Source organism: Cenococcum geophilum (assembly GCF_001692895.1).
Source record: "Cenococcum geophilum 1.58 unplaced genomic scaffold K441scaffold_112, whole genome shotgun sequence".
Taxonomy (NCBI): domain Eukaryota; kingdom Fungi; phylum Ascomycota; class Dothideomycetes; order Gloniales; family Gloniaceae; genus Cenococcum; species Cenococcum geophilum.
In genome coordinates, this window is record NW_027137670.1 from 1 (window position 1) to 134,035 (window position 134,035).

A 134,035-nucleotide genomic window follows, 5' to 3' on the forward strand; every position below is an offset into this window, starting at 1 on the left:
AGGATGTCTACCTCGCGGGCTAAATAGGGCCCTCTCCCATACAAATTCTCTACTGGTTATACCGATATTGGTGGTAGGTGCTTAACGATATTGCCAAAAGTTAGATTATCGTAATATTACACCAAAAAAGGCTTGATTAAGGGGTGTAGATCGTAATGTAGAGGTTATCGTTATATACCCCATATCATATTAAGGAGATTTTACTGTATAGAGAAACAGCAGATGCGCATCAAAGAAAATCACGGTCATGAGGCACGTCCTCATACTATGACCAACTGTGACCAGCTACTTGTCCAACGGGTTGAAGTCCAAGCATGACACCTTTTTCCAAAAAAAAGAGCTGATTGCTGGGGGCGCGTTTGGATTGGTAGAGAATCTTTGGAACTAGGTGGTATGTGCTAACTTAAGTGCCTGCGTTGTTCCCAAAATCTGTCCATCAACACTTTCGAGACCAACTTCTCCAACGATGCCTTGAAACTATTTCCCCAAAACATAATCTCATAAACTTGTGCGATAGATAGGCCTTTCCAAGTTGAGATTACGTCCAGATGCTCGACTGAATTTTGTGACTGCGATAGATGTCGTCGACTCTGTGGACAGTATACATCTAGTGCCGAGCTGCTCTTAGTAGGAGTGAGACCACGTAGGTCCAATTCGACCTCTATTTGAGGGCTCGGAGGACTGGAAGTCTTGGAGCAAGTTTGATTAGAATGCCATTGAGATGGATGCGTGGGTATAAGGCGGCTTTGAGAACGACGTTAGAAGACGGAAGGTTAAGATAGCAGATGAGGAGACTCACGAAGGAAAAACCCGAAGACATATTAGCAGTGGTTGCCCGATAACTTTAATGTCTTAGCTGAGGATTGGAGTCCGCCAAGAATCGAAGCAATAAATTGACACGTACAATGTTGGTGATCGAAAAGTGGAGGAAATCTTTTGGATGAGGAATCTTGATATAAATAATTTGGCGTAGAGGGTCTTTCCTTGCGCGGGTTTTTAGACATTGCTACTTCTGCTGATTTTGTAGATTGACTGGTATCGATCGCGCCACACTTGCTCGTCCAGCGATGCAGATAAATTACAGTGCATCCATGCTTGCTCTTGTGGTAAGCCGCTCATTCTTATTTCCCAATTTGGAAATTTGGAGGAAGGCGTCCACCCCATAACCCTCCAAACTGTGTAGCTCTAGACTACCTGCCCAGTATTCAGCATAGATTCGACTCATCGGCAACCCAATGCCAAGGCGTAAATCTGGTGATCTACTGGTCAATGGTGACAGGGAACTATGTTGATTTGAGTCATTGTGCTTCGTTCTCTTGCCATGTCTTTGATGAGTTCCAGGGTCACCAGGTACTTGCAGCTCTTGAGTGGTGGCTAGCAACCTAGGAACTCGAAGAAGATTTTCAAGTCGTTTCTCGCGCCTCGGACCTTTGCTGAATGACCAGAGATGTGGGAGAATGTCTCTTGGTATCCCTCCACCCTGATCAGATATGCGAATTATCACGTGCTGTTGTGTTTCGCAGATGAGAACCTCGATTGGAGGTACCTTTGCATCTTTATATCTCCTTTGCTCAATGACAGCCTGTATAGAATTCCGTAATAGCTCTCCAACAATGTACTCTAGGTGGCTTAAAATATAGGGGAATGTGGCATCCAGGTGACCCTCAATTTTGACTTCCGGGATCGGTAAATTTGAGCCATATGTCATCTTCATGAGCTCCTGTGTCGCGTTTGCACACCGTTCAACAATCTCTTTGGCATTGCATCGAAGGAATATCTCCCCCACAAAGTCAGTATTTGGGTCCATCAGTGGTTGCGCATCAGGGAAATGCCAGGGGGCATGAAAAGTCTCTGTGAGGGCAATATGCTGCTCAGCTATAACACGACGAGATATTCGCTGGCACAATTTTTCAATTAGTATTGGTCGTGCAATATATATTTGCGAAAGTTTGAAGAATCTTACAGATCTCAGTAGTGTTGTCATAAACTTATCAGTCTCTTCGGGCTTCATGAGACCCTGAATCTCCAGCACCCCAATAGCCAGCCGTGGTATTACAGTGGCATGTTCCCTGAGCGTTTCTTGAACGGCCTTGCAGAACTTATCATTATCTTCGAGAGTCTTGATTTCGGGCAAGCGGCGAAAGCGCTCGAAAGCCTTGTAGTAGAGCTCGTATACATGGGCAATGTGTGAATTGGTAACGACTACATAAGGGAGGGTCTGCATATCTCGGAGCCGGTGGGCTATTCTGAAGGAAGCAGTTAGATCATAGAATATTTTCATAAGCAGCAAACGAGGCACACCGTGTCGGTAATTCGAGTCTGCAGTAGTTGGCAGAGTCGATCAAACGGGGTTCTGTTAGTGTTCTTCCAAAGAATGTTAATCGACGCAGACTGATTGGCCTAGCTTCTCTTTGAACCCATCTAAGGGCTAGAAGTTAACTAGCTGGATAATGCCTATACATCTGGGCTGGAGTCATACTCGTCGAGAGCCGATGAAGGCCGCCATGCCGGGGCAGCTGCAGCAGTAGCATGCGCATGCCTCCGGTGATGAAACTGGGACGTTAACGAACGACGAGCTTCAGCCCATTCCCACCGATATCTAGAGCAGCCGCGGAGGGACGTTCGGGCTGGTGTCATGTTGCGGAGAGCTGTGGTTGAAGTGGATGGAGAGGGCCAAGCTCGCATTCATGTGGAGACTCGCTGCAGACGTAATGAGGAATACTGTAACTCGTGTGTGATTGCTTGGGTGACAGCATAGCAATTATAACAGTACAACTGCTACTTTAGCCATTGCTGTTCATCGCTACTACGTTTGCTTGCAGAGAACGACCCGAGATTCACTGGGACCTCCGCCAGCCTTGTCAGAAAATTTGTCAAGTGGTCCGCCCCATGACGTTCGTCTTCTGAGCTTGTGCAGGTAGTGAAGTACTTTTGCCCGTGCGCTTATTACACTTCTTTCAAAGGAATTTGACAGACCCTCTTCTTGAAATTTTTGTACTCTCCACCAACCTCACCTAATTCCCCTAACGCTGTTCAGCCGTCTTTCATTCGTCATTGTCCTGGGGCATCCACCGCCACTTTTTAGCGAGACCCGCGAACGCTCCATACCAGGGACCGAGAGCAGTTGGTGCGGGCTCAGGAATCCTTGACCGGTGTGCTGCGGGACTACTTTCTACTGTGCACTCAAGCCGACGTTATTGCACAAGCTGTCTAAGGTATCGGACACCGCCTTTCCTGGTTTTGCTTCTATTGACAGCCTCGTCGCCACCTGAAACATGAATCAGGTAAGCTTTCGATCCTGCACATGTGTACTCTTCATTGGCATAGCAGGGCCTCGCGTTGACCTAGGTGGTGAATTATAGCTTGGAAGTGATATGCTCGTTGATACAGAGTACGATGAGAAGCATGACGTCGCCATCATTTCCCCGGACGACGCCATGGATGAGGTTGAGCCTGAGCCCGAGCCCCGCGCCAACGATTTTGAGGCTATGATGAAGAGACATCTACCCGAAATACCAGATCAGGAGACGGAAGCCGAAGCTATACATACTTGGGAAATCAAAGAGTGGAGGAGTCTCAGCCGGCGAGAACATGGACCTGTATTCGATTGTGGAGGACATCCCTGGCGGATACTTTTCTTCCCATATGGCAATAACGTCGAATTCGCGTCCTTTTACCTAGAGCAAGGCTTTGAAGATAAGCCTCCGGAAGATTGGTACGCGTGCGTCCAATTCCTACTGGTCCTGTGGAACCCGAATGACCCCACGATGCACGTCATGCACCAAGCAACTCACCGGTTCACTGCGGAGGAAGGTGACTGGGGCTTCACACGGTTTGCAGAGCTCCGCCGACTCTTCGCATCGCAGTGGGATGAACGCGGCCGGCCGATGGTGGAGAACAATTCCGCCAAGATCACGGCATACGTGAGAGTGCTGAAGGATCCTACCGGCGTGTTATGGCATAACTTCATTAAGTAAGTAAACTACGCGCAGGATGTATGATTGCTTTAGTTGACTTTACATAGCTATGACTCGAAAAAAGTAACGGGTATGGTTGGTCTTAAAAACCAAGGCGCAACATGTTATCTAAATTCCCTTCTCCAATCATTGTATTTCACCACAGCTTTTCGAAAGGTATGTGCTGAGAGTAGAAGATATGTACCATATAACGGAGACTGATGATAGTAGGCCGTTTACCAGATTCCTACAGAACAGGAAGCAGATCGTTCAAATAGCGCCTACGCTCTGCAACGTCTCTTCTACTTGCTACAAACCAATAGCAGTGCCGTAGCAACTACAGAGCTTACGATGTCATTTGGATGGGACTCGAAACAAATATTCGAGCAGCAGGATGTTCAGGAACTATCACGAGTTCTGATGGACAAACTGGATGAAAAAATGAAAGGCACAGAAGCTGAAAACGCCTTGGAAAAAATGTTCGTGGGAAAGATGAAGACATACATCTCGTGTATCAACGTGGATTATGAATCATCAAGAATAGAAGATTTCTGGGACATACAACTCAACGTCAGTGGTAACAAAAACTTGGACGACAGTTTTAAGGACTACATTCAAGTTGAAACCATGGACGGCGAAAACAAATACTTCGCAGAAGGCTTCGGCTTACAGGATGCCAAGAAAGGGGTTATATTTGAAAGCTTTCCGCAAGTCCTCCACCTTCAGCTTAAGCGATTCGAATATGATATCAACCGAGATGCCATGATGAAGGTCAACGACCGATACGAGTTTCCTGAGATATGGGATGCGTCGCCTTACCTCTCAGAACACGCCGACCGTTCAGAACCTTATATCTATCACCTTCACGGAGTCCTAGTACATAGCGGGGATCTCAACGCCGGCCATTATTATGCGTTTCTAAAACCAACGAAGGACGGCCATTTCTATAAGTTTGATGACGACAGGGTAACACGTGCAACGAAGCGCGAGGCCCTGGAGGAGAACTTCGGTGGTGACTACACAACCCAAGCAAACGGCAACGTCCAACAGCGGAATCCATACACAAGAACATGGTCAGCAAAGCGGTCTATGAGCGCATATATGCTTGTCTACATTCGGGAAAGCCGGCTCGATAGTATATTGATGACTCGTCAACAGGTGGATCCTCCACCTCACCTTGGTAAGAGCTTTGGGTTTTTTGCTTCGATTGCATGCTGACGGGATATTAGCTCATCGATTCGCTGAAGAACGAGCCATCTTGGAGAGAAAGCGTAAGGAACGCGAAGAGGCACACTTGTACATGGAAGTTCAAGTCGCATCAGAAGATAATTTCAAAGCTTATCAAGGCTTTGACATTGTTCCATGGAAAACGGAATTTGATACTCCTGCACATCCTAGATCGTACCGGGTACTTAGGACAACAACATTGGCCCAGTTCACTAAGGTTGTAGCAGACGAACTAGGCTTAGAGGCCGATATGCTCCGACCGTGGGCTATGGTAAACCGACAGAATGGAACCGTTCGTCCAGATGTACCAATCGCCTATCCAGATATGAGCGTGGAGGAAGCGGCAAACAAATTCGGTACCAAAACAGTTCAATTTAGACTGTGGATGGAACGAACCGATGAAAGAGATGAAGATGGAAATCCGGTGTTTAAAGACGCACACATTGACCTTCGCGGCGCATCCAACAATCGCCCACTTATGCTCTTCCTAAAGCATTTCGATGCTAGGTCGCAAACCTTACTTGGAGTCGGTAACTTTTATGCGGCATACCAGGACAGAGTTTGTGATATCTCCCCACAGATCCTTAAAGCAATGGGATGGCCGGCTGGCACAAATTTCAAACTTCACGAGGTTGGTGGTAGACGTTGGCCAACCTATTCTAATTGTACTAACAATAATTAGGAAATTAAACAGAATATGATTGAGCAGATGAAGCCAAAGGTCACCTTAGCTCAATCCGAGATTCAGGACGGCGATATCATTACCGTTCAGAAATCACTTACGGAGAAAGAGTATGTAAATTGACCCCTCTATGTCTGCGTAGCTAATGAAAAATCTAGGGCCAACCAGATTATCGCCGTTGGTGGTTACACAGATGCTAAAGAATTCTATGACTACCTACTAAATCGCATAACCGTAGAGTTTTTTCCTAGGTTTCCTTCTGAGCCTGAGGACCCAAATTTCGTATTAACACTCAGCAAGAAGATGACGTACGATCAACTTGCTGCGAAAGCTGGAGAGCATCTAAAAGTTGATCCTACACATCTGCGATTCACAACGGTGAACGCTTCTGGGAGACCAAAGACGGCAGTGAAGTATGGGCAAAGCGGAACGCTCAGCAATATCCTTGCCCCATCTCCGTATAATTATGCTGGAACTCAATTACATAAACCAGACATGTTCTACTATGAGATTCTGGAGCTTAGTCTGAAGGAACTTGAACAACGGAAGGGCGTCAGAATCACATGGCTTCCCGATGGTATTGTCAAGGAGGTTAGTTGACTCATTCATTCCGGTCCTCTTTGAGCATATTTGACCGTCACACAGGAGACCTACGAGCTCATGATTCCACGCGCCGGAATTGTGTCTGATGTCTTAGCCACTTTACAGAAGAAGGCCAGCATCAGTGATGAAGTGATGGCGCATGCGCGAATTTACGAGGCCCACAGTGGAAAGTTTTTCAAGTACCTTCCAATGGACTATAGTATACTTAGTATCAACGAATTCTTCGTTCTATACGCGGCGCACTTCCCGGAAGATGAGTCCGCCAAGAAAATATCAGTATTTCACTTCGACAAGGAACCGAACAAGACTCACGGAGTCCCTTTCCAGTTTCCCTTGGAAGAGGTAGGTTGTTTCTTATTACTGTTTTGATATAGTGCTGACGATCATAGGGTGAGCTATTCAAGGATACGAAAGAACGCCTCTCCCAGTTTACGAAAATTAAAGGAAAGCAATTTGACAAGATCAAATTCGCTGTAGTTGGTAGGCCACACTACTCTAAGCCCGAATATATTGATGATGGTATGTCGTAGATATTTCAAGTCCTAGGTTCCCTAAGATCATTAAGAATCTGACTTCTCTAGATGAGGTATTGTGGGACTTGATGGGAAGCCGGGACGAAATCGCCTTAGGTATGGACCACGTGAACAAGTCACGGAACAACTGGAACAAGGCCGATTCAATCTTCATTCGATAACATTCTCGCTTGCATCGCCGGAAAGGATTTGACGTGGAGCGGTCTATTTGCTTCGGCAGTTTGGGCGTAGCAGGAATATGCTGGGGCGGCTTTCGACATTGGCTGGGCTTAGCTTGCTTTCTGTGCATAGATATATGGCGTTTCTCCAAGCGTAGCTACTGTTGGTAGATAACGTAGGGACGTCGTAATGTGTTGCTAGTGGTAGAAGCATGTAGAGTGCTAGGATATCTTGGCTGATGTTGATGGAAACAAAATCGATGGCTACCGGCTTATTTGTGACTAAATATGAAATTCATATTCTTTGAAAACGATACCTACGCTGTCCGCACTGCTACTCTCTTATCGAATTCTCTTCGCAGGAGGCTGGCTATCAACTTGTTACCTCAGACGTGATTCCGTTGGTGCGGATGCGGATTTTCAATCGGCCCGCAACCTAACTACCGGAATCACGTTTGAGGGACTTTCGTAACATTTGTTAAGCGCGTCGGCCTATTTTATGATTCGCGGCTGAATTACTCAACTACAACGGCTTAAAATACTACCAAGGTTCATCGATTAGAGAGACGACCCGATATTTTATAAATATCTGGTCCAAATCAGCCCACAACCCCCCAGTGCTGTGCTTATTTTCGCTCCAAAAAAATCTAGTGTGTAACGTGGCCATAGCGTTATGACAAACGTCGCAACGGGTGCATATATAAGGCCCAAAAGTTCATCGCTAATAGATCTGGCTTTTGCGATCATTTTAAGCCTATATATAGAACTTGGCCTTATGTAGGTGGCTTTATTAATTTTATTAAAGATTATATACAGCTCCTATACAAATTTGGACGACGCGCTTAACAAAATCTGCGAAAGTCCAAGAATCAACTTTTTGACCAAAAAGGTTAGCGATATCCGCTTGCGGATATACGTATGTCCGCTAATTGATTGGTCTTCGGAATAATATTTTACCGGAGGACAACTTCTTGAATCTCTTTGGGAGAGCGGGTGTTAATTTCCTAGTTTCTCAGTCACAGCCATCTAGCATGCAGTCCTTCATATTACTGTCAAGCCTGCTGGCATTCTTTGCCTCGGCTGTATATGGTACGGCGCTTACATACAAGCTCGGCGCGAACGAGAAGTCATGCTTCTTCACTTTTGTCGAGCAGAAGGGGGCCAAGGTGGCATTTTACTTTGCGGTATGCAGGTCAATCTTTACAACTATTACCGAACTGACCTTCTTCTGCTACCAGGTTCAATCTGGTGGCTCGTTCGATGTTGATTACACTGTCGTCGGTCCAAATGAGAAAGTTATATTGGACGGCTCGAAGGAGCGGCAGGGTGACTTCGTTTTCACAGCCAACGATGTTGGCGAGTACCGATTCTGCTTCAACAATGAAATGTCAACATTCGCGGAGAAGATGGTAGATTTTGAAATCGCTGTAGGCCTCCCCTCACCACGTCCTCGATCATTCTGGGCCAACTCCTAAATGCCAGACCAAGCTTTTGCTGACCATGGAAACATATAATTAGGTTGAGAATGAGCAGCGTGCACAGCTTCCCTCCAAACAGGGTACCTCCCCTGAGCAGACCTCAGTCCTCGAAGAATCTATTCTCAAGCTCTCTGCTCAACTCTCCACCATCAACCGCAACCAGAAGTACTTCCGTACGCGTGAGAACCGGAATTTCAGCACTGTGCGGAGTACAGAGAGGCGGATATTCAATTTCAGTGTAATCGAGGGAATAATGATGGTTACGATGGCGGGGTTACAGGTGTTCATTGTCCGTTTCTTTTTCCAGGGAGCACGGAAAGGTCGGTTTACACTTCTCAGGACAGGAGACGGAGCTTTGGTAGGATATTTGCTAACATTATTGCAGGATATGTGTAAATTGTTACAAGGGGTCGGCGTTATATTTAGGTGTAGAAAAGTGTGGAGAATTTGGTTTGAATGGCGCCTATATCCAGCGAATTGAAGTATCATTATCGTTTAGAAATGCGGGAATAGTGAGCTAAACTTGAGATTAGAATGCTTATGATATCTTGATGCTCAGGTTAGTTGTTTAGCCCTTATACCAATACTAATCCTTTCAACGTTTATAGACTACTTCAAAATCCAACTCCAACCTACAACTAATATACGTTTTTGATTTGTCCTTTTGTGTATAATGCCCTACTGCGATAGTTGGTTTGAAAGAAGAATATAGTATGCACAAAAGTATTGGGTATTTGATTAGTTGCAATTAATTCAAAACACCTTCCAGGCGCAGATATCCTATTAAAACAATTGAGTGATCCAGCTGCTCCTTTCTATTCCCCAGAAGCCGGGTGTTCATCCATTATTGTACCGGCACCGCTACTATCATCCGCCATCGCAATAGCGGAGTACTCCCACCGGCTAATCCAAGCCACCTCGCCAGCCTTTGGATCCATGATGGCGGCAAAATGTGTTTCCTCATTTGTAATGGGATAGTCTTCCACCCAGTCAATGAGCGTCTTCTTCATAATACACACCTCGTCGTCTGTCGCGTCCGGATGAGTTCGACGATATCTGCGGCAAGCCCTTTTCCATTTAGCGGTTATGCAGCCCTTGCGATCCATGGATTCATCGATGAGGTCCTGCATCCCGAGGGCCGCGTGTTGTTTGGCGTGAGGAACATGCCCGGGAGAACCACCCTCATAAGCTGCGTCGTGATTTGTGGCCACAATGAAATTCTTTGATGTCTGGGTACTTGCTGTGACGCGATCTTTCTCCATGACCGCTGTATGTTCGCCATCAGAGAAAATTAGGTAGGCCGCTGTTGTCGGGACTGCAGGGAAGTCGCGAATAATCTCAGCGAGGTCCGGCAGGGGTTTTGTTGTCTTTTTGCTAAATTTACTCTCGTGCCGCTTAGGAATAATAAGATCGCGCAGCTTGGAAGATATCGACGGGCGTAATCCCAAGAGAACAAGAAGATGGTGACCATAGAATCTGACGTTGGCCATCCTTAAAGTATCATCATTATGGTAAGGGCGGAAATTTAGTGATACGCTTAGATCCTTTCTAAAAACCAAAGCTTAGCAAATGAGGGCGAAGAGTTTAATTGGGACACAGACCGGACGCCAGTCAGCACACCAACAAAGCCGACATATGTGATACTCCGGGCGATCACTTCTCCGCCGGGGTGCTCAACAAATTCAAGTTGGACAATCACTTTTCGTAGAATGTCCATGCCCCAGTCAAGTGTTCTGAAGTGAAGCATCTTGGCAATTTTTCCGTCTTTGACTCTCATGCCACCACTTGTACAACCCATGAATAGATCTAATAACACGTTGAAGGCAACGAGCAAATACATATCCACGCCGGTGACCTCGCCAATGCCACGGATTTCCTCCGTCTGTTCCTTGCTGCAGAGCCGCCAAAGGAACGCTCGAGCTAGCGCAGTCACAAAACCCGCAGAGAGTCCTATTTCGCTCACGATCTCCTTGAAGAGGACCGTAAGCTCTGATACGAATCCCTTGTAGTCTGTTGCGACTTGGACGTATCTTTGCGACGGTGGGAGCGAGAGGTCGATGGTGTAGACAGGCGGATTGTCAGATAGACTAGGATAAGATCTCTTGCTCGAGGCTTCCCGGATGCTATTCGAGGATGACATTGGTTCCTCGGTTGGAATAATCCTCTCCTTGTGAGCAACATTCTCTTGACCATCGTGGGGAATATCCGGAAATCCAGATATTCTAGCGGACTTGCTCCTTGCTGTGAACGACATTGCAGAAGTGTGAAGGCACTAAAGAACCTTTGAATTTAGATATGCGTTGAGCTGAACATTTGTATAGACATGTTAGTGAGACGCAGGAAGGCTTAGCTACTTGGTAAGTCCAGCAAAACTGTTGCCTAACATACGTCTGAAAGTGCCAGGTCAAGTCAATGTATAAGATTTCTAAGAGTTATTGGTTGCAGCCTCGATGAACAAGTGTATCATGGTAGCTGAAACTCTACTTATCTTCGGATTGACGTGGATAGATTTTGTGGCACCGAGGTGGTAATCCCAAGCTCCTAACAGCCGCAGGGCTAGCCATCACTCATCACCAACCACCACTATCACCACGTATTGACCCTCCTCAAATCTCACTTTACACCCTTTGTTCATAGAAAATATTTCTAAGTATCAGCACACCTGGAAAGCACTTTGGGAGGCCATTTCACGTTTGATAAGTAGCTTTGACCTAATGCCTCGCAACCCACAAATAGTATCAAAGGATCTAGAGCTTTATCATGGAGAGAGTTTGGACCCCTTAGACTCTGCTCCATTCTTCCACCCAAGTGCTCCACAACTAAGTGTTTGATTGCATTTCTAACTCGCCTAGTCGAAGGAGGCTGTTGAACTGCTTGATTCATCTCTAGCAACTCTCTTAGGGGAAGCACTGTAAAGATATGGAGCAGTTAATGGAGATAGTAATCACTTCGATGTGTTTTATGCATTCGAATTATTACGCTTGAATTGGCGTTTATAGAACCTGACCTAAAGTATCTGTCCAATTAATATCTTCTTATTCAGTGGAAAACTTTTTTATTTTTATTTTATTTTATATCCATTGTATTGTACTACGTATAATACTGCGCATGCAGTCTCTAGGCTATGGCGCTATAGTTCTATATACATGGATCCTTTCTAGGCAGCTTAACATGTACTAGTAGCTATGTCCTAGTAGTTTTACTAGTTTATAAACCTCTAAACTAGGGGTTTACCGCTTCCTGGCAAAATACCAAGTTGCCAGCAACTATTAGGTAGTATTAAAACAGAAAAAACGGTAAAAGAAAAGAAAATCCCAATGGTAAAAAATCCTAACGCCTGTCCCTGTCCTTTTTGTAGTTTATTTCTGTCCTTTTGCTCACTACTATCTATTTACTAGGATTCTAGTAGGAGTTACCTCCTTCTAGAGATCCTGCTGCCATTGGCCACTTCAGGGGAAGCATTATACATGCGGCTGAGGTAAGTACGAATTTGCCAAACCTATGCAATTGAAATTTTGCAAGATTATTTGGATATTTGGAACTTTTTGTGAATCGTCTGTCGAGATGACATCAGTCCTTAAATTGCTTTAAGGTTGCAGTAAGAGTAAATTCCCTTCAAGAAAGTCACACAGCCATCAATGTTAGCCACCCCAGATATCCTGTCTCGCCCTCATGTTGCCATATTTCCTTCCCTATGTATTGACGAACTCCGCCGGCATCTGAAGAATCTCCAATTTACCGAAATTGATCAAGATGTGCTTGCCTTGCTCCTGGCCCTTTACTGACATTGTTCCCGAAGACAAATCGAAGAAGAAAGAGAAAAAGAGAAAGAGAGTCTTCTGTGGACTAGGGGCCCTCCCAACCAAGAAAACCATTTACCACTACTTCTTTCGCACTTCACCTCATCCTCTGCTTGTGATCTTGATCATCCATCCCTTACTGTCAGCATACATCAAAATGTTACCTCCAGATGACCACCTCGAGCAATATCGGCAGTATGCCGAACAGTATCAGCAATAGTATCAGAACCAGCAGCAAGCACCCCAGCCTTTTTGACAATCGCGCGCACAACTACACTTACACACCTCGCGCTGGGAGTGTCTCCGCCCCCAATCACGACCAACCTTATCAGGGCGGATACTACAACTACCCATATCAGTATGCTTACGGATATCAGTATTCCGCACAGTCAGCAAGCCCGATCCACGGCCAGTATTATTCATACTACCCGTACTATCCGTACTACCCTACGGTAGCGGTACCCATACTCAAATGCAGCAAACCTTGAACTACGGCTACAATCACGCCTTCTATGGTTGTACGCGTGAGGCAGTCGAAGAAGGCAATCGCCTCATAGCTGCGAGAGAAGGCGTCTATCAGGCAACCAGCATACAACCGCACGATCCAAAGCCCGACCAGCGGTTCTGGGTTAAGGAGGTGAATGGAGACTGGACATTAAGAAGCTACTACGCCATTAAGAATGACCTCCGCCCAGGCAAATGGATGATGGATGCAGTTCGTGGCGCTCTGGTCTTTGTTAAGCAAGCAGCTTAAGGCTATTTCAGCCTTGGGGGCGAGCGATTCAGCTTCTCTTTTATTTCAGTCCTTTGCTAATATGGAGGAGGCTACATCTCATCAAATATCGACTTGTTCATGTTGGTTGACCCAAGTAAATTCAAGCTTCCTTATTATCCACTACCTCTCCCTACTCAATTAATACCAGAAAGCTGCAAACCTTTTCGAGTTCGAACACATCAACGGTTTGTCAGCTCTTCGTCTCGCTGCTTGGGGAATTCTATCACACTAGGCGCTGCTCTGACGCTATGACCTACAGAAGTAGAAAAATAATTTCTGAGGCTGCGCTTGTGTGTGATTTCCCTCTTCACATCACAACTCTGATATGCTTCTTTTGAATTTCTTATTTTCCTTGAATGGGTCCATTAGCGTCTGGTATTTATCTCCATTCGAAGGGGTTATTCTAGCAAGCAGTGTCGAGTCTTGCAATAACCGCGAGGTTTAATAATGCAACATGGCAAGCAGTGTCGAGTCTTGCAATAACCGCGAGGTTTAATAATGCAACATGGCAAGCAGTGTCGAGTCTTGCAATAACCGCGAGGTTTAATAATGCAACATGGCAAGCAGTGTCGAGTCTTGCAATAACCGCGAGGTTTAATAATGCAACATGCGTGGGAAAAGCGATAAAGTCTCCATAGTTGATCAATCAAAAAGCACTTGGTCAATTCAGTTTCCATATGAGCTCGTAATACTGACGCTAGGCTCTCTGACGGGTCCTTTCTTGCTTCCAAACGCAAATCTCGACACTATCTTATATCAAATTATAGCGGTAGACATGCTCTGTAGGAGAATGGCTCCGATAATCGACTCGCCTTCTCCCCTCTAGTGCAGCTTGCTACAGTCTACACCGGTGGTACTATTGAGTCTCGCTTGGGAAAACTAGGTCTGAGTTAAGGACTGCCTCAGTCCATTCCGTGTGTTTTACGGCCGACGTGGCATGAGNGTGTGGTAATGTGGTAAAACGCCTAGGCAGCGATGGACGCAACTCTACCCTAAGTCCGCTCAGTCGCTTGGGGTTATGGCATCGCATACCATATAGTGCCAAGTGTTCAAATAGTTCTGCAAATATCCGCGTCCTGCTCCCAGCTCAATCGCCAGACATCCGCCTCTTTCCTCTTCGATTGCCACCACCACGTTGCGGACAATCTCTCATCATATGGCCTCTCTTACCGCATTTGTGGCATTCAATATTCGCAACCCCACCGCCACCTCCACCGCCGCTTCTCCCACTAAGACCTCCGCCTGAAGATATCGAGCTCACCTTATTCAGGTTGACCTCTTTGCGCCGCCGTGCCTCTGCCAGCTTGGCTGCTTCGGCTTTGGCGGCGCGCTTCTTGGCTTTGCGGTCGGCGTGCGCTTGGGCGGCAGCTTCGCGACGGGAGGCGCGAATTAGGCTTGCAGTTGGGTCATCAGGATCGTAGTCGTTGTCTTCTGAAAGTTCCGAATCTGAATCTGAAGACTCAGACGAGGAAGCTGCGTCCTGAGGTTTCTGTAACACATTAGGACCCACAAACAGTCAAACTCCCTCATGCACAGAACGTGCTTCAATAACGCTTTCAAAAGAAGGTGTGGCAAGGGATGAACAAATCTTACCTCAACCTTCCCAAACCTCCTCCTTCCCCCTACCGTCCTCCCAACTCCTTCCTCTTCCTCATTTAATTTCCCATCTCCAACTGCATCAATCACTGCAAAACCAGCACTCACAACCTTCAACGCTGGCTCCCTTCCTTTCCCTTCCCCACTCTCCTCTGGATCTCGAAAACTGAGCACCCATCTTGTCTCTCCTGCCTCAGCAGCTTGTCGCTCAATCGCTTGCGCGCGCTTAAGCTCTTCGGCAGCTAGCGCGGCTCGTACAGCTTCGTAATCCGAGGAGGTCGTTGCTGGGGGTGAGGATCTGGTAGAGAGCCGTTGTCGTTTGGAAGGTGGGCCTGTAGGGGTGGAAGGGGTGCTGGGTGTGTTGGTAGGTTTCGCGGCGGAGCGTTGCATGAACTAGAGAAGCCGTGTCAGAGATATAAATTCAGGGAAGAGGTTGTATAGAAAAATACCTTCATGGTAAGAAGTCTGGAGGACATGGTTTTAGGTTCTTTCGCTGGAGGCGCCATGATAGGCGAGTTTGATATTTTTGCAGCTGTAGTTCAAAGTTAGTTAAGAGCAGTATGCGCTCTTATGCTCGCAAGTCCGGCGATTTTGGCTGTAATGGATAATTTAGGTAGTGTTAGACCTGAGGGCGAGAAAGTTGTCTCAATGAAAATCCGAGCTTTGGCCCTCGCCAAGCCATCACATTCCACGGTGGACCTCGAACTTCACTACCACAACCATCTCCTCCCTTTCGCTGCAGCAGCCAGTCTGCTACACTCGCAATGCTTACTCATACCCTGCGCGCTCGCGCGCCGCTCCTCCTCTCCCGGCCGCTTCTCCGCGCCTACAGAACCTCGGTCAACCAAGTTCTAGCCAACGACCCATCCCCGAAACCGCCGAAACCCAATGTCTCAGCGACCAATGCGGCTCCCACGTCGTCAGAAGGCAGCTTCGACCAGGCCCTCCAAGAGAGCGTAGAGAAAGGAGAGGAGTTGAGAGTCATGCAAGCCCCGAATCGACAGGCGCCAAACAAAAAAGGAATCTGGAGTCGGAATCAACAGCCGAGAGAGGTGGCTATGACGGGCCCAAGGTTTGAACAGACAATTATGGAGGATCAGGTACGTTTGTGTTTATTTTTTGACACGGAGAAGGGAGTGGCAATTTGAGGATGGCCGTTGGGAGTGAATAGATTGGAAAAGGCGATTTCGCCTTGAGGGGATTGTAGACTGATGTTTTGATATAGCCTCGACCCTACGCAGCTATTGAGCTGATTCACAAACAACCCGTCCGCTGGACAAAGGAGAGGGTTGTATCTTGCGATGGTGGTGGTGGGCCTCTCGGACACCCGAAGATCTTTATCAATGTGGATAAGCCACAGATTTGCTGGTGCACTTACTGCGGGCTACCCTTCGTAAGTCCCCAAAAATGCCAATCCCAACCTCTATGTCTCTTAATTGCTACGGAGGATCCTTGCGCTGTGTAATTGGCTTATGCTAAACTCGCATAGGCACACGAGCACCACAGGAAGCACCTCGAGTCATTACCCTCAACATCATATCCCCTCAGGCCGACGGGTGACCCAGCGGAAGTGCCTGAATTATAGCGGATTATGGATGAGCCACTCGGCTAGCCGTAAAATGCTGAATTGGCAAGGATTTGAAACTTGTATATAGTGTAGTACCGTATCCTTTAGCTCCGTCCGGAATCCGGAGCTCATCTCGTCCCTTTCACTACAGACCCGTTGCTTTAATCTACCCACCCAATCAATTAAGAGCGATCTGTACAACAAAACCACCAATTACCTAAAAATCAAAGAGTGACTTTCTCCACCAAATTCGACCCTACTTGAAGTCCTCTCACCAGCCTCCTCCAAGCTCGCTTAATAACCACACCAGTGACGTCTTCCCAATCCTCGAGCTCTAGAGATGCCTCTTTCCACCACCTCACCAACAACCAGCCTCCTCTTCCTCACAGTCCTCGTACTCGCCTTCTTCCCAAATCTCTTCATCGGTCTCCTAAAAGCCCCCTTTAAACCCTTCCTCTCGGCCTCCTCCACCACTCCGCCCGCCTACCCCACCCCTACCTGTTCCTGTCCCTACATCTGCGCCTCTTCAAGCACAACCACATCACCGCCCTCCCCGACAATGAGCTGGACGCAGAAAACCATCGCGCTGCCCTCCAAGTCCCGCGGCTCGTATCTTATCACCGACCACGTGGTGTCGTCGCTGCCGGAAATCAAAAACTACAAGGTCGGGCTGCTGAACCTGTTCGTGCAACACACAAGCTGCGCGCTGAGCCTGAACGAGAACTGGGACCAGGATGTGCGCGCGGATATGAGCGATGCGCTGGATAGGATCGTGCCGGAGGATAAGGTGGGGAAGGGACTGTATAGGCATGATGCGGAGGGGAGTGACGATATGCCGGTGAGTCTTTGCTGCACCAAACTTTTCCATTACGGAATAGCTAGAGTGGATAAAGGGATGAGGTGTGGAGTTGGAAGTGTACAAAGGCTAAGTAGAATCTTGGTTTAGGCACATGTCAAGAGCGCCCTGATTGGGGCGAGTGTCACGGTTCCTATCAGTAATGGCAAACTAGCTACGGGGACATGGCAGGGTATATGGTATCTCGAGTTCAGAGACGCAAGGCACTCGAGGAAGGTTGTGGCGACGATCCAGGGAGAGAAGATGTGAGAGGGTGCAATTATGTATGATTCGAATTACTCGGAAAGCTTGGTTTGAGATAATAATGCCTGGTTTGGGAGACACTCCAGACTGGAAAGCCGGCCAACTATATACTTGGGCTGATTTTGGTTTTAGAATGCGTAATGCATCATGGACATCATGGAGGCGTTGGGTGTATAAAATAGGAACAGAGGGGAGATCGCTGGTCTCTGCGTACATTAATATGAGTGCCTTTGAGAGTTATCCGCCACTTAGAGACCTTCGATCTAGATTACCACATAGCACTAATGTCGGACGGACAAGTCACTCATAAGAACTCTGTCGATTGAAGCTGGCTCTAGAAGCTCTCTATATACATGAGGTCGGGGCAAAGGACTGACGACGACGCTGACGACGATTCTGGAGCTATTACTCAATCGCCACCAGGTTGATATTGCCACTCAGTCGGTAATAGGTAATAGAAACAGGGTGTGAGTCATAAGGTGGTACCTGACAGTGACCTCAACGTTCGACAACTAACAACCACAAACACGTCTCTCTCCACATATCTCTGGCCGGCTGAATAATATCCCCATATATCTAGGAAATCGGCTATGATTAGGAGAACGGATCCATCCAACTTCGAGCTCAGTGACGGACTGTAGTACTTGATAAGAATAACCTTTCTCCGATTACTTGTTTGACAGGAGGGAAGAATCCGAGTTTCGGGGCCAACATTCAGGAGAATTCAGTTCAGATCTGTGGCCCCCTTTTTGGTCACGGGCAGCCTCGCCCATTACCCAACTGCCCTCTCCAGGCCAGCAATTAACCAAAGAAAACATGTAGATCAAGAGATAAGGGGGGGGGGCTGGGGTTAAGCTTAAGGTTGAGAATATTAGAAGGGCGACAGGGAGTTCAGGTTCGAGATACGCCTCTTGTTATACTAGGGCGACTTGTCATATTTTCTTTGCGGTTACAATCCTAACCTCAGTCGTCTCTTAATTTCCGGTGAGGATCATTAAACTACGTGCAATGGGATTAATGTTGAACTTTCTGGCCATCCTCAATTACCATATACTCATCCCCAACCATCATTTTCATCTGGCTATCGTCCATGAAGTTTTCATGGTCGCTGGTTAACGCCGCTGACTCCTTATCGTACAAGAATTTTGCCAAACACCTGTAATCTGGGAAAACAAAAGTGCAAATAGCATCATAATCTAGCAGCTTTGCTTCGTTATGGAGGATGTCTTGAATCATTTTGCGGTCTCGTTGGAGATGGTACGTCTGCGAAGTTACAGTTAAGAACAAAGAAAACAGGGAATACGCTGGCCATGGCGTAGATAGGATTTCAATGGAGGGATTACCAAACTGTAGCTTATAGCGCCAGCTCTCTGAACAACCGGAGCTGCCATCTGCGCATGAACGTTGTTGTAGTGATTTATGAAATCTTCATCTGACATTCCCTCCTTCTTTTTAATCATGACAGTGACTTTGACGACCTTCCGAAAGCCTGTGGTATTGGGATACCCCGCTTCGAGCACCATGATGGACGGCTGCAAATTAATCAAGCGAAACGTATCGTATCTGGCACTTCGAATTTGCGAGAGTAAGCCTGATAGTAGTAAAAGGAATGATTGGGTAGATCGGGCAGGGAAAGAGGACATCAAGGTGTTGAGCGGATTAAAATGTGACTTGGATACCTAATTAGAGTCGGTTAGGTAACATCCAGCGTATGCTTAAATCCTTTCAAAGCTTGGCACTAAAATATCCTGGTTTTCTGCCAAAAAAACACGGTAATTTTAATATATATGTTTAATTAATAATTAGTAAGGCTAGTAGAGCCTTAGACTCTTAAAGGAATTAAGGATAATATCTAAATTTACGCATTAACTAGCAAGGCTAAAATGTAAAGTATTAATAAATAGTATAGTAATAAGGAACTATATCTTCCTATTACGGACCTTACGTTGAGAATGACATGAATACTAAGATCGGGCGAGATGGGGCTACTAGAGATAGCACGGGCTACGATAGACCCAGTAGAAATATATAACGAGTAGTAGGACGAGTTATATAATATTATATAATAAGATATATAGGATATGTAGGATACGCGAGGTACTTTATATATAATATATATAATACGTATAAAAGGATTTCCTAGGCGTTAGAAATTATATTTAAAGAACCTTAGCCCTACCGTAAATAGTCTTCTTTTTATAGTAATTCTTAGAATACAGCTAGAGTTAATCTATTAGGTATATACTCTATAACTAAGCTTATTTACTAATTATACCTATATACCTAACGCCTAATAATAAATATCCTATAAATTTCTATTATACTTAATATCGAGCCTCTTAATAGGTAAGAGTTTCCATAAAGGCCTATTATAGGCTCCTTATTTATTCGGTAAATATAGCGTATAGGTGTAAAGGCTCGGTCAACAGAACAGAATCTATTGGTAGTTACTAAACTGGAATTCCAAGACGAGGACTGGGAGAAGGTCGAGGAAAGGACACGTCTATATACATGGCGCTAAGCCCCAAGACAAGCCCCTGACTAGGGTCTGTAACAGTGCCGTAATAATAGGTTGGTTATAGACATAGGGGCTTCTAAGTTATTCTATATGCTAGGCGAGGCGGTATAGGGTATAGGTTTAACGCAACGTAGTATTACAAAGTAAGTATAAGCGACGATAATATATAACGAAGTAGATATTATTAAGCTATGTATATAAACTACGTAGTAGGGTTAAGACGTTATATAAGGAAAGAAAGTAGGAAAATAAGAGAAAGGAGTATATATCGTTTACCTAGTTGCTAGGTTAATAGGTACGTACTATATACGGAGTAGGATATAATTTAGGTAGCAGTTCTAGTAGACTTCGGTAGACTTAGTAGATTTCGGTAGAGAACGGTAGATTGCGGCGGATTACGGTAGATTGCGGCAGTTTGAGATCTCGTGACCGGTCTTTAATTACTAAGTCGGTGGAAACAGGTAGGTGTATATAAGGTGTTACGGGGGTATCCCGTAACACTCTATAATGTTTAAACTTATTGGCTTTTGTTTATCTATATACCTAGCCCATTAACAAGTCTACTATAGTATTTTTATAAGGCTTTGTTATATAGAGTCCGATTTTAACGGCCCTATAATTATATATATAAGTAAATTTTTATAAATTTTTATAAGTATTTAATTAACAAAAGACATTTTATATAAATGTTAATTATTACTAGTATTAATATAATCTATTATAGCTTTTATTATTAATTTAATTATTAAAAGAAAAAAAAACCTGTATATATAGCTTTTATACTAAATTTAAATTTACTAGCTTTAAAATTAGAAAAAGCTATTTATTCGTTCTACTTCTTTTGATCTACATTAAACGGTTGGTTATATAGAAAATGGGGGGCGGGTTAATGGTTTTGATTTTTGGTTTGTGGCCGGGTTCAGGAGGTACCGAGTTGTAGGGGTCCGAGCTTACGTTAAATTATCATCGGCATCCAGCCGGCACACCCGCATTCTTCCCGCAAAGAGACGCTCCTTGATCGCTGACTGGATTCACACTCATTCTCTCCAATTTTCGTGAACACGTATCTATTTGCATTTATCTCTGTTTGCATTTGTCATTGAACCGTTCTTCTTTGGTTGGCCACCCTTTCCGAGCTGGGTCGTTCTTTTCCAGTTTCACAACCTTCTCCCTCTTATTAGACCTCGGGCACTCCATCCACCCAGGTGGATGCCATCACTGCAAGTTAAACGGAACCTGGGGCATGCCTGCTTGATAGCGCGTGGCTGTCTTCAAAATCACTCATTAATATACCCACCGTCAGCCTCACACTGGTGCCACTCGCCGTCGTCCAATCTCTCAGCTTCTCCTTTCTCCGCTGCGCCATTATTGCCATTATTGCGTGCTGTCCTTAAGAGTTTTCGCCTTCTGGCTCCAACAGCCTTGCCACTAACACACCGTCCAGTATCAACACTTCGATCCCTCAATACGGCCTCCCCAGTCATCATGAACGAGCTTCTCAACAACCATGAAGTGCCGCCGCCGGACAGAGTTGCAGAAGACTTGGAGAGACCAGCGTTGGATGATCGGTCATACAGAGTAATAAGGCTTGAGAACCAGCTTGAGGCTTTACTTATACATGATCCTGACACGGATAAAGTCAGCGGTGCTTTGGATGTTAACGTTGGGAGTTTTAGCGACGCGGATGACATGCCGGGCGTTGCCCATGCGGTGGAGCATTTGCTGTTCATGGGTACAGAGAAAGTGAGTCAGGAACAACCGATAAGACGTGCAATTATGTTACGAGAAAACGTGTTATCTCAGTCTGTGCAGAGTGACCTACATAGTTTTGTGGTGCATTGTGTCCATCTGTGTCTCAACATACATCTGCCTATCAGTATCCGGATGGAGGTTAACAGTGTGCCCATATGTAGTACCCAAAAGAAAACGCGTATAATCAATATCTCACGGCGCACTCTGGCTATTCCAATGCGTTCACCGCAGCCACCTCGACGAATTACTACTTTGAAGTCGCCGCATCCTCAACACCTTCAAGTAAAACGTCGTCTGCAAGCAGCACGCAAGAAGGCCTATCACCTCTGAAGGCAGAATCACCCCTATATGGAGCACTTGACCGGTTTGCCCAATTTTTTATTGCGCCGCTGTTCTCGGAAGAGACATTGGATAGGGAGCTGAAAGCTGTGGACTCAGAGAACAAGAAAAATCTTCAAAGTGACACTTGGAGGTTACACCAGCTTAACAAGTCTCTTTCAAGCCCGAAGCACCCTTACTGCCACTTTTCTACAGGAAGCTACAAGACTCTGCATGATGAACCACTTGCTCGAGGAGTACGTATCCGAGACGAGTTTATGAAGTTCTATGATAAGCACTACTCTGCAAATCGGATGAAGTTGGTAGTACTCGGAAGGGAAAGTCTTGACGACCTTGAGAATTGGGTTGAAGAGCTGTTCTCGCCTGTACGCAACAAGAATCTTCCTCGCAAACGGTGGGATGACGTCTCTCCGTATACAGAGAATGAGCTTCTAATGCAAATATTCGCAAAACCCGTATTTGAAATGCGTGTACTAGAGCTGTATTTCCCATATCAAGATGAAGAGAACCTTTACGAATCACAACCAGGACGTTATCTCAGCCACCTTATCGGACACGAGGGAACCGGAAGCATTCTTGCTTATATCAAAGCTAAAGGTTGGGCAAATGGACTGGGCGCTGGGTCTATGCCACTTTGTCCGGGATCCGCGTTTTTCAGTATCTCTATCAAACTCACCGAGGACGGCTTGAAACACTACAAAGAGGTCACTAAAATTGTATTCCAGTACATCGCCATGATACGTGAATGGCCACCCCAAGAATGGATTGTAGATGAGCTTAAGCGCATGAGCGAGGTCGATTTCCGATTCAAGCAGAAAAGTCCAGCTAGCAGGACAACAAGTTCCCTCAGCGGAATCATGCAGAAGCCATATCCCCGCGAACGCCTTCTTAGTGGGCCTAGTCTCATCCGTGAATTCAATCCTGAAGTTATCAATAAAGCATTGTCTTACCTTAGACCGGACAACTTCCGGCTCACTGTGGTAAGTCAGGATTTTCCGGGAGGCTGGGACAAGAAAGAAAAGTGGTACGGAACTGAATACAAGTGTGAAAGAATACCTGAAGATTTCCTGGCGGAAATCAAAAGTGCTGCTCAAAGCTCAGCAAGCGAGCGTCCCGCTGAACTTCATCTTCCACACAAGAACGAATTCATTCCTAATAGGCTCGAGGTGGAGAAGAAGGATGTGAAGGAACCTTCAAAGATACCGAGGCTTATTAGAAATGATGAGAATGTACGGACCTGGTTTAAGAAGGACGATAGGTTCTGGGTTCCTAAAGCGAATGTTCATATCGCGCTGCGATCGCCTCTTGCTAGCCTCACGCCACATAGCGCTGTCGTAACCCATCTCTACCGCGAACTGGTTCAGGACGTGTTAGTGGAATATTCATACGACGCTGAGATATCAGGACTTGGTTACTCAATTGTCGCGCATTCACTTGGTTTGGATGTGTCTGTGAGCGGCTACAACGACAAGATGCCAGTGCTTTTGGAGAAAGTGCTAGTATCAATGCGGGACTTGGAAGTTCGTGAAGAACGCTTCCACATTATCAAAGAGAGACTCATGCGGAATTTCCGCAACTGGGATTTCCAACAACCATATCATCAGGTTGGAACATACAGCAGGTGGCTTAACAGCGAAAAAGGCTGGGTCAATGAGCAACTCCTCTCCGAGCTACCCAGCGTGACGGCCGCAGATATCCGCTCTTTCTTCCCTCAGCTACTCAGCCAGGTCCACATCGAGGTGCTTGCTCATGGCAATCTTTACAAAGAAGATGCTCTAAAGCTCACAGATATGGTCGAATTGACTTTGAAACCAAGAAAACTCCCACCAGCTCAATGGCCCATCCGTCGCTCCCTCATATTCCCACCAGCTAGCAACTTCGTGTATGAGAGAAATCTGAAGGACCTAGCGAACGTCAATCACTGCATTGAATATCTGCTTTATGTTGGCAACAACTCCGACCGCACCCTGCGGGCTAAGCTCCTTCTTACAGCACAAATGACAGATGAGCCAGCCTTCGACCAACTTCGTACGAAAGAACAACTCGGCTATGTTGTTTTCAGCGGTGTGAGCGTCAACAATATGTGGGCTGGATACCGCATCCTAATCCAGAGCGAGAAGAACCCAGAGTACTTGGAGGGGAGGATCGATGCCTTCTTAACTGGCTTTGAGAAGATGCTGGAGGAGATGCCGGAGGAGGAATTCGAGGCTCACAAGAGGAGTCTCATCAATAAGCGCCTAGAGAAACTAAAGAACTTGACGCAGGAAAGTAATAGGTTTTGGGATCACATAGTTAGCGAATGTTATGATTTCGAGCAGGGTAAGTTCGCTCTATATCATCTAGCATGTTTTATTATTCGGACTGTTTTAGCTAATTTGGAACCTTAGCGGACCATGATGTTGCACAACTCAAACCTCTCACCAAACCAGATCTGATTGAGTTCTTCAATCATTATATCTCTCCTTCCTCGCCAGTCCGCGCTAAACTTGCCGTTCACATGCTGGCCCAGTCTTCGCCTAAATCCCCCCCCGTTGCCGAAACGGAGAAGGAGGGCGTGACGAGTGGACCGGAGCCAAAGAGTCCGGAGGCGCCGGTAAAGATTATTGGAGAAGAGAACATGAAGATCGGGAACGGAACGACGCCTACTATTATCAAGGATGTGCATGTCTGGAAGGCAGGGTTGGAAGTTAGCAGGGGCGCTAGGCCAGTGAGGGATTTGAGTGATTTCGAGGAGCTTGAGGCGAAGCTTTGAGGGTGTGAGGAGCTGTCAATAGCAGTTGAGTGGGGCCAGTGGCAAGATGGCTGTGAATGGTAAAAGTGTTGCCTGACTGCATTCATGACGCCTCATGAAGATCCTTTCTTAGATTTCTTTGGTAGCATTTTTAATTATATATATGTAGATTGTAGTTATCAGACCTGCAAGTCAGCAGGTCCTTGTATGCTGAAGAATGGCGGCCAATTAGTGTTGTTCTAGGAAAGGCAGGCAAGGATTTTATGCTCCAGTGACAACCTAACTTGCTTCAAGAGGACAATATCAACTCAATAGTGCTAGCCATCCCAGCCTAAAGGATTCTTGCATGCCATACACTTTGGCGATATAATATACGGTGGCGAAACATTGCTGCGAGGAAGCAGACCTTAACGCAAGTGTGCATGCGTTCCACTGGCGGATGACAGGTCTAATGTCAATTGATTCAGTCATGACGAGTATGCAGAAACACAAGATGCATAAAAGGCTTGCATGCAGAGGGAAATGCTCCGTGAGAGGTTTCGAAGGCCTCTGGGCAAGATGGAGCTGAGCCGCGTCAAAACACCGAGAGTGTGAAATCGCCGATTGACGAACGTGATATGCGAGAAGACGGTCCTCCTTGCGATGATTAAATATGCAGATATGTTCTTATTGAAACTAAACGGTATAGAACGTTTACGGAGAATAGATAGAAATGCAATTGCTGGCTAGCGTTTGCTGATTCCAGGTGTGTCCCTCCCATAAACATGGCACGGAAGGTGGTGCAACAACCCCTTCACAAGCTGATCACAGCAGCTTCATAAAATGCACACGAGGAAGCGCTCGGCTTAGGATAAGAAAACTCAATGTGCGCCCAGTCAACACGTTCGCTCCCTCTCATTCCCGTGCGCGTTGCGCGTAACCTGGTAAGGCGGCGCGAGGGATTGCAGGAGAGCTAATGCAACGAGATGCAGTGACAAGCAACGACAGCCAGCGACAGCCAGTACTTTTGAGCGCATTGATTGTCTGCAAGTCAATGTGGCGGCGAGTGCACCTGCCTAAGGCACTGCAGGATCAAGTTTCTGCTTGGTTCTGGGGCTCAAGCCGCTTGACTGCAGATTAATGCAGTGCCGTGCGCTGCAGTGGCGGGCGTAGGTAACGCGAAGAGCTGCAATTGCCGGGCGCCCTCATCGCCAAAAAGACACGCTCAACGCGCGCACCCACGCTCGCACCCTCGCTCGTCCTCCCTTTGCCTGAAACTCCTTTGCCTCTTCCGGTCATAGTGCTCGCATCCCCACTGAGAACCTCAGCCTCCAGAGTCCGATATACTCCTCCCACGCCCTCGCTCTCTATGCTTTCTCCAGGCTTGCTCTCCTCCCAAGTCCTCCCTTTTCTCATTCACCCTTCCGCCGTGAAGTTTTCCTTCTAGAGAGCCTCAGAAAGGTCCTAGATTCGCCCATCACCGTCGTTCGAGTGTGTCTACCTATTCGCGTTTCTTTCCATTTAAGCCGCGTCTCATCTCCAACCGGACACAATCTTCAACGGCATCTCTCCACAGTTACTCGACTACCCAAGGCCAACTCAATTAACTGCATAAACTGCTCAATTCCAAAGCCAATCTTTGACAGATTTGCAATTACTATCTTAATTCTAACTTCCTTTCGAAACCCAAATATTGTCAACAACGGCCGTCAACATGGCCACTCACGTCGCTACGCGTCAGCCATTTGCTGCACTTGATACCCCGAGGCTCCAATCGCTCTCCAATATCAAAAATCGCCAGAATGGTATGCTTAATTCAGTCAATTGCATTTCTCGAGGGACGCGTCGAGTTTATTTTATCGGGTCTACTAACAATACATAAATAGCTATTCCTACATCTTTCTCTTCTCCCGGCAAGCCAACCCAGTCAAGCACAGGCAAGCGCCGATACCCACCTTCGTCTTTCGAGGATGACTTCAACTCTGAGAATATTGATCCTTCAGTCTTTAACTCTCCTACCAAGCGCTCCAAGACCAGCGATGGACTATCGAAGCCTTCCCAGTTCATGCTTACCTCCGTGTCCCAGTCGGCTAGAACTAGCACTTCAAGCATCTCCTCAGGACGAATCTCTTCAACACCTGCGCCGATTCCTTCTGTGCGCAAGGCATTGTCCTCTCTAAACACTACTTCTTCAACACCCATCAGTCTGAGCCGGGGCTCTCCCAAACACAAGCGTGTTGGCCTCCTGTCCAAACGGCGCACATCCAGCTCACCTTTCCGCCGTGTGGATCCACCCTCTTTCACGCGCAACAGCAGCCCTGCGCTTCCGTTCTCCATCGATGCAGCTCTCAGTGGCACCATCCCCTCGTACACGCCGAAATCTACTCCTATTCCGGAAACAGCGGTTCCAACGCTCGAAGAGACTATGCCCAAGTCATGGTTCTTCGATATCCACGAAGACACTCCAGAACAGGAGGCCACTAACTTGATGGAGCACTCGGCATGCACGCTTGACATTAGCTCCGATGATGACTGCGAAAAGAAGCGGAGGAACGAGGAGATGGAGCGAGGGAAGGAGAACATCCCGCCACCAGATTTCTTTATCGCGCCTGCTACTGCCTCAGCGAACGTCGACGCCCCTGAGGCAGACTCTTCCGCTCCCATGCCAGAAGCTACTCCGCAATCAGTCAAGTTGCCCAAGCTTCGTCGTCTACTCGCTCAGGATGCAATGGATCAAGACCGTTCACCATTGTCGGACCTGCCTGCTGCGGACTACTATGGTCCTGGCTTGGACGCGTCGTCGTATGTCACTGTTGATGCGGCGCCTGAGAAGCCGTCCAGTCTATCAAAGGAGTTTGACTTTACCGTCCTGGATGAGCCGGAGTCTGAATCTGCTGCGGGAGAGAAGACGGTCGAAGAGGTGGTGGAAAAGGAGATTCAAATCTACACCGACGAGACAGCTAGTGCTGCAGTTCCCCAAGAACTCGAACAGGAGGTGAAGGTGTCAGGCAATGTTGTTGAGGCTTCAGAGGACTGTGCTCCTGCCGTTTCTGTCGACATCGAAGACTATAGTATGGCCATCTAGTTCTCTTGTCTTGTTCATATCATCTTCTCTAGTGTCACTGTAGCTTTTAGTCTCTTGTTCTTTGGCCTTCGTTCGGCTTGCCTCTTTTCAACATGGCTTGCCCCTGAACCTGGTCTCGTCAATCCAGTTGTCCCCACCGTCGGAACAGTGACCTTCCTTCCCGCGTCTCACGATGTGTGAATAGGTCTCTTCCTTTCAGCGGGGAGGTGGGCTGGGCTCTCGTTGTCTGGCTTAGGGTAGCTTTGATGGTAAGACGCATAACGTCCGAGGTCTTCGAGTAATAGTAGAGACTAACGACGGTAGAGTGTGATGAAGGAGCATGATCTAAATACGGCTTGCAAGTATCTTGATACTGTCTTTTACTTTTGTCTTAAGTCACCTGGTCTGGATATTGGTTTCCTTTCATACTCTATACTTTCGCTGGCTTGGGTAATCAATTACCGGTGCAATCGGCGTTATTTCCAGCGGCTTAAGTCTTCGCCTACTTGATCTTGTCCTTCCTCTTTCTGTCTTCGCGTGTGTTAGTTCCATTTACGACTACCCCTTTCTTTTACTGGTGTTCCAATGTTTGGTTTTCTGTTTCTTGATTTCCCGGGCGTTGATGATCGGATCTGGAGGAGTGTTAGGTAACTAGGATATGTAGGGGAGAGCACACAGAATACCAACCTCACGGTTCCATCACTAGTTCACCACGGGCTCGCGCGACTTGCTCCTCTCTGTTGTGCCAAATCACAATGGCACCCGCTCAACTCGATGACGCAAATGTGTTCACGCCAGGGTCCAACCACATCATCACAGAAATAGAAAAGCGAACGCAGTTCTCTTGACATTTCACTTAGCATTAAAACTCGAACAGAAATCAACATATCCTCCTTCACGTCCTCCCTCACTCTCACCACGCTCCCCCACACGCACTCACAATGCCCTCCACCAACACCCCTTCCCCGCAGTCCTACAAGATCAGCCCCGACCCGTACGCTTTAACATCAGCATCCCAACCCTCCAGCTCGCTCGTGACGCTTGGTCTAGACGGTGAGGGTAAGGTCAAGTACCACAAGGATATGTGGAATGAGAAGGACTACAGCCATGAGGGCCTCGAGAAGGTGTTCAAGACGCTGAATGGAGACCATTTAACTAAGATCACACAACCCCCGGGGACGTTGTGAGGGTCGGAGGGCGAAAGAGTTTTGAGAAGTAACGGATTGTATTTGTACTAGGCTAGGATACAGAGTAATAATACTATTGGCAGAATATATCCGCAACGGATTAAGGACGAGTCTTCCGCTTGCCTATATACACCATTTAATCATCATACTAAATTGCTTACAAGTACTGATTTGGTGTTGCAAAGCTGCCCAACCTCCATGCGTATCAGGCCCGGAAACCTTTTCCATCATACATACATCGTAGCTCCCTCACAATCTCCATTCTGCAACTCTGACTGGTATCCCGCCCCAGACTTGATTGCAGTAGCCTTCTCTATCATCATACCCATTTGCCATCCGTCCTCCAGGAGTTCGTGGTAGAGCCACCCGTGCATTGGTCCGCGTAGGAGTCAAAGGCACAGATTCCACGGCCGGGGGTTTGTAATTTGGCGAATCCTGTGCTGATTGCAGATTCGTATCCGTGAGGAATTGCATGCCAGAAGGAAAGACTGGCCCAGAGAGAGGATACTGGAAGCCTTGCGGTGGGTAACCTGGGAACCCAGGCAGCATGTATTCCTGTTGCTGTCGGGGGAAAGGAGGATAGCCGTAGGGCATTGACACGCCTTCTTGGATTCCTAACCCCAGTTCCTGGCCTTGCTGCTCTGCGCCAGACCAGACGTTGAAGGCTTTTGCAGTCTGTGGTCCCCATTCCCCAGCATTATGATTAGCCGCCTCGATCTCGATGTCGTTTCCTTTCTTGTCCATGCCCCCGTCGTCTCCTTTCTTGTCCTCCCCTTCATCATCTCCTTTCGTTTGTGTGTTGTCTTTCTCTTCCTTTGATCCTCCAACCTTCTTCCCTTTCTTCTTCTGATTGTCCCTTTTCTTCTCCGAATCATTCTTCTTTGCAGGCTTTTCGCTCTTGACCGAAGTGGGAGGAGATAGAAAGCCGAGCCCACCGCTCATGAAGATGCCTGGGTTTGAGAGACGTGGAGAGCCGCCAGGCGGAGACGTAACGAGATTATCTATGCCTATCCCTTCATCCCATGCACCGATATCATTCTCTGACTTGGGCTCAATTAAGGTGGAAGGAGACTTAGGGTCATGTTTTCCTTCTTTCTTATTCTTCTTGCCTTGGTCTGGCTGTGATTCTTTTTTCATCCCCACCTGACCCTTTTTCTTTTGTTGTTTTTGGCCTTCTTTTGGGACTGGAACCTGAGAGGGTTCAGGGTCAGGGTCAGGGTCCGGTTCAATGACCTTCAGTTCCCCTTGGTGAACTTCTGGATTCTTAGGCTTAGATATAGCCATGAGAGGCCTGGCTTTTGGAGTGTAATGGACCTTGTTCACGAATACAGGATACACTGGAAGCTCAACTACCTGAGGCATGGCCTTTGTCCGTTCGAGTGATCCTTGTCGTGAGTGAAACTGAATGGGTTCCTCAGCTCCATCTACGACTACAGTACGCGTGTCTGCCTTGTTTCGAATGACAAATATGGGAAGCTTAGGGGGAGCCGAGATGGGTATAGGATGACGTTTTGTTGCTCGTGGTGGCACAATATTTGAAGTAATTGCCTTCATATTTTCAATTGTGCTGCGAATATCCTCCATCGTAACTTTTGCGACATCTGAACTGTAGTCCTTGGAGGAATTTCTGGCCCTGGCCACTCTTTGAAGACTTGTGTTTGGTTTTGGAACAACGACATTAACCGCTGGGACGGCACTTTGTCTATGAGGAGGTCCGGGAGCTTTCTTAGGAAGTTCGCTATCTTCAACATTGGCCTGGGGGGCTCTCGGCAGTGCTGTCTGTGAAGTCTGGAATCCTAAACCGTCATCGATGTAGCTCAGGCTGTCGCTTGCAATATCCCATTCCATTTTATGAGCTACTGAAGTGGAAGCTCTCACCGGTGGTTTATCTGTTGCTGTGTAAGGTGGTATGTGAGGTGGAGGTGGAGGTGGGCCTAAGCCATCATCAATTGCGCTACCCAATCCACTCTCGGTATCATTAAGATTTGTCGCGGGGACCCATTTACTCGTCTTCACGGTGGGGTTGAATTGCACCTGGTGACTCGTATGAGCTCGAAGCAAAGCATCTTGGTGAAGATTCGAGGCTCGGTCACGTCGTCGCTGCTCCCGGTTACTCGGGATGCGATCTAGTAAGTGACAACCGTCATCGATGTAACTTGCTATCGTGCTCATGGTATGGGATTCCCTAATTCGCTTGTGATGGTTGAAAAGCCTGAGAGTGTTAGCTGCTGAGCATCTTATAGATCCGCTGACACCACCCCAGTATTCTGGCATAGTTTGCGGTTCGCTCTAGTCCTGTTGAGGAGGATACGAGTAGTCCTTTAGACATTAAAAGGCTTTTCTGAGCCTGATTCACTGAAGCTCGGAGCTTCCTTCAAGCTCTGTACTCTAGCGCACTCTCTTACCTAATTTATTTCGTCTTCGAGGGCACAGTTTTGGATTAATCCTATGAAGTTGACAGGCCTCTGGTGGCGCTTTGATTGGCTCAAGTGTTAGAGGTATGAAGGAGGGAAGTTCTACGCGCTTCGGTTGCCTAGTGCTATAGATGAGCCTTGTGCGGAGGATGATAGGGCCGTTGAAAAAAAAGGCTTGTATGAACAGGACTTAAAGTAAGCGAACCGTTGACGATACAGGTATTAATTAAACAGAAATACACGAGTAAGAGACACAATGATGTACTGCACTTCTCTTCAGTGCTTGATGAAGAAAGCGTGAGAGGGGTGGCTCTTTCCATACTGGATATACTAACATGGTTAGGTACGTAACTCACTTCTTTCTCCCAAGCCTCTTGAGTTGGCGCATGTATCAATTATACGGAGGAGGGCAACAGTAAGCGCACTACAAGACATTTGCTTACAGCTCTAAGTTCGGTGAGCTGACTGGCTGGTCTTAATGATAAGTGGTTGGATGGGAGCGAGCGAGATGCGAAATGCTCTGCTTTGCACGTCTATTCGTTGGGAGGGGTGATAGGTAGATAATGACGCTCGGGCTTGTTACGCAGTCGCATTCCTTGCTGCTTGTGAGTTTATGAAGATGTAGGTAGGCAAGAGAAGCCCCTTATGAACTCATTCCAGGAACTAATATTCGATATAGCGAGGATTGGACAAATTCTGTCCTATTTTCACAGTAAAACTGATCAGGAATACATGAAGCCCTCAAAGAACGGACTGAAGTTGGTATAGGAACAATTAAAAAAGATGAGTAGTCTGAGAGAATATGGGCAGTAAAGAACATATCTACCAACCAGAGCGGACAAGTCAATCGCTGTCCGATGAAAAGAAAAATGTACAAATTCGCACTTTCTGGGTCCATACAATGCAATACAAGAGATGTGTAGGGCTAGAAATGATAAACCGGAGGTTATCTCCACGAAATGTCAGAAGAAGCGTACCCATGACTCTCCTCCGAGGAATCTATCTAGCTTCCACGTACACTACTCACAGCTTCGCCTTTTCTCTCCTCTTCTCCTCCTCCCACTGAAGTTGGGCTTTCCTCATCCGCCACCAACTGATGAGTCCCACCATTCCTGCCAGGGGTGGACAGGCCCAGAGTAACCAACTCCACCACTTCGGACTACTCCTGCGCAGCTCTTCCATCATTCTGTCTACATCACGCTTCAAGTCATCTTTGCCGCCATCATTCCATATGACGACTCCCCTCCCAGAGCCTCTTCTGACAACTCTCCTCGCCTTCTCCCTCACATCTCCCTGACTTAGCACTCGGTTTCTCGCATCCTCTTCGCTGAGATGTGAATCTCTTTCCCGCAATCGCCGCATCTGTGTTGCGGGATCTGACACCGCTACCACGAGTATCGTGCCGCAGTAACGCTCCCATCCGCTTTCAAAGAGAAGCGGCACGTCCAGCACGACAGCCCAGTGACCCCGGAGGTATGCCCAAACCATCCGCTTGTACATTTCTTTACGCACAGCGGGGTGCACAATGCCGTTTAGCACTTTCCGGTCGCGAATGCGGTCTTCGCTGGTACCGAAGACTCTCCGGCCTAAAGCGGGCCGGTTGAGCGGACGGCCTTTGCTAGATGAGCTGTTGGGAGCGCTGGACGGGTCGGAAGGAGGGAGGAGTAGGTCTGGCGTTGTGGATCCGAAGTAGCGTACTATAGCATTATATCCAGCAGTGCCCGGCTCAACCACTTTGCGGGCGAGTAGGTCGGCGTCGACGACGGGGAGGGAGTACGGAGGATGGGATAGGAGGGACGAGACGGTTGATTTCCCGGTTGCGATCGAGCCTGTTAGGCCGAGGAGAAGCATGGTTGGCGGTGAATTGTATGGACTATGCGAGGGATAGACCCGGGGCGATGAGGAGCTCACATCTTGATAAATGTTGGTGGAAGGTGATATGATCGCGGGGTGGGCCCGCATTTGACCTCGGCGGAATGCATATTCCTGACAGGGCTGAAGTAGGGAGCTTTTGTAACGGTGCCACGCATATTCACCGCTGCATAACACATTGCACAGTCTTAGTAGATATCGAGCTATTGAATCATGCTCGATCCCGCAAAATGCTAATCTATATACCCGTGACTTTTGCTGAGGAGACATATTGTGAAGCCTTTACGCCTCAACTCCCGCTAAAACGCAGCACACCAGTGGAGCCTACCTTTGATAATACTTCTCTACCAAAATACTCCGAGAGGAACCTGTTTCACGAGATGGTTACCTCGCTCGCTGAATCACCATTTTGTTCCATCTTCATGTCCTCTCCGCCAGCCAGGACCTTAGTCTGTAGGCTAGAGCCGTCAATGGGTCCTCCACCCGGCGTAACAGCCACTACGTTGCCTTGTTCATCCACGAATTCGAAGTTGTAACGGGATAGAAGGTGAGGTATTGCCGAAAGCTGGGGACCGTAGCGCGCAGTGTTATCGTACAATTCGAATAGAGGGACAGCTAGAAGCTTCATGTTTTTAGGGACGCTAAGAACCTCTGTAACAGAGTCAACATTAGGAGTCCTCATGATCCTTGAACAGGAAATCAGAACTTACTGCTTCTGGGCAGCTGGATAAAATAGAGCTTCTTGCACTCCTTTGGCCTCGTAACGTGCGCCGGGATGAAAGGATACATGAACGTTTCGAAATTCGGCCTCCACCACTGTGCAAGTGTATCCGCAATCTGCCATTCGTCATTGACACCCTCGCCCGTAAACTGTGTGCCGACAGGCGCCAGTCGTTCATTCAGCCTCGCCTTGAAGCCCTCAATTTCTTCGTCGCCAGGATGAAGGTAGTCTCCGGGTCTAATTCAGTACATCATTAGCGATGTCAGTACCACTGCACGAATGATGAAATGGTTAGTAGTAGAGCCAACGTACAGCTTAAAGAAGGCATTTGCAATCTGCAACATGAGGATATGGGGGTGATTATGCTCGTGGCAAACCAGAACGCCTTCGCAAGTCCGTCGCATGCCATGCTCTGTGTAGTGTTCCTCGAGGCGCTTTAGGCGCGCTAGAACTGAGGGATCTTCTTCAGGCTGTCCATCTTTTGTACCAAAGGTGTAGTTGCTGAGAGGGTAGAGGCGGATGGTCTTTGGTTGATTCGCATTGAATGGCTTGGGGAGGATAGGTCTATAGAGAGTAAGTACTGATACCGGAGACTGTGATGAAAGTTACTCACGGATATGAGCTCTGTAGAGCATTTTGAGTGATTGTAGACATGCTGGTTTAGTGTAGAGGTGGTTGATTGTAGGATGGAGCTTTGATTGTGCCTTGGGGTCCCAAGCGTCGATCAAGGGCGCCGCGATACTACGCTTTTCCTCTTCAAGCACCCTAGGCAGTTCTCCGAACCTCAACTACCCTTCATCACCAGCCAGCATAAATATAAGTATCGACAAGTACACGCCACACATCCAACCCTCTTTATAAATTGAAAGCAGATACTAAACTAACAATAATGAATGCACTAAAGACAATTGGAGATCCGAGTTCGTTAATTATATTAGAACCCGTTATTATGTTTGGTTTCCACATATTGCAGCATTATTGACTTCTCGAGACAAGAACTGCCTGGTCCAACTACCCTGGTTCCTCACTTAGTTATGCTTTTATGTTTATTTCAGGTTTTTATTCTCATTAAGTCCGGTTTGAATATGCAGTGCGGAGATATAATGCTGCAAGAAAAGATTTGGGTGTTAAAAGAATGGCAGACCACAAAAATTGGTATCTATTATCTAAATTGTAACATAGGTAAAGAGAAAAAAAAGAGAGTCAAAACACGCCAGGGGTATCATCTAAACAACAAGGCTGTTCCCCACCGAGTCAGTCCCTTCAAAGGTTCAATCATGCATTTCTAGCCATGATAAGCCTCTCCTTGGAAAGCAACCGCCGGGTCATCCGTCTTCTACTATAAAACAGCCCAGATACCATTTCCCAATCTTTGAAGGTCTTGCGCAGTGTATATCACGTCCTGCTCCGGTGGGACAGGTTGTCGGAGAAGGATGTTCTGAAAGTGCAGGACGAGGGGCGGCGTCGTTGCGGGAGGACTTCCGGTAACAACACCGTTTGCGTCAATATCAACTGTTTGTATTTGGGTAGGGACTTGTACGGGCGGCCGATTTGATCGAAGAGTATATGTGGGAGTCACCAGTCTACACTCCCACTTCTCAATATGTATCGTTCTTGCCACTCGATTAATCTTAAAAAGAAGAACAATTCTTACGCGGCCCTGGGAATTGGCTAACCACCATTGCGCATCATTTCTGAGCTTGCGCAATGTTTCTGACACGCCGACCTCAAAGACAAGTGTTGGCCAATCCATCGGATTTGGTCGGGCAGCAATAGGCCTCCAGCATGAGTCGGCTTCCTTTTTTGTCGAACGTCCCTTATATGTTGTTGCACCCATATCACAGAGGTCGTCAAGATCTGTTAATCCCATGTGTTCAATCCGACGCGCAAAGTCGTGTGTAAAAGCCCTAGTCACTCTTTCATGCTCCTTTGTGGGGACTTTAATTATTAAGGTGTCAATATCCGTGCAGTAAGTGAACAAGCCCCTCCTGATTGTATAGCGCTTTTCGTCAATTTTGGCAAAGTCATCCTCTGTAACAGACTGAAAAACCAGATATTGACTTATTGCTGTACCCTGATACAAATGGTTAGAAAGCGTGTTAATAGCGCTTCGTAGTCCAGAAATTGAGGTAAACGTCCGAGTTTGGTCTTCAAGTCCCTCCAAAAGCTGAGAAGATGTGATAGGAGTAATATCAATCGCTTCGTCGGAGGCTCGGGCGGAGACTTGGGTGGAGGTTGGGGCGACGGCAGGGGCGGAGGCTTTGGCGGCGGTTGAGGCGGAGGCTTTGGCGGCGGTTGAGGCAGACATAGTGTAAGGGCGGAGATAATAGCGAGCGTCGCTACCGGATTCACCGAAATAAGTAGTCATTTTGAAAAGGTTTCTTTAATGGATTTGTGACAAGATGTAAGGCTGAAGAAATCTGATAAAATGTTCGACGGTCTCTTTAATGGGCTTGTGACAAGATGTGAGGTTAAAGAAATCTGATGAAATGTTCGACGGTCTCTTTAACGGGCTTGTGACAAGATGTGAGGCTGAAGAAATCTGATAAAATGTTCGATAGTCTCTTTAATGGACTTGTGACAAGATGTGAGGCTGAAGAAATCTAATGAAATGTTCGATAGTCTCTTTAATGGGCTTGTGACAAGATGTGAGGTTGAAGATAAAGGTTAATGAAGAGAACGTACTGCGAGTGATTAATATTTTATCACTTCATGCGACTCGCGATAAGTCACTCGGCGCAGTATGGATATCCACGGTCGAGAGAGTGTCTGGCTACCGGTAGGAAAACGAGTTGGTGAGGAAAGGTACGCTGAGGTGAGATGATGAACTTGTGAGGGATTGCTTTATGCCCTCGCTTGTGTGTTAAGGTGGCTGACACGTAAAAGGCAGTGAAGGGAGTAGGGGTGACATTGCTATGTAACTCTAGCGTTGCGTGGTACCTCTGTAACTTTCGCTTGCAACTAAGATTTATGTACGGGCCTACCTAATACGTACTGTAGATACTAAACGGTAATGAAAGTAATTTGGCTAGATATCGCCACCACTTGCAGGGAGGACGGCCGACCCGCTCCGGCCATACCCTTGTAAGGTGGCGAATTCTGTAGCCGTTTTCAGAGAGTTGAGTTAGTTAACCAGACGCATGGCTAAGGTTGGCCTACTTACCAAAACTCCGCACAGCCACAGGCTTGGACTTACTTAATTAACGTAAGTAAATTACTTCCTAGATATCACGTGGAATGTGCGGAGTCGTTTTACACTAGCCGGAATTAGTGATCGCTTTAATTAGAGGTACTAACCTGCGTGGCGACCTTGCATAAATTTGCGTACCATAGTAGACATAAGGCTAATAATGACTTCCCAACATCGTAACGAAGTTCTTAGGCTCGGATAAGACCCTGTTATAAGTTTTGTAAGTGGTAAGAGCTTAATAGTGGTGCTATAGTAAAGGGACATTATTGCGCCCCAAAAGGAGGCTCTCTGCGAACAAGGCGCGAAGGTGACAATGCGAGCGTAATTTATAGATATAAAGGGTCTCGAATATTGCAGAGTAGCTACAGTATACGACTTATATATAATTATAGTGAAGCACGACGTGTGCGTAGAGTTGCTTAAAGTCAAAGTACCCCTCATATTTTCCGGTACGGTGGGTTTTCCGCGACGTAGGGACGGACGTTAGTGCAAACTTTAGTGGAATGCTGCTAAACTTACATTTACATCACGCCTTACGAATGTTAGACTAGTGTCTTAGGTAAGCACTAGTGTAATAGGGGGACTAATTAAATACCATATTCGTTACTATTTTTTGACATGTATACTGGGAACGGGCACCGGTGCTTTAAGTCTATACATCCTGTGATGTGGATATCCTAAAGAAATTGAAGATAGGTCATGTCCTAAAGTAGCTGCTCGGACTGCACCAGGTCTCCACTAACGTTAGGAATTGTTTCCCGTGGGAAGGGCAGTCCTTCTGGGGAAAGACTGTTAAAGGGAAACAGGAGAAGCAAGATTTGCCCCGATTTCCCATGTCTCTTACAACAGCTTAAGTTCTCTATTCCGTATAGATCCGGCGAAACAAGCAGCTTTAGGCAGGCTTTCCTCTATTCCCCTCTCCACCTTTAGCCGTCCCTAAGTCCGCTTCTTTCCGCTTTGTTTCTGGGAACATGAAAGTAGCGCTCTTCCCCCCTTTCAGACCCTTCCAGTTGCCAATGTCCCGCCAATTTGTCCAGGTCAATGCCCCCACCCATGGTTGTACGTTCCACCCAAGTTCTAGCACTACATCTGTGCGATTTTGAAGCTTTCCACTGACGTCGGTAATCTGATACTTTGGGCGTTGGTTTCTTAGGTGAATTTCACCTTCGGGGTATTGAGAGGAGGTGCCTCTGGACTTCGTTTTAGAGCCTTTAGGATCTGGGTGTATGTAGTGATTTTGATGCCACGGCGCTGAGGAGGATGGGAGGATGGCATCCCAAATGATAGCCTGTGATGGCGGCTCCGATGCTTTGAGAGAAGGATACGTTGCGGTTATGTAGAGGAAGGCTTGCTTTGTATTCCAATTAAAGAGAGTAGAAAGGTCTAATGATAGAGGAAGTCAGCAATGATGGAGTCGCTGGGTAAGAGCGGCGTTGAGGAGTTGTAGAGGCCGATGTACCAGCGTCAAGGTCGAATTTGATATGAGCATATTCTTCTTTCTTTTGACTGTAATAGTGTGGACGACCTCGCACCCTACAAATTGGATTAGTGACATGATTAATATCAGATCCTGTAGATCTCCATACACCTGTACGTTTCGCAGCTTAACACTGGCTGATGGCGCCTGGGGAGAAATAAGAACAGAAAGCGCGATGGCTGTCGCAACGCAGAACGCTACGGTGGTGAAAAGTCCGAACACATTCTGTGCTCGCACGAGAGTCGAGTGCATACTGGCCTTCCGGTAGCATATGTATTCAGAGTTGTAGTGTTGGTCGATCGGTCAGCGTTTGACGCTGTGGTAGCTGTTATTAACACGTTTCTGTAGGGACCAACTGCCAAGCAACACGAACCACAACCAATCATTTTCCTCGACAAAGATACTTGAGGATTCAGGAATTCAGGGCTGAAGGATAAAGTAATTCTGATGTTCACTTGTTTTTGGCGATGCTGGCCAAGAAGTTTAATAGAGAAAGCAGGAACACTGCTTATTCGTTAACTGAATGGCAAAGGTCTAAGAATTATTTCACTTTTGAAGGCAGCGGTAGCGGGATAGACTGATGAGCAGGATTGTTCCAGGTTTGGGGGGTATGGAAGGCGAAGAGTATCAGATCATTATCATTACACATAACTAGAACCACTAACACGGAGAGAACTGCATGTTCTCCATTTTCTCTACTTTGGTAGCTACCACTGATGTGTCCCGTCTATGAAAGCCACTATCTCCAGGCGATTCAAGAAAGATGCCGCACTGCTGAACAGGTGAGAATATCTACAAATCAGCATTAACCCAGATGATGGGCACGCTGATGTAACTATCCTCCCTACGCGCATATGTACCTAAAAATGCATCTGTCTTCTCTGAACGCCAGAGCTGTAGAAGGCTACACTAATATCATGAAGGGACCACAGAGTCACTGCGCCGGTGTCTCTTGCTGCGCCACTGAGGTGCCGCTTCCTCTGGAAGCTCCTCGACCACGGGAATTGCCTCGCGCACCACCTCGTCCTCGTCCTCGTCCTCGGCCGCGTTGACCGTTATTCGCGTCCAGAGTTGCTGGAGGCGGAACATTCGTATATGATTGTGGACGAAATGTGGGATTGCTCTGCACGGTGCCTTCCGTAGGATCTGTCATATCTGTTATAGTAAAGCCGCCACGATTGGGTGTAGGATTGGAGACCGTATTTCCTCTGCCTCGTGGGGCGAAGTTGTTTCCTGCGTTCCCGTGAGGAGCGAAGTTTCCTCGAGGCAAAAATCCATTGGAAGAATTGCCACGTCCACGCGGGCTGTTCGCAGTACTCGAGGCTGGATTTTTACGTACAGGTAGTTGCTGCTGTTGGTGAAGGCCTCCCTTCGACCAATTGTCAGAACCTCTGTTAGCGCCAGTTCCTCCTCGTCCGCGCGACGTTCCATTTTGTGTGCTTCCATTCCGATGCCCTGCGATTGCTCCTCGGAAAGATCCCCGTAAAGGTGGCGGAGTGCTCGCTGGAATCAGTTGCCCATGGCTTCCAGGACCCGTAGGCGCGCCATAGCCTCTTTGCATAGTTAAAGGTTGAGGAGACGACGTTGCCCGGTTTGCTGCAGCTGCGGCTGACCATGAAATAACTTGCTTGTCTGTGAGGTTTAGGACGGATGTGATGGGCACTGTCGAACCCCTGAAAGGAGAGCAACGTTCCCCAAGGGAGGTGCCACTCATGAAAGTGGTGTCAAAAACAACGTCGAGGAGGATTGTCCTTGACGTCCGGGTCATGCCTACAACAGTGCCACGCTGCCCAATTGGGACTCGGCCAGAATCCTGGACATATACTACCCTGTCACCAAGGCTAAACCTTTGCGTTCCAACGCGCTGCTCGGCGTCTGATGGCTTAAGCAAGGCACTCCGCGGGACGGCTTTGAGCTTCTTCGGTTCCGGGGGTTGCCCATGTTCCAGAGCATGATCTGTGGCCTGTTCAATTAACTGTACCACATCAGAGTCGAGCTGCTGTGCCTCTAGGGGCACCTTCTCAAAATGTTTCGATTCGATCAATTTTAGCCATGCACCAATCTCTTTCATCTTCTCCTTTGCTGTCTCCGCCGGGTAAAAGTCTGTGTCCTCGTAAATGTCGCCTTTCGGGTTTTTCATGATGCCTGCAATGAATTCTGGAAACTTGATCATGTATTGCTGAATTAACTCAATGGCCTTACGACTATACTCCCATCCTGTGTCACCACGGCGGGAGTAACCTAGCACCTTAAGCTTCTTCGCTTCGAATTTGAGATTTAAGCCGAGATTCAGCCGCAATCCGCTGGAGTTTACGGAGAAGGATGAGGTGAGTTTACTGAGAACGAGAGGATTGAGACTGAGCATCTTAGCTACAGCGAATGAAGGAGTGTACGGGGTCGTTTGCTCTGCACGCATAGCTATATCCCGTCCGAACTCGGTCTCGCGTCCTTTGACTGTCAGTACCCATATTGTAGCCTTCTCGCCTACATGGGAGATGACTTCTAAAGGTCGACCGTATGCAAAGTCTCCTAGAAAGAATGCCCTTGACCCTTCAGGAAACTCCTCAGCAAGGGGGACAGCGGCTTGCTCTAGAAATCGTTGGTCAACACTAATGACCTCGTCCACAACCATCTGAGTTGCGTAATCAGTTTCCATTCCAGGAATCTGAGCGTACTCTTTTACGGTTGCTCCATCTTCGGATTTCTTGAGCCCTTTGAGCATTTCTACGTGCACAAGAGACTCAACCGGACCGACGACCATACCAAGTCGTTTGCTGCATACACTTTCGATTCGATCGGCCTTTTTCTTCCACTGCGATATCTCCTGAGGCCCATGAGGAATGAGAATAGCCTGTGGTGGGCCTTGATCTGGTAGGACGTAATCAAACAACTCGTCAGAGACTTTGGTGACCTTTGCCTCTTGCAAGAATGGGTACCCGACATGGATACTCTTCCCGAGTTTTTCTTGGGCCTCTGTGACCCCCCCCCGCGAATCGGTATCTAACAGCGTAATTACCATACTTTCGTTGCGTGACTCCTGCTGAAAAACACTAACACCATGGAACTCGAGCTGTCCTGCAAAAGGAAGGACCTTCAAACTAGGGAAACCCGCCAAGGCTGCTGCTCCAAGCTGTACCCCATCGACTAGGCCTACGTATACATCTAGGCCCTCCATTGTGGGTAGTTCGAAAATGTTCTCCACACAGTGGCAGTGCGTAAGATCCGGAAAGATACCGGGTAATGACGATGGATAAATGTAGTCTAGGTCTGATTGATATGTGAATTTCAGCGACACTCCGAATTCGTTTCTCGCAAGTTCGGCCTTAGAAAGAAGGTGGCCTTTGGTCGCCATTGCGGCTAGAAGTCTCTTCTCTTCTATGAATGGGATTTTGACCACGGCTTCCCATTCCACTCTTTTCCCATTCATGNCCAGCTCGAAGTCTCGAGGATAGAAGTCAATGATAGGAGAGTCCGGGCTCGTCATAAGATCATGGTATGGTAGAGGGACAATTCTCTTGCTCCGATCTGGAAGCACCCCCATCAGTTGCTGGTATGGTCGAAATGGTTGGCCAAGTTTGAAGTTCATATCAGCTTTCAGACCTTTCTTGACATCTACGCAACTGTTAGCAGATGCCATGTCAATCCGTTAGGTGGTTTTACCTGATATCATTGGTGAATAGTGATACCCATAGAACCATGGCCATGATACCACCCCTCGATAATAATAGTAGAGTACCCATTGAAGGCCTTGAACGTAATTTTCTGTTAATTTGGTCAATTCCTCTTCGTTATCTAGGTCCCATACGAATTTGGTCTCATAGTGTTGATTCTTCCAAGCTAAGAACATCTCTTCATATTTCTTGTCCATGGCAGTCTGGGCTTCCTCTGGGGAAATGTCAACTACTTTGGCGTTCTTGTATCTTTGAAGGACTCTCAAAAGCGCATTCTGCGACTCTTCGTCTTCGCTCTCCTCTTCGTCCTCGTCTTCTGTGGCAAGCTTTGGCGGGAATGAAAGTTGAATATGTCTCTCCCCTTGATCGTTCTCAACGGTCTTCCATTGTAGATGAAGACTATCTGCCAGCTCTTCTACGAATTTCCGATCCCGAGCCGGGAGAGCTGAAGGAAGATCGTACGGCACCGAGGCCGAATCTGAGGTGACAAGGCGCTTGTTCACGAACTTTTTGATATTCTTGAACAGCTCCTTTTGCTCCGAAGAGATCACTAACTGACCCTTCTTTTTGGTTCTCTCCATGACGTACTCTCGCCCAAGCTGCTTGCCTTTGAGCCAACTTGCGTCTGCATTTTCTGATTCAAAATGGCGATATTCAACATGAGAAAGTTCATCCAGGAGAAGTTCTAGCCTCTCTAAGTTGATTACACCACCTTCATTAATGTACCCTTTTGCTCTAGGCAATACGCTTTTGTAAACGCCAAACATGAGAGCCAACGCGCCTTCGTTGATGTGCAAATGCGGAAGATTGGGAAGGAAGTCGTTGCCAACGAAGAAAGCCATGAGAATAAAATCGTCAATTACTCGCTCCATATCAAAAGGGAAGTCGAGAGCGCCTGGCTCTTCCAACTCCTGAAACTCCAGTTCCAGATATTCGCGAACAATGCAGAGATGCATGAGGTAAAAATTTTGGTGCTCCAGTTCCTTGGACTTTTTCTGATTTTGCCGTCCAAAGGTGACTTCCTCTCGCAGCAAACAGAAATGAGGGTCATGACTAAGTAGTCCAAGCATAATCAGGTCCGCATCTAGTCCATAAAGGCAATGTCGTCTATTTGGATCGTAGTTAGGCTGAGATTTGGCCTGTCTGATATACTCCATAATCTTGTGCTCTCCCTCACCTGGGACCTCATGTCCGGAGAGGACTATCTCCACGCCTTGCCAATCGATGTCTTCAGACACCTTTTTATTGATAAAATACTTCAGTTGCTGTGTCAACTTGGCCATGAACTCGGTACCAGGGGTAATGCAATTGCTGTCGAAGGCTTCTTCTTTCGGCATCTCGACTCCCTCCCGTATGGCCTTTTCTCGCGCTTGTTCGGCTTCCAACGCAGTCCTGAATCTTCGCGCGCGTTGTTGATTCATCTTCGCACGCGGAGCGACGCCATCAATAGCCATGAAGAAAAGTTGCTTCGGCTTGATCTTGCCGAATAGGTGCTCAATATAGTTGAAGATAGCGATAAACATCTTGTCTTCGGTCATGCGAAACGTCGGGGAGTCAGAGTCTTTGTGAGTGCAATTATGAATGATACCGTTCATATCCAGCTGGTACGATGTTAGCTTGATTTTGCGTGATGTGCGCTACCTGCAGAGTAGCTCACGTAGAGACAGTCGAACTCGGGAATGCGGTTCTCTGCAATGAGTTGCGAAATGGCTGGATACCGTTCCGACATCCATCGGAAGAACTTGGGGACACCCATATTTGCAGCGCAATTTGCGAAAGTATGTAAAAATAGATAGATGGCAAGTCGTCCGGTTGAGAGGGAGATGTTTACGGTGGCGGGGCTGGAGGTTATGGAGAAGTACTGGGAAAGGAACGGAGAAGAAGGGGGATGGAGAGAAGAGGCGGGGGCGCTTGGAGCGCCAGATAATGAAGAACAGTGAAGGGTGAGAAGGTGTAGATTCTTGACTCTGTGGTCCTCAAAGAGCTGGGAGGTGAGCTAGCGCGTATGCGAAGGTGACCCAGCAGCACCGATGACTAAGCGAAGCACGTGCATGCCCGCATCGCGTCTCCCAGCTCCGAATTTCGAGCTTTCGCGTTTGCGCACCAGTCAGCGCTCTCATTGTCAACGCATTTCCGTGTGAGCGCCCAAAAATGGATGATATCATGAGCGGTATACTTCCTAGCATCTTTTTTTTTTATACTGTCACCCATGCATATGCTAATATTCGCCATTCTTAGATCACCTGGACCCCCGCCAGGAGTTGGAGGAGGAGCATGTTGAGATGAAGATTGTCAACGAAGAGTACAAAATATGGAAGAAAAACTCCGTTTTCCTCTATGATTTACTCTACGGGTACACGCATCTGATAGTGCTTGAAGTGTTCTTACTGACTTAAACCCTAGACGCGCACTTGAATGGCCTACGTTAACCACTCAATGGCTCCCTGACAAGCGCCCGTAAGAAACATGCGCCGAATTTTCTTCAAGAACAATACTGATGATGAATAGCATTGAGGGTACCAATATGAGCCAGCACCGTCTGATTCTCGGTACCCATACGTCCGGCCAAGCTCAAAACTACCTTCAAATAGCGACCCTTGAGATCCCAGACTTCCGGGTGCCCGACCCCTCCGAATATGATGAGCAGCGTGGGGAGATTGGAGGACATGGAAATGCCAAGAAGCCATTCCAGTTCACGGTGATCCAGAAGATCAATCATCCTGGGGAGGTCAATAAGGCCCGTTACCAGCCTCAAAATCCAAACATTATTGCTTCATTATGCATTGATGGGAGAGTCCTAATCTTTGATCGTACAAAGCACAGCAGTAACCCTAAATCAGATGGCTCCGTGGAGTTTGAGATGGAACTTGTTGGGCATAAAAAGGAAGGGTTTGGATTAAGTTGGAGTCCCTTCAACGAAGGCCAATTAGCGACTGGAAACGAAGATAACACAGTTAAAATATGGTACGTTAACCGCTAGGCCTCCCAGACAGACCCGAACTAAATTATGTTTCTAGGGACACCAAAACTGGATTCTCCAAAGGCAACAAAACAATCCATCCTACCCACTCTTATACGCACCATAGCGCCATCGTCAATGATGTGCAATATCACCCTGTTCACGCACAGTGGATTGGAACAGTTTCAGACGATTTGACCTGGCAAGTGATCGATACGCGCATGGCTAGCTATCAGAAAGCCTTGTATAAGAAGGAGGCTCATACTGATGCTATTAATTGTCTTGCCTTCCATCCCAAGTTTGAATCGATTCTGGCGACAGGCTCTGCCGACAAGACGATCGCGCTCTGGGACCTGCGCAATTTTGATACCAAGATACATAGTTATGAAGGACATCGGGACCCAGTTGTCAATCTCGAATGGCATCCACAAGACGACGCTATTTTGGCTAGTTCTAGTTATGATCGTCGCATCTGTATGTGGGATGCTAGCAAAATTGGGGATGAGCAAACTGAAGACGAGGCTGAAGATGGTCCGCCAGAATTGTAAGTCCAATTGTGCTGTGCCAGAGTTCATACACTAAGACTGTTAGGCTGTTCATGCACGGTGGATTCACAAATCGCATTTGCGACTTCAACTGGAACAAGAACGATCCATGGGTTATGCTTGCTGCGGCAGAAGACAATCAATTGCAGGTCTTCAGGCCAGCGCGCAGTCTCGTCAATGTTTCTAAGAAAAGAGTGAATCATGGAGAGGTTTCAGAGTGATCTCTTCATATTCTTTTGGGTTACTGATTGTAAATGGTCAATTCTAGCAAAAGGCGCAGGTGGAGCTACGGCTTTAAATGTTATGGAATGGTAGCACCAAGCCAGGGGTTTATTCAGGGGGAAATGTGGCTTTCACTGGATCAGACACGAATTCAGAGTCGGTTTGATATGGTATTTTGAAACACCCAGGATATCTTCCCTGATTGAATCACAAATCTGAGTGATACAAGCTTTATATACTCTTTAAACTCCTAGGAATCCATGGTTGGACAATATATTCTTGAGTAGTTGACGTGGTGGTCACATAAGTAACCCCTCTATGGGCCCTTGAAAGATTTGTAGGGAGTAGAATTATACTTTAAATTCAGAAAAATTGGAAAAGGTCCTTACATTGAGAAAGAATGTGATCGTTGAAGAGCTATGATACAACCATTCGTTAGAGCACTTAGACGTATTTCCGCCCTTAACTAGATTTGTCCACTGGACGTGCCGTGACAGCGTTCCTTGCGGCCTCTAATCAATGGCCCTTATCTTATCCCCTTTATGCTGAGCTTCGTCCAAAGTAGGAGTGGGAATATTCTGGCCAGTCCTTGGGTCAACATAACCCCAGAGCATGCAAGCAACATAGTATTTTTGCAAGTTCAACCTTCTTCTGAACCCCTCCATCATGATAAGCTCATCAGGCCTCAACATCGGATCGTTTCCCTTGCCCCACCCTTCCTTTCCTAACGCCCCGATCTCTTTCGCCGCAATACCCATGACAGTATCTTCCGCGAACCGAGGGTCGAGGTCTTCGTCTTCCCTGGGAATTGTACGCACAATCATTTGCATTAATTCTAGGCGACTAGTTAGCATCTCACCACGGAGCGTTTTCCACAGGACGGTAAGCGATTTTTGTGTCAGGCACAACCTGCGGAGTGCACATTCACCATTGCCGTCAACAGGGTCAGAGAAACGCATGTCTAGCTTGATGAAGAACATTGTGGCGAGCAAAAGATCCCTGTTTCCCCAACAGTTTTGTTCCTGGATATACCCAATGCGCGCCCCGTTGGTAGGCATGTCGAGTATGAACCATATCTTTTTGATCGTGGCGGTCGTGGCGCGCGGGACACGGTGGCTTTCGAGCGCGAGTAGTGTTAAGATCTCACTGACAACGTGCTCGCGGTATAAGACCATTTGGAGCCAGCGGAGGGAGGGGATATCGCGAGGGCGATCCGATTGCAATGATGCTGGTCGGAGGCATGGATCTACAATGCAGAGCGATTTGTAACACGTCCACCTGAAGATGGCAGCAGACTCGGGGCACCGCTTGAGTGAATAATGCTTCATGTAGGTCGTGTAGTGGGAGTTTAGCAGATAGTGATAGTCTTTAGACATCGCATAAAGGTCAATGAGACTCTTGATATCAAGGCGGCTAGACACTTCCAAAAGAAGATCGTTGTTCTCGAGTAGAGCCGTAAAAACGTTGAACGGTGGGTTCAGTTGTGTGGTTTCAAGAGCAGGTAGTATTGACGCAGGTGAGATACGACTGCGCTTTCTCTGGAGCGCTAGTTGGGGACGCAAGAGTCTATTATCAGTAGCAGCAGATCTGGACTCGCTGGTGCTTGCAATACGCTTATGTTTTCCTTTCTCGGGTTGCTCAACGACGACATCGAGTGGCTTCTGCTGTTCAGGTGTTGAATCTGCGAGCCTGTGGCCGTTTTCTCCAAGTTCTACCGCGAAGCTTGAAATCGGAGTTGGTAAGCTGTAGCGGCCCGCAGAGGTCGCATTGGAGGACGTCTCGGGAGTTTGACGAGAGGCTCCAGACTTTACATCTGAATTGGGCATGTTGCGCGGTGGGTCAGTCATGCTTTTGAGTCGGAATAGAAAATGTAGCTTCCTGGTTCTGATGAGAATGACTGGAAAAAAGAGCGATCCGGAGTAGACGAAGCTAGAGAAGTCGAAGAGACGGCATTTTGCTGCTGCGGGGCACTTAAAAAACTAGAACAATATCATGGAGACAATGGTAAGAAAATCGCAGTGACGACATTCACCTTAACTGCCCGCACAATGCTATGTAAGGCTTTCTCAGAGCTCAATTCGGATTTTCGAGGCAGGGCGGGATAACTCACTGTGCATCCTGGTAGACTCCAGAGTCAACAAGCATTCAGCAGCATATGCATGCCAAAACATGAATTACAGTTTCCTAGCGAATACAGTAGTAAGTCTGTCAACAATGTGCCTGTTGAAGGCTGGTGCAGAACCCTCTACTTTTAGAAATGACGACAAGCTAAATGCACGTACGCGACAGAATTCCGCCTGCCCCCAGAGTGGATGAGCACCGCCCAAATGCCGTACCGTTTTACTAGATGTTGGACAATAACCAAAACGCCAACACACAGACCTCCTGAACAAGTTAATATATCTTTATCTCCGGTTCAAGAGATTCAAGAACTCCTCCCGAGTTTTCGCTGTGGACCTCATGCGTCCCAGCATGCAGCTGGTGACTGTACTGGATCCGGTCTTCTGGACACCTCTCATGACCATGCAGAGATGGCTTGATTCTATAACGACAGCGACGCCTTGTGGCTGAAGCACTTCAGACAGCGCAAGCGCAACTTGCTTTGTCAGCCGCTCTTGGACTTGAAGTCTTCTCGCGAACATCTCTGCTATCCGTGCGAGTTTTGAGAGGCCTATGACTCGGCGATTGGGAATATATCCAATGTGCATCTTTTGATCATGACGTCAGCAACTTCTCACCGACAAATTGGTGATTTGGATTAGTCAAACCTTTCCGGTAAAAGGGACCAGATGATGCTCGCATAGAGAAAAAATTTCAATATCCTTCACAATCACAAGTTCATCATGGTCCTCATGAAACACCGCCCCATTTACGATATCTCGTAGATGCTCTTCGTACCCTTTCGTGAAAAACATCATGGCCTTGGCATATCGCTCTGGAGTACCAAGTAGGCCTTCACGATCTGGGTCTTCACCAAGACATTCAAGGATAGTCCTAACTGCGCCAGCTAATTTTGCCAGCCTCTCGTCTTTTTGTTCTTCCGTGGCTTCCTTTCTTTCCCGAGTCCCTCGGCCTGTGACCAAATAGTCAGCCGGGACAGCAATGGAGCACATAGCCACACTTACTAGGCCAACTCAATCCGTCAAAATCTATCGTGGGATGTTGTGTGTAAGGGCTTTGCGCACGACTCATGGCCAGTGGCGTGGGCGACACTGCTTCGTCCCTTGGGTCTCTGGCGTGTTCCTCTTCGACATCATTGGGTAATGGTTTGCTTCTTGTGCGGGTAGCTCCCTGATCTGGTCTAGGACCTTGAGGAGTGGAATTGTATCCGTTTGGGGCATCGAAGTCAATGGCTTGTCGACCGTGACTGTTGGAGGACTGAATTGCGGCGTAGAGCGATTCTCTTTCTCTCTTGTCTCTAGTCTCCGTAGAAGCATGGAGGGGTGATGTGCCATTGGTGAGATGTAAGGGCAACGCAGACTTTGGCTTCGGCGGAGAGGAGTCCATTGTAATATGTAGCGGCAAGGGGCGATTTCGGTTAGTGGAAGAATGAAACAGAGTTTTCAACGATGAAGATATTGGAGGCTAGCCCGGGTGCCCTAATACGAGGGGAGCGCAAGTTCATGGCGAGGCGGGTGAGGGATATCTATAGCAAATTGAAGATGACTTATGACTACCCGTGCCTAGTAAGACAAACTAGGAGAAGCCCAAACTCCGAATGACAAACGCCAAGACAGTGCAAATTCACCAAACTTCCTTGGCACGCAGACACAGATCCCTGTGCCCCGCCATGGACCAGTTTCTTTGAACGTGACCAACAAAGCACTTGCCGAAGAAATTCCCGCGACGTCGCCAGGCAGACTGCACCTGGCATCCATCCGCCTCACAATCTCTTATATTGCCCTACTCATCAACACAGGTACGTCGTTCTCAGACCAGCTCACTGCAGTCACGGTTTCCTTGTGCATAATGCCACGATCGATCATCGATCACCGAGCGGTGGATCGGGGACGTAGAGTCAACCCGGTCGCGTTGGATGAAGCCCCCCGCTCGCATCCCATCACAACACTGCGCTTACGGTGAAGCCGTCGTGGACAAGCAACCTCTGACATCTACCCTTATGATGGAGAATGAAGATGGGCGTGAGACTTAAAGGCTAGCACTGGACTGAAGTTGGATGGCTGGGACGATCTTCGCAGCGTCCTGGGGGGGAAGATGTGATTGACGCCTTCATCAACCCTGCTAATCCACTCCACTATTCGATTCACTCGCGAGACCAAAAAGCATCTGCAAATCAAGATGGGAGACAAATTCATTAGACTCGCTGCTGGTGCACCGCTGCGTTGCTTTGCACTCATACTGGTCACTTGGTTGACCCTCACAATCAACGACGAACTTCCATAGGTGTCATGTCGGCTTCTCCGGCTTCAGCAAACTGAAAGGCGTGGGTTGGGTAGCGATGTATCCGCCTGGCTCGTGAGAGCCGAGAGTAGCGGAGTCGAAGTCAAAGTCGTCGCCACATTGTCCGTCGATTTCTAATTGCAAGCATACTTGCTACTACTCAAGAAGGGGTAGGCAAAGGCTATGAGCGGACGCATGTTTTTACTGTTCGTTTTTTGATCTACCTAAGGAGAATAACGGCTATACATCCGTGATTGGCACGTCCATGGCGCGTCCATGGCTCGTCCATGGCTGGAGGCATTTCCCGGCTCATAGTGTAGGCACTGTTACCCGGAAACTGCCTCGACCATATCACCATCAGTTGGCCTGTGCGGCTCATCTGAATCCCTCCATCGAGGACGAAGTCGACAACGATATCGACTGCAGGGAAGCGCCCCTGCTGGGGCAGGCTTGCGATGTCCAACACAGATTTGTCGCCTAGACACGGTGAAGCAGCAAGACGTCTATCTACATAAAGCCCGCTAACCAAGAAAGGTCGATCGTTCAGTGCTCTGCAGTCTTTGGGCGGATTGCTGGCCCGTTGCGCATTGCAGCAGCAGGCTTGTAATCATACCCTTTTGTGTCTTTAGATAGCTTTGTGAAACACGTGCACTGGTATCCGAGGTCGCGGTTGCAAGCGGCAGCTATCATGATGGATGGACTGAGGAGGCGGACAGCAGGGCACACGATGACAGATGAGGGCGGACGGGGGTTATCACGTCGTCAAACTTTGCAAACGAGCGATGCAGATGGGCTCGCTGGGCAGTTCATGATCTTCGAGCATTCGTCCAACCGAGTCACGGGAGGGTTTTATCGAGCGGAGCCGCACTCGGAACTTCCCCATTGCCCTCTTCTCCAGCCTGCACCCTTCAGAGAGTCGTGCAGCGGGTATCGAGACGCGTGGAAGTGAATAGCATTGCCCGGCGGTCGCGACACAGATTCCATTTCCTTTCCTGATTCCTTATCTTTTCTGATGGGTAGGTGTTGGTTTTTGTGCACGACCTACTCTTTCTTCTTGTCGCTTCTCGCGTAAAACGTGCCGCCGACACCTGCACCTTGCTCTGATGCCAACCTTGGACTACTGATGTCTTGACTTGTCTACATGGCTGGGTCGCGCCGAGCCCAGATAGACCAGTGGAGACCTGAGGAATCGTCCATCAGAGACAGAGACAGAGAGCGGCCGCTTGAGCGAAGCGATTCCAGAGAGCGTTCGCCAGCGGCACGCCGGGGGAGAGACGACCACGATAGGAACATCAAACGAAGCCAGCCCGGGTTTGGCCGCCTCCCATCTTCAAAGCATTCCAGAGCCCGATCGCGCGAAAGAAGCCGGAGCAGAAGCAGGACTCGTCGTCGCAGTCGCAGTCGTGGGAGGCATTCACCGTCGCCACGAGGCTCTAGGGACGACCTTTACCGGCCGTCGAGAGGAAGAGCGCCCAGTGTCGAAAGGGTTTCGCACACGCACAGGCATCGCCATCACAACTCTCCACCATCCACCAAACGTCGCCGCAGCCTTACACCATCACCGCCGAGGGATAGCAGCAAAAGAACAAAGCGTCGGAGGAGTCGCAGTGTTGAGCGGTTGCCATCCAGGTCACGGCAGCCGGATTCTTCCCGCAGGGCTACAGACAGGGCATACTCACCACGACCTCCCCGCACCGATCGAGCGGTTACGAGGCGTCCCTCCCCTGATTCCTACATACCTTCATCTACCCGCCGTCGTTCCAGGTCTGCCGACTCACACTATAGACCTCCCCCCAAACATCGTAAACGATCCATCACCCCCGATAAAAGGTCCAAATCTAGGCGTGAAGAGTCACCTCGGCGATATTCACCTAGGAGGCATTATAACCGAAGGCACACACCGTCTGTAGAGGGTAGGGATAGGTCATACAAGGAGGCTTCTGAGAAGGATCTGAACCGGAGTCGGGAGCTCAGCAGCCGTCCATCAAGGGCATTTAACCGATCACGATCTTCACGATCTCCACGATACAGGCGATCGCCTTCACGGCCTGCTAGACGTGGTTCTCCGCGGCCTTTGAGACGGGAAAAGGAATCATCACACGAGCCGCGTTCATCCCGCTTATCGCCACGTCGTCGGCCCTCTCGATCACCTCCTGCACTCAAATCCAGAGCCAGCGCGAGAACAGACAACAAAGAACGTGAGCACACTAAACCTGGGCCAGGAAACAAATCCCTCTCCCGGAGGAATTCACCACGCCCGATATCTGGCGATACTTCAGATACACAAAGATCAGCTGACGGGGACGTGAAGATGAGGGACCCTTATTCGACACAAGGACGCCCGCCACGACCTCCAGTTGACACCCGCTCAAACTTTTCACATTCTCCGCCATACATGACGCCAAATCAAATATCTCCACAATCTCAATCACCTTATAGCAATGCAAGGGGGGGGTGGGGTGGACAGCCACACTATGGAAGCCACCAAGGGTAAGCATTCCACCATCTTTTCAACGACATTGATAATGACAACTCCAGGTCTCCCATGCAAGGCTACTCACCTAGCCAATCTCCATATCCTCAGAACTATTCCCCCCAACCCCAAGGCCAATACTATTCTAATCAACCATATCCTGGGCCTCAACACCAAGTACAGCAAGGTTATCCAAATCCACCGTATCGCGGCGGTCATGGCAGCTACCGTGGTAATCACTTTAGTGGTCCGGACCGTCGTTTCCCTAGCCAAAGTCAGAGTTACCCACCTGTTCCAGCTCAGCGAGGGCGTGGTGGACATTTCAGCAACTTATCCTGGACTCCTGCCACAGGAAGGAGAGGAGGCCATCCTACCATTGATAACAAGCCTCGCGGTGCTGTGGCCCAGGTCGGACAGACCGTAACACCAGTCACACCTCAAGGAGTGCCAGAGCCATCTGGGTCTTCTGTTGATGAAGAAGATAACCCGTTTCGTCCTTCAAAGGACCTAAGGGTTGAAGACGAAACTACAAAGGAAGAGACAAAGATGCCACCCCCGAGCAAACCGGCTCCCGTTGCAACGTCACCTCAAGATGGAAAGGTGAAGTTTTCGCTCAAATCGAAAATTCCTCCCACGCTTGCAACCACGCCAAAGGTGGATATCACGCAGAAAATCCGCTCAGAACCAGTACGCTTAGAGGCCACTGTGGATACGAAACCCAAGCCACCCCTACGATCATCTCTCCCAGAGACTTCCGGAAAATCTCTTCCTGATTCTAGGGTAGAGCGTGATCGTGACCGCGATCGCGACCGTGACCGAGAACGTCGATATGACAACCAGTACGAGAGGAAATCAAACTATAGATCATCGGATGTGCGGGATTCCAGAGATTCTAGGGATTCTAGAGATCTGAGGGATTCACGAGACTCACGAGACTCACGAGACTCACGAGATTCACGAGATTCACGAGACTCACGGGACATGCGCGATTTTCGAGAGTCGCGCGATCGAGATTTCCGAGACTCGCGAGATCTACGGGATACAAGAGATCGAAGAGATGCATGGCCCATTCGACGTCCAGATACTCGACCCGATAGCCGCCCAGAACGTCGCCCAGAGCCCCGGCCAGAACCCCAAAGAGTCGAAAAGAAGATTGTAAAGCGGATGAAACCGAAGCCAACTCTCTCACCTGAATTTTCCAGTTCTGATTCAGTTTATTATCGAAAACCAGGTAATGAATCAGTCGTGGGCTCGGGAACATATGGCAAAGTTTTCAAAGCTGTTCATGTATACACGAACGATATGGTCGCCCTCAAGAAAATCCGGATGGAAGGGGAACGTGATGGTGTAAGAGTCCTACCAAGTCTTCATCCATTTCTTTGCTAACTGTTGATTAGTTTCCGGTCACTGCAATCCGTGAAATAAAGCTTCTTCAGTCACTGAATCACGATAACATTGTCAAACTGCAGGAGGTCATGGTAGAGAAGAACGACTGCTTTATGGTGTTTGAATACCTCTCTCACGACCTGACTGGCCTTCTGAACCATCCAACGTTCAAGCTAGATCACGCACAGAAGAAGGATCTTGCCAAGCAGCTCTTCGAAGGCCTCGATTACCTTCACCGGCGAGGTGTTCTTCATCGGGATATCAAAGCTGCAAACATATTAGTGAGCAACACCGGGCAGCTGAAGCTTGCAGATTTCGGTCTTGCTCGATTCTACGCAAAGCGTGGCAAACTGGATTACACCAATAGAGTCATAACCATTTGGTACCGATCTCCTGAGCTCCTCCTTGGCGAGACACAGTACGGCCCTGCTGTGGATATATGGTCGGCAGCATGCGTACTTGTGGAAATCTTCACAAAGCATGCAATATTTCCGGGCGACGGCGGGGAAATAAACCAGCTTGACAAAATATATAACGTCCTCGGGACACCAACACGCAAGGAATGGCCGGGGATCGTTGATATGCAATGGTTTGAGCTTCTTCGACCGACGGAACGCAAGGCAAGTACTTTCGCTGAAAAATACAAAGAGCGCGTTACCCCTGCAGCTTTCGAGCTGCTAAGTGCAATGTTTCTCTTCGACCCAGCAGCGCGGCCGGGCGCGTCTGACGTACTGGAGCACCCGTACTTCACCACTGAAGAACCTGAGCCGAACCGTGCGTCTGCGCTCAAGGATCTCGAAGGCGACTGGCATGAGTTTGAGAGCAAGGCACTGAGGAAAGAGCGGGAGAAGCAGGACAAGGAGGCGAGGAGGGCAGCAAGAGAAGAATCACAGAGGAGGGATAGTGAAAAGAGAAGAGCAGACACTGCAGCCGAACCCGAGAGAGAACCCAAACGGGCGAAAGGGAGCGAAGGCGCTCAAGTAATGGTGCACTAAAGTCAGACATGGACTTAGCGGCATTATGGGCTTCAGGCATAACTTTGGTAAACATCGTGAAGCAAAATTTAGAGCATGCTTTGGTTTTGATGCTTAATGCTTCTTTGACATAGGCGGTTGTCTATTTGTCTATTCAGTTTCCCGCATCCATGGCGTCTTGCACTGGGAGCATCAGTATTTGTTACGTCCATGAGGACTTTTTTTTCAAGAGCAGTTGACATATATTTTTGCATGTACATTATATACATACCGTAAGAGTCGGGCTGAAAGTGGAAAACAAGAACAAGTCAATATGCACAAGTCTAAAGCCATGAAGAAGCCCGTAGACGTATGACGCAATCCAGCGGCGATGGTTAAGGTAGTAATCGGTGTATGACAGTATTTAGGTGGTTTTTGTTTACCTTAATATTATTGGCCACCACCCAATGTGGCCTGAGCTCCGGATACTTGGCGTAAGAGTGCGTCACAGTTTCGGACTTGAAGAGAAGCACCGCTAGTCAAGAGCACAAGGACGATGAAAACCCGGCCGAATAGCTTCTTTAATCCCTCAGTCGGCTTCCGTTTCAATTCGGATTGCGATTCTGTCCAAGTCGGCAGAGCGGCGACATCTCGCCGAACGTTGGAGTTAGAGCACATTTGCTTACTGCGGTCCTGGCAAAGTCACGATGTCTGGGCAGCGAAGTCAGAAAGCCGGGAAGAGTTGTCAATCACGAAAAAATAAAAATAGAAGAATGAAAGACATGATGGATTTTTAAGCTGCAACAGTGTTGGAACCGAGCCCTCTTGTTCCCACGCCTTGGGATTTTGGCCCCGGCGCATTCTCCCCACGATGGCTCTCCATTTGGAAGAGCACGGGCGACGTTGCGCAGCACATTTGCTCAGACGGGGCGAGCATCGGCTAGCCTGGTCGGACTTGGGCCAGAATTGGAGCGAATGCACTGACGGAGGCTATTCCTGGAAGGCACTCAAGCAAGCAATGCTTGCCTTTGCTCCCTTGACGACTTGACGATGCTTGCCGACCACGCGGACAGGTGGATTGCGCAATCTGGCACTTTTGGCACTTTTGAATTTTGGCACCCTGGGGTACTGGGCACTGGCACTTTGGCACTTTGGCACTTGGGCATGTCGGGGCAGCACGACATGAGGGATGGTTCGTGTTCCCCTTTTATCCGCCCAGCAGTCAGGGCGGCATTAGGCTGTGCAGGCGACGTCTCTTGGATAAAATAATGGTCGGAAGAAGCGTGGGCGGAGTACGCGTGGAAGGTACCTGGCCGCGTGGATAAAGTCTCCTGTGCATATTGCAGCTCGATTGCAGCTCAATTGCAGCTCGATTGCAGCTGGCCATGGCCCAGCAGTCCCTGGCGCGGGGAGGCTTTCCAGCAACGAGGCGATCAACCGACATTAAACGTTGATCCTAATCCACTTCAGGCCGGTTTCCCCACCGAACGCCCGGATGGCAAAGCAGAGGAGAGCCAAGAGCCTAGTAAAAGCCTAGTAAAAGCCTAGTAAAAGCCTCGCAAACGCCTGGCAGAATCTTAACACAAAACGTGTTCGGGGCGCTCGGGGCAGGGGAAGACCAACCTACCAATCAACGGCGAGTCCGGCCGCACTGCTTCACCGCATCGTGGGTGAAATGCCGCATGTTCCCGCCGATGCAGCTGGCGCTGGGTGGTGCTGGTGGTGCTGATTTTGCTGCTGATGCGCTGTTGATTTTGTTTCTGGTTTCTCTGCTGGTTTCGCTGCTGGTTTTGCTGCTGGTTTTGCTGCTGGTTTGGCTGCTGGTTTGGCTGCTGTGCTGCTGCCCACAAGCACTGCGACCCTGCTGAACCCAGTCCCGTACTCCGTAGCTAGTCGAGCCGCAACCCTGAAACAGATTCCCGTACCGCTTACGCCCCGCCAAATCCCGCGCGCTGCCCTCACACTCTGCCTCGTGCACCCCGGGCCTGTCGAATTTTTCTTAGATCAGCTCGACAAACGCAGCCTCCTTCCCACTACCGCTACCCTTCGCTGAGCGGCGACGGAGAGACAACGTGCCAATGATGCCGCTCTCACTCTGCTCCGCGTTGTACATGAAACCAACATGTCGCCCGGACTATGCCAAGCGTCCACTATCGTTGGTCCACAATATATTTGACCGACTATTTCGGGTATTACTCCTTACGGTGGCCACACCCCTCTTGTTCACTTGTTCACTTCTTCTTTTGCCTCTGCCGCTGCTGCTGCTGCTTCTTCTCGCCCACTTTGTATCAAAGTCCCCCTCAGCCACAAGCTCTAGCCAAGCACTCGGCTCCCGTGCTTCTTGTTTCATGCCTGCAGAGCGAGCCATCACCTCGCATATTTATCTTCCATATCACAAACCTCCTGGCCCTCGACTTCCTAGCGCCTGCCACGCAACCTCACATTCTCCTTAACCATGGTCGACGTTGCTATCTCCAGTCAACTCCAGCAGTGGATGTTCGATAAGACTATTCGGCCTGAGCGATCCGACAGCGCTGCAACTTCCCCAGAATTGTGCGGCTCGGAGGCGCTGCGAATATCTCCGACTGCTGTGGAACCTCCTCAGGATCTAGAAACAACCGAAGCCATCTTCCAGGACCGGTACCTGTCCTCCGAAGAAGATTTGTCTCCAATGGAATCAGATTCGGGGGAGGGAATTATCTTTGAAGGCGGCGACGACTACCTTTCGGCAAAGCGAATCTCATTTTCAGGGCCTGAGCTCTCAAAGGCCTGCGATATTGCCGTTGTCGTCTCATATGTCTCTGCTGGCCGCCCCAAGATTGTCAATCTTCCTTTGGCAATTCGAGAACGGCCTTCCCGGTCATCGTCCCTGGTAAACCTGTCAGAGTCAGCAAAACCACTTCTGCATCAGCCTTCACGGTTATCTTTGTCAACTTCTTCAAGTGGACCATCCTCCGCCTCTGGTTCTAGACGGCCCTCAACGGCGAATAATCTTTTCTCCCAAGAACCCAGTACACTAAGAATCTCTACCTCCCCTGTGTCCTCTCCATCGACGGACACCTCGAGCCAAAGGAGCACCTCATCACCTTCAGCCACTAGCGATTTCAAGCGGCCCTATACAGCAAGAGCAACTTCGTCTCTATATTCTAAGTCACCACGAACATCCGAATACCCAACATCAGCTAATTCTCCTTCCTCGTCATTCCCTCCTCTTCTCACTCCGACAACACCCAACACATCGCAAACACCATCCTTCTTAAGCTCTGACCCTTTTGCGAACGACTCGATGTCCGCTGCATCTCCCACAACCAAAAATGCCCCTCATAAACGCCTCCGAAGCATATCTCGCACGCTATCACTTGCCAAAATCGCAGTGATTCCGACCTACAAAAAGGTGGAAACGAAAAAGGACACAACTAGGGGGGGCTGGGGATCTCCAGTGTCACCATACACACCACAGACGCCAATACCAGCAATTGTTCTGCCTTCGCCAGCTTTGTCTAGGGGAAAGCGGGCTTCACAAATGATGCTTCGTGGAGCGGATGAGAGAGAGCCGCCTTTCGAACTTCTATCTGTGCCAGCGGAGCTCTCTGACCCAATACAACGCCCGAGAATGGTTCCACGGGGCGCAGATGAGCGCGCCCCGACAATTGAACTCCCTCCCTTTCCTGCGAAGACTGTTCCGGACATAAAAACGAGAAGGTTGAGGAAGAGGAAGAGCTTGATAGACTTCGAGAGATTGAGCAATCTCAAGTGAATTCCATCTGCTCTGGGAATCTATTGGTGAACAAATTTTTTTCCACAAACCAAAAATTGCAAACGGCTTAGTCCCGGATTCAACATTATCGGCAAACGAACGATTAGAATATCGGCCGCCTCGAAGGACCTGTGGTCAAGTATCGTGCGGAATATTACTGTTAAGAGATGCGATGGAGGTTGTTAATTTTCATTTTCATTCTTTTCGTTGATTGAGTGATACTACATTATGGCCTAGCGTTCCGGCATCTGGACCTCTCCCGACTTAGGCAGCATTGGAGTGGGAGTTTGGGCGACAGTGGCGTTTGAGGAAATACCCATGACTTGGAACCGCCATTTATATTGTGTGATCTATCATGTCAATATCTTGTTCTTCGATTCGTTATCCTGTACTTAATTATCATGACCTTACGATTCTATTGAACGCTTTCTTACCGGCTTTAGCTATTTTCTCCGCGCTATGACCAGATTTGTCTTATTATCCCTTGACCCGTGTGTCCCACGAGTAAGTGGTCCGTGCGCGAACACCAGTTTTAAACAACGCGTGTATCTATACAGATTCCATCAATTAATTACCTACTACAATGCAAAATACGGTTCTACAGAAAGGATATGTGCTAGCAACCTCATATCGAGTGACTTAACTCCCCAAATTAAGCGTGTATATTAAATTACTATATAATCAAAAGCTTTATATTCCTCAGTACAGGCGTTAGATTCAGCTCGGTTGATTGGCTGGTTTTTATCGATAACCGTTGGACGCGAATTAACGGGTCAAGGGATACTTCATTCATCGAAATATATCACCATCCGGCTTGAACCGCATAAGGACTACTACAGACACTGTCTCTATCATCGGGGTCCTCAAAAGAATCAAGTTTACCAGCGTTCGGGAGTCGAGCGCGAAACATGTCAAAGGAGAGAATATCATCTCCTTTTACATTTGGGTCTAAGCCAACCATTGGAGCAATATCCACGTGTTGGACTTTAGAAAAGTTGATATTGAGATTATTTGCCATAGCGACAATTAGTTGGATGCAAGTCAAACAAATGAGGCTGGATAACCTTACCTCTTAACAGCTCTTTCAAGCGAGAAAAGCTGAATGAATATTCCCTCATCAATTCAAGAACCGTAAGCTCTGCATTATCCTATTCCCCGCCATTTCCAAACCTTTCTGAACCAACGCTACGATACTAAGACTCTTTTCGCCGCTGCTACTATTGCTGCCTGAATCTGATTGGCTGTGAGAGTCGTCATTATCGAAGCTCGGCATAGTTTTCGATGAACCTTCTGTTGAAACAGTATTTGCAGCAAGACGGGTAGACTTTCTTGGAGCGGATCGTTCGTCATCTGGATCGTCATTGGTACTTCGCTTACGTCTCGCCACAGTTTAGGATCATAGAGGCTAGATGAACTCTCGGTTATAGAACAGGAAGCCTGGACTAGGAGATTTGATGGTTAATGTAGAATGCGACGATGAAGGTAGGTGGTAGGTGGCTATAAGGCATATTACCCAGGTATACGGTAGGGAGCAGGCAAGCCGAGCATGAGTCACAGGAGAGTCGATGGAAGAGGACGATATGGTAAAGAGTATGGCAATAGCCACGTGCTGAGACGAACCGATAAGGAGAGAAGGGCTGCAAGCCCAAGGAGCTTATCCCTTCGTGTGGCAAGTGTGACTTTTCGTATTGGGCGCTTTAGGCGCCCCTGCCTGGGTTAGCATGCTGCAGGCACCCTAGCTAGCGTGATTTTATTAGCAAGCCTCACCAAAACGCGTCAATATTGCGATGCCGATGAAATGCTACAGAAGGCCACCACTAAAAACACCTATATATGGCAAAAAGTCGTGATATATGACATCATGACTTTAGGTTTCTGCCCTTCCTCCATTAACCAGCTGCTGATTATATTGGAAAATTCTCCATTAGAGTCCTCCCCCAAATTACTGCCTTGGAGGCTTTAGAGCTGAAGACGCACCGCGTTTTTTGGGCGGCATAAGGACGATATTCTACTAACAATTCAACGATTAAATAGACGGCGACAATATTGAAGCTTTTTGATTAACTACACTAAATATTTTAGGCTTCCTGGCTATCCAAGCGTCAATGAGGCGCTAGCACCCTTGCTGCCGAGCAACTGCATTGACCAGAGGCTTTAGCACCAAGCTCTATACGGTATAGAGCCTCTAGATTGGCTTATAAGGCGTGCATATACGAAAAGTCCTTGAATTCTTGCCACACGAAGGGATAAGGAGGTGCCAAGGGCTAGCCGAAGGCTAGCCTGGGCAGCCCCTGAGAGCTCCCGGGCGTGCACCCAGTAAAGGATAAAATATCCCTTACAGTGGCACCAGATACCAAGGGTTGAGGGACACCCCCCACTGATTGAGTTTAGTTCCCTCCCGATCAAGTTCGAATATCACGTGAATTTAACCGTCGCGCCCCCATACCTAAAACATCACCTCGCATTTGCCTTACCTATCCCCATCTAACTGTTGAGCGCCGCCGCAGCCGCCCGGCTGGCTCTATTCGTTAATACATCGACTCGTCGCGAGCCATCAGCATTTGAACAGAATACCCGGGTATACTACGGGTGGGCGTGCTCGCAGAGGCAGTTCGTAGATATCAAGCAGAGGTATCAGCACCCAAATAAGTTCACTCGGCCGCAATCGAGGTGTTGCAGTTATCCCTTAACCGCCAAATTTCGTCCCCGTGTTATCGATAAGAGCCAGCCAATCAGAGCCACAGAATTCAACCACTGCGAAGTTTAGAGTGGGGACGCTGGCGGGTTGGGGGATAAGAGTTATATTTTAACAATTTAATTTTCGCAAACAACTTAAATTCAGGTAATATTCTAACTTGATCAGGAAGGAACTAAACTCAATCAGTGGGAGGTGTCCGCATATCATTTAGAAGGTGTCCCTCTACGGCTGTCCTTTATCTTCCTACTCTTACATGCTGTCGACCGTCAAGGTCACTGTCAGGTACCACCTTATGACCCACCACCCTGTTTCTTGCCATCTTACCTACCCCTTGACTCGGTCACCGACTCAGTCACCGACTTAGTCTACTACCATTTCCTTGTGTATATAGAGAGCTTCTAGAGCCAGCTTCAATCGACAGAGTTCTTATGAGTGACTTGTTCGTCCGACACATGCCTCCCACCTCACAAGTAGAGTCTGTTTGGTGGCCTTGTTTAAGGGGGAATTGGTGTAGTGGTTTACTTCAGTAAGCGGTTTCATTGCTGATAAGAATTCGATGTGCCGAATCAGTCATGCTGTCCGGTAAAATTATATGGCGATGTTATCTTACTTAGTTCTATTTACTAGATCAATCAACTCAGTGGTGGCACAATAGGATATGAATAAGAGTTGGTGCATGTTTTTTTCTCCCATCAAGACTTCTGAACGTAGTTGAAGGGTCGTTAGAGGTATACTCAACTATTCCCTGGTTTGCTCACCTCTTACCTTTTTTCTTCACCTCTCCTTCCTTTACAAACCCCCCAACTACCAACGCCTCCCGCGCTACGGAATTTATGATTCTAAAACGATCTGGTCCTAGATGTATTCCTCCATACCATCTTGTTACGACGACCATAATGTTCCAAACATCCATCAACTGCATCAAGTGTAGGACTCGGCCACCTGCCGCCGTCTCGCCATCATCATCGCAATCTTGGTATGTTGTATCATTTGCGCCGCGGATACGCCACGCGGTGATGTTGTGGGTTGCCTTTGCAACCTTTCTGTCACTGGTAAGGAGATGCGAGAGGTAAGACTTTGCCTGGATAGGAGAAGAGACTGAAGCGCAGCGGGCGAGGAATACAGATTTTTTTTCTGTTAGCGGTGCTGAAAGGGACCACGGAGGCTCCTCTTCTTCGCTTCCCCCTAGATTGGGCACTTGTGGGCCTGCATCATCTATCCCGTCCGTGTGTTCCAGATCGTAGATGTGCTCCGCGGGATCCTCGTCAGAAGCATCATGGGTATTGATATGACCCTGCTCTTCAGCCTGTTCTAGTGCTCCGCGGACCTCTTCCAATAGATCAAAAATGCAAGGTTCACCAGGCCTATATACCTGTGCTAGAACTTCTCTAACCAGCTGCACAACCTGATTTCCAGCACCTTTTTGTACGTCATTGCCTACGGTTTGCGTTCCTAATATAGAGGGAGGGGCATCGGGGTAATCCGCTGGAAATTCGACGCGAATAGAAATGGAGGAGAGAAAAGGCAGGCGCAGTATGCAAATTGCAGGTTCTATAGAGATTGATAAGAGGGTGGAGTCGTCAAAAATGGAGTTAATGGTGGTGAGCTCGTCTGTGAGTGCTGTCATGTTGGAGGTTGGAAGGATGGCGAGTGGAGGGACTTCAATATGGTGGGCCATACGTACCAAACCGCCAATGTCAAATTCGCCTCATCAAAATATCGCCCCATTTAAACCACGATTTGAAGCTTTAATTTAAAGCCTTAATTTCGAGCTTTGATTTAAAGAGTCTTTGTGGTAACAATTAGATACTTCTTTTAATAGGCAATAGATATTATATTAATCACGATTTTAGTGCATATTTAGGCTAGTGTAGATATTAATTGTCACCTCCGTACATCCGTACAAAATCATCATTTTTACCACTTAAAAACATTAAAACAAGAAGAGGTAAATACTTTTCTAATCAAGAAAAAGGAGCTCTTGCTGCACCCGGCCTAAAAAGACCAAAACCAACCAAAAGAACCCTGAAAAACACCTAGAGAATCCCCCTGAGATGCATGTATTGCAGGGGAGGCACACGTTGAACGACGGTGGCTCGCACTCGCGCGCGACCGCTAGAACTACGCCTAGCAATAGCCCTCTATAATAAAGACGGGTGAATACCATACTATAAAGCGGAAATACCTCTATTAAGAAGGTATCTAATAAAATATAAAGCCTATTGGACGTGTCTAATATCTAAAATTATGGGGGAGTAACCGTTAGCTATAATAAACTAATACAGCTAGTAGAATGGCTCCGCCAGTTTAGCGAACCTTAGGCGCCCCTCTAGTAAACCCTTAATTAAATCCTCTAACGGCTAAGTAAAATTAAAAATAAGTATAATTCCCCCTTACCGGCAAACCGCACCTAGGCTGCCATAGCTATACTTTTACAGCATAGGGAACCTACCCCCCTTAAGTTAATAACTGGGTATATAATTATAATATAACCAAATATAGAATAAGTAGAGGGGCTTAGGGGATAATTAGAAANAGAAGTCCTTATAAAGATANNNAAAGAGGTNTATAANGCTNTTNTAGTCCAACACCTTAAGAGCGGAGATATTAGAGTTACCCTAAAGGACTAATAGGTAAAGGAATGAGCCGTAAGGGCAGGGGATAGGCTAGGAGAACGTATTAGCATAAAAGTACTCTATAAAGATTACCTAGTTAAAGTCCTAGCGGTTCCTATAAGCCTTAGGGTAAAAAAGAGACGCTAGGTAGACAATATAGCAATTATATAGGAGATAGTAAGATAAATGGAATACCTTATACTAGGACTTAAAATCACCTAAATCTAATAGCTTTAATAGGAAAATGTAAACTAAGTATATAATAAGAATAATAAGAGGATATAAGGGTCGCCGGAGACTTGCTAGGGAGACACTAGACGAATGTATAGCTCCCTTATTATTAATATATATATACTAGGAATACAAAAACTCCTTATTTAAAAAGGAATAATTATAAATGGCCTTATATATAATATAAGGCTCTATAACTATAGACTACGCCTAGAATAATACTATTGCTATATATAATAGGGACACACCTAATCTATATACGCAGTATAGGTGTGCTGCGGCCACTATATAGCCTCCTATAATATAAGACATTGCTTAAATTAAGACTAAATAAAATGTGTAAACTGCCACTAAAGTATATATAAGGCGTGGGAGAAAGAAGACTGTATTAAATATAGGAGACGGAAGGCAAGGGCTTAATAGCTATAGGAATAACTATACGCTAGGTTATATAAATAGAAATAATAGGCGATAAGCTAAGGGGACGCAGGCGCCTTTCTAGCGTTTCCTACCTTTAATACTAGAGGGCTAGGCTAGCTATCCCAAGCCTTAATGGGCTAGAAGTGACGCCGTGCGATATTACTAAACTAATTAGGGATATAAGGGTCATAGGGGATATAAGGGAGAGGATACCCTATAGGAAGACCCCTATGGACAGCAATAGTAGGCTTAAGACCAGGACAATTAAGAATTAGACTTAATGCGGTAAATATAACATTCGCAGCCGACCTATAAAGGGTATATAGCCGACTAGTAAGAATAGGGGAAGAATTAGTAATAATAATAGATTTAGATATAAAAGCGCTAATAGGAATATAAGATATAGGAATAGAAAGCTCTATATAAAATAAGTAGTAACTAGGGTATAGATATAAGAGATAGAAGCTCTAAATATCCTAAAGAAAGTGGAAATAGAAGAAGTAAGAAATAAAGGAGAGTTAAAGGACCCTCGCCGGGGGTCTGCCACCTATCCATTATATAGTATAACTACGGTAATACAAACCACCGCTTTGTAAGGCCCCTACTAGATAGTCTAGACCTAGAGAAATATTATATCCTTGCTATATAAGAACCATATTATAATACCTTTATATAATCGATATACTGCCCCTAAGGATTCTAGCTCCTATACGAACCAAAAGCAGCTATACGCGTGTGCTTTATAATTAGTAAGGCTATCAGCCTATCCTTATAGTTATAGCAGGCAGTTAACCTAGATATTGTAGTTATAATAATTTAAACATATAGGGGACCGGTATAAATTATTAATGTGTATAACCCTAGGGTTAAAGGGGTCCTATAAATAGAGAATATTATATTAGTAATAAGCTTATTAGAAACTAAAGGTATAGAGTCTATCCTACTAGGAGATATAAACCTCTACTACCTATAATAGGGGGGTATCTATATTACTATAGATTAACAGTTAGAGTGCCTACTAAGAGCTATAGATATCTGGGGCCTTAAGCTAGCTACCCCCCTAGGAGCAATTATATNGNAATAAGGNACCNCTANAAGNATAATTNACNTTATATTTATAGANGAAGGCCTATACTAGAGACTTAAAAGGTATAACCCTAAAGAAAAATAGGCACTTACCCTAGACTATATCCCTATTTAGATATAGCTAGACCTAAATACTAAAGCATAACTAAATAAAAAAAGATATGTAATAAGGAAGCTTAAGATAAATAGTTTCCTTAATGTAGTTAAATAATAACTCTAAAACCTAAAAGAAATCTACCTAATACTAAACGAGCGAGGCTTATTAGCCACCCCTAAGGAAATTAACTAAAGACTAGAAAGGATCTAGGCAGCAATTAAAAATAGGCTAGAAGAGCACTACCTGATCTCAAAACCGGGCCCCTACGCGCGACATATATGGTCTATATAATGCGCAGTTCTAGTTGCCAGCTAATAATAAGTAAGAAGGAAATATATAAGCAGCTATAACCCTAAAGACGAGAGACAATATAAAGATATAAGAAACTAGCTAAAGAATACCCTAAAAAAAGAAGTAAGGAATAACTGGAGACGGTTTATAAATAAGTATACTTCTAACCTAAGCCTCCCCTATAATAAGGGCCTTTAGGCTATAGCAAAATAGGTAAAGAAAAAGGTAGGGCGCCTAGCAGAAGACCTATACCTACTACCCCTATAAAGAGTAGGAGAATTATAGGCTATAAATAATAATGATAAGAAGGTAAAGATCCTTATAGAAAGGTTCTTCCCTTAACCGGCTCTAGTAGACCTTAGTAATATCACGGGTAAAACACTAGTAACTCGCCTGTGGGTTAACAGCAACATAATAATAGAGGAAATGGCTAGAACTATTAGCCGCCTTTTAAATAATATAGTACTAGGACTAGATGGGATTCTAAATAAGGCCCTAAAAACCTATGGGCCACTTATAGCACCTTAGCTTATAGATATAGCTAGAGTATGCTTTGCTATAGGCTACTACCTATAACTTGGAAGATCTATAATAACAGTTATTCTATAAAAAGAAGGTAAAGCAGATTACTTAATCCTAGAAAGCTACTACCCTATTACCTTAAAAAACACCCTTAGTAAGATCTTAAAAAGGGTAATAGCGAAACGCATAGCAGATATAGTAGAGGAATACGCCCTACTACTATAAAGCTAAATAGGGGCAAAAAAGAACCGCTTAACACTATTAGCACTTACGCTACTCGCTACCACTATTAAATCTGTATAGGCGATGCGAAAGGACTTTATAGTATTAATGCTTAGCTTAGATATTAGTAGTGCCTACAATAATATACCCTATAAGCGTCTCCTATATATCCTTAGGGCAAAGGGCTTCTTAGAATAGATTATATAATTTATCTAAGGGTTTATAGGCTAGAAAGAAATATTACTAGTCTTTAGCGGATACTAGAGCCCCCCTATTGCAGTAGTAATAGGAATACCATAAGGATTACCCCTCTTACCTATACTCTTCCTTTTCTTTATAAGCAACCTACTTAACTCCTTTAAGGAAGGGGCGACCTAGGGGATAGGCTTTATTAATAATATAAACCTAATTATATACGGGCCAATAGCCGTAAAGAATTACAGAATACTAGAGAAAGCCTATAACACTTATATAGAATAGGTAAAACGTTATAGAGTTTAATTCTTACTAAAGAAATACCAGTTAATCTATTTTATAAGAAAACGCAACTAATCTGTAGATCTCTAGCATATAATTTATATTTAAGGCTTTAGGGGTTAACTAGTTTAGGGCCTAAGGGTATTAGGAGTATAAGTAGACAGTAAGCTTTAGTAGAGCGTATATATAGCATAAGCGGCCCGTAAAGGCTAAGCACAGTTTATCGCTTTATCTAGGATTATTAACTCTATATAGGGTCTATACTTCTAGAGGTCACGCCTACTATATATAGCAGTTGTCCGGCCAACTATAATATATAGATCCAGTATTTGGGCCATTAGAGAAACTAAAAAGGGCCCCCCTAAATTACTCCTTAAACTACTTTAAAAGGTCTAGACAGCCTACCTTTAGAGTATTACAGGCGGGTATAAGCGAACGGCTATAGTACTGCTTAAGAAGGAATTTAATATTCCCCCCCTATAGTTATATATTAAAGCCGCTATAATATAAAGAACGCAAAATAAACGTAACTCTAATGTTATAAAGTATATTAAGACACGCCTAAGTAAACTATAGAGGGACCTTAGGGTGCCCTGTAGGAGAATAAACTAACAACCCTAAAGTAGGGAAGAGATATTAGAGAAATAGGTAAAAAAAGCAGAAGAAGAATAGTGCTGCTTTAGGGCCTAGGCCTATATAGAGAAGAAAGGGAGACGTATAAGAGGTTAGCAAAGATAATAGTAAGATAGAAAAAGGAGCTAAAGTAGAATATATAAGAACGTTAGGAAACTATCTACCGTAATATAATACTAGTTAGACTAACGCTAGAGAGGTAAATAGGAGTTAAAGGTATAGAGGCTAACTTAGGCAAGATGAACCTAAGCTATAGTATAGTTAATGCTATAGGGGGTAAATACCTAAGGGCTCTAAGAAGGCTTAATAAAGGCAGAAAATATAATAGCAATACTCTTAAGAACAGAAATAATAGGACTAAAAGATTGGCTTTACTAGGTGGGTGTCCTAGTAGGTAGCCTAAGATGTAAATATAGCTGGCTAAGACAGACACTAAAACATATAATACTGCTATGCCCCCTACATACTAATTAAGAAATAATACTTTTAGTAGCTGGCATAGAGAACTATAATACACTACTCTTAATATAAAAAGGCCTTAAGGCAGTTACCTAGTGGCTTATTAGTTAAAATATGCTAAATTAGTTCTGGGTTATAAGGGAAATAGTAATAGAAGGCAAGGGGGCAAGTAGTAGGTACCCCCTAGTAACTCTATAGTAGTAAAGTAATAGTTTATAATACTAGCGTGTCCATAAGCTTGTTACGGCAGCAGTGGTTCCTAAGGAGGTTAAATAGTAAGGTAGTAGAGCACTATAGGTGACTTATAGGCGCTAAGTAGGCGAGTCCTAAAAGGCGGGGAGATGGATTATAGGGTTTTTTCATTTATAGAGTTTTCTCCCTATATATAAATAAGNAGTAGTCTATATGGGCCTAATAGGGATCTAAATCGGACGTTAAGCAATGAATTATTATTATTATTATTATTAGATATTAATTGTGATTTTATTTAAGGCCTTATATATTAAATTTTTTTGGTTATATAAAAACTAAATCGCCATATAGCTTAGTAGTATTAAGGTAAGGTAACTACCTTAATTTAATTTAAATCTATACCTACAGGATAAGATTATATAGGTGTATATTAAGACTCCCTTATAGGGGGTGGTGCGAATACCGTAGCGACGTCTAATTCGTGTCCCCTACCTCACTGTCTACTTAATTAAGCAATCAATTACACGGCTAATGAGGTCGATTCTTGCAGGGAACTAAAATTAATCTTTTTTAATTTTTGATTGTTTTTAATTTTTAATCGTTTTTAATTTTTAATTGTTCCTAATTTTTAATTGTTCTTAATTTTTAATCGTCCTTAATTTTTAATTGTTTTTAGATCTTATATATCTTGATTTTTAAAAGAGGGGGGGGGGGCTTGGCGGTAATGTAATGGCTCGGCGGCAATGTAATGGCTTGGCGACGATGCAATAGCTCGGCGACGATGTAATGGCTTAGTGACGCAATAAGGCTTGGCGCCGAATGATAGGAGGAAGAGGGTGGGCTTATGGTTACGAGGAAGTTATAAGACTTAGTAATGGTATTAAACTTTAAAAATCCTGTCCCGGGAGCTTAAGTGACGACCCTTATATAAAACGTTAATAATATTTAATTTTAAAACTTTAATACGGCAGATCTTTTAGGAATACCTATTATAAGCAGCTCCGAGTATAAAATCTAAAAGATTTAGTGGTGGTGTAGATATGGGAGGGGTTATATATTTGCGTTCCCGAATGTTATTACTTAATATGGTTTTTTAGCTTAGAAAACTAAAATCTCCTTAGGAAATTAACTCTAAAAAATTAATTACCCCCTACTAATATTATTAATATCTATAGTAGGGTTAAGCTAAGTTATAGAGGCCTTCCTTATATATATATTAAACACAGCATAAGGCGATAGCTTTAATTATGTATATAGGGGAAGTATAAACTATATCTTTTGGTTAGAAATCGTTACAATTGCCTAAAGGAAGTAGGCGTTAAAATGGTTAAATTTAAGGTTGCTTAGTTACTGCGGGACAGTTAAAAGATTTAATAGGAAATTTTTTCTAAAAATCAATTACCCCCCAGCTATATAAGTAATATTGGTGATATAATTAAGCTAGTTTATAGGGACCCTTATTATAAGTATATTAAGTATAGCGCGTAACGGCAGCTTCGCTAAAGGTAGTAAAGAAGGTAGGAGAAGGGCTTTAATTACGAGTTGTTATACTATTCTAAAGTTAATAAACTAAGTTTAATGGCGATATCTCTGGTTATATCTGGGTTAGTATATAATTCCTTAGTTAGGAAAAGCGTAATTAGAGAATCTAAATTGCTGCTATTTAGTTGCCTATAATACCTATAGTATTTTATCTACGACTACTTCTACGGAGTCCCTCGGCCTATATAATACTATCTTTATTTTTACCCTTACTCTTACCCTTACTCTTACCCTTGCCTTTACTCTTACTTTTACCTTTGCCCTTACTTTTACCCTTACTTATATTAGTAGCGCTCTTATTACCGCTTTATATATCCTAGCTACTCTACTCTTTATATTTAAGGGCTTTTTATTCTACTACCTTTATAGTGTTTTATATAGTCCTAGGGGACTATATATATAGTAAGTCGCTAGGATAGCCGCGCTTAGTTACTAGGCTTATTAGTAGTGGTAAGGTATCTAAAATAGAGAGGGGAGACAAGCTTAGAACGTGCAGTAGGTGAGATTTAGGTTCCGTCTATAGATGGTTAGCGCTAATGGCAACTATATACTATATAAATCTTACCTCCCTTAACCTTTCTAGTAAAAGCCTTAGCTTAGTCAGCTTATTTCTTATAGTTGGCGTTAGAGTTATAATATTATTATTATCCTGTTCTTCGTCGCCTATTATTTATATCACTTCCGGTAATACGTATTGCTATTATAATAGTTTTAGGTAGTAACTAATTTTGATTAATGCTTATCGATTCCCCTATTCTATAGGTGGAATTTAGTAGATTTTATAAGCTCGCTTAGCTTATGTAACTAACCCAATTAATTACAGACAACCTTGTTTAGACACTGGGAGTATTTAGTTTTTAATAGTGCTTAAAAACGCCTCCTGCTAAATTCTACTAAGTTCTACTAGGTCCCATTAAGTTCTGCCGAATTCTACTATATTCTACTAAATTCCATTAAGTTCTATTAAATTCTGCTATATTCCACTTAGATTCTGCCAAATTCTACTATGTGGTTGAAGTGACTAATCACGATTTTCTATGCCCGGCATGGAAAATCGCTATTGGCTCGCTTACTACTAGCGCCTTAGCTGCTAGCTCGATATCTTTACGTTCTCTATTTCTGCTTTAACGTCTTCTCTCTTTACCTACTTAGTAACCTATAGCTTAATTATATTCATATTAATTAGGTCCTTTAATGCCTAGCAAGGCTTTAATTTTATTATAGCGTCTATAGGGTTACTGCCTCTATCGATCTATTTAATCTCTACTATTTCTCTTCTCTTATACGATTGTCATAAACACATTAGGTTAACTATAAGTCGTTTCTCTTATATTATCCCGAGTTTGACTAGGCAGTTATATAGAGATTTTAAGTTGGTATAGAGGATAAGCGATAGTTATTCGAGTTGTAGGATCTTCTTAATAGTTGCTTTAATCATAGCTCCGGTGTTAAATCCGTGGGCTATTCTATATAGTTTGGATACTAAGACACTTTATATAACTCGTTTGTATTTAATAGATAACTAATAGAGGATATTAGCCCTATTGTCCTTGTCCGCGAGTATAATGATAAAGCCGATCTAAGAAGAGAGGTCGTAGTTATTGGTAAAGGACGAGTTCGTGAATATTATTAGTTTAAGAGTGCTTATATTAAGTTGTACGAAGCGAAGTCCTTAGGAGGGATTATCAATTTACCATTGTAGCCGCTTGTTAAGCTACTTCGTATATTCTTCCTTTGGGTTAATAACTTATGCTATAAAGGAGAGGTTAAAGGCAGCTTCTGGTTGATAGACTATAGCGATATAGGCTCCTCTTGCTCTTTGGGTAACGTACTAGTCCTTTAATATAACTACCTTATAGACTTCCCCTCTAGAGCTAGTTAGGTCTGTAGCCTTTATAGTAACCAACTTTAGGTTCTTGCATTAACGTTCCTAGGTAAGGGCTATTAAGTCCTTTTCTTACCTAATGCAGCCTCCGTTAAACTTAATTGGGGTATTTAGCGTAAGCTTCTCTCTCTCCTTTACTAGAAACTTTGCTTTCTAAAGCCTAGCTTCTTTAGCCTCCGCGAAGGTTTTATTAGTAAGAAATAGTGTATTATTAGTCTACAGTCCTACAATTCTAAAGCTATTGCTATTTGTGTATAATAAGTAGGGGTTATATATTAACTAGTTCATCTATAGCTTATTAAGGTGGTGGCGGTAGTATATATTAAACTAATAGTTGCTGGCTTCTGGGACACTATAGAGTAGTTTAATAACTTTCAGAATTGATCTATTCTTTAGTTTAAGTTCTGGTAATAGGCGTATAAAGAAGTCTCTATTTAGGTAGGTACTAGACTATATATAAGCTTATAAGATATCGCGCAGGTATAAAGAGGTTGGTCTTCTTTCATTTCCTTATAGGGTTGCTATAAGTGCTAGGATAATTCTCTAGCTAATACGTTAAATAGTTGGTGATTGTGTTAAGACTAGATCTTTACTATAGTCGTTATAGGCTTATATAACTAGTCTAGACTTCTTAAAGGCCTTATTTGTTTTAGCGTTCTTAATTTTGTTAATAAACTAGGAGTTAAAGATTCTAACTTCTTTTAGGACGTTTGCTGTATTAATAAACTTAAAGATGCCTTTTTTAAGTAAACCGTTTATTTCCTTGCGTCGAGACTTTGTAAATGACGGTAAGGTGCACTTGAGGGTTATAGTATTAGGTTTCGTTAGGCTGTCGTTAATAAATATTAATACGTCTACGATGTTTTGCTGGGACTTTGTTAGCGATTATTGTGTCCGTTTTAATCTTTAGAGGGGTATAGTAGTTGTTGGTTCCTTAGTTAATTCCTTAGTCAGTTCCTTAGTCGGTTCCTTAGTCGGTTCTTTAAATAGCTCCTCCTTTAGTTCCTTATTGGGTTCTTTTAGTTTAGGTTATAGGTATGGCTTTACTATTATGGTCCTAAAGTTAGTAGGTCTACTAGGGAGTTATACCTTATATATTTCTCCGTTAATTCTAAGTAACTTAAATGGGCTAGTCTATTTGCCGCTTTATCTAGTATTACCTTTACGCTATATAAGCACGTTTAAGTTAAGGGGGAGGTTGTGGATTGTGGTAACGGATAGACTATTTCGTTGGTTTAGTGCATTGTTAACTTGCTTCTTTACCCTAATCCTTATAATCTCCTCCATTGCCTTCTTTATAGCTGCCGCTCGCTATATAATAGAGGGTGCTAGTAGGTCAAGTTCGCTCATTTAAGGGTAGGTACTGAAGATGAGAAGTGTTAGGACTAAGCTATCTAGGCCAGCTATGTTATTAGCGGCCTTTACCGCTATTTATAAGGCTAGTTTTTTGGTTATTTCTAAGTCCTATAACTCCTTTATAATTATCTAGTATGCTTAGCGTAGTATTAGATAAGCTCTTTCTACTATTCTAATAGACCAGTGAGCTTCTACTAGGACGCTCTTGGTTAATATAGCTATTGCCATAGCGTGCTATTAAAACTCCTTGCTTGCGAAGTTCTTCCTAGCATTATAGGTAATGTAGTTAGGTGGTCTAATGTAGGTGTTAATCCAATATAGTTGTAGGATGTCCTAGGTATGTTTTGCGGAGATATTACGTAGCTATCTCGCAGCTTAAAATCTGGTAGCTTTATTAATTACGTGGAGAATAGGACTCCCGTTGATATATATAATATTAATAAAAATGGAATGGTTAAAATCGGAATCTTAGTCTTCTTATAGTGTGAATTTAAACCGTCTGGGAGACTTGCTGTATTTTTAGCAGTAGGAATAGTACTTAGTGAGGTAGTCGATGGCCTGCTTGTTAATATTATCGTGGCTAAAGCGTTCTAGTACCTTATATAGCTTGTCTGCCAATAGGTGTCCAAAGCGACGGTGGAGTCGGCGGAGTTTAGCGGTGGTTAGGTAGTAAGGGTTTTAATTAAATAAGTAGGTTATAAATAACTGTAGTAACTCTTTCTATAATAGGAAGGGGTAACCAAATCGGCGAACTACTGGTACCGATTTTGTTGGGGTAACTAGGACGTTCTTAAGGTTATTATAATAGACCTTTAGTATATCTATATCTGCGAGGCATAGTAGGAAGGGTGTGTCGGCCTTTATAATGTAAAACTCAACGTTGCTAATTGGTATATTAACTATGACGGAGTTAATAGAAGAGGTAGAACTAATGCCGAACTGGACGTTAATAGCGCCAGCCTTTAAGGTATCGATAATGGTATTATAGGTCTTTCTATATGCGAGGTATTATCTATAACCTGCTATTAATCTCTTTAAAGCTCTAGTATTAATTATTACTCTATAGAACTTGTCGGATATATACTAGCTAGTAGTAACGTAGGCAAATAGGTCTAGGTTATTATAGTAAGCAATTAAATTAGTGCTGGTAATTGCATAGGTAAAGGGTCGGTTTGCTAAGTCAGTTATAGTATTAATGGCTCCTTCGTACTATATCGTTCCGAAAGAGGTAAGGAACAGTTTAGTCTGTTCTTAAGTTAGAGATGCTGTTAGTAACTCAATATTAATTATAAGAGCTTCTATTGCCTCGTTAATAAATTCTAAGTTAAGTTTATTACCATCGTTATCTGTTCCCTCGTACTCGGCAATATACTATTAGGTATATCTATTAAAGCGGCGGTTAAATCTGTCCTTAAACTTCTTCTTTAATTTATTACGTTCTTCTCTAAAGTATTTAGATAACTAATAGCCTTCTTTATTGCAGATAAAGTAGCGCTTCTTTAGTAATGCATATCGGCTAGATGAGGATAATTGTGTTCTATGAGGTGATCGAGGGTATTATCTGTGGTAGCGGCGGTCGGTAAAGAAGGCTTAGGGGTTCTTACTATTTAACTTTTTAAATATTGTGATAGAGGATCGTAAGTCATTAATTAGGCTAGTTAAGCTATTAGAAGGTTTAAAGCAGGCATATTAATACGCTAGTAACTCCTAGTAGGCGTTAATAAGCTTATTATAGAGGAACTTGTCTATATATAAATCTGGGTCGAGACCATACTAGAGGTGTCTTAGTTCTTTAATAAGTAGCTGTAGGCAGTCTAAGGTTAATTTTCTAGTATTCTCGCTCTTGCCTATTATGGACTTTAGAGTTATTAAGTTCCATTATCCTAATATACCGCGTCTGTATTTAGGTCCCTTAAAGTAATTATATATAGCGTCGTAGATTTAGTTAAATAAAAGGGTTAGGGTAACGTTTTTAAGGTTAGTGTAGTAGTAGTTAAGTGCTAGACCGCGTAGCATTGTAGGGTAGGCTTTAACCTTAGCTTCTTAGGGTACGTCGGCTCTGCTATAGAGGTCGTGGAAGATAGTGAGTTTAAAGTTAAAGTTGTCATCTTCTTTGCTGTACTTATTGTCTTCCGTGTACATCTTTATAAGGTTTATTAACTCCTTACTAAAACCCTAGTTTTAACTCTGCCCCCTAGGTGGTTCTAGTTATAGGGTTAAGTTAATATAATTAGGTTTCTGTTATAGGGGTGGTGTAGGGGTAGGTTGGGGTGTAGTGGGTGGTATTGTAAGTAGGGTAGGGTTTGTGGCTGGTGAGATTGAGATTAGGGTTTCGATGGTACTGGTGCTGGCGAAGTTGTTCTTAAGGAGGTAGTTAATTCGTCCTAAGGTAAACTTTCCTCCAGTTACCATATGCTCCTTAATCTTAGGCTTAGTCTATTTTATAGGGTCTTCTTTTTATAAGGTGTTAAATAGCAATTCGGGGACTGTAGTATTCCTATGCTTCCTTATCTATACGCTATTAGTCCGTAGGAACGTTCGGAGCTTTTAGATACCAATTTAGTTGCAATCCTTAAAGATTTGTATTATAAAGTTTTGGAAATCTTCCTTATAGACCTCCTATAGTTTATCGTCCTTAAGGTTATACACTTCGTATTCTAGGATCTTAAACTTCACAAATTTATTAATATCCTTTGTGGTGGTTTCGTTAGACTATAAGTCAATACCTTTAGGCCATTTCTCCTGTCCTGCGTCGACTTATACCCTAATGTCTGATATGTCAATTCTTATCTCGTAATTCTTGTTAAGTTCAATTTTGGGTTCTAAACGCGTAATAGACGCGAGCTAATTAAAATGCGTAATAGATGTGAACTAAGGGCCTATTAGATAGGGGTTAGTTCTTTAAGTACCTAAGGGCTGTATATAAAGAATTAAGGGCCTATTAGATAGGGGTTAACTTTTTAAGTATACGTTAACTAATACTCCTTAACGTAATCTAGGTAGTATAAAATGCGTAATGGACGCGAACCGAGGGCCTATTAAAAGGGGTCGGTTCCTTAAACACCTAAGGGCTGTATATAAAAAATTAAGGGCCTATTAGATAGGGGTTGACTTTTTAAATACACGTTAACTGATGCTCCTTAGCAAACGAGATTGGTAGAGGCCTTTAGTAGGGACTAATCGAGCTCGTCTTTCTTTATAGGTGGTATATCTCCTAATCTGTAATTACTAATTAGTGTCCGTATTACTTCCGGTAATACGTATTGCTATTGCAATAGTTTTGGGTAGTAACTAATTTTGATTAATGCTTATCGATTCCCCTATTCTACAGGTGGAATTTAGTGGATTTCGTAAGCTCGCTTAGCTTACGTAACTAACCCAATTAGTTATAGACAACCTCGTTTAGACACCTATATTATTTTAGCCCATCCTATCTCTATTGGTAACTCTATAAGTAGTAATTTACCCTATAGAGAGTTTAAGATTTTTATAACCTCCTTTAAAGGTATAGGTTTATTAGCTTCTTTTAGAGCTAAGCGTATAGGGCTATTTAACTAGGAATCTATATTGTCTACCTCTACTTAAATTTTCTTAATTATATTTTGTCTTTTTATGCGTAATGGTAGGTATTAGGGTATACTTTCTTCTTACTGAGAGATTAGTGCGTTACGGTCTCTCTAGCTTATTGGTGTCTATAGAAGTTCCTTTACGCGTTCTATATTATATTAAATAATAACAACGTATATTATATACCGGTATAGTAGCTTTTTACTAATAATGTTAAAGTTCCTAAGTGCCTTAGAAAGTCGAATATTAGACTCCTAACTTTTTACTAGATGTGGTATACTATTTATAATTTTAAGGTCCTATCTAGGAGCTAGGACTGTCTTAATGTACTTTAAGTATTTAATCTAATACTTAAGAGCCTTTTTGTTAACCTATTTGAGCATTAATTCTAGTAGAGGATTTTAATTGTCCTTAGCTATAGGAAGATTATAATTAACTATAACTACGGCCCACTGTCCTATATATATGGGATTAGATTATAAGGCTAAGGGCTAAATATAAACGTACCAGTAGGCTTTACTTTATTATTATAGTCTTAGTTATTAGTAGGACTTATCCCTTTAGAAAATAAGCTCCAGATAATATATAACTTAATATTAACGGCAATATTATCTAGTGCTTAAGGAGGAACTGGTCGCTGCTCCCCCTATGGTGCCGGCATAACAGTGTTTAATCTGGCTCTACCCCGACTAATGCCCACACCTATATATTAGACTGGCATCCGGCGAACGTGGTTATTAAGTAATGCACTTCTGGCGGCTGCTACTACGCTAGAGTTAGGTCGTGGAATACTAACTTAGCTGCTTATTTTACGAGCAATTGATTGCGAGCGGTCTACTAATAGTATGCTTTGTACTGTGGTAGCAGGAGTTACGGTCCTACTATTGCTACTAGGCGTAGTAACGAGAGCACCTATACTTGCTGGATTAAAGTTATTATTAGAGAGACCGCGTGACTTTCTTAATTCTTGAGCTGGATCTGTTTAAGCCTATGCCCGCATTAGCGATCCTGTGTTTAGGGCGGGATTAATAGCACTATAAAATGGACAGTTAGCGAGATGGATAAATGTAATATTATAAGCGGTATTTAAAAGAGGTAGATAAGAGTATATAGAGGACCAGAATGGAGTCATTAAAAAGCTACTTAATTAGTATAATAATTGATTTTATAACCTAGGGCCACTCTACACTTTTATATAATTAGCTCTGTAGCGTCCTATACGCCCCTATCCGTAAGAGGCAATCTGTTATCTACTATGACACTACTGCCTTCTTGGTTAAGCCTGTTAACGTCTATGCCTACATCTCGTAGTGCTTGTTTGTATTTACGTGACCGTTTGTAGTTAGCGAACTGCGGAGGATCCTTAAGCTCCCCTAACTTAGGGAGGGTTCCTTCCTATATATGTATGCTTACCGCTACTTTTAGTTAAAGGTAAGCCTTGTAATAAACACGCCTACTACTCGGATCGTTTGTACTAAAGTTAGTGCTAGAGACTTTGCTATCCGGAAAGCCTAATTTAATAAGTATAGCTTTGCACTACTAAAATGTATCCTCTAAAAGATACTAGTTAATCTCTATACGGGATTAGTTAGCACTGTATTAGTTCTATAAAGAGGTTTGTATACTAATATTATTAACTATATCTATAAAGGACATTATTATATCCTTTAGTACTGCGTATCTATAGTCTGTAGTATTAGTAGCCTCTAAATATATATAATTTCTAAGAGGCTGACCAGATATACTATTTGGGCGATTTAGCTGCTTATAAATATTATAGAGGTTTTATAATTTATAAAAATCCTAAAGCTTAGTTTGAATAATAGGTATATAGATAGTAAGTAAGGTAATTTAATTATATATAGAGAACTTATTCCAGTTCCCTTCTTGCTTAAGTTTAATAAAATATTCCTAGAGTATTCTTATTAACTAGGCCTTCTGTATAGGATATAGACGGCTTACTCTCTATTGCTTTAAAGCACCGCGTGTTATATATACCCACTAGGATTTAATCCTCTAATTTATAACACTTATGCTAAATATAAACGTATATGCGAATGATATATCTTCTCTAGTAATAGGCTCCCTAGTATCTTTATTGACGTAGTCGTCGCAGAGGAGCTGCGCGAGCTAAAAGTGATAATCTGCTACTATATAAGTCTCACTACCGTGGTTAGAATATAGTAGCTCTGGCTAAGCACCTAGTGCCTTTACTGTTCTTATATACTGCTTAACGACGCTTACGCCTAAATGGGCTATAATGGAATAGTGGAGCCAGACTATATAGCGTGAGTAGGCGTTAATTGTAGCGTATATTTGTATACTAAACCTCTCTAGTTTATAATAAGTGTTAATTGACTATAGGTAGTTCGGCCTAGGTATAATGTACTCTCTATAACGGCGATTAAGGCGGTACTTTTAGGCTGCAACTCCTTTAGGATTAAGCTCCTTTACTATATAAAAAAGTCGGTTCCTATACTATAAGGATTAGTATAAATTATAAGGCTAGGAAGTACAAGCTTACTAAGATATATTATAATACCTTAATTGAAAGTATATATAGAGGAAGCTCTTCCTATATAAGCCTATTATACCCTTATTAAGCTCCTCTTAAATAACCCGCCTAAGCTTATCGTTTATTGCGTTGATATTCTCTATATTAAATCTGTAAGGAAGGCCTAGTATTTTATATAGACGTTTTAGCGCCTGGGGTAGTATCTTATAGCCTTCTTGCTTTAGAGTAAGGATAATGTTAGCGTTACTAAAGGCGTAATTAAAAAATAAGATTATAACTTTACTTTATAGGATAGGGTCTTAGTAGTTAATACGCGGGCTATATTAAGAGGAATTCCACTATTAAAGATTTCGTTTAAGCGTTTGTTTAGAAAGCTGTACCCCACGGTTATAAAAGAACTTAATGATATTGTTAACAGTATACTACTTACGGAGCTATAAGATCTCGTCGCGATAAGATTGGTAGTTAATAGATGGAGGTATGGTGGTGCGACGGACGGATAAGTACGGGGAGTAGAGGAAGTGTTAGAGCTTGGATGGATTTTTTTAGGTTCTAAAATTAAGGCGTCTTAGACACCGCGGTAGATCCTTTAGATTAGATAAGATTTACTATAGTAACTAAGACGCCTTAATTTTAAATAGTAACTAAAACTCCTTAATTTTATAATTACTTTAAAGATAAATAAATATATATATATTATTTTAAATTAAAATTAAAATACTACTTAATATAGCCTTATTACTTAGTATATTAATTAAAGGTAATAAAATAAAAGAAATCTATATTGAATTTACTAAATCTATCCTTATTATTAATAATTAAATATAATAAATATTTATAAAAAAAAAGAATAAAAAAAATATAAAGTTGCCTTTAAGTAGTTATAAATATTATTATTATAATTTTTATAGTACTAATAAATTAATAAACTCTTTTCCTTAATAATAATAGTAGTAAAAAGCTTATACTATAGTTATATAATTGCTAATTAATTCTATTTAATAGTAATAATATAGATACTTGTCGGTATACTCGCTTTATTAACGTGCACGAATATCACTTATAGTGGTACGTATGCGGTGTTGAAGTTAGTAGTTAATTGTTTTTTTTTACTAGAAGTAAGGGGTTGCTCCAAGGTCAGGTTAGCTAACCTCGCTACGTGGTCCCGTGACCACGTCACATAATTAACGTTCCGACACTAGAGCAACTCTAAAAAGAAGACTAATCTACACTTCAAAGTCAAGTCTACTTCTAGGCTATTCGTAGTATATACGCAATAGCGACTTTCTGCCAAATTCTGCTATATTACCAAATTCTGCCAAATTCTAACATATTACCGAATTCTGCTGAATTCTGCCATAATACCGAATTCTGCCAAATTCTGCCAAATTCTGCCGAACCTAACTTCTGCTAACCAATTAGGATTTTCCATCCCTAGGATGGAAAATCGCTATTAGCTTACTTAGTACTAGCGCTAACACTAAACTAAAGTTAAATCCGTTCGCTTAACCCACCCTACAGCCCGTAATTTAACTTAATTTGTATTAATAAGCTATAATAGTGCCGTATAGGGCTTACCCTTTATTATAGCGTCCGTAGGGTTAGTATCTCCATTAATCTACTTAACTTTAGTAATCTGTCTTCGTTTATAAGCTTAGCGAAGGCACATTATATCAATTATTAAGCGTTTTTCTTGCGTAGTTTCTAGTTGGATAAAATAGTTATATAAAGACTTTAAATCAGTATAGAGAACAAGTGGCAAGTTAACCTGTAAGACCTTATCTAGCGTGGATTTAATTGCAGCGCCTATGTTAAAACCATACGCTATGCCGTACAACTTTAAGGCTAATACACTCTTAGTAACTCTTTTGCACTTAACTAAGGACTAGTAAACAATATTTGCCTTATTTAAGGCGTCTGCTAGTATAAGTACGTAGCCAATTTGCAAAGATAAGTCCTTATTGTTGGTAAAGGAAGCGTCTATAAATACTAGGAGTTATAAGGTATTAACGTCTAGCTTAATAAACTTTAGGCCTCTATTTACGTTCTTAATCTACCAGCTTAATCGCTTATTAAGACTCTTTATATTATCTTTAACTAGGTTAATTACCTAGGCAGTAAAGGATAGGTTAAATAAGGCCTTTAGCTAACAGACTAAGGCAATATAGGCTCCTTTAGCGCGTTAAGTAATATACTGGTCCTTTAGCGTAAGTAGGCTATACGTAACTCCTCTGGAGCTAGTGCTATCTACTAGCATAGTATTAACCACACTAAGGTTCTTACACTAGCGCTTTTGTATTAGCATAATACTCCCGTCTTATATTAATTAAATAAGTCCTTCGTTAAACTTAATTAGTATATTAGTAGTCAATTACTCTCGCTTTTTAGCCATAAATTTAGCCTTATATAGTTCGCTTTGTTTAGCCTCTATAAAGGTATTATCTGCGAGGAACAGTATATCGTTAGTCTGTAGGCCGACAATTCTAAAAGGCTTATCGCTATAGAGCAAGTAAGGGTTATACGTGGACTGGTCTATTTGCAGCTAATTAATATAGTATAAATAGTAGGTCTTAAACCAGTAGTTTTTAGCTTTAGGTACTTTGTAAAGTGGCTTTACAACCTTTAGAACGGAGTCCGTATTAATTCCCAATTGTTTATTTAGCTTATATAGTAGTTATACATAGAACTCGCGGTTTAGGTTCGTAGTGGACTAAACGTAGGCTTATAAGATATCTTGGAGGTAGAGTTATATCTACGGTAGCATAGCAGCAATACAGAGAATTAGCCGCTAGCTAACCTATTAAATTGTTAGTAACTAAGTAAGGACTAGCTCTTTCTCTAAATTATTATAGGCCTATATAATAAGTCGTGATTTCTTAAAGGCTCTATTAGTTCCCTTATTCTTAATCTTATTAATAAACCATAAGTTAAAGAGTCTAACCCCCTTTAGCATATCGCGTAGCTTAATAATCTTAAAGACACCTTTCTTGAGTAGGCCTATGACCTCCTTTTATTATAAAGCGCTAAATTAGGTATTATTATCATTCTATAAGTAAATAGCGATATCAGTAATATCTGTAATATCACCCGTAAAAGCACCTATATCTATTATAGCGTCTATAGTAGCCGTGTCTGCAATAGCTGTAAGTAATAGGTATTTACAGGGGCAACCTATACCTCGCTTTGGTGGTAGCTATAGTTCGGCTTTAGATAACAATTAAGGTTCAGCTAGTAAAGGTACTAGTTTAGCTAATTTAATAGGCTCTTGTGGTTCGACTAGGTCTTATAGGTCCAATAAGTAAAATTTCACAACCATAGAGCGGAAGGTCATAGGCCCATTTAGTAGCTTCACGGTGTAGGTCTTACCGTTAACGGTAAGTAGCGTATATAGCCCATCCCAATAACCACTCTGGCCAGTATTGCCTTTTTTCCAGACTAAGACAGGTGAACTAGGTGGGAGGCCGTGAATAGCGTCAGTTCGTGGTCCGTTTCGCATATTAAGAGCGTTAGTAATCTATTGTTCAGCTTATAGCTTTTAGATTTCCACTATTGCTTTCTTAATAGCCGCAGCTTGCTATATAACTAAAGGTAATAGCGCGTCCAATTCAACTATTTAGGGGTAGGCTCCGAAGACTAGGAGTATAGGGACTAGGCCTTCTAGGCTAGCTATGTCATTAATAGCTTTAAAGGCCATTTATAGGGCCATCTCCTTGCTAATTTCAGGGATTTTAGTCGTAATAATTTAGTAGGCTCGTTGTAGCGGACTATAGTAGCGCTCTACCATTCTAATAGAATTGTGTGATTCGACTAGAACTGACTTTGTGGTTACTCCCATAGTGGCAGCGTAGTGCTTAAACTCCTTACTAACAAAGTTCTTTCTGGCGTCTATAGTGATTAGGTCTAGTGGTCCTAAGTAGCTATTAATCCAGCACATCCGTAGAATATCCTAAGTATACTTGGCGCTAATATCTTATAGCTATCTGCTAGCTTAAAATCGAGTTACTTCGTCAACTATGTGTAGTAGGGGGGAGCCGCTAATATATATAATATCGACGATGATATTATAATTAAAATTAACGTCGTCTTATAGGGTAAAGCAAAATCTACCTAAAGATCTACTATACTTCTAGCAATAGTGGCAGAGTCTGGTTAGCTCTTTAATAGCGGATCTATTAGTGTTATAGCCGTGGCCAGCCTTATTAAGAAGCTTTTACAGTCTATTAACTAATGGGTGACCAAATTAATGGTATAGACGTTGTAGTTCTACGTTAGTTAAGTAGCAAGGGTTTATATTAAAAGACTTAACTAAATAAGACTATAAGGAGAAGCTCTATAAGAGAAATGGGTGGCCAAATTGTCTAACTACTGGCACCCTTTTAGTGCGAGTGATAATAACGTCCTTTAGGTTATCGTATTTAATATAAAGTCTATCCATATCTACTAAACAAAGTAGGAAGGGAGTATCTGCTTTAATAATATGGAATTATACCTTGCCTATAGGGCTGTTAATGTTTATGGTTTTAATAGATATAAAGGCTCCGATCCCGAATTGGATAGTTACTTGGCCCTTAGTTAACGTGTTAAAACTTATAGACTTATCTACGGCCTGTAGAGCTTAAAATTAACTATAGCTAGCTATAGACTTATGTAAAGCACCTATATTAATTATAATTCCTATAAAGACCGTTGAGGTATATCGTGACGCTGTAGCTATAGCCGTACTATAGGCAAATAGGTTGGTCTCCGTGTAAGGTTCTATAGTAGACTCCGTGGTAAGTTCTAAAGCCGTAAGCAGGTATATATAAGCCTTATTAGCTAGTTCTACGCTTATAGAGGTTGCTTCCTCTATAGTAAGTGTTCCAAAGGTAGTGATATAGGTAGAACTATTGTTAGATTCTCCGGTATTGCTTTTAGAGTCGTTAGCGTTGTATATATAGGCTTTAAAGTCTAAGTTATCCTCTTTATCTCTTTTATAGACGGCAACGTATTATTTAAAGTAGTTATTAAAGTTGCCCTTATTGCGGCCCTTAATATTAATAAAACGTCTCTTATAGTCGTCTCTAGACTAATTACGCTCCTCCTCTATATGTTTCTATAAACGGCAGTCCTCCTTCTTACAGACGTAGCACTTGGCCTTTAGTCTACCGTTGGTTCTATAGGGGCGATTACTGCCGTAGCGATTAGTGTTTCGGTCTCAATTCTGGTTATTTTGGTAATAGCGTTAATCTATAAAGAAGGCTTAATAAGACAATCTTATTAAGGCCTATAGGGGGTATTCTTTTTCCTATATAATAATAGAGGATTATAGCTTACTAATTAACTAAGAGAGGTCTTCTAAAGGGTTAAAGACAGTAATACGGTATGCTAGTACTCTCTAGCAAGCAGTAACTAGCTTATTTATAAGAATACGGTTTATATGGAAGTTTAGGTATAGTCCGTAGCGTTACTTTAGCAGCTTATCTATAAGTAGTTAGAAGTTCTAATAGATTAACTTATTAGGGTTCTTATCTATAACTCCTTAAAGGGTTATACTATTCCACTCCGTAAGATTCTTATAGTAATATTCTAGCCCTTTAAAAAACTATTGTATGTAGTTATAGGCTTTAGTAAAAGGTCTTAACTTAAGGTTGCTATTATAGTAGTGGTCCTAAGTAAGCCCTTTTAGTATACTAGGGAATGCCACTATATAGCCTTCTGGTGGTAAGCTAGATCTCTTACAGATGTTATAGAAGATAGTTAGCTTAAAGTTAAAGCTGTTGTTAACTCTATCGTACTTTTGGTCGTCTGTATAGATCTTTACAATTATAGCTACCTCCTTACTATATCTAGATCCTTACTTAGGTCCTTACTCTATACTAGGTATAGCTGGTTCGGGTGGTATATATATATATGGCTACTGCGGTTACTATAGCTGCTATAGTTGCTGCTCTCTTAGCCATAGCAGTTGGTTAATAAGAGCGTGGATTTAGTTGTAATTGGAGGATTAAGGACCGGAAGGGGTAGCGAGGTTAGTAGGGGTAGTAATTAGAGTAGCTGGCGGTGTAGCAATTGGAGTAGATCTAGGGGAAGTAGTAGGGGTAGCGGGGGCAGCGACTGGGGTAGCTGGCGGTGCTGTAATTGGGGTAGCTGGCGGTACAGCAACCAAAGTAGCTGGTGATATAGCGGCTAGAATAGCTGGTGGAGTTGGTGGAGTACCTAGTAATAGGGCTAAAGGTGTAGCAAGCTTATCTAAGGTTAAATTAAGTCGGTCTTATAGAGTTGTTATAATTATTGGCTTTACCTCTATAAGGGCCGCAATAAGCTCCTCGTCCGTCCATTTATAAAACTCTTCTTTATAAGCGACATCCGTCAGCACCTTACTAAGGGTGTGCCTCTTATCTTACTTAATAATGTATACTCCTCTTTTAACTAGGTAGTTATGGATTCCCGCTCTAGTTTCGGATTATACTTATTTAAAGAGCTCTAGCGTAAAGTCTTTAAAGTCTTCCTAATACACTGTCCACAGTAAAAAGTCTATAAGGTTGTGCCGTGTATATAGATGCATCTTAGTCTCTATATACTCCACTAGATTGTTATCTATAGCCGTCTCTAAGTTAATTCCGTAGCTATATTTAGCAATTCTTTCCTTCTAGTCAATTTCTATATTATCGTGTCTTTATGTATAAGGGTAGTTGTTATTTAGAAGTTAAGGTTAAGGTTAAGGTTAAGGTTAGGGGTATAAAGGTAAGGGTGTAAGGGTATATACGTGTCCCCTTAACAAATCTACAGTTTTTAAAGATTAAAGACTAAAGACGATTCTTAGCAAAGATACGGTCCTCTAGGCGATCTTATGCGTCAGCAGTTAAGTTAATACGTGGTCTTAAGCTTTAAGGTCCTCTAGGCGATCTAACACATTAACAGTTAAGTTAATATGTAGTCTTAAGCTTTAAGGGGTAACGTAGCTCTCTCTAAGTAAAGATACAATTCTCTAGGCGATCTTACGCGTCAGTAAGCTAATACGTGGTCTCAAGCTTCGAGGGTAACGTAGCTTTCTCCTTCAACTAAAATAGGGCGATAGCTCTGCGATTTAATGCGTTAGCAGTTAAGCTAATGCGTGGTTTTGAGCTTTGCTATTGCGTATTTCCTAATCTATACATCTACTAATTAGTGTTGGTATACTCGCTTTATCAACGTGCACGAATATCACTTATAGTGGTACGTATGCGATGTTAAAGTTAGTAGTTAATTGTTTTTTTTTACTAGAAGTAAGGGGTTGCTCCAAGGTCAGGTTAGCTAACCTCGCTACGTGGTCCCGTGACCACGTCACATAATTAACATTCCGACAATACTATAATAGGTATAAAATAATATATAAGCTATAATATCTTTTTTATAACATTCTTTATAGAGCGTTTTATTTAAATTTATTTCATCCTTTAAAATACCTACTAATCCCTATTCTTTACTTTTAAATATACCTCTTACTACTTTACTACTTAATAGTCCTATTTATAGTAATATTAAATAATTTAATAATTATAGCGCTTATATTAAATAACTATAAAGTTATTATTTAACTTTTACTTAAGTCTTTATTAAAGCAGAGTTAATTTTAGTTAATAAGTACTATACTTTTAAAATACTTAAGTATATACTACTTTATAATAATATAAGCTATATAAGGCCCTATAGAATTAGTTTAATATATAAGCCATTTAGTTATATAATAATAATTTATTACTTAACGTCCAATTTGGATCCCTATTAGGCCCACGCGGACTACTCCTTATTTACATATAGGGAGAAAACTCTATTTAAGAAAAATAAGAAAACCCCGTAATCTATCTCCCCGCCTTTTAGGACTCGCCTACTTAGCGCCTACAAGTCGCCTATAGTGCTCTACTACCTTACTATTTAACCTCCTTGGGAACCACTGCTGCCGTAACAAGCTTACGGACGCGCTAGTATTATAAACTATTACTCTACTACTTGTAGAGTTACTAGGGGGCACCTACTACTCGCCCCCTTACCTTTTATTACCATTTCCCTTATAACCTAGAACTAATTTAGCACATTTTAACTAATAAGCTACTAGGTAACCGCCTTAAGGCCTTTTTATATTAAGAGTAGTGTATTATAGTTCTCTATACCAGCTACTAAGAGTATTATTTCTTAATTGGTGCATAGGGGGTATAGCAGTATTATATATTTTGGTGTCTATCTTAGCTAGCCATATTTATATCTCGGGCTACCTATTAGGACACCCACCTAGTAAAGCCAATCTTTTAGTCCTATTATTCCTATTCTTAAGAGTATTGCTATTATATTTTCTGCCTTTATTAGGCCTTCTTAGAGCCCTTAGGTATTTACCCCCTATAGCGTTAACTATGCTATAGCTTAGGTTTATCTTGCCTAAGTTAGCCTCTATACCTTTAACTCCCATTTACCTCTTTAGCGTTAGTCCAACCAGTATTATATTACGGTAGATGGTTTCCTAGCGTTCTTATATATTCTACTTTAGCTCCTTTCTCTATCTTACTATTATCTTTACTAACCTCTTGCGCGTTTCCCTTCCTCCTTTATATAGGCCTAGGCCCTAAAGCGGTACCATTCTTCTTTTACTTTCTTTACCTATTTCTCTAATATCTCTTCCCTACTTTAGGGTTGTTAGTTTATTCTCCTATAAAGCACCCTAGGGTCCCTTTATAGTTTACTTAGGTATGTCTTAATATACTTTATAACATTAGAGTTACGTTTATTTTATATCTTTTATATTATAGCGGCTTTAATATATAACTATAGGGGGGGAATATTAGATTCCTTCTCAAGCAGTGCTGTAGCCATTCGCTTATACCCGCCTATAATACTCTAAAGGCAGGCTGTTTAGACCTTTTAAAGTAGTTTAAGGAGTAATTTAGGGGGGCCCTTCTTAGTTTCTCCAATGGCCCAAATACTGGATCTATATATTATGGTTAGCCGGACAACTGCTATATATAGTAGGCGTAACCTTTAAAAGCATAGACCCTATATAGAGTTAATAATCCTAAATAAAGCGATAAACTGTGCTTGGCCTTTATGGGCCGCTTACGCCATATATGCGCTCCACCAGAGCTTGCTGTCTACCTATACTCCTAATACCCTTAGGCCCTAAACTAGTTAACCCCTAAAGCCTTAGATACGAATTATATACTAGAGATCTATAGATTAGTTGCGTTTTCTTATAAAATAGATTAGCTGGTATTTCTCTAGTAAGAATTAGACTTTATAACGTTTTGCCTATTCTATATAAGTATTATAGGCTTTCTCTAGTGTTCTGCAATTCTCTACGGCTATTAGCCCATATATAATTAGGTTTATATCATTAACAAAGCCTATCCCCTAGGTCGCCCTTTTCTTAAAGGAGTTAAGCAGGTTGCTTATAAAGAAAAGGAAGAGTATAGGCGAGAGGGGTAATCCTTATGGTATTCCTATTGCTACTGCGATAGGGGGGCTCTGGTATCCGCTAAAGACTAATAATATTTCTTTCTGGCCTATAAACCCTTAGATAAATTGTATAATCCATTCTAGGAAGCCCTTTGCCCTAAGGATATGCAGGAGACGCTTATGGGGTACATTGTCGTAGGCACCACTAATGTTTAGGCTAAGCATTAATACTATAAAGTCCTTTCGCATCGCCCATGTAGATTTAATAGTGGTAGCGAGTAGCGTAAGTGCTAATAGTGTTAAGCGGTTCTTTCTTGCCCCTATTTAGCTTTGTGGTAGTAGGGCGTATTCCTCTACCGTGTCTGCTATGTGTTCCGCTATTACCCTTTCTAAGATCTTATTAAGGGTGTTTTCTAAGGCAATAGGGCGGTAGCTTCCTGGGATTAAGTAATCTACTTTGCCTTCTTTTCATAGGACAACCGTCGTTATAGATCTTCTAAGTCGCGGGTAGTAGCCTATAGCAAAGCATGCTCTGGCTACATCTGTAAGCTAAGGTGCTATAAGTAGCCCACAGGTTTTTAGGGCCTTATTTGGAATCCTATCTGGTCCTAGTACTATATTGTTTAAAAGGCGGCTAATAGTTCTAGCCATTTCCATTTAGTTATATAGTAAATAACTTAGAGTACTTTAAAATAGATTGGTAATATTATAGCATTATAGTAAAGGCCTTACTTAATAGCTAAATTAGAAGGCGCTCTATATTATAATTGACTTATTCCCCCCCCCTTTTTTATATATTAAATATATATATTACTACTTAATTTTAATTTATAAGAAATAGCTTTTTACTTTCTTATTAAACATTTATTACTTTACTATATAAATTAAAAAGGTTCTAAAGTTATTTTATAATTTAACTTTAAATTAATAAATATAATTAGTACTTTAAGTTATAAAAGTGTTTAATTAGCTTAAAATTAGGTAAAGAGGAAGATATTTAAGCCTAATATTAATAGTATTATAAAGGCATTAAATTTTCTAGAATTATATAGAAATTAGTAATATTAATATATTAATATTATATAGTCTTTAAATGTCTTTTTATAATAATTTAATAAATAATGCTATATATAAGTAAAAACCTTATTTTTTATCTACTAAATAAATATTAGCCTATTAATAGCACCTTAATATATTAAGTGGCTAAGTATATAGCTTTTTAAGGCATTATTAGTATTAAGCTTTATCTTTTAAATTATTTTAATAGGCTTATTAATAAGGACTTATTTATACTTTCTATTTATTATCTTTTTATTATAAGCTAATTTATTAATAAAAACAAACTATATATATCTATAGTTATATCTCTTAAATTTTACCTTTTAGTATTAAAAAGTATAAATAATAAGGATTTAGTAAATTTCTATAATTAATTNGCTTTTTTTTATTTTAAAAAAGGTAACTATAAATAGACTTTAGCTATAGCGACTAAGACGCCTTAATTCTAAATAGGCTTTTAGCTATAGTAACTAAGACACCTTAGTTTTAAATAGGCTTTTACTCTAGCGACTAAGACGCCTTAGTTTTAAATAGGCTTTTACTATAGTAACCAAGACGCCTTAGTTTTAAATAGGCTTTTACTGTAGTAACTAAGACACCTTAATTTTAAATAAGCTTTAACTTTAAGATATCTATATACTAATACTAATACGTCCTCCCCCTACCCCCCTTACTCCTTTTATACCCCCTTGCCCCCCTTTTCCTCCCTTACCTCCCCTCCCCCCCTTCCCGCGACTAGTATGACTTGGTTGTGGCTTAGGGCCACGCGGGCGTAGCGAGCACTTCTTATTTACTAGACGGCACTTACTACACTAATGGCCTAGAGTCTTCTGGCTATAGAAAGCCGTGTAATATATCCTATAAATAAGCCCGTTTGCAGCGCAGCGGTTATAGGCTATTGGCTGCACCTTACTATATAAACCCTCTATTAAACGGGCGTAGGCTATCGTCTTATGGCGATAAGCCGACAGCGCGCCCCACCAAATTGGACCTATATGGCCAAACTGCCTAGCTGGAGTATTCGTAACGCTAGCATTTTATAAGTCGGCCTGATGTTAGGTTAGGGAAGGGAGGCTAAGGGCGACAGCAGCGGGGGTAGGGGCCGGGGTATTAAAGGTGACGGTGGTAGTAAATCTATATAATAGTATTAGCTAGAGCTACTAGATATAGCGCTAATATACTCTATAATATACCTAGGCCTGCTAGCAGGTGTATTATCCTTATCATCCTTATCCTTATCCTCATCCTCATCCTCATCCTCATCCTCATCCTCATCCTCATCCTTATCCTTATCCTTATCCTCATCCTCATCCTTATCCTCATCCTTATCCCCATCCTTATCCCCATCCTTATCCGACAAAGAAACATCCCAAATATCTCTAGAAGAAGCAATAGGTGGGCGGCGCGAGGGGCGAGATAGGTGGCCTAGCGGCGCAGAGAGCGCAGAAGCGGCGGAGGGCGCGGGCGGTAGTAGTGGTGGTGGTGGTTGTGGAAGAGGCGGAAGGCGTGGAGAGGGAGGAGGAGAGGGAGTCTTAAGAATTTTATTAATTAAATTATTAAAATCTAACATCCTAAAGAGCTTAATAAAGAAGTCGTAGGTGTTTTAGATCTAGCTTCTTTAAATATAAGGAGGTGGTATCTATATACTACTAATAATGGCTATTATAGTAATAGGTAAAGAATGTCTAAATAGCTATAGCACTATTAGCGTTTGCTATAATAATAGAAGAATAACTAACTAATAAGAACTCTAATTTTTTAAAGCTTAAGTAACTACGTTACCTAGAGGCCTATAAAATCTCTCTACTATATCTAGTGGCATTACGGCGGTAGATAGGAAGAGCGTTAAAGAAGCTAAATTTAAGTTGCTATAGAGACTGTATAGCGGTAGTAGACGTGTGAGAAATAGATTTATTACTAGAACACCAGAAATCAGTATATAAACTTTACCTGCTATATAATCTTAAGCTTCACTTATATGCTAGATGTAGAAATTGAAATAAATGTAGATGGTTGGAATCTCATGGTTTTTGGTGTGAAAACGCGGAGATACAAGCTTGGATTTTTCGCGAAATTTTTGACATTGGCGGTTTGGTACGTATGGCCCACCATATTCAAGCGAATGTGAAGACCCACTTTCTGTAAGCTTAACAACACGACAACACTTCAGGTACAGTAGATTGCTAGGTATAGGCAACAGATGTGGCCGCTCTACAAGGCCATATTCAGTGGTGCTGATAATCGTTATCACACAGACATTTTCGTCAAACGGTCATTTCCACGACGCCCTTACAAGCCCGGGGTCTCGCCAATTCGACACACATATTTAGTATTACCGCCTTTCCTGTCTCTCAATTTCTTTAACGCTCCCTCGACACCTTCTAGCCCATTAGGTACTACCTCAAATGGCTGGCCACCGAATTTGCCGTCCGCCAGAATTGCCTCCAAAATCGTACTTATAACAGCGCCGAACATTTTCCCGCCAGCCGGTTTGTCCTCATGCACGCTGCCGACCCAGATCTGCTCAAACCAGACTCCTTTCTCTTCCAAAAGATCTTGCTGCTCTCCTTTACCATAAATCCCGCCTTTAACGCCCATTGTGCAAGTGTATCGCCCCTCTTTTTCGAGCACTGGCATCAGATACTTGATGCTGGTTACAGAATTACTAACATCGAAGATGTGATAGCATTTTGCACCTGCAAGGGCTGTTTTGAGCTCTTCGGCGATAGTCTCAGAGCGGTAATCTAACATGATATCGCACCCGCTCTCTTTCGCAAACGCAGCCGACGATCCAGCAATTCCAATAATGGGGCTGATGGCTGGATTGAGACGTGCGAATTTCGTAGCGAAAGCACCAACTGAGGAGCTGGCCCCGTTGATGATAAGAGGAAATTTCGTATCGTTTCCATGTTCGTCTGTGCGCTCGAAGGGGAGTGGAATCCGTAGATTTCTATACAAACCTACAGCTGCAGTGAAAGCTGTTCTTACCCACGGTCAGCACATCTACGACTGGTGAATTGGTGACATTGAGGAACAGCTCACCAGCCAATGGAATCGTTGCCGCCTCCTCAAAGCTCATAGAGGATGGAATGTGGAAAACCGTGTGTGTTGGGCACACAGTGTATTCTGCATAAGTGCCTCGAGGAGTGTCCATTTCATGAAATCCAGCTACACGGTCACCTTTACGGAAATTCTTCACTTTTGCACCGACGGCTTCGACGATACCACCAACATCGTCCCCTTGATTTAATTTGACATTCTATAAGATAAGACAATGTGAGAGTGGGGTTCTAAAAATGTTTGTGCTAGAGCCTGATCGCTTAATGGGCATATCTATGAAGCGTGCTTACAAAATACTGAGGCATAGGATGTTTCCAGTCCTTTGGATTTGATCCAGCCACAACAACTTTAATGAGGATTTCATTGTCTCCGTACTCACTGCGAGGGAGTGTGAGCTATGAAAGGTTCTGTTTTGGATTTGGAACTACGCTCACGGAATTGGGATGTCTTCGAGTTTAGTCGTAAACTCTGGATCATAATAGACAAGGAGGTTCTTCATCACGACGACTAGTTGATTGAAGGCGTCAATAAGCGGGGCCAGAGGTGGTAGAGAAATAGATATATAACTCTGCAGGATTCCACGATGAAGGAAGATGAAGGGCTGTGATGTCTTCTAAGATAACGAAAGAGCTTTTATAGTTCGTTAATTCTCACAGCCACAAATCTTGCCCTACAAAATTTCCGCTCATGGATGGTGAAGTGATAGTGTAAGCTTCGCTAGAACGAGGGGTGCTCGGGAATCTCTCGGTCCAGATCCTGTCTGCTAGCTGCACGTCAGCAACGCCACAGCTACACCGCTTTAAATCAATACAGCCGTACGCCTAGCTGATAAAACTCCAATGTGATTTCGAATTTAAGCATTGCAAACCTTACTCTACAGACTGCGAGAGGTAACCCATAGAAGCCCGCACGCGTAGCACCCAACCATAAGTCCTAAACCCGCGTGAATTGTTGACTCCCCCAAACAGATACCTGACCCCGTTTGAGATGAAATACTACCAACCACGGCCTCGACCACGTCCCCGTTGATTGTACCCATTCCCACGATGCCAAGAATGCGTGTTATTACCATACGCAGAACCGCCATAGCCTCCCTGCACTTGATGAGATGGTTGGCTCCATGACCCAGGAGGACCGCTAGGTGTTGAAGGATCACCAAACATCGGGTAGCCTGACGCTCGCTGAGGCGGCGGGTGCCCGAATCCAGGATACGGCTGGTATGGTGGTGCTGGCTGATTCATTGACATGCTCGGTGGGATGGGCGGAGGAGGGGGTGGAGGCCAAGGACCATTATAATTCGGTGGAGGAGTTGGAATAGGCACTCCACCAGGACCTATTGGAAAACCAGGGCCAGGAGAGCCGGAAAACGGATGGGATAGAGGTGGTGGCGGTGGCGGCGGGGGAGGAGGATGGGGTTCGTATTCTCTTTGGGGCTCCTGCGCTTGTGGATAAGATTGGTTAAATGCTTGGTAATTCTGGTGACTCTTTGAGGCTAGCGGTTCATGCCTAGGGGAATGACCGTTATTTCGAGTTTTAGGCGAGGATGATCTTGATTTTCGACCGCCTGGACTCCTTAAGCTTCGATAGGCCCGCGAAGGTGATCGCGATCGTGTAGAGTCACGGGAGCTCCGTGATTGAGACTGCGAGTCTCTGCTGTGATAGCGTGCCCGCCTTGAAACATGCCTCGAGGGTGACCTTGTCCGTGAATGACTACCTCCCCTAGATGGACGCTGCTCGTCGTGCGCGCTATCAACGGAAGAGCTGTATCGCCTTCTTTTACGAGGACTAGAGCTCCTGCTACGGCTCCTGCCCCTACTATTGTTTCTGTGCTCAGCTAAGGCTGACTTACCGCCATTCGGCCTGGCATGTTTGCCTCTAATTCTCTTCATGCTCTCACAAAAAGTTGTTGACCAGCCATAGTAACCATCCATTGTTGCGAGCTCCCCAGTGACCTCATCACGAATTAGAGGTTGGCCGATTTCGTCAATATCCACTACAATACCTTCGTCCTCGTCACCGCTACCAGAGTATATTCTCTCAACGTCCTTCAAAAAGTCTCGCACGACGTTGGCCAAAGCTCCATTCGCCGGGCCTGCAGGAAGTTGAAGAGGCTTCATCTCTCGAACAGGAATAGGACTTGAGGGACTAGGCATAATGTGACGAATCATGTTCCCAGCTGGAAGCCAATACCAAGGCACTGATGGGTCTCCATGCGATGCTGGCATGGTAAACGGAGCATCTTTGCTTCCAAGCGACGACTTTTCAACTTCCGAGTTGACAGATTTTCCTTGCTCGATTCGGTTATCATATGATTGCTGCTCTGTAACCTTTCCAGCTTCCTCTGCAGCTACGCGAAGTTCGTTGATATTGTGTCTGGTGTAGTAATTGTTGGCCTCCCACAAGTCAAGAAGCTCTTCAACCCGTTTGTGAACCTTCCGGTTTTTAGACAGTTCACAAGATGTTGCAAGGCTGACCAATTCTTCTAGATGTGGCTGAAGATTGGTGGTTAAACACGTATAGGCTGTAGGGTCGCGGCTGTGGTGTTTGGTGTGATGCAGAAGATCATTCAGAAGATAGAGGACATGAAGTCGTTTTCGTTTGGCTGACGGTTTATCACCGATAACGATCTTGCCTGAAGCATTACTTCTCCCAGGCGTGCACGTTTTGGAAACGACCTTCAAGTATTCTCCGAAAGTTGTAGTTCTCGCAGGAGATGGCGTAACATTCCTGAACACCCAAGCCTTGCATTTCTATCCTCACAGTTCATGTTTAGTGATTCCGTCACTTATCCGCAAGAGTAGTTGATCAAACCTGGATATTCATCGGCGAACATTGTACGAGGGCTGCATCCAGCAGCGAGTGGAATTCAGTAATAGCCTCTTTCGGGGCTGACGGCAAAATCGCATCAGGCCGCAGCATTCCAGCAGTAAAGCGAGCTTTCGCAAGGGCGAGAGCGGGAATTGCCATGGCGAAGGTGACGGAGTTGATGGAAGGAGCTGTAGGTCATACGATGCTAAGGTAAAGTCGAAACTGGGTTGTTATGTAACAGACCTGAGGAACCCTTGGCATCCAGTGCCACCTCACGTGATATTCTAACTTGAAGCGGAAGGATCTAAGAATTGGGGGACGGAGCAAAACGAGATTTCCTCTTCCTTTTTGGGACTAGCGGTTTTCTCCCCATAGGGTGCCAAAAAGGTTGCTGAGGTTCTAGGCCTCTTTGGGGGGCCACAGGGCCTTCGGCGGGTGTAGGGGCATGGACAGAGCCCCTATAACTTTGGCGACCGTAAGGGGGTATCCACTAGTCCCAAAAAGGAAGTAGAAAGCTCAGTCCTCCGTTTAGAGCGGTGCTATTTAGACATCCGCCTCAATAGGTTAGAATATCATGTGCCTTTGACTTATTGCTCTGCATCGCGAAATCATCCTCACCATCTCGCCGATAGCCTCTACTACTACCGTCATAGCTCTCAACGCCGCGCCTATAGCAAATTGCGACTCGGCAGAGGCAAGAATCGAAGTCCTTAATACATACCCAAGCGAAGTTACAAGGCTTTGGGACAATTGTAAAGGGATCCAAAAAGGACAAACAGACTCCGGCGACTGTGCGCAAGCCATGGCTTATATGCGATCGAGGAAGACACTATATACCAGATCCGCGCAGTCGTCGTACTGCCTCTAAGAAGACCGACCGTCCCTTCAAAGCCACATGCACGGCCTTCCTTGTTGCCATACGTTGTATCGGCAACTACACCGAAGGTCTTGATGTGATCCATGAGCACTGGCCCTTCAAACGTCCTCATCGGAACTCCCCCTACATACCGATCGATCCTGCACTACTTATACAAGACCCAGCAGTTGTTCAGCGTCACCTCGGTCGTCCTAAAGACCCTACTAACCCCCGCAGGCCTAATAAGTCAACCCGTCGAGAGCCATCAAGATTTGGAACAGTTGGCAACAATACTGTTAACGTATGATGGGCCGCGGAGGCCGTTCGCAGACGTCGAACAGAGGAAGCAGCACCTAATCAAGTTCACGCGTAGCCTCGCAGAGTACTATGTAGTCCAATTAGTCGGCTTAGGAACAGGGAACAGGTTGAGGTCAATTCGTGGAAACCAAGATACTACTGCAGATGCCTTTAACAGGTTTTGAGCAGTTAAAGGGCTTTGCCCTTTTAGGGGTCCTTCGGCGCATTCCGGCTTTGATTTAAACTCTACCACATGTACTATAGTTAAAATCAAGGCTTAATTAAGGTATTATAGTTATAAATGTTTCATTTTAAAAGCTTCATTTTCGCGATGCAGATACGACTAAGTCAAACGCATGTGATATTCTAACCTATTGAGGCAGGCGCCAAACCTGATTTGGGGAGGGGGTGTCTATCTATTAAAAAGGAGTGTCTAAACAGCACCGCTGTATGATCACCGTCGACCAAAAAGATCGCCTTATCCTTAGACCAACCCGCGAACTTGAGGATTCGCGGAAGCGAATTCCATTTGCATACCTTAACCAACTCCTTTGGTAAAAGATCAAATTCTAGGGCTTCAAAGAGCACCATGCCGCAAAAGGTTTTTATTCCTTGAATAGCTATAAGGCATCGGGTGTAGAGTGTCGACCAGTATCTGGTAGAGTACGCCGTTGGATTGGGTGAAGTATAATGTAGGAACACAGTAAAATCAGAATACAGGGCGTGTCTTTTATGCATTTGAGGTCGGTCTGTTGTGAAGCCCAATTGTGAACTCACAAGTTCTCTAAGACATAGGCTTACACCGCCGTGATATTTGGACAAAGGCCTCTCTAACCCATTCTACTTTCTCTTACCCCTCAACCCTCTTCTCTCTGCATTTGCAGCTTTCCTAGCTGCAGACTTCTTCCAAGCCCTAAATCGATCACCGGGGACGAATTCCCTAACCTTGACTTTGGCCCTCTCAGCAGCACGTCCAATCTGCCAGTTGGCCTCACGATACGCGTATCTCTTCCCCATTACCAATTGGGATTGTGCTTGTGTACGATTCACAGCCATAACAGCTGTTTGACTTCCTTTTACCTCTCCAACTTGCATATCGCCTTCCAAAACCTCAAATCTTGGGCTGCTGGGGGCTTCTTGGTCCATCTGCACAGCTAACATCCCAAGTCGTCGTCGACGTGCAGCATTAGGAGGATATGGGAGGGTCTCATGTCGCTGGAACGCCACACCAATATACTGCCGCTTTGGGTGTTTGAGGGGGTCACGGTAGTATTTGACATAACCAGATTGTGTTGCGAAGATGGTGTGATCGCGGCCCATTGCGCAGTTCTCCCCAGGAAACCAGTGCGTCCCACGCTGGCGAAAGATGATGTTACCGGGGATCACGTATTCTTCTGTAGAGACAGTGAGATTATTGACGATTTCTTCGTCTCAACACAGAAAAAGAAATGGGGTAATTGAAGCGGAATAGTCGCCTTAAAGAGCTAGGCAAGAAATAGTGACTGCGTACCTCCAGTCTTTTTTGCACCTAATCGTTTGCCTGGTCCATCCTTTGCCCCGTTTGCACGTCCTTGAGCTTGATGAGTAGCATGTCGGATAAAAGTGAGTGTAGGTGAGAAAGGAGCATTGGCGGATCGTAGAGTATCGAAGCCGTAGGATGATGAGATACAAGCAGCATAAGATGGCTTTAGTGCGGTAATTGCTGCCCGCGCGGGCGTTATTATTCGTGGTAATAGCATGATGGACGAAATCTGTCTGAATCTGAACCTCCAGACAACTTTGAGTTAGCTATGCTTGGCAGTTTTGTCACGTAGTTTTTGCCCTCGATCCTGACTACGCGCACGTGCATATTGCTCCTTATCGCCAACGAATTCTCATAAATTAGACCGCTCATGGGACTTTTTAAATCCTGTCGCAATATTCCCTCACTACTATACCTTATATAATTCTCTACGTCTAATTATGTCCAAAATACTATGAGCTAAAAGCTCTTTATCTTCTCTATCGCCTCTACATTGTGACGATATCGTGGCTCTATTCTATAAGCAGTTGGATATGGAGTTGGTCAGTTTTGGTTTAAAATCTATGAAGATGTGTTTTTATGACGATATATCTCGCCCCCCAGTATTCTTAGTAGGGGGTTATAATTCATATAAATAGAGATATAATTATTATTATTATTTCTATTTATTGCCCGATTCGGTCCCTTTTCTAGGTCCATGCAGATTTCTACCTTCTATTTACAGGAAAAATCCCTAGCAGGGAAAAACCTGGGTGTAGCCCTTCAGCTAGTCTTGCGCGCTCCGCCTTCGCCTAGCCTATTTCCCTTTATTATATGTCTGCCTTTCGTACCACGCTTCCAAGGTATCTTGGAAGGTCTAGGGGGTAGTGGGAGGGTCTGGTGGTTCGCATGCGTGTCGCCTTCGGCTCGGCGGGGGTGTCCAGTCCCTTAGGGGCTGGAAGGAGGCGTATCCTCCGGTGTCCTCCTGTTGGATCTCATATGCTGTCTGGAACTGCTGGAGGACTCCTTGACTAGAGATATGATTACCTAAAGAACCTATTTACATCAATAAAATATATTATAACTATCGTGGTTGGGACGTAACTCGTAGAAAAGGATAAAACTTGATTTTTAAACCATTCAGTTACTACCAAAGCGATACCCATAAGCTCTCAGACGCGCAGAAGATTTTAGGGGTATAGGGGGCCGTTGCACGTGCTTCCCCTGCCCCATAACCAAAATTCTACTACGGAGCGACTGATTTATGAGATAAGTGCTAACCTTGAAGAATCCAAAGCCTCCCTAAAACCTACTGACATAAAATATTTAGAAGTTTTCCTAAGATATGTCGCTAGTATGTTGCGTACTACAGGACGCAAGTAATGTCAACTATACTACAGAGGAGGCCGAATCGGCCTTCCGTTATGGAACATGTAGCTCGCTTCCTGATTGTCAGAAATACATATTTGCAAAAGAGGTGTTTATCATGCTAGATCTTCTACTTCATGGAGGCCTAGATATTTGGAAACAGCAACTATCAACCACTATTCATACTATTAACTCCGATCCCGCTCATCTTGGGGTGAAAACTAAAACTTTATAAAAACAACAAAGTAATAAGCAGTCTTGCTGTAAATAAGATCATATCCTTTGAGCGCCTTTGTGTTTTCCTTCGATGTTCTCGAATGAGAAACTCGTGCGGATTCCGGCATCAATCGATATGGGGACGATGTTGTACACACGGTGCTGAGTGTTCATGGCCGGTGGGCCAAGCGCAGGGCAGCAGGACGCACAGAGCGGGGAACTCAAATGGCACCCATGGAGTATCCATACAGTCCTTTTATTGTCCGAAAAAATTTTATATAATAAGGTACTAAATATCATAGTGGACCGATGAACGGTTAGGATTGCTGAGATGACGCTAGACGAAGTAGTGCATGAACAGAAATGAACTCGAAAGAGAGATTTCGAAAGAGCAATGTTGAATAGATAAGATGGCCCAAAAGTGGAAGGACATTCGTAAAGGGGGTACTTTGGGCCAGTTTTCGAGAAAACGTTAGATGTGGCTTTGCTGAAATAGCTCCGCTTCTAGCTCATGATGGTCTTGGAGAAGAGCGCAATCTTGAGCTTTTGATAGGCCTCGATTGCTGAATCTCGCGTTGTTGCTCTGCTTTCCGGTGGGAGCTGGCAGGTAGCCCGTTCTGGTAACGACTTGGTCCAGGACTCAATTGTAGAGACCCGTGTAGAGGTAAGGTATGGATGAGCATTTGGAGGGGTAGCAGCCCGGCGAGATCTCGTTTCGATAGAGGGGGCCGAGGCAGTAGAAGCAGTAGAAACAGTCATTTTAAGCCCGAAAACGAATAGGCTGGAGATGTAACGAGACTGAAGAAACTATTGACAGGGACTTAGGATGAAGAAAGATCTGCGTTAAAGGTCTGCGAAGAGCTTCTCGGGAGGGTAAAGGGAAAGCTGGAGATTCCAAAGAGATATACTTACCTTGTTAGAAAGGGGTGTGCGAGTTTCTAGATTTCAAAAGCATTAGGGCGTGCGGTGAGAAGCAAATGAAAAGAGGCACTAATTAGGTTGCAGGAGGATCACTGAATCATAGGAGCTGGTGAGATGCGCCAACAATGAGAACATGCAGGAGGATCACTGAATCATAGGAGCTGGTGAGATGCGCCAACAATGAGAACATGACCTGGCCAATAGGAGGAGATTGGGCGGAGAATGCCTGATAGATTCACGATAATTGCTGGAAGCCACGAAGTTGCAGAGCCGCCAGCGGGTGACAAATACTACAAGCGGGAGGTAAAACAACGTGGACATGGGTTTGAAACGCGAGAAGGAATGGCAGAGGTAGTGAAGAGAGGCCGTTGCTCGGTGGTGTAGGCTGAAAGCAATTCCAAATCACCAGTCGGAGTCCGGCTCGTTACCATTGATTTGAGTTAGCGCACGCACACGGCGCGGCTTTCGTCGAAGCCTGACAAGCTGCTGAGCCGGCCAGCCTTCCATCCTGACTACGATGCTTTCTGTGGTGAGCGAATCTTGCAGCTGGTGCAGTTGGTGCAGTTGGTGCAGGATGCGGAAGGATCCGAGTATTGCCAAGTCGCTGTTCGCTTTACAGGGTTCTATTGGCTGCTCACGGCGCCCCCAGCACTGCCAGCAGCAAACCTTCTACCTCGGAAGACCTCTGTCCTTCGTGACGAGCCGCCAAGTCGTCACCCACAAGGCTTGCCATTATACAGTCATGGTTGCACTGCTACTACTTCTAGATGGCGCAAGCTTCATGTTGTGATCGAGTCTATTCTTGTCACGAGAGCTAGATGGGAGTCGGATGACGCTTAAGGACAACTGTACTTACTACAGGATTTCAGCCGCTCCGATTCTTTCAGAATAAGGGCCCACCGCGCTTGCAATCTGCACTACTGTTTCATTGAGTACCATGCTGTAGTGTTCACTCAATCAGGACATATGCAGTCAACTGACCCGCCAGCTGACTTCAATAGTTACGGAACTACACCCTTGTAGATGCTTATTTCATTCCTTCTCTTGCTAAGCCCATATAATGCAAAGCGTTCGAGAAGGATCCAACCTTGACAAGCACCAGAGCTTGGATCGGTGAGTCTTGTGATCAAATATCCCCCCCTCCAAAAAAAAATTTACTTCTGCTAAGCTCTTGGTTTTCTGCTTCCACATTGGAGATTATGAACATGTTATTCGGTCAGAAAAAAAGTCTTGATTTATTCTGACGCCTGTCTTGCGCCTGTCTTACGCCCTCCTTTGTGCTGTTCCGCAAAGCCATACAGCTACTACCAGCCTTCTGAAAACTGCGCAAAGGTACTATTGGTCGTTTACAAATTCCATCTGATTCATGTTTTTCTAAAATATCAAGCCTACTCTACTTCTCCCGGAATACTAATACGAGAACTTCTCAGCTCTCAGCCTTTTGTGGAGTAACCATCTAAATGACTAGCCACATGTTTTACGTTAGATCTCTATCAGTGAGAGTCATGCTCGCAAATCCATCTTTGCTATTGGTCTGTATCTCCCTGTCAACTCCTTAAATTGTTTAATTGCTTTGATGATCTAGGAAGAAATCCAAGCAAATCTAGTGCACTGTTGACCAACTTCCATATCTCGAAGATTTTCCTGCGTTCGATATAACTGTACTTTACCTTTTGTTAGTGAATGTGAATATACGCATATAGTCGTCTCGTGAATTGAAAACACTAGTCTTAAACTTAGTTTTAGGGTTATCGTCTGCCAAGGCTTCTGCAACAATTTGACATACATCAAACACGAGACGAACCTCGAATCCTGACTAGCTTCATCGTCATCTCGACACAAATGTAGTCTTTTCAGCCGGCGGTCCCGGTCACTATATTGCGGTGGCACATCGCCCTCTCCGGCACAGCTTACTTGATCTCACTGTGACGGACTTAATACATTCCTAGTTCCTTGGTATCACCTATCGGTGTTTTTCGGACAGCAAATCGAAAGGCGAACAAACTCTCCTTATGCATACGATAACGTTTTCGACTCGCTTCAGAGGTTCCCGAACTTCTTCAACCAGCATTTCTACAGGGTTCTGGAGCATTCTAAGCAATCCGGAACAAGTGGTAATCGTGTATTGAAGTCCAGTACCTTTTGAACTCTCGGATTTGGAAAGTATCGGCGATTGATCAGATATGGCGAGTCCACAATTTGTGTCGACCTGAATCGAAGTTCCTTACTACCATCGTAATATTGTCTGACGACCTAGATCGTCTATACGAACTATGTCTCAGTTGTCTCGTATCTTGAGCTCGTATGTCTCATCGAACGTCTCATTACCTGTTTCTCTTAACTATGACCTACTAAATGACGACGTCGTCGTCATTGTATTTGGACCTACCGGATGTATATAAAAGAGCTTCTAGAGCCCTCTTTAATAAACAGAGTTCTCATTTCTGATCGTCCGTTCAACAATTTGGTTGGTTTGGAAAGCTGAAGCCTTCGTGGCGATTTCTAGTAGTTGCTGCCAAGTCATATTTCTAGGGGTAGTTGTTATATTAAACCGTATTCTAGATTGTATAAGTACCCTCATGAGACCCTAGAACACCCTTGAATGCTACCAGTGAGTGCATGTTGTCTTTGTCATTCACAGCCCGAATATGGGGAGGATAGAGCCTCAATATGTCTGCCTTAGGGCCACCTCCAGCATCTTCAGTCACCGTCGCAGAAGCTCCTTCGGACATTGGATGGCAAGCCCTTAGACCCGCTATCGCTTGTACAATTCTTGCTTTTATCGTCGTGATGTTGAGATGGTATATTCGATTATCTCTGACAAGGAGAGTGGGACTGGAGGATTACCTCATACTGTTGCTCTGGTTGCTTTCCTGGATGCTAGCATGATTGTATATTACAAGGTTCGCTGATTATTTGTAGGTATTGTCAATTGCGATGACTTCGGTTGTTGGCACAGGTAAGTCTAGCATAACATGCCTGTCTAATGATTTGGGACTAGGATTAGTGCGCTAGTTGGCTATGGATGCTGACCCAGCCTGTCATTTCAGAGGTTATACTAGGCCTTCGAAAATGTAATTGGAGCAAGGAGGCATCTTTACTTCCTACCATGACTATTGTAAACCCCTATAATGATCGAGTCGTATAGTTGATTTAGAGCTGACAAGAATGGCAGCTTGTTCTGACGAGCAACGTGCTTTACTAAATTCTCATCAACATCACCGAAGCTTCCATAATAATCCAGTATCTCCATATCTTTTCAGGAGGGCTGCTTCGCTACGGTTGCGAAATCATACTCATATCGCTTCTAGGTGCGCTTTTTTGGGGAGTGTTTTGGGGAATATTTTTGTCATCCAACCGAAAAATATTGGCATCTAGAAACCCCTGGACACTGTATGAACCCGTAGATATATTGGCTCTCTGCTATGGGAATCAATATAATGATGGACTCCGTTATTAGGCTACTGCCAATGCCCATAATAGGGCAACTTCGCCTCCCCACAAGGCCAAAAATAGGGCGGGTTGCAGTTTTTGCTACGGGAGGGTTGTAAGTGCTCGTCGTTGTTTTTAGACGAATATCTTTCTCTGACGTGCACTACAGCGTCTGTGTCGTTAGTGTTCTTCGCCCACACAGCTGCAATCCACCATGATTTTTCGCGTAGGCTACTGATAACGAACACTTGCATGGAATCGTGGCTTATCAAACGGTTAGGCTCCGGTGTAGCGGCAGTAGTCTGGTCAGCTGTCGAAACTAACGTAGGAATAATGTACGCGTCTATGCTGGCTATGAAACTCCTATTGGTTCAATTCTTTCCAAGCCTTCTGGAACTAGAGAGGCTGCCTCAACATGTATGCGTTTGCCTACTGTGACAGATAACCTTGGGCAGCTTACCACGAGCGACACTACGTGCGTAGCATCAAGGAATGCTCCTGCGGAGAGCACCTCGCAGACGCTTGAAATCAAGGTAGTAACCGAGACAGTCCTAAGACATTCGAATTCGAGATTTCTAACCCCGTTTCCCCACGGACTAATGCCTGGACCCATTTCAAGCGTATTGTGAGCGTGTCTCTCGGAGAGCTTCGGTAAGGTTGATAAGTTCGCCGTAGAAGATAAAGCCCGCTCTTCTTTGCCAAGAACATATATTTGGGCTCAAGTTCGTAGCCAACTTTTGAAGGGAAGGGACATACTGTCTGATAGATGACGGTCGCAGAATTGGGGTTGTTTAAGCAATAGTGTGATAAAAGACTTTCAGTCTCAGAAAGGCATGTATAGGAGTATATCCTGGACTGTAAATAGTTTTTAAGATATTGCGTGAAAATTGAAGATGGTGACGGAGATCTGCAGCAAGCAGCAGGGCAGGCAGAGAGCTTGGACCCACTCAAACGAAAAGTAAAGTGACGACTTCTCCACCTTAACGCTAAGGTCGCACGGCCAGTTGCATTTACGGTTCTCTCGTATTTAATCTCGCCGATCTTCTTGCATGCTTGGCTTGCGGCCTCGACTCAAAGCTCGGCCTTCACTTTTAGACCTCATCAGGCAAACCAACATCGATTCTCTCTCCAGCTCGCCCCACCGCTCCAGCACTGAGGCAGAAGAGCGGCCTTTCGAAATCCCTCTTCCCGCCTCCCCACAATTCAATCTAACAATCCCGCATATTGTCCTGCCAACATCTCCGTCTCTGGAAGCTCCCGCACCTTCAATTATGGCGCCTGTAAGCTTCGTTGCCTTGAATCGCTCCCGGAGCTGGTATAACTAACGATGGTGGGGCATCATACAGAAAGGTCAACGCAAGACGATGGAGGCTGGCGAAGACAATTATGGTATGATAAAGCATCCGAGCTTGTTGAGTTTCGAAGCGGCATACTTCTAGTTGGTTGGTGCTGACCGAATGTTCGAGCAGGCTCTGTGTTCTCCGTATCTGGGTATGTGCTGCTTGAACAAGATCAAATTGCTAGCTGATAAGGTCAAGGCCTGTGATCGTTGCCGAGAACATGATAGGATGTGCTATGTATGAGCTTGTATGCTGTTTTCAAAGCTTATGGTTGCGCTCGGAGTTAATCAAGGCAGGTTCATGTCGGCCACGATAGTCTCGTGGGAGAAGTCATTCGACTCGAGGCAGATAAAGCTACTATTCAGGTCTACGAAGAAACTGGTACGCATTGATGAGATTTTAAACACAAGAACGACCTGTTGCTAATCTTCCGACTTTTAGCTGGTGTGACCGTCGGTGATCCAGTTCTCCGTTCTGGAAAACCCCTCTCAGTCGAACTTGGTCCCGGCTTGATGGAAACCATTTATGATGGCATTCAGCGTCCTCTTCGGAGTATTTCCGACGTATCAAAAAGCATCTACATTCCTCGTGGTATCGATATCCCATCTCTAAATCGTGAAATTAAATGGGACTTCACACCTGGGAAGTTAAAGGTCGGAGATCATATTACAGGAGGCGATGTATTTGGAAGTGTTTTTGAGAATAGCCTTCTCAATGACCATAAAATCCTGCTCCCCCCAAGAGCTCGAGGAACAATCACCCGTATTGCAGAGAAAGGTAGTTATACAGTGGATGAAAAGATATTGGAAGTCGAATTCAACGGAACAAAGACCGAGTATAGCATGATGCATACTTGGCCTGTCCGTGTCCCTCGTCCTACTAATGAAAAGCTGTCGTCGGATTCGCCTCTTATTGTTGGCCAACGAGTGCTCGATGCATTGTTCCCTAGTGTGCAAGGGGGCACTGTATGCATTCCAGGTGCTTTCGGCTGTGGTAAGACTGTCATCAGCCAGAGTCTGTCAAAATTCTCCAACAGCGACATAATTGTTTATGTTGGCTGCGGAGAGCGAGGTAATGAGATGGCTGAGGTTTTGATGGACTTCCCTGAGGTAAGAAATGGTGATATACCCCGGAAGGCCGAATTGCTAAATGAAACTTCTAGCTTACTATCAATATCAATGGCCGAAAAGAACCTATCATGAAGCGGACAACCCTTATAGCGAATACCTCAAACATGCCAGTGGCTGCTCGGGAAGCATCTATCTACACTGGTATTACAGTAGCAGAGTATTTCCGTGACCAAGGCAAGGATGTCGCCATGATGGCCGATTCTTCCTCTCGCTGGGCTGAGGCTCTCAGAGAAATCTCTGGTCGTCTCGGTGAGATGCCTGCTGATCAAGGGTTCCCTGCTTATCTTGGTGCCAAGCTAGCCTCTTTCTACGAACGTGCTGGCAGAGTAACAGCCCTGGGAAGCCCTGACAGAAAAGGAAGTGTCAGCATTGTGGGAGCCGTCAGCCCTCCGGGAGGTGACTTTTCGGATCCAGTCACTAGCAGCACGCTTAGTATTGTGCAAGTCTTCTGGGGCCTTGACAAGAAGCTTGCTCAAAGAAAACATTTCCCTTCGGTCAATACATCTATGAGCTACAGCAAGTATACTGGACCGTTGGATAAGTATTATCAGAAGAACAACCCTGAGTTCCCTCGCCTTCGTGATCGTATCAAGGAGTTGCTCACTACCTCGGAAGATTTGGACCAAGTGGTTCAGCTCGTTGGTAAATCTGCGCTTGGAGATCCCGACAAGATTACTTTAGATGTAGCGACGTTAATTAAAGAGGATTTCTTGCAACAAAATGGATATAGCGACTACGATCAGTTCTGCCCTCTGTGGAAGACGGAGTGGATGATGAAAGCTATGATGGGATTTCATGACGAGGCCCAGAAGGCAGTTGCGCAAGGCCAGAGCTGGGGTAAAATTCGAGACGCAACTTTAGATATCCAGAGCCAGCTGAGAAGCATGAAATTTGAGCTACCTAGTGAAGGTGAAGAAGCGATTACAAAGAAGGTGAGTTAATGAGAGACTTCGGGTATATGCAGTGCACTGCTGACTATTCATAGTACGAGGAGCTCATGCAGAAGATGATGGACAAATTTGCTTCAGTGGTAGATGAATAGGTATCTAATTGGACCTTTCTCTAAGTTCAGAGAGACGACTTGTATCGAGTACAGCTTGGCGGACTTGTTTGCATAGCGTAGTATTTATTTTTGTAGTTGACGCGGCCAGCCAGTAACCTGGCAGGGCACTGGGGGTAGGATGTGTGTGTACAGCAAATGAGAAACTCTGGCGTGCTTCGAAAAGAAGAATAAGCATGATAGTGACCATGAGGGTCCAGGTATGATGATGCTGCCTGCAGACGCGAACGCAATGCGGATCTGCGCCACCAGCCACACTTGCGTGGCATTTCCCTTTCCGCACTTGACGAGCGAGACAACTCCCCATGCACCAGAGTAGGACAGAAGTAGTCCGCTCTCCCAACACCCACCACGCCGCGAACAACTATTTTCACTAGACCTTTCTGCTGCAACCAAATCAACTGCACCATCGCAAGTACATCTCTGACTTCTTCTCTACTCCCCGCCAGCGATGGCGACGAATCCAACTGCGTAAGTGGACCTTGCGAAACCTCCTAGCTTTGATAGCGCACGGCTGATAATCCTAGAATCAACGTCAACGACCCGGGGCTTATTACCCTCGTTAATAAGCTGCAAGATGTTTTCACAACAGTCGGGGTGTGTGGGCTTCCGCATGGAGAGCATAATAGCCATTCTTAAGGCGCAAATGCTGATGCCTGGCAATAGGTCCAAAACCCAATAGATCTACCGCAAATTGCGGTCGTAGGATCGCAGTCGAGTGGCAAGAGTTCCGTGCTGGAGAACATCGTGGGAAGAGACTTGTAAGGCCGCCGGAACTTATTGTTCCAATCTCGCCTTTAGAGCTGACCACAACTATCTACTAGCTTACCGCGTGGAACCGGTATTGTAACAAGAAGACCGCTTATCCTTCAGCTTATCAACCGTAGCCCTCAGCCGAAAGCCCAAGTAAATGGCGTTAAAGAAGAGATGAAAACTTCGGACGCAGAATCCAATGTAGACGAATGGGGCGAGTTCCTGCATATCCCGGGCCAGAAATTCCACGATTTTAACAAGATAAGAGATGAGATTGTGCGGGAGACAGAATCCAAGACTGGGAGGAACGCAGGCATTTCACCGGCTCCAATTAACCTACGAATATACTCTCCCAACGTTTTAACGCTCACTCTGGTGGATTTACCTGGCCTAACAAAGGTACCTGTTGGGGATCAGCCGAGGGATATAGAGCGCCAGATAAAGGAAATGGTACTGAAGCAAATTAGCAAGTCAAATGCTATAATTCTGGCAGTCACAGCAGCAAATACCGACTTAGCGAACTCGGATGGGTTGAAACTAGCGCGAGAAGTAGACCCGGAAGGTCAGAGGACAATTGGTGTTTTAACCAAGGTTGATTTGATGGACGAAGGAACCGACGTCGTGGACATTCTTGCTGGACGAATTATCCCGCTCCGACTTGGCTACGTTCCTGTTGTTAACCGAGGACAGAGGGATATCGAGAATAAGAAGGCTATTTCATATGCGCTGGAGCATGAGAGGCAGTTTTTTGAGAATCACAAGGCGTACAGGAATAAGGCTGCATACTGTGGAACTCCATATCTCGCCCGGAAGTTGAACTTGGTAGGATACCCTATTCCTAGGCCTTGTGTACAAACTAATCACATCTATAGATTCTCATGATGCATATCAAGCAAACTTTGCCTGATATCAAAGCGCGTATTGCATCTTCGCTACAAAAATACACCGTGGAACTAGGACAGCTTGGTGACTCTATACTCGGAAACAGCTCAAACGTTGTCCTCAACATGATTACTGAATTCTCTAACGAATACCGATCAGTCCTCGAAGGTAATAACCAGGAACTCTCAAGCATCGAGCTCTCAGGTGGCGCTAGAATTAGCTTCGTCTATCACGAGCTTTACGCCAACGGAGTGAGAGCAGTGGATCCCTTTGACCAGGTCAAGGACATCGATATCCGCACTGTTCTTTATAACTCTTCCGGTTCATCGCCAGCTCTATTCGTTGGCACGACTGCATTTGAGCTCATTGTAAAACAGCAGATTAAGAGGCTAGAGGACCCTAGTTTGAAATGCGTTTCGCTCGTTTATGATGAACTTATCAGAATTCTTGGTCAATTGTTAACGAAACCAATGTTCCGGAGGTACCCTGCGCTTAAGGAGAAGTTCCATGCTGTTGTGGTTGCCTTCTTCAAGAAGGCAATGGATCCAGCAAATAAGCTTGTCAGGGATTTAGTGGCCATGGAAGCTTGCTATATCAACACTGGTCATCCAGACTTTATCAATGGTTCGAGGGTAAGCCTTGTTTGTTTTCTTTTTTTTTTTAAAAAAAATTGCAAGACAGAGATATGAAGAAGCTTCGAGGCTGATAAACGATTTTTAGGCTATGGCTATCATCCATGAGCGACACAATGCTGCGAGGCCTACCCAGGTTGATCCCAAAACTGGCAAGCCATTACCACCCTCAGTACCGCCACGATCCGTTAGTCCCTCGTTAGATGGTAACGACAATTCTGGTTTCTTTGGCAGCTTCTTCGCATCGAAAAATAAGAAGAAGATGGCGGCGATGGAACCCCCACCGCCCACCCTAAAAGCTTCTGGCACACTTTCCGAGAAGGAAACGCAGGAGGTTGAGGTTATCAGTGAGTAATCCAACCATCTTGGTGAAAACTTACTAACAGTAACTCCAGAGCTTCTCATCACGTCATACTTCAATATTGTGCGTCGAACAATGATCGATATGGTACCTAAGGCCATAATGCTGAACCTTGTCTCGTAAGCTGCCCATGGATCACCATCCATTTGATCTCGCATTTCGATATATACTAATGACCGTTTTGCAGCTTCACAAAAGAAGAAATGCAGCGCGAACTCCTCGAAAATATGTATAAAGCCGAAGAACTTGATGAGCTGCTGAAGGAATCCGAATACACGGTCCGCCGGCGGAAGGAATGCCAACAAATGGTGGAGAGCCTAACGCGCGCAAGCGAGATTGTGAACCAGGTGCAGTGAAGCACGCGTTGTCAACTCCCCTACTTCTCCTAACCGTTGTATTCATGAGCGAGGGTGTCTTCTAGGGTTCGGCTCGGCTGTAATTCACACCCTTGGGGGACATGACGTAGAATCTGGCTAAGTGGGAAAGCAAGATCCAGATTCAGATAGTGGGGGCTTGGGCTAAGCGTTGAAGGGTCGGTGGCAGTTGAGAAGGATTTATAGACTTGGGGTGGAATTGCTTGCAGAGTGGAGTGGCTGTGGGTGGGATGTCATATTGTTTTCAAGACCAACTTGCTTTTGGGCGGGTACGAGCGTGAGTAATTCGATACGTTCACCCATCAACTTCCCTGAAACAAGCTGAGATTTGTTGGCTTGGAGCTCTGAGTTGTGTTTGCGCGTTCTTTCTGGGTATATCAACTTCAATGAAACCAAAGATGATAGTTAATACCAAATTCGGTTGGCTAAATAACGATGAGGGGCTTTGAGATGTAGCTGTGGGTAGTCCTATGTTGGATCCCTAGTGAAATCATTTTCTTTACATGAAATATTTAAGTTATTTCAACAGGAATGGTTCTATATAATATTAGTTGAAATACGAAAAAAATTAGTGCTGACGTTCGTGTTAATCTTCCACCACGGTGCTATCATCACCGCTATCGTCATTATTATCATGCAGTGTCCCACTCGCCTTAGTGTAGACTCCTATCTTCCGGGTATCTCATTCTAGGAGTAGTATTTCCAATCAAATGACTCGCCTTCCAGTTCTTCGCGTCGGCCTCTTTCGACATCTTACAGTACCGCAATCGCGGCGTTATTCCGCTAAACCTCTCTCTTCCAAGGCAGCGGCCTCCCTAAGGTGCCGCATTGAGCGCCTTAATTCTCGCCGTACGTTCACTCAATTGCTCGTTTGTTCTCTTTTTCTACAAATTTTGCTAAATTTTTCCTCCGCGTTACTAACGCTATAGTATATATCCCCAGTCCCCCGTTTCCTCCACCGCTATACCACCCCCCTCCTTACAGCGCCCGTCTCGCACATCACAGCATTTCTGCTGTTACACGAACTCACAGCTGTTGTACCACTATTGGGACTGGCAGCCACATTCCACTATACCAATTGGTTACCACCTTTCTTTTCTGAAGGTGCGTGGGTTAGGGAGGGCGTCGAGAGGTTTGGAAAATATTTTAGGCGAAAGGGCTGGTTGAAGAGTCTAGACGATGAGGGAGCAGGGAAGAGAGACAAGACCTGGAGCTTCGGTGAAGGAGGAGTTAGGATAGTGGTTGAGTAAGTGACTATCACTAACCTACACCTTTACATTTGATATATTGGGCTGTAGCTGATGACGAACAGATTTGCCACGGCATATGCTATTACTAAAGCACTTCTTCCATTCCGCCTTATTCTGAGCGTCTGGGCAACACCATGGTTCGCCCGTATCTCTGTTATCCCGTTTACAAATGTTGTTAGACGTATCTTTTGTCGTGGTAGGGCGAACGTGAATCCTGCGTCTGGCACCGGAGCGGCAGCTGGGACAGGAGCAATTGGTGCCGGCGCGGTACCGAAAGTTGGGGTAGGTGTCAAAGGCAAGGGTGACCAAGGTTACGGAAGTAAATAAAGGGGGGTTTTTTTTTGGGGGGGGGGGTTGGGCGATATAGGGATTAGAGCATTACACGAGGCTCTGTTTAGCTTGAGGCACGATTTATTTGCACTATTAGCCATGAATTACGAGAATTGATTTAACTAGGTCTGCATATGTAGAGGTAGTAGTGGTTATAGCGCCTGCAAAGATTAGCCCAATACGAAAGAGTTACTAGGAATATGCTGCTTGTAAGGGTTAAACGACGCGGGTCTCGCTGCGTACATATAGTAGTATTTTTGGAGGTTGGTAGGTACATTGAACATCAATAGTACGTTTACGGTCCCGGCAAATTATGATCTTTTGAAATCAAACAAGTCAGCCACACCTCCGCGGCTTTTCTTAACCGTGGGGATCCTCTACCATGTCAAGAATGTATATAGCAACAATGTAGCCTCATTTCCTTCCAACCATCCATTAGACACACCCTACAGCTAACTATTGTTCGCAATGACTTCACCACCTCCATTAACAGGTATTCGCGTGCTGGAGTTTGCCGGCCTAGCTCCAAGTATAGCGCCCTTCCTCCGCCGCTTCTTAAAGCCCTTTCCCTTATATAATCTCGACTCAGTACTAATTAGTTTATTTAGGCCCCTTCGCGGGCATGCTTCTTGCCGACTATGGTGCAACCGTTCTCCGTATTGATCGTGCACCCGCAATCCCCACCAACGACCAGCTCACGCGACGTAAAACCAGCATCTGTGTAAATATGAAATTGCCCTCGGGCCTTGCATTCATTAAAAAACTCATCCCGAAAGTTGACGTCGTCATTGACCCCTTCCGGCCCGGCGTGCTCGAGAAAGCTGGACTAGGGCCTGAAGAAGTGCTTTTAAAGCTGAACCCGAGGCTAGTTGTGGGCAGGATGACAGGGTTCCGCAGAGACGGGAAATATAGCCGGATGGCAGGGCACGATATCAATTACATCGCGGTGTCCGGCGTGTTATCACTATTTGGGCGCAAGGGCGAGAAGCCGTATCCACCTGGCAATGTGATTGGGGATTTTGCAGGCGGAGGGGCCATGTGTTTCTTGGGGATTTTGTTGGCGCTATTGGGGCGGGAGAGGAATGGAGGTAGAGGACAAGTGGTTGAGGCGAATATAGTGGATGGTAGTGCGATTCTGGCGACGATGCCAAGGCTAGGGATGAATATACCGATTTGGTCGGGCGAGAGGGGAACGAATTTGTTGGATGGAGGAAGCCCATATTATGACACCTACGAGACGAAGGATGGGAAGTATATGGCTGTGTGAGTATTCTCAATCTGCATCGTGGTTTAGCCTCGAGTTTTCGTTGCGCAGAAGCTGGAAATATCTGAGAATAAAGTTGAGCTAACACCTAATTTCTAGTGGCGCAATTGAACCCCAATTCTTTGCTGCACTTCTCAAAGGCCTCTCTATTCCCGCTTCCTGCCTCACTGGCCCCCGCGAAGACAAGAAAACCTGGCCAGCTCTTCGCACGGTTTTCACATCAACATTCAAAACTAAAACCCGCGCCGAGTGGGAGAAAATCTTCGATGGCACAGATGCCTGTTGCACGCCAGTATTCACGCAAGCCGAGCTAGAAGCCGCAGGTTTTGACCAACGGCCTGCGGTAACGCTGAAGTCAAGCCCAGCGTATGCGATTCACGAGGGCGATGATGGGCGACCAGCAGCTGTGGGCCAGGGCATTGGCGTGCAGGGTGGTGGGTGGAGCCAGAAGCTTCTAGAACCGGGAACAGGAGGAGAGGAAGTTCTCGGACAGTGGCTGGGGTGGAAGAGGGGAAGGCAATACAACATTGAAGGAGACGGGTTGGTTTTAAATGAAGGTTCGAAGCTTTAAGAGTAGGTTAGGTTCAAGGGACTAGTGTACGAATTGAAAATACGTTTAGCGTTTCTAATTTTGAGAATTTATAGTAGCACCCTGAGCGTTTGGCTTGAGAGGGCGGTTCCTCATAATTTTATTTAAGGGTATGTTCGGTTGCAACTTTAGAATTAATCTGGAGGTCAAATCTGAATCTGACGCGATCGTTCGGCAATTCTGACGACTTTTCAATCTGGAGCTCCTCTAGATCGGTAGTTGCGTCAAATTTGCACGCTTTACTATATACCTTAGCGTGGCTTATTACGGACCTTATATCGGCAGTAGTACGACTCCTAAAGAGTAAATAGGTTAAATTAGATATAGAACAGACAGGCTTTAGAAACTATACAGATTAAGGCTATAACTAAGGTAGAATAGGTCCTTAGCCTTTTTATATATATAGTATAGAATTAAGAGAGCATTTTGCTAGAATTGCATTCCTATTAATTAATCTATATTAAGAATATTGTTTCTATACGCTTTAAAGCCCTTTTTAAAAAACCTATAAAGCCTTTCTAAGCACCTAATTAAGGTCCTTAATTGCTACTATATATAAGAATAAATTCTAAATGCCTAATCTAAAAAGCTACTATAACTTATCCTTAGGATTAAGATTAGTATCTATTAGCCTACTAAGTAATAGCTAACGGGAATTAGATCCCTTTATAGGAGTATAGGTAGGCATAAAAATAGGGGTAGGATAATAAGGTATAGTAGGAGTAGAGATTTTTAAAAGCTTAATACTAATATTAAATTTAATATTATAGACCTTATATTAGCAGTAGTAGAACTACTAAGGGGAGATATAAACGGGTTAGTTAAGATAGTATATAAGGCGCTAGAACCGATCGAGCTATAGGATAAAAGGTAGCCAAGTTACGTAGTTAGTTATATTATAAGTTTAAAACGTAGGAATATAGGAATATAGAAATGCGACGTACCGATATACTAATATACTAATGTACTTAGTACATTTCTTAGGGGTAGTATTAAATACTTAAAGGATTACAGTCCCTATCTTAAATAGTTCTCTTCTTTATAGTAAATCTTAGAATATAATTAAAGTTAATCTATTAGGTAACCTACTCTACTAGGTATATTTATATTATTAACTATTCTATACCTATATACCTAGCCCTTTAATAAGTTTACCGTAGTATTTCTTAGAGGGCTTTATTATATATTTACTACTAAGGTTATAGTAAAGGAAGTTAAATAATATGCTATCTAAAGTACTAGTTATAATACTATTTATAGTAGTAACTACTTTAGGATTAGAAGGAGATACTAGCATATAAGATAATAACTTAGTAGTTGTTATAATAAATTAGCCTAGGAGTATTATAAAGCAAAACAATGCTAATAATTAGGCACTATTTTAATTACTATAAGATATAAAGAGAGAAAAGATTGAGATACTATTAATTAAAAAATTCTTAGGAGAAAAGTATAAGCTAAAGGGATTTCTTATATAGATAAAGCTAAAAATCTAATATAAGGAAATAAAGTTAGAATAGGTAGTAAATTAAGTGGTATATACAGGACTATTTTTAATAGGTTAGGTACTAAAGTAGTTTAAATCTTGTTTTATAGAGATATAAGCTAATAGTATAGCAACTGCTAATCTAGAAGTGTAGTATATATTTTTAGATTAAAAAGGATTTACTAATAAACCAATGTAAATATATAGAGATCTTAAATTAATAGTAATAGTTAAAAGAAAGCTATATTAACTTATATAGAAGGGATTAGTAATAGACTATATAATATAGTTCTAGATACTAGTAGTATAAATTAAGTAGAACTAAGGAGCGTTAATAGTGTAATATAGATAAGGTTTAAAGGCTAAAGTTTAGGCAACTATAATACTAATAGACAATTTAAATAATATAAGAGAGCTAATTAAATAAGATATTAAGGTAGATAACTAGTTATACTAAAGCGAGAAGTTAGGAAGAATATAGTAAGGTTTAATATATATAAGAAAAATATAGTAAGTGTTAAGGTTATAATATAGTGCAGAGCTAATAGACCTAAGTAGTATTAAAGAAAATAAAAAGAGTAATAAGTAACTATAGAAACCTAAAGGATAAATGTCTAAGGAGTAGAGGCTAAACTAGGGATCTTAGCAGTAAAAGACATTTAGGTAGACTCTATAGTAAGAAAAGTAATATAAAGAGGGGGCTTATATAAACTGTAGAAAATAAAGTTATTTTGCTAAAGACTATAGGAGTAGTTAGTATAACTATATAGTAAAGGGAATAAGACTAGTCGATAATATATACGTATAGAGGAATAATAATGTACTATAAGGAATAAAAGAATATATAATTAAGAGTTTTGTGTTTTATTATAATAACATATACTAAGTTTATAAGGACGCTAAGTATAGCGTAAGCTATTAGCTATAAGAGCCTAAGTTAAGAGGACTTTAGGGTATATAAAAGTTAGATAAGAACTAAATTAACTTTATAAATGTTAGCGACTTAGTTAATCGAGGCACGAGCACGGCAAGAGGGACGCGCAAGCCTATACAATTGGTAGTCTATAAATGAGGATCTAAAGCTAGAGAAAGGAAAGGAGACGGAGGGCGGCGCCGCTTAACGTTATCCCATAAGCTGGTGGATTGAGGCCACTTTTAACCGAGCCAATTAGATCCTTCCAAATCGTCTTCCTTATTATCGCAATAATGCTTTAAATTGTTCGCGACTTTAAAGCTTAATATCACCCGAATAATGTATATATTTAATGCTATATTCACGGTATTCGATTTAGGTGTTTCTACTAGCAGGTTCCTTTCGTGCAGAGCGGTATTTTACATAGAGGGCAGCCGTTTCTAGTCCTTCGAGGACGATTGTCAACATTTTGGTGTTCGCGCACGGGCCATATTCGAGGTGGCCTCCACCAGCTTATGGGATATATAATCCTTTAGTTATATAACGGCAACTGTCTAAAACTGTATAAAACTGTCTGTAACTGTCTATAACTGTCCGCTATAATTTACTAATATTTACCAATATCTATTAGTTATAATCTACTAGTTTCTACTAGTTTCCACTAGCGCCGTAATATTACCCCACCCTCTAAAAAAGCCTGCCCTTAGGCTTTATACGTCCGTATTATATCTATAGGGTATTCTTATCTTTATACTTAATAGGCAGCTTATTATCTTTACTATTTTAGCATTCTATTTACTTGTTAAGGTACTTTAGGGGTCTGGGTTTATTAGGGTAACGACTATAAAACTCCTAAAGCTTATAGGGACTACCTATAAAGTTCTATATAGGGTACTAAGTAGGGTTTAGGTTGTATCCTTTCTAACTAATATAATATTTTAACGTTCCCCTTATAAGCTTATAGGCTAGTATTTCTTTAATTTCCTATTTATTGTTGCTTTTAACTTAGATTAGTAGGGGAGGTTTATTCTTTTATCTAGGTAATAGGTTATTTATAGCTTTCTATAGTTTATTTAAAGAGAAAATAGGGTAATCTTTAATTAAATCTAGGAGCTTTACTTTATATACGTTATCTATCTTCTTAAGAACTTTATATAGTCTACTATCTAATAGTCTAGCTTACGGCTAGGTCGTTCCGTTTTTTAGTTCTTTATTATAACCTAGACCATATCTTCTACGGTAAAGTTAGGCTCTCGCCTATGCTTATTCGCCTATTATTATATTAATTTCTAGGCCTTTTCTAGATTTATATAGGCTACCGTCTAGGCTTCTTTTAAGCGCTTGGCGTACTACCGTGCTTCCTTATAAGATAGTTTTTTATATACGGTCTAGGGTCCTTTTAGTCTTTCCTAGTTAAAGCTTATATAGGGTAAGTAACCTATTTCTAGTTAAATAGGGGCAAATCCTATAGAGTTATAGGGTAGGGTTGCTTAGGTATAGTTTATTAAGGGTAGTAGTTTAGCCTAGTTATCTTAGAAGTAGTTAATAAAGGGCCGAAGTCTCTAATCTAAGTATTAATTTATAATTTCCGTCTAACTATCTGTCTAAGGGTGGTATATAGTAGAAAGCTTTAGCTTAATACCTAAGATTTAGGTAAACTTATTCTAGAAAGCTAATATAAATTACGGCCTATAATCGGATATAATAGTATCTAGTAGTCTATAAATCTAGTAAACGTAATAGATATATAGTTAGGCCGCTTCTTTAGTATTAATATTTTTATAATATGGGATTAAGAACGGGTGCTTGCTAAAGCAGTTAACTAAAATTATAACTATATTATATCCGTTACGGTTTATAGGTAGCTTATAAAAGTCTATAAAGATATATTACTAGGGGCGTTCTAGTATTAAAAGTGGTTTTAATAGTCTTAGGGTCTTGTCTTATAGGATTATAAATCTATAGTAGCCGTCGCAGTTCCGTATATAACGGTTAATATCTATAACTATTCCGGGCCAGTAGTAGCGGTTACTAATAATCTTATAGGTTTTATTTTTTTAGGGTAGGCCGTAGAGACCTAGGCATAAGCTTTGGCAATAAGCCGTGTCCGTAAGTTCTATTTCTTAGCTACTACTAGCCGTTTCTAGTGCTTAAGTAGTCTATTTTTAAGGGATCATAAGCTAGTAACGTTCTTTGCCTTTTTACGGTATGCCTATAAAGAGGGGGTCGTTTAGTTAGCCTATAGTAGTTTATTAATAAGGTTAAGTTTAGAGGAGTTAATAGGATATATCTCGGCGCCTAAGGAGTTTATGCTTAGTTCTGCCCGTATTTAGGGGTTAAGATATTCTAGTTATAGTAGCGTTTAGGTCTATAATAAGATCTTTATAGCCGTCTAGTTATTTAGGTCTTGCTTACGCCTTATAAGAGTGTCCGTACAGTTCGTAGCGCCTAGTCTATATATAATTAAGAAGTTAAACTAAGATAGGGTATCCGCTTAGCGTACCTATTAGGCTATAAGGGCCTTAGTTATTATAAAGTATTTTAGGGCCTTATAATCTAAAACTACCTTAATTGGCTTAGGGGTCCCCTTTAGCTATATACGCTAGTGCTAAAAGCTAGAGATAATAGCCAGTATTTCTTTATTATAGATATAGTAGTTTAGTTTAGGATTTATTATAGTCTTTAAATAGTATATAATAGGGTGCTACTCTCCGTCCGGTTGCTTCTAGGGGAAAACACTAGCTATTACGCTGTCTAAGGCATTAGTTTCTAGCATTAAGGGCCATTTTAGATTAAAATGGGTAAGTAAGGGAGCTGATATTAGCCGTTTCTTAAGCTTACTAAAGGCCTGCCTATATATAGCGTTAAAGTAAAAGGGCTAGTCTTTTCTAATAAGACGGTTAAGAGGCCGGGTAATCTTGCTATAGTTCTTAATAAAGCGTTAGTAGAAGTTACAAAACCCCAAAAATAATTATACCCCCTTTACGGTCCGTAGGGGTACCTACTAGTTAATTATAGCCGTCTTCTCTAGGTCGGTTTTAATTCCATTTATACTAATAATAAAACCTAAGTACTTTATACGCTTAATATTAACCTAGAGGCTAGCCTCGCGGAGCCGTTATAGGACTTTATAGACATACTCCTTATATTCTAGCCCGTTCTTAGAGTAGATTATAATATTATCTAAATAGGCCGTATAGAAGTCGTTAAGGTAGTTAAAGAGTATATTGTTTATATAACGCTAGTATATAGCTAGTCTATTAGTTAGTCTAAAAGGGAGTACTTTATATTTATACGTTCTATAATAGGTCTAAAATATAATTAGATCTTTAGACCTAGGGTTTATTCTAATTTAGTAAAAGGCCTAATAGATATTAAGCTTTATAAAGACCTTAGCTCTACTTATTTGGGCTAGAGTCTTATTAAGTAGGGGCAGCAGATAGCGGTCCTTGCGGGTTATATTATTTAGTTTATAGTAGTTAATATAAAAGCGGAGCCCTTTATTTAGCTTTTTAATAAAGAGAATAGGCGAGGTAAAAGGGGCTTAGCTAGGCTTAATAAAGCCCTTACTTAGGCTATTAATAAAATACTACTTTATAGCCTATAATTTAGTAATAAACTGCTTATAAAGGGGGCTAAAGCTAAGAGTATTTTCCTTACCCTACTTAATCTTAATCTTATAGTTATACGGTTAGTAAGGTAAAAGTATATTAGACGCTACTTTAGAGAATATATCCTTAAATTTCTAGTATTAATAGGGCAGCTTTTGTTCTACTAGTTTCTTATCCATAAGCTCGCTTTCTTATCTACTAAGCTTACTTCCCTTTTCCTTAATTATTTAATTAATTTTATATAAGCTTATCGTAAAGGCGACGGTATTAGGCTAAACTAAGTTCTGGTAGAATCCTACGGCACTAATATAGTAGATATTAACTAGTAGGAGGTCCGCTAGTTTCCTTATAGCCGTTTTCCGGACCGTATTTTACGGTTTAGGGTTTATAATCCTTTTTAGCTCCTATTCTATCTTCTATAGGTTATCCCTCTAATCTATTAGTTTAGTATAACATCTAACATTCCTTACTATTCTTTATAGCTATATAGGGCCTAAGCTCTCTATAGGGTTTTTTTAAAGTTACTATTAACTTCCTAGGTCTTTAATGCGGGTGGCGTAATATAGGTAGTCTAGGGGTAATGTAGTATACGGATCTATTATAAATTAAGCTATATATCTTTCTTAAAGGCCTAGTCCCTATATATAGCATTAGCCTAGTAAATAGTATTAATCTAGGGCCGTATAAGGTTTTTTATTATAATACTAATTTCTTTTATAAAAAAGGGGTTAGGGGTAGGGGTTTGGGCTAAATAAGCTGTCTACTCTATACGTTAAGCTATAAGCCTAAATAGGTGTAACGGGGCTAGCCCAGTTACAGTAGGAATGTCTCGGTGAAACACTTGACAGATAAATTCCGACGCTTTGACTAAAATCTGCCAGATCAATCGAATTACTGAAGTCCGTCGATGACCGCGTGCGCACGTGCGCACGCATCGACCACCAAGCCCCTGACTATTTAATTATATAATTCTCTTGTTATTCCTTTCTCTCCTTTACGCAACGTCTTATTCTTAGCGAGAGCTATATACCCTTAGATTTAGATAGAATTTATATCGTTCTTTTAAATCTTCCCTAAAGTCTCTCCACGCCCTTATACTACGTTATATTAATACTAATACCCTTAAAAATGGCAAACGAACTTAAATCCGCTATAGTAACTATTATGGCCCTAGTTAGGGAACAAATGACTATAATACAATAGTCCTTTATAGATGCCTTAGCCTAGTAACGAACTATACTAAAAGCTTAGCATTAGTAATTAATTAAAGCAATATATAAAAAACTCTATGACGCTAAAGTACTTATGTTAGAGACCCTAATAGTAACACCTATAAATAAAATTAAAATAACTGTATGCGAACCCAACCTATTAAATATAAACCCTAAACTAGTAATGGCAGCTTAATCCGTACCTATAACAAACCTAGTACTTACTATAAAACCTAAAAAGCTTCCTAACCCTTTAATATTTAATAGAAATTAAAATAACCTATATCCCTTTATAACTAAGCTCCGTCTTAAACTTTTAATAAACTATAACTAATACCTAACTAAAGCTAGTAAGATTAGCTATGGAATATCTTATTTAAGTAAAGACGCTATATAAACTATAGACCCATTCTTCCGTAATAGCACCTTTATTAATTTTAAAATCTTTATTTCTCTACTAGAATAAATATATAATAACGCTAGCCGCGAACATATAGCTATTACTAAACTTAAAAACCTATAATAATGGAACCGAGACTTTACCAGCTTCTTTTTGGAATTTTTAGGCCTTATTAGTAAACTAGATTAGAATAAAGCCGCTAGAGTTACTGCCTTACATTAAGCTATTTCGGATAAAATTAGAGTATAGTTAGTAGGTAGAAAACTGCCAAAGGACTTACCCAAATTTGCTATAATATATTAATAAATTAATAAGGACCTTTAATATAATAAATAAACTCGTTCCTTAAAGCTAACTATACCTTACGTTTAAAACTCTATAAAACTAATATATACCCTAAAGCGCGATCTATCTCCGAGACCTAAAAGCCTTATATATAACCCTATGGACCTTAACGCCACTTAATCCTATATACCCTTAAGAACTAACAAATAAAGAACATATGCCGTAAATAGAGAATGTTTTAGATATGGAAAAAAGGGATATATTTAAAGGGATTGCCAAACTTACCCTTTTAAAAAGGTCTGCCGTAGCTCCTCTTAGTCCTTAAGTCGCGCTTATTCCACAAATTATACTCATTTTATAAATTATACTTGGTTATTATAAAGTATTTTACCTTTAGTTAATTCGGAAAATAAATTATCCTAGGGCTAAGTTGCGCTTTAGGATAAGAAGTGGAAGAGTATAAGTATTTAGGCTCTTTTAGCGCTAATACATAACACAACTCCCTTAATATACTTAGCGAAATTTAAATACTTAAAAAATAGAAGGAAGTATAAATCCTTATAGATAGCGGAGTCACTAGTATAGGCTTTATTAATACAAACTACGCGAAAACTTAACGCTTAAATTTAAAGAAACTTAATAAGCCTTAAGGCCTATAAGGCTTTAATAGTAAGCCTTTAATATACGGTAAACTAACGTACTACGCTCTTATAAAGATATAGATAGACGAATACCTTAAATACGTTTCCCTATTTATAACACCCTTAAATTATTATAAGGTAATACTTAGATATAGATAGCTAAAACGATATAACTCTTTAATTAGCTAGGTTAAAGAAACACTAAAATTCCGTATAACCTACTACTAAAGTTATTACTTAAAATATTACTTACCCTATAAATATATATATAACTATTTAAATTTAATATAATATAAATTGCCCTTACTATAAACCTTAAACTAATATAATAAAGTTATAACTGCTAATCGCGGGAAAAAATGTAAAGATAATATATTAAAACCTCTTAAAATTTATATAATATAAGCCGCACCCTTTTATTTATTAGTAAAAAAAATAAGACTATAAGATCTTTGCTATAATACTAGAAGATATTAAGAAGGCGTTAAAACCGAAGTAATATATTAACCCCCGACCTCTTATACCTAAAGAATATTATAATCTAATTAATACGTTTAAGAAACAATTTGTAAACTAACTACCCCCATATTAAGATAAGTATAATTTTAAAATAAAACTTAAACCTAGTATAACGCTAAAGTTCGGCCCGTTATATGGTATATCGTAAGAAGAGCTACTTATAATATAATAATACCTTAAAGAGCACCTAAAGAAAGGATTTATTCGCCCTAGTTAATTACCATTTACTTTACCTATACTATTTATTAAGAAACCTAGAGGAGGCTTAAGATTCTATATTAATTATTAAGCCCTAAATGCGATTATAATTTAAAACCGATATCTAATTCCTCTACTTTAAGAAACACTTAACTGCTTAGTAAAAGCATAATACTTTATAAAGCTTAACGTAGTCGCTGCCTTTAATTAAATCCATAACGGAACGCCTCATACCAGGACTCGAAATCACCCGAATCCAATGGCTTCGACAGGAAAATGCAAACCAAGCACATAACGAGAACAACGAGAGGACACGAGGGTCGCCGGAGACTCGCCAGGGAGACGCCGGACGAACGCATGGCTCCCTCATCGTCAGCACACATACACCAGGAATGCAAAAACTCCTTATCCAAAAAGGAATAATTATAAATGGCCTTATATACAACACAAGGCTCTACAACCACAGACTATGCCTAGAACAATGCTATCGCTATATATAATAGGGACACACCCAATCTATATGCGTAGTATAGGTATGCTGCGGCCACTATACAGGCCCCCATAATATAAGATATTGCTTAAATTAAGACTAAACAAAATACGCGAACTGCTACTGAAGCACATATAAGGCGTAGGAGAGAGAAGACTATATTAAATACAGAAGACGGAAGGCAAGGGCTTAATAGCTGCGGGAATAACTGCACGCTAGGTTATATAAATAGAAACAACAGGCAATAAGCTAGGGGGACGCAGGTGCCTTCCCAGCGTTTCCTACCTTTAATACTAGAGGGCTAGGCTAGCTATCCCAAGCCTTAACGGGCTAGAGGCGACGCCGCGCGACATTACTAGACCAAGTAGGGATATAAGGGTCACAGGGGACACAAGGGAGAGGACGCCCCGTAGGAAGACCCCTATAGACAGCAATAGTAGGCTTAAGACTAGGACAATTAAGAATTAAACTTAATGCGGTAAATATAATATTCGCAGCCGACCTATAAAGGGTATATAGCCGACCAGTAAGAATAGGGGAAGAACTAGTAATAATAATAGATTTAGATATAGACGCGCTAACAGGAACATAAGACATAGGAATAGAAAGCTCTATATAAAATAAGTAGTAACTAGGGTGTAGATATAAGAGATAGAAGCTCCGAATATTCTAGAGAAAGTAGAAATAGAAAAAGTAAGGAATAAAGGAGAGTCGAAGGACCTTTACTAGTTATCAGGAAAATTTTTTTCGGGCTCGTTGTTGTAGTTTGCGGCAATTTGCGGCAAACTGTACGGTTGCGGCAGTTGTATATAGTCTTGTGCGGTTTGCGCATTTTACGGCAAACTGCACAGAGCCTGTGTATTTTATAGTAATTTGTAGCAAACTGTACAGAGCCTGCGCATTTTATAGCAACTTGCAGCAAACGCGCAGAGCCTGTATATTTTACACGTTTTGTATATTTTATATATTTTATATATTTTGTATATTTTACACATTTTATACATTTTATATTTTGCATATTTTATATTTCTATATAACTATATAAAATATAGAGCTATTTATTAAGTAATTAAGATAAGGGGGATACCCTTTATAAAGGCTCTAAATCATTAATTGGCGGTATTCCTAATAATCTGCTGGCTGTATACCAATTTCCTAACTAGGCTTAGTGCCTGCCTACCTACTTGCCTGCCTGCCTGCCTACCTACCTATCTGTCTGTCTGTCTGTCTATACCTACCTATACTTACCTGCCTATACCTACTGTCTATGCCTACTATCTGTGCCTACCTGTCTGTGCCTACTATCTATGCCTACCTGTCTGTACCTACCTATCTATACTACCTGTCTATACCTACTGTCTGTGCCTACCGTCTGTGCCTCCTATCTGTGCTACTGTCTATGCCTACCTGTCTGTAATTTGGGGGAAAGGTTGGCCCGATTGAAGGCTCCGCCTAATTTAATTGATCGATTAATCGTATTAATTCGAATCGTTCTCTACGGCCGTTCGCTGGCTGTATATTCGAACGGTGGTTATCTAGCTCTGGCGACGGTCGACGGTTGTCTGGTTCTGGCGACGGTCGACGGTCGTCTGGTTCTGGCGACGGTCGTCTGGCTCCGGCGACGGTCGTCTGGCTCTGGCGACTGTCGTCTGGCTCTGGCGACGGTCGACGGTCGTCTGGTTCTGGCGACGGTCCTCAGCTGGCTGCCGTTCTGGTGCCTCCCTAGGTAGGGAGGATGTAAGGAAGGAAGGGTAAAAAATAAGGTGGCTACCTAGGTATATAGATAAGGGGTATACTTGGTAGAGGCACGTATAGAGGCTATCGGGAATATAGCGGGGACCTGATGCAGAGCTTCGTGTAGAGCCTCTGTATGTCGCGCAAAGCCTTATGTAGAGCCTTTGTATATAGAGCTTTGTGTAGAGCTTCGTGCAGAGCTTTGTATAGAGCCTCCGTATGTAGAGCTTCGCGTAAAGCCTCGTGCAGAGCCTCTGTATATAGAGCTTCGTGTAGAGCCTTGTATAGAGCTTTATGCAGAGCTTTGTGTAGAGCCTTATGCAGAGCCTTGTGCAAAGCTTTATATAGAGCTTCGTGTAGAGCCTCGCGCAAAGCTTTATGCAGAGCTTTGTGTAGAGCTTTGTGTAGAGCTTCGTGTAGAGCTTCGTATAGAGCTTCGTGCAGAGCCTTGTGTAGAGCTTCGTGCAGAGCCTCGTGTAGAGCTTCGTGCAGAGCCTTGTACAGAGCCTCTATACGCAGAGCTTCGTATAGAGCCTCGTGTAGAGCCTCGTGCAAAGCTTTGTGCAGAGCTTCGTGTAAAGCTTCGTACAGAGCTTCGTGTAGAGCTTCGTGTAGAGCTTCGTGTAGAGCTTTGTGTAGAGCCTCGTGTAGAGCTTCGTGCAGAGCCTTGTACAGAGCCTCTATACGCAGAGCTTCGTATAGAGCTCCGTGCAGAGCTTCGTGTAGAGCTTCGTATAGAGCCTTATGTAGAGCCTTGTGCAAAGCTTCATATAGAGCTTTGTGTAGAGCCTTACGCAAAGCTTTGTACAGAGCTTTATGTAGAGCTTCGTATAGAGCTTCGTGTAGAGCTTTATGCAAAGCTTTGTGCAGAGCTTCGTGTAGAGCTTTGTGTAGAGCCTCGTGTAGAGCTTCGTGTAGAGCTTTATGCAGAGCTTTGTGTAGAGCTTCGTATAGAGCTTTGTATAGAGCTTCGTGTAGAGCTTCGTGTAGAGCTTTATATAGAGCTTCGTGTAGAGCTTTGTGTAGAGCCTTGTGTAGAGCTTCGTGTAAAGCTTTGTGTAGAGCTTCGTATAAAGCTTCGTGTAGAGCATCGTGCAGAGCCTCGTGTAGAGCTTCGTGCAAAGCTTTGTGTAGAGCTTTGTGCAGAGCCTTATGTAGAGCTTCGTGCAGAGCCTCGTACAGAGCCTCTATACGCAGAGCTTCGTATAGAGCTTCGTGCAGAGCTTCGTACAGAGCTTTGTGTAGAGCTTTNTGCANAGCCTCGTGCAGAGCTTCGTGCAGAGCTTCGTGTAGAGCTTCGTGTAGAGCTTTGTGCAGAGCCTCATGCAAAGCTTCGTACAGAGCTTCGTGTAAAGCTTTGTGTAGAGCTTCATGCAGAGCTTTGTGTAGAGCTTTGTGTAGAGCTTTATAGTATTTTTGTTGCGTTTTTATTGCAGCCGAAAATTAGGGTCTACTTAAGTTGTAATTTGCGGCGATTTATATGGGTAGCCTATGTATTTGTAGCAAATCGCCGCAAGTTGCCGCAAATCGCTAAAATCGCGACATACGCAGGTTTTGTAGACCCCGATTTTCGCTTGCGACAACGTGCCCAAAAAAAAATTTCCTGATGCTAGGGGTCCGCCACCTATCCATTATATAGTATAACTGCGGTAACACAAACCACCGCCTTGTAAGGCCCCTACTAGACAGTCTAGACCTAGAGAAATACTATATCCTTGCTATATAAAAGCCGTATTATAATACCTTTATATAATTAATATACTGCCCCTAAGGATTCCAGCTCCTATATAAACTAAAAGTAGCTATACGCGTATGCTTTATAATTAGTAAGGCTATTAGCCTGTCCTTATAGTTATAGCAGGCAGTTAACCTAGATATTATAGTTATAATAATCTAAATATATAGGGGACCGGTATAAATTATTAATGTATATAACCCTAGGGTTAAAGGGGTCCTATAAACAGAGAATATTATATTAGTAATAAGCTTACTAGAAACNNAAGGTATAGAGTTTATCCTATTAGGAGATATAAACCTTTACTACCCGCGGTAGGGGGGTATCCATATTGCTATAGATTAATAGTTAGAGTGCCTACTAAGAGCTATAGATATCTAGGGCCTTAAGCTAGCTACCCCCCTAGGAGCAATTATATAGTAATAAGGCACCGCTAGAAGTATAATTAACCTCATATTTATAGACGAAGGCCTATACTAGAGACTTAAAAGGTNNAACCCTNAAGAANAATAGGCACTTACCCTAGANTATATCCCTATCTAGATANAGCTAGACCTANATACTAAAGCGTAACTAAATAGAAAAAGATATATAATAAGGAAGCTTAAGATAGACAGTTTCCTTAATATAGTTAAATAATAACTCTAAGACCTAGAAGAAATCCACCTAATACCAAACAAGCGAGGCTTATTAGCCACCCTTAAGGAAATTAACCAAAGACTAGAAAGGATCTAGGTAGCGATTAAAAATAGGCTAGAAGAGCACTGCCCAATCTTAAAACTGGGCCCCTACGCGCAATACGCATAGTCTATATAATACATAGTTCTAGTTGCCAGCCAACGATAAGCAAGAAGGAAATATATAAGCAGCCACAACCCTAAAGACGAGAGACGATATAAAGATACAAGAAACCAGCTAAAGAATACCCTAAAAAAAGAAGTAAGGAATAACTAGAAACGGTTTATAAATAAGTATACTTCTAACCTAAGCCTCCCCTATAATAAGGGCCTTTGGGCTATAGCAAAATAGGTAAAGAAAAAGGTAGGGCGCCTAGTAGAAGACCTACACCTACTACCCCTACGAAGAGTAGGAGAATTATAGGCTATAAACAACAACGATAAGAAGGCAAAGATCCTTATAGAAAGGTTCTTCCCCTAACCGGCTTTAGTAGACCTTAGTGACATCACAGGTAAAACACCGGTGACTTGCCTATAGGTTAACAGTAATATAACAACAGAGAAAATGGCTAGAACCATTAGCCGCCTTTTAAATAATATAGTATTAGGACTAGATAGAATTCTAAATAAGGCCCTAAAAACCTATGGGCTACTTATAGCACCTTAGCTTGCAGATATAGTTAGAGTATGCTTTACTATAGGCTACTACCCGCAACTTAGAAGATCTATAATAACGGTTGTCCTATAAAAAGAAGGTAAAGCAGATTACTTAATCCTAAGAAGCTACCGCCCTATTGCCTTAGAAAACACCCTTAGTAAGATCTTAGAAAGGGTAATAGCGGAACGCATAGTAGATATAGTAGAGAAATACGCCCTACTACCACAAAGCTAAATAGGGGCAAGAAAGAACCGCTTAACACTATTAGCACTTACGCTACTCACTACCACTATTAAATCTGCATGGGCGATGCGAAAGGACTTTATAGTATCAATGCTTAGCCTAGATATTAGTGGTGCCTACGATAATATACCCTATAAGCGTCTCCTATATATCCTTAGGGTAAAGGGCTTCTTAGAATAGATTATACAATTTATTTAAGGGTTTATAGGCTAGAAAGAAACATTACTAGTCTTTAGCGGATACTAGAGCCCCCCTATTGCAGTTATAACAGGAATACTATAAGGATTACCCCTCTTGCCTATACTCTTCCTTTTCTTTATAAGTAACCTACTTAACTTCTTTAAGGAAGGGGCGACCTAGGGGATAGGCTTTATTAATAACACAAACCTAATTATATACGGGCTAATAGCCGCAGAGAATTACAGAATACTAGAGAAAGCCTATAATACTTATATAGAATAGGCAAAACATTATAGAGTCCAATTCTTATTAGAGAAATACTAGCTAATCTATTTTATAAGAAAACGCAACTAATCTGTAGATCTTTAGTATATAATTCACATCTAAGGCTTTAGGGGTTAACTAGTTTAGGGCCTAAGGGTATTAGGAGTATAGGTAGATAGTAAGCTCTAGTAGAGCGTATATACAGCGCAAGCGGCCCATAAAGGCTAAGTATAGTTTATCGCTTTATCTAGGATTATTAATTCTATATAGGGTCTATACTTCTAGAGGTCACGCCTACTATATATAGTAGTTGTCTGGCTAACCATAATATATAGATTTAATGTTTAGGCCATTAGAGAAACTAAGAAGGGCCCCCCTAAATTACTCCTTAAACTACTTTAAAAGGTCTAAACAGCCTGCCTCTAGAGTATCATAGGTGGGTATAAGCGAACGGCTATAGTACTACTTGAGAAGGAATCCAATATTCCCCCCCTATAGTTATATATTAAAGCCACTGTAATATAAAGGATATAAAATAAACACAACTCTAATATTATAAAGTATATTAAGACACGCCTAAGTAAACTATAGAGGGACCCTAGGGTGCCCTATAGAAGAACAAACTAACAACCCTAAAGTAGGGAAGAGATATTAGAGAAATAGGTAAAGAAAGTAGAAGAAGAATAGTGCCGCTTTAGGGCCCAGGCCTATATAGAGGAGGAAGGGAGACGCGTAAGAGGTTAGTAAAGATAATAGCAAGATAGAGAAAGGAGCTAAAGTAGAACACGTAAGAATGCTAGGAAACTATCTACTATAATGCAATACTGGTTAGACTAACACTGGAGAGGTAAATAGGAGTTAAAGGTATAGAGGCTGACTTAGGTAAGACAAACCTAAACTATAGCATAGTTAACGCCATAGGGGGTAAATACCTAAGGGCTCCGAGAAGGCCTAATAAAGGCAGAAAATATAATAGCAATACTCTTAAGAATAGGAATAATAGGACTAAAAGATTGGCTTTACTAGGTAGGTATTCTAGTAGGTAGCCCAAGATATAAATATAGCTAGCTAAGACAGACACTAAAACACGTAATACTATTATACCCCCTACGCACTAATTAAGAAATAATGCTCTTAGTAGCTAGCATAGAGAACTATAATACACTGCTCTTAATATAAAAAGGCCTTAAGGCGGTTACCCAGTGGCTTATTAGTTAAAATGTGCTAAATTAGTTCTAGGTTGNAAGGGAAATGGTAATANAAGGTAAGGGGGCGAGNAGNAGGTGCCCCCTAGTAACTCTACAGTAGTAGAGTAANAGTTTGTNATACTAGCGCGTNNGTAGGCTTGTTACGGCAGNAGTGGTTCCTAAGGAGGTTAAANAGTAAGGTAGTAGAGCACNANAGGCGACTCGNAGGCGCTAAGTAGGCGAGTNCNAAAAGGCGGGGAGATNGATNACGGGGTTTTCTTATTTTTCTTAAATAGAGTTTTCTCCCTATATATAAATAAGGAGTAGTCCGCGTGGGCCCAATAGGGATCCGAATCGGACGTTAAGCAATGAATTATTATTATTAATTAAATCCGTATTTACGAAGGAGATAAGAAGTATATGGCTTTCTATATATAATAGGGACTTTTTAAATACCTAGTAATGCCATTTAGCGTAAAGAACGGTCCCGGTATGTTTTAGTAATATATTAATAATATGCTTCGCGAATTCCTTAATATATTTATTACCGCGTATATTAATTGTCGGGAATGAGGCAAGCGGTCGTCACGTGTCGCCGCGGCACTAGCGTGGCGAGGAGCCTTAAGCTCCTCGCCCTTCCTCATTCCAATCAAAAAGCTTTATCAACCAACATCACTGTAACCCTACTCGAGTAGTCGTTATTGGTGAGTCACCCTGTGTGACCAACATTAATAATATCTTAATCTATTTATCTTTGCTTTCTAAGTATTAGAAGCACGTCTAAATAGTCCTTAAACGCCTACGAGACGCGGGCTTATAATGCGATATTAAGAAATATAAGTTCTATACGTCCGAAGTTACATACTTAGGCCTAATTATATCCCGTAACGGAATTAAAATGGACTCTAAGAAAATTACTACAATTATAAACTAGGAAAGTCCTAGTAGTATATAAGATATCTAAAGATTTCTAAAATTTACAAATTTCTACCGTTAATTTATTAATTACTTCTTAAAAATTGTTTAGCTATTAGTAAACTTAATAAGGAAAAATATAAGATTTAAATAGATGTCATGGGACGGGGGCAGTGGCTATAAAGCGTATGTATTCGAGGAGTCTACAAGATGTTACGCGATCAATCGTAAGGGTCGAGGGCGTAAGGAGGTGATATACCTACGCGTAGCTGACATAAGCTATACGCGAGGTGTACGCGAGAGCACGGGGCTCTCCTATAGAGGCCCCTGCGGTAGGGTTCTATAACACTACCCCCCCTCTTATAGAGGCGGAGCTCTAGCGACGCTGTGGTTACTATATACATATAGAAGGGATACTTAAGGTATAAAAAGAAGAAAAGGGGGGTATTGCTAAAGGCTTGAAATAACGTTATATAATAGGGCTTGGCATCTAAGAATCCGACTAATTAGATAACTTTAACCGCCGGTTAAAGTTCCTAGACATCTTAATAATATTCTAGTTACGTAATCGCACTTTACCGCAATCTAACGGCAATCTAATGGCAATTTGCCCTTATATGGCAATATATAACGGTTTAACTCTATAAGGGTTCCTATAGAGGATTAGGTATAAAGTCTCTGCTTAGGCCTAGTTTCTATAGGTTTGCGTAGTAAAAGTCACTAATTAGATCCTTTGTATTTTTAAAGTCTTCCTATAATTACCATTCTAGCTAATTTATATTAAATCCTGTGTATATAGCTCTATAGTAGAGCCGTTGTCCTCTACCTTTACTAAAGTATTTAGAGTTAATAATTTGTTTAATGGTCCACTTCTCGTAGTTCTTATCTTTATTCTCGTCTTGGATTAGTACTAATAGGGGTTTAGGCTATATCTGCCCTAGTAAGGGGTTAGGCTAATAAAGGTGTAGTAGCTATAGGTGAAATACGGGCTATATCCTGCGGGTAGCTAGGGTAGGTAGGAGTTCTAGCTTATATATGGCTCCCCTATTAATAACTTATTTAATTAAATAGGGGCTAAGGTTCTTATAATTAAGTGACTTTATAGGCCTCTGCGTAGAGATATTANNTATATNTAGCTATACCTAGTNGCCAACACGNATCTCNNGTNGTGGCGTTCTATAATAGTTAGTAAAGTAGGCCTACTTTACTTAAGCCTAGGCCATTTCTCCCTTATAGTAGTTGAGTAGATTTTTTATACAGTCTATATGCTAGTTAGTAAGTAGTATCTTAAGGCGTTTTCTATATAGTAGTTTCTTATTAATAGGTTCTAGTGGCTCTATGCCGGATTAGGGGTAATAACCTTTATTTGCAAAGAACGGGGTAAGTCCTATAGTGGTTAAGACGTAGTTATTTACTACGAATTTACCTAGTAGGAGGTGATTTACTTAGTTATCTTGACTATAGGCGACTACTTATTATAGGTACGCTTTAATGCTGGCATTAGCGTTTTTTAGTTGCTTAGTAGTTTTATAGTAAAAGGATATAGATATCTTAACGGAGATGCTAAGGTGTTAGTAGATTCGTCTCTATATATTAGAGTTAAATTATATACCTTGGTCGGATATAATTGAATTAGGTAACCTATATAGTTAGTAAACTTTGCGAAGGAAGGCGTTAGTAACATTACTAACAGCTACGCCTTCGGTTAGGACGTAGTGGCGCTCTTTTATAAGTTGGTATATTATTATAAGGATGTTCTTATAGGTACGGCCGTGTCGTTTATAGGGTAGTAGGTTAATAACAAAATCTATAGCGATATCTGCCTATTGTCGTATAGGTACTAGTAGAGGGTGTAGTAGTCCTTAGTACTTTATATTAAAGGCCTTAGCGCGCTTATAACTATAACAGGC

At 43.4% G+C, this 134,035-nt stretch overlaps 32 protein-coding genes across 32 annotated transcripts; 15 read left to right on the plus strand and 17 right to left on the minus strand.

The window, feature by feature from the left end:
• Positions 1-256: 256 nt before the first annotated feature.
• K441DRAFT_32908 (uncharacterized protein) lies at positions 257-980 on the minus strand. Its single transcript, XM_067641208.1, has 3 exons — positions 905-980; positions 800-842; positions 257-689 (listed from the first exon to the last, which is right to left on the minus strand). Exons 2-3 carry the CDS (start codon positions 818-820, stop codon positions 399-401), a joined length of 312 nt encoding a protein of 103 aa, XP_067496205.1. The 5' UTR covers positions 821-842; positions 905-980; the 3' UTR covers positions 257-398.
• Positions 981-1,078: 98 nt separating this feature from the next.
• K441DRAFT_709726 (alpha-ketoacid dehydrogenase kinase) lies at positions 1,079-2,637 on the minus strand (the record flags this gene model as incomplete). The annotated part of the gene is made up of 4 exons (XM_067653871.1): positions 1,079-1,897; positions 1,964-2,246; positions 2,302-2,409; positions 2,480-2,637. The coding sequence occupies 4 exons, from the start codon at positions 2,635-2,637 to the stop codon at positions 1,079-1,081; spliced, it is 1,368 nt and encodes a 455-aa protein (XP_067496206.1).
• Positions 2,638-2,822: 185 nt separating this feature from the next.
• Positions 2,823-7,442, plus strand: K441DRAFT_671895 (ubiquitin carboxyl-terminal hydrolase 21). Its single transcript, XM_067650485.1, has 10 exons — positions 2,823-3,284; positions 3,363-3,973; positions 4,025-4,133; positions 4,188-5,136; positions 5,186-5,814; positions 5,866-5,975; positions 6,024-6,456; positions 6,511-6,810; positions 6,858-6,987; positions 7,050-7,442. The coding sequence occupies exons 1-10, from the start codon at positions 3,276-3,278 to the stop codon at positions 7,160-7,162; spliced, it is 3,393 nt and encodes a 1,130-aa protein (XP_067496207.1). The 5' UTR covers positions 2,823-3,275; the 3' UTR covers positions 7,163-7,442.
• Positions 7,443-8,138: 696 nt separating this feature from the next.
• K441DRAFT_671897 (erp2,4) lies at positions 8,139-9,403 on the plus strand. Its single transcript, XM_067650486.1, has 4 exons — positions 8,139-8,343; positions 8,398-8,586; positions 8,678-8,957; positions 9,023-9,403. Exons 1-4 carry the CDS (start codon positions 8,191-8,193, stop codon positions 9,031-9,033), a joined length of 633 nt encoding a protein of 210 aa, XP_067496208.1. The 5' UTR covers positions 8,139-8,190; the 3' UTR covers positions 9,034-9,403.
• K441DRAFT_701726 (uncharacterized protein) lies at positions 8,954-11,121 on the minus strand. The gene is made up of 2 exons (XM_067653365.1): positions 10,239-11,121; positions 8,954-10,185 (listed from the first exon to the last, which is right to left on the minus strand). The coding sequence occupies exons 1-2, from the start codon at positions 10,889-10,891 to the stop codon at positions 9,453-9,455; spliced, it is 1,386 nt and encodes a 461-aa protein (XP_067496209.1). The 5' UTR covers positions 10,892-11,121; the 3' UTR covers positions 8,954-9,452.
• A 1,486-nt stretch (positions 11,122-12,607) lies between these two features.
• On the plus strand, positions 12,608-13,191 carry K441DRAFT_683120 (uncharacterized protein; the record flags this gene model as incomplete). Its single annotated transcript, XM_067651656.1, has 2 exons — positions 12,608-12,825; positions 12,894-13,191. The coding sequence occupies 2 exons, from the start codon at positions 12,608-12,610 to the stop codon at positions 13,189-13,191; spliced, it is 516 nt and encodes a 171-aa protein (XP_067496210.1).
• A 2,381-nt stretch (positions 13,192-15,572) lies between these two features.
• K441DRAFT_597892 (NADH-ubiquinone oxidoreductase) lies at positions 15,573-16,393 on the plus strand (the record flags this gene model as incomplete). The annotated part of the gene is made up of 3 exons (XM_067645083.1): positions 15,573-15,908; positions 16,034-16,201; positions 16,298-16,393. The coding sequence occupies 3 exons, from the start codon at positions 15,573-15,575 to the stop codon at positions 16,391-16,393; spliced, it is 600 nt and encodes a 199-aa protein (XP_067496211.1).
• A 529-nt stretch (positions 16,394-16,922) lies between these two features.
• K441DRAFT_671900 (UPF0047-domain-containing protein) lies at positions 16,923-17,807 on the plus strand. Its single transcript, XM_067650487.1, has 2 exons — positions 16,923-17,213; positions 17,322-17,807. Exons 1-2 carry the CDS (start codon positions 16,935-16,937, stop codon positions 17,478-17,480), a joined length of 438 nt encoding a protein of 145 aa, XP_067496212.1. The 5' UTR covers positions 16,923-16,934; the 3' UTR covers positions 17,481-17,807.
• A 573-nt stretch (positions 17,808-18,380) lies between these two features.
• Positions 18,381-19,143, minus strand: K441DRAFT_671902 (uncharacterized protein). The gene is made up of 2 exons (XM_067650488.1): positions 18,818-19,143; positions 18,381-18,737 (listed from the first exon to the last, which is right to left on the minus strand). The coding sequence occupies exons 1-2, from the start codon at positions 19,115-19,117 to the stop codon at positions 18,489-18,491; spliced, it is 549 nt and encodes a 182-aa protein (XP_067496213.1). The 5' UTR covers positions 19,118-19,143; the 3' UTR covers positions 18,381-18,488.
• Positions 19,144-20,990: 1,847 nt separating this feature from the next.
• On the plus strand, positions 20,991-25,113 carry K441DRAFT_671903 (LuxS/MPP-like metallohydrolase). Its single transcript, XM_067650489.1, has 3 exons — positions 20,991-21,735; positions 21,906-24,402; positions 24,471-25,113. Exons 1-3 carry the CDS (start codon positions 21,478-21,480, stop codon positions 24,833-24,835), a joined length of 3,120 nt encoding a protein of 1,039 aa, XP_067496214.1. The 5' UTR covers positions 20,991-21,477; the 3' UTR covers positions 24,836-25,113.
• A 1,394-nt stretch (positions 25,114-26,507) lies between these two features.
• K441DRAFT_683126 (uncharacterized protein) lies at positions 26,508-27,878 on the plus strand (the record flags this gene model as incomplete). Its single annotated transcript, XM_067651657.1, has 2 exons — positions 26,508-26,598; positions 26,680-27,878. 2 exons carry the CDS (start codon positions 26,508-26,510, stop codon positions 27,876-27,878), a joined length of 1,290 nt encoding a protein of 429 aa, XP_067496215.1.
• A 1,213-nt stretch (positions 27,879-29,091) lies between these two features.
• Positions 29,092-31,318, minus strand: K441DRAFT_701733 (uncharacterized protein; the record flags this gene model as incomplete). Its single annotated transcript, XM_067653366.1, has 1 exon — positions 29,092-31,318. One exon carries the CDS (start codon positions 31,316-31,318, stop codon positions 29,294-29,296), a length of 2,025 nt encoding a protein of 674 aa, XP_067496216.1. The 3' UTR covers positions 29,092-29,293.
• Positions 31,319-32,080: 762 nt separating this feature from the next.
• K441DRAFT_671906 (CoaE-domain-containing protein) lies at positions 32,081-33,369 on the minus strand. Its single transcript, XM_067650490.1, has one exon. It carries the CDS (start codon positions 33,307-33,309, stop codon positions 32,482-32,484), a length of 828 nt encoding a protein of 275 aa, XP_067496217.1. The 5' UTR covers positions 33,310-33,369; the 3' UTR covers positions 32,081-32,481.
• Positions 33,370-33,510: 141 nt separating this feature from the next.
• On the minus strand, positions 33,511-34,736 carry K441DRAFT_624236 (cleavage and polyadenylation specificity factor, 25 kDa subunit). Its single transcript, XM_067646072.1, has 4 exons — positions 34,665-34,736; positions 34,364-34,615; positions 34,041-34,288; positions 33,511-33,981 (listed from the first exon to the last, which is right to left on the minus strand). Exons 1-4 carry the CDS (start codon positions 34,703-34,705, stop codon positions 33,704-33,706), a joined length of 819 nt encoding a protein of 272 aa, XP_067496218.1. The 5' UTR covers positions 34,706-34,736; the 3' UTR covers positions 33,511-33,703.
• Positions 34,737-35,126: 390 nt separating this feature from the next.
• K441DRAFT_671908 (uncharacterized protein) lies at positions 35,127-36,404 on the minus strand. Its single transcript, XM_067650491.1, has 2 exons — positions 36,352-36,404; positions 35,127-36,327 (listed from the first exon to the last, which is right to left on the minus strand). The coding sequence occupies exon 2, from the start codon at positions 35,919-35,921 to the stop codon at positions 35,391-35,393; it is 531 nt and encodes a 176-aa protein (XP_067496219.1). The 5' UTR covers positions 35,922-36,327; positions 36,352-36,404; the 3' UTR covers positions 35,127-35,390.
• A 1,729-nt stretch (positions 36,405-38,133) lies between these two features.
• Positions 38,134-38,970, minus strand: K441DRAFT_597941 (signal peptidase 22 kDa subunit; the record flags this gene model as incomplete). Its single annotated transcript, XM_067645086.1, has 3 exons — positions 38,134-38,624; positions 38,701-38,774; positions 38,828-38,970. 3 exons carry the CDS (start codon positions 38,968-38,970, stop codon positions 38,134-38,136), a joined length of 708 nt encoding a protein of 235 aa, XP_067496220.1.
• A 5,524-nt stretch (positions 38,971-44,494) lies between these two features.
• K441DRAFT_624243 (WD40 repeat-like protein) lies at positions 44,495-46,502 on the plus strand. Its single transcript, XM_067646073.1, has 6 exons — positions 44,495-44,559; positions 44,628-44,742; positions 44,793-44,846; positions 44,898-45,353; positions 45,407-45,892; positions 45,940-46,502. The coding sequence occupies exons 1-6, from the start codon at positions 44,541-44,543 to the stop codon at positions 46,112-46,114; spliced, it is 1,305 nt and encodes a 434-aa protein (XP_067496221.1). The 5' UTR covers positions 44,495-44,540; the 3' UTR covers positions 46,115-46,502.
• On the minus strand, positions 46,276-48,270 carry K441DRAFT_33180 (uncharacterized protein). The gene is made up of 3 exons (XM_067641222.1): positions 48,226-48,270; positions 47,044-48,166; positions 46,276-46,950 (listed from the first exon to the last, which is right to left on the minus strand). The coding sequence occupies exons 2-3, from the start codon at positions 47,960-47,962 to the stop codon at positions 46,628-46,630; spliced, it is 1,242 nt and encodes a 413-aa protein (XP_067496222.1). The 5' UTR covers positions 47,963-48,166; positions 48,226-48,270; the 3' UTR covers positions 46,276-46,627.
• Positions 48,271-48,520: 250 nt separating this feature from the next.
• Positions 48,521-49,622, minus strand: K441DRAFT_683133 (GTP cyclohydrolase I; the record flags this gene model as incomplete). Its single annotated transcript, XM_067651658.1, has 3 exons — positions 48,521-48,823; positions 48,884-49,188; positions 49,241-49,622. The coding sequence occupies 3 exons, from the start codon at positions 49,620-49,622 to the stop codon at positions 48,521-48,523; spliced, it is 990 nt and encodes a 329-aa protein (XP_067496223.1).
• Positions 49,623-53,061: 3,439 nt separating this feature from the next.
• Positions 53,062-55,370, plus strand: K441DRAFT_597917 (Pkinase-domain-containing protein; the record flags this gene model as incomplete). The annotated part of the gene is made up of 2 exons (XM_067645085.1): positions 53,062-54,336; positions 54,387-55,370. 2 exons carry the CDS (start codon positions 53,062-53,064, stop codon positions 55,368-55,370), a joined length of 2,259 nt encoding a protein of 752 aa, XP_067496224.1.
• A 1,998-nt stretch (positions 55,371-57,368) lies between these two features.
• K441DRAFT_33315 (uncharacterized protein) lies at positions 57,369-59,315 on the plus strand. Its single transcript, XM_067641230.1, has one exon. It carries the CDS (start codon positions 57,784-57,786, stop codon positions 59,083-59,085), a length of 1,302 nt encoding a protein of 433 aa, XP_067496225.1. The 5' UTR covers positions 57,369-57,783; the 3' UTR covers positions 59,086-59,315.
• A 480-nt stretch (positions 59,316-59,795) lies between these two features.
• Positions 59,796-60,659, minus strand: K441DRAFT_671918 (uncharacterized protein). The gene is made up of 2 exons (XM_067650492.1): positions 60,155-60,659; positions 59,796-60,099 (listed from the first exon to the last, which is right to left on the minus strand). The coding sequence occupies exons 1-2, from the start codon at positions 60,201-60,203 to the stop codon at positions 59,888-59,890; spliced, it is 261 nt and encodes an 86-aa protein (XP_067496226.1). The 5' UTR covers positions 60,204-60,659; the 3' UTR covers positions 59,796-59,887.
• Positions 60,660-62,267: 1,608 nt separating this feature from the next.
• K441DRAFT_671920 (UPF0029-domain-containing protein) lies at positions 62,268-63,427 on the minus strand. The gene is made up of 3 exons (XM_067650493.1): positions 62,549-63,427; positions 62,394-62,484; positions 62,268-62,325 (listed from the first exon to the last, which is right to left on the minus strand). The coding sequence occupies exons 1-3, from the start codon at positions 63,408-63,410 to the stop codon at positions 62,307-62,309; spliced, it is 972 nt and encodes a 323-aa protein (XP_067496227.1). The 5' UTR covers positions 63,411-63,427; the 3' UTR covers positions 62,268-62,306.
• Positions 63,428-91,409: 27,982 nt separating this feature from the next.
• Positions 91,410-93,913, minus strand: K441DRAFT_683138 (GroES-like protein; the record flags this gene model as incomplete). The annotated part of the gene is made up of 6 exons (XM_067651659.1): positions 91,410-91,488; positions 91,548-91,733; positions 92,648-93,314; positions 93,397-93,613; positions 93,705-93,792; positions 93,849-93,913. 6 exons carry the CDS (start codon positions 93,911-93,913, stop codon positions 91,410-91,412), a joined length of 1,302 nt encoding a protein of 433 aa, XP_067496228.1.
• Positions 93,914-94,904: 991 nt separating this feature from the next.
• Positions 94,905-96,421, minus strand: K441DRAFT_33399 (uncharacterized protein). Its single transcript, XM_067641238.1, has 3 exons — positions 96,226-96,421; positions 95,417-96,164; positions 94,905-95,366 (listed from the first exon to the last, which is right to left on the minus strand). Exons 1-3 carry the CDS (start codon positions 96,379-96,381, stop codon positions 95,308-95,310), a joined length of 963 nt encoding a protein of 320 aa, XP_067496229.1. The 5' UTR covers positions 96,382-96,421; the 3' UTR covers positions 94,905-95,307.
• Positions 96,422-97,728: 1,307 nt separating this feature from the next.
• K441DRAFT_671927 (uncharacterized protein) lies at positions 97,729-99,091 on the minus strand. The gene is made up of 2 exons (XM_067650494.1): positions 98,886-99,091; positions 97,729-98,769 (listed from the first exon to the last, which is right to left on the minus strand). The coding sequence occupies exon 2, from the start codon at positions 98,693-98,695 to the stop codon at positions 98,216-98,218; it is 480 nt and encodes a 159-aa protein (XP_067496230.1). The 5' UTR covers positions 98,696-98,769; positions 98,886-99,091; the 3' UTR covers positions 97,729-98,215.
• A 1,873-nt stretch (positions 99,092-100,964) lies between these two features.
• On the minus strand, positions 100,965-101,147 carry K441DRAFT_461952 (uncharacterized protein; the record flags this gene model as incomplete). The annotated part of the gene is made up of 1 exon (XM_067641786.1): positions 100,965-101,147. A coding segment is annotated over one exon (183 nt), but the record flags the coding sequence as incomplete, so codon positions are not given.
• A 2,864-nt stretch (positions 101,148-104,011) lies between these two features.
• Positions 104,012-105,638, plus strand: K441DRAFT_709747 (uncharacterized protein). Its single transcript, XM_067653872.1, has 7 exons — positions 104,012-104,210; positions 104,304-104,330; positions 104,626-104,709; positions 104,789-104,928; positions 104,983-104,987; positions 105,094-105,182; positions 105,218-105,638. Exons 1-7 carry the CDS (start codon positions 104,052-104,054, stop codon positions 105,440-105,442), a joined length of 729 nt encoding a protein of 242 aa, XP_067496232.1. The 5' UTR covers positions 104,012-104,051; the 3' UTR covers positions 105,443-105,638.
• Positions 105,639-105,792: 154 nt separating this feature from the next.
• On the plus strand, positions 105,793-108,558 carry K441DRAFT_671930 (vacuolar ATP synthase catalytic subunit A). The gene is given in 10 exon segments (XM_067650495.1): positions 105,793-105,972; positions 106,011-106,093; positions 106,106-106,109; positions 106,160-106,202; positions 106,283-106,304; positions 106,352-106,400; positions 106,450-106,534; positions 106,595-107,262; positions 107,316-108,215; positions 108,269-108,558. 7 exon segments carry the CDS (start codon positions 106,178-106,180, stop codon positions 108,323-108,325), a joined length of 1,806 nt encoding a protein of 601 aa, XP_067496233.1. The 5' UTR covers positions 105,793-105,972; positions 106,011-106,093; positions 106,106-106,109; positions 106,160-106,177; the 3' UTR covers positions 108,326-108,558.
• Positions 108,559-108,794: 236 nt separating this feature from the next.
• K441DRAFT_683142 (uncharacterized protein) lies at positions 108,795-111,327 on the plus strand (the record flags this gene model as incomplete). The annotated part of the gene is made up of 8 exons (XM_067651660.1): positions 108,795-108,814; positions 108,871-108,940; positions 109,010-109,104; positions 109,168-109,918; positions 109,969-110,610; positions 110,699-110,957; positions 111,006-111,090; positions 111,159-111,327. The coding sequence occupies 8 exons, from the start codon at positions 108,795-108,797 to the stop codon at positions 111,325-111,327; spliced, it is 2,091 nt and encodes a 696-aa protein (XP_067496234.1).
• A 728-nt stretch (positions 111,328-112,055) lies between these two features.
• On the plus strand, positions 112,056-112,922 carry K441DRAFT_683143 (uncharacterized protein; the record flags this gene model as incomplete). Its single annotated transcript, XM_067651661.1, has 3 exons — positions 112,056-112,194; positions 112,288-112,591; positions 112,658-112,922. The coding sequence occupies 3 exons, from the start codon at positions 112,056-112,058 to the stop codon at positions 112,920-112,922; spliced, it is 708 nt and encodes a 235-aa protein (XP_067496235.1).
• A 368-nt stretch (positions 112,923-113,290) lies between these two features.
• K441DRAFT_701749 (CoA-transferase family III) lies at positions 113,291-115,139 on the plus strand. Its single transcript, XM_067653367.1, has 3 exons — positions 113,291-113,454; positions 113,534-114,188; positions 114,289-115,139. Exons 1-3 carry the CDS (start codon positions 113,394-113,396, stop codon positions 114,758-114,760), a joined length of 1,188 nt encoding a protein of 395 aa, XP_067496236.1. The 5' UTR covers positions 113,291-113,393; the 3' UTR covers positions 114,761-115,139.
• The last annotated feature ends 18,896 nt before the right edge of the window (positions 115,140-134,035 follow it).

What these genes read in the sequence shown, in the direction of transcription:
- K441DRAFT_709747 (XM_067653872.1), top strand. Translation starts at nt 104,052, where the DNA reads ATGTCTGCCTTAGGGCCACCTCCAGCATCTTCAGTCACCGTCGCAGAA. An exon ending in CAATTGCGATGACTTCGGTT is followed by an intron (nt 104,331 to 104,625) that starts GTTGGCACAGGT and finishes ATAATAATCCAG; the next exon opens with TATCTCCATATCTTTTCAGG. An exon ending in TAGGTGCGCTTTTTTGGGGA is followed by an intron (nt 104,710 to 104,788) that starts GTGTTTTGGGGA and finishes ATGAACCCGTAG; the next exon opens with ATATATTGGCTCTCTGCTAT.
- K441DRAFT_33399 (XM_067641238.1), bottom strand. Translation starts at nt 96,381, where the DNA reads ATGGCAATTCCCGCTCTCGCCCTTGCGAAAGCTCGCTTTACTGCTGGA. An exon ending in GTTCGCCGATGAATATCCAG is followed by an intron (nt 96,165 to 96,225) that starts GTTTGATCAACT and finishes CTGTGAGGATAG; the next exon opens with AAATGCAAGGCTTGGGTGTT. An exon ending in TAGCGGTGACGAGGACGAAG is followed by an intron (nt 95,367 to 95,416) that starts GTATTGTAGTGG and finishes ATTCGTGATGAG; the next exon opens with GTCACTGGGGAGCTCGCAAC.
- K441DRAFT_671902 (XM_067650488.1), bottom strand. Translation starts at nt 19,117, where the DNA reads ATGTCCTCTTTCCCTGCCCGATCTACCCAATCATTCCTTTTACTACTA. An exon ending in GCGCTATAAGCTACAGTTTG is followed by an intron (nt 18,738 to 18,817) that starts GTAATCCCTCCA and finishes GTAACTTCGCAG; the next exon opens with ACGTACCATCTCCAACGAGA.
- K441DRAFT_624236 (XM_067646072.1), bottom strand. Translation starts at nt 34,705, where the DNA reads ATGTCTACAATCACTCAAAATGCTCTACAGAGCTCATATCC. An exon ending in GCTCTACAGAGCTCATATCC is followed by an intron (nt 34,616 to 34,664) that starts GTGAGTAACTTT and finishes TACTCTCTATAG; the next exon opens with ACCTATCCTCCCCAAGCCAT. An exon ending in TATCCAGCTGCCCAGAAGCA is followed by an intron (nt 33,982 to 34,040) that starts GTAAGTTCTGAT and finishes ACTCTGTTACAG; the next exon opens with AGGTTCTTAGCGTCCCTAAA.
- K441DRAFT_671903 (XM_067650489.1), top strand. Translation starts at nt 21,478, where the DNA reads ATGAACGAGCTTCTCAACAACCATGAAGTGCCGCCGCCGGACAGAGTT. An exon ending in TGTTCATGGGTACAGAGAAA is followed by an intron (nt 21,736 to 21,905) that starts GTGAGTCAGGAA and finishes GCCCATATGTAG; the next exon opens with TACCCAAAAGAAAACGCGTA. An exon ending in ATGTTATGATTTCGAGCAGG is followed by an intron (nt 24,403 to 24,470) that starts GTAAGTTCGCTC and finishes TTGGAACCTTAG; the next exon opens with CGGACCATGATGTTGCACAA.
- K441DRAFT_671908 (XM_067650491.1), bottom strand. Translation starts at nt 35,921, where the DNA reads ATGGGATTAACAGATCTTGACGACCTCTGTGATATGGGTGCAACAACA.
- K441DRAFT_671927 (XM_067650494.1), bottom strand. Translation starts at nt 98,695, where the DNA reads ATGGGCCGCGATCACACCATCTTCGCAACACAATCTGGTTATGTCAAA.
- K441DRAFT_33180 (XM_067641222.1), bottom strand. Translation starts at nt 47,962, where the DNA reads ATGACTGACCCACCGCGCAACATGCCCAATTCAGATGTAAAGTCTGGA. An exon ending in TGACCCTGTTGACGGCAATG is followed by an intron (nt 46,951 to 47,043) that starts GTGAATGTGCAC and finishes CTAGTCGCCTAG; the next exon opens with AATTAATGCAAATGATTGTG.
- K441DRAFT_671920 (XM_067650493.1), bottom strand. Translation starts at nt 63,410, where the DNA reads ATGACAGCACTCACAGACGAGCTCACCACCATTAACTCCATTTTTGAC. An exon ending in AGGAGAGGTGAAGAAAAAAG is followed by an intron (nt 62,485 to 62,548) that starts GTAAGAGGTGAG and finishes AACTACGTTCAG; the next exon opens with AAGTCTTGATGGGAGAAAAA.
- K441DRAFT_671897 (XM_067650486.1), top strand. Translation starts at nt 8,191, where the DNA reads ATGCAGTCCTTCATATTACTGTCAAGCCTGCTGGCATTCTTTGCCTCG. An exon ending in AGGTGGCATTTTACTTTGCG is followed by an intron (nt 8,344 to 8,397) that starts GTATGCAGGTCA and finishes TTCTGCTACCAG; the next exon opens with GTTCAATCTGGTGGCTCGTT. An exon ending in TGGTAGATTTTGAAATCGCT is followed by an intron (nt 8,587 to 8,677) that starts GTAGGCCTCCCC and finishes ACATATAATTAG; the next exon opens with GTTGAGAATGAGCAGCGTGC.
- K441DRAFT_701749 (XM_067653367.1), top strand. Translation starts at nt 113,394, where the DNA reads ATGACTTCACCACCTCCATTAACAGGTATTCGCGTGCTGGAGTTTGCC. An exon ending in GTTTGCCGGCCTAGCTCCAA is followed by an intron (nt 113,455 to 113,533) that starts GTATAGCGCCCT and finishes TAGTTTATTTAG; the next exon opens with GCCCCTTCGCGGGCATGCTT. An exon ending in GATGGGAAGTATATGGCTGT is followed by an intron (nt 114,189 to 114,288) that starts GTGAGTATTCTC and finishes CCTAATTTCTAG; the next exon opens with TGGCGCAATTGAACCCCAAT.
- K441DRAFT_671900 (XM_067650487.1), top strand. Translation starts at nt 16,935, where the DNA reads ATGAGCTGGACGCAGAAAACCATCGCGCTGCCCTCCAAGTCCCGCGGC. An exon ending in AGGGGAGTGACGATATGCCG is followed by an intron (nt 17,214 to 17,321) that starts GTGAGTCTTTGC and finishes ATCTTGGTTTAG; the next exon opens with GCACATGTCAAGAGCGCCCT.
- K441DRAFT_671895 (XM_067650485.1), top strand. An exon ending in TTATGGCATAACTTCATTAA is followed by an intron (nt 3,974 to 4,024) that starts GTAAGTAAACTA and finishes GACTTTACATAG; the next exon opens with CTATGACTCGAAAAAAGTAA. An exon ending in AAATCACTTACGGAGAAAGA is followed by an intron (nt 5,976 to 6,023) that starts GTATGTAAATTG and finishes TGAAAAATCTAG; the next exon opens with GGCCAACCAGATTATCGCCG.
- K441DRAFT_701726 (XM_067653365.1), bottom strand. Translation starts at nt 10,891, where the DNA reads ATGTCGTTCACAGCAAGGAGCAAGTCCGCTAGAATATCTGGATTTCCG. An exon ending in GGTGTGCTGACTGGCGTCCG is followed by an intron (nt 10,186 to 10,238) that starts GTCTGTGTCCCA and finishes TTTGGTTTTTAG; the next exon opens with AAAGGATCTAAGCGTATCAC.
- K441DRAFT_624243 (XM_067646073.1), top strand. An exon ending in CTCTATGATTTACTCTACGG is followed by an intron (nt 44,743 to 44,792) that starts GTACACGCATCT and finishes CTTAAACCCTAG; the next exon opens with ACGCGCACTTGAATGGCCTA. An exon ending in GAAGATGGTCCGCCAGAATT is followed by an intron (nt 45,893 to 45,939) that starts GTAAGTCCAATT and finishes TAAGACTGTTAG; the next exon opens with GCTGTTCATGCACGGTGGAT.
- K441DRAFT_671906 (XM_067650490.1), bottom strand. Translation starts at nt 33,309, where the DNA reads ATGCTTCTCCTCGGCCTAACAGGCTCGATCGCAACCGGGAAATCAACC.
- K441DRAFT_671930 (XM_067650495.1), top strand. Translation starts at nt 106,178, where the DNA reads ATGGAGGCTGGCGAAGACAATTATG. An exon ending in GGCTGGCGAAGACAATTATG is followed by an intron (nt 106,203 to 106,282) that starts GTATGATAAAGC and finishes ATGTTCGAGCAG; the next exon opens with GCTCTGTGTTCTCCGTATCT. An exon ending in AAGAAGCGATTACAAAGAAG is followed by an intron (nt 108,216 to 108,268) that starts GTGAGTTAATGA and finishes GACTATTCATAG; the next exon opens with TACGAGGAGCTCATGCAGAA.
- K441DRAFT_671918 (XM_067650492.1), bottom strand. Translation starts at nt 60,203, where the DNA reads ATGAGGGAATATTCATTCAGCTTTTCTCGCTTGAAAGAGCTGTTAAGA. An exon ending in CTTGAAAGAGCTGTTAAGAG is followed by an intron (nt 60,100 to 60,154) that starts GTAAGGTTATCC and finishes TTGTCGCTATGG; the next exon opens with CAAATAATCTCAATATCAAC.
- K441DRAFT_33315 (XM_067641230.1), top strand. Translation starts at nt 57,784, where the DNA reads ATGGTCGACGTTGCTATCTCCAGTCAACTCCAGCAGTGGATGTTCGAT.
- K441DRAFT_32908 (XM_067641208.1), bottom strand. Translation starts at nt 820, where the DNA reads ATGTCTTCGGGTTTTTCCTTC. An exon ending in TGTCTTCGGGTTTTTCCTTC is followed by an intron (nt 690 to 799) that starts GTGAGTCTCCTC and finishes ACTTGCTCCAAG; the next exon opens with ACTTCCAGTCCTCCGAGCCC.